At 41.4% G+C, this 121,896-nt stretch overlaps 3 protein-coding genes across 4 annotated transcripts; all 3 read right to left on the bottom strand.

Moving 5' to 3' along the window:
• Window positions 1–9,209: 9,209 nt before the first annotated feature.
• On the bottom strand, window positions 9,210–21,475 carry LOC132712422 (transmembrane protein 254-like). Its single transcript, XM_087871869.1, has 5 exons — window positions 21,215–21,475; window positions 17,567–17,670; window positions 14,239–14,298; window positions 10,041–12,078; window positions 9,210–9,940 (listed from the first exon to the last, which is right to left on the bottom strand). The coding sequence occupies exons 1-4, from the start codon at window positions 21,323–21,325 to the stop codon at window positions 11,961–11,963; spliced, it is 393 nt and encodes a 130-aa protein (XP_087727995.1). The 5' UTR covers window positions 21,326–21,475; the 3' UTR covers window positions 9,210–9,940; window positions 10,041–11,960.
• A 4,727-nt stretch (window positions 21,476–26,202) lies between these two features.
• LOC117657199 (transmembrane protein 254-like) lies at window positions 26,203–36,069 on the bottom strand. 2 transcript variants are annotated; one of them, XM_060693698.2, is made up of 4 exons: window positions 35,777–36,069; window positions 33,787–33,890; window positions 30,747–30,806; window positions 26,203–28,012 (listed from the first exon to the last, which is right to left on the bottom strand). In XM_060693698.2, exons 1-4 carry the CDS (start codon window positions 35,885–35,887, stop codon window positions 27,895–27,897), a joined length of 393 nt encoding a protein of 130 aa, XP_060549681.2. In that variant the 5' UTR covers window positions 35,888–36,069; the 3' UTR covers window positions 26,203–27,894. The 2 variants fall into 2 exon arrangements, with proteins under 2 accessions (XP_060549681.2, XP_060549682.2); XM_060693699.2 differs by lacking the exon at window positions 30,747–30,806 and having other exon boundaries at window positions 35,777–36,039.
• A 3,121-nt stretch (window positions 36,070–39,190) lies between these two features.
• LOC117669196 (transmembrane protein 254) lies at window positions 39,191–53,189 on the bottom strand. The gene is made up of 4 exons (XM_034423446.3): window positions 52,940–53,189; window positions 51,570–51,673; window positions 43,139–43,198; window positions 39,191–39,638 (listed from the first exon to the last, which is right to left on the bottom strand). The coding sequence occupies exons 1-4, from the start codon at window positions 53,048–53,050 to the stop codon at window positions 39,521–39,523; spliced, it is 393 nt and encodes a 130-aa protein (XP_034279337.2). The 5' UTR covers window positions 53,051–53,189; the 3' UTR covers window positions 39,191–39,520.
• Between the last annotated feature and the right edge of the window lie 68,707 nt (window positions 53,190–121,896).

Below are 121,896 nucleotides of genomic sequence, written 5' to 3'. Positions count from 1 at the left end.
GGAATGACCTAGCCCCAGAGATACGCACAAATCCAGACCTCCGGACTTTTAATCGGGCCCTGAAAACACATCTGTTTCATCTAGCCGAGCTGGCTTGATCCCATCCTTGCAGTTTTAATTTGTAATTGGCTTTAACTGTGTTGTTTTAAATTGATGGCCAAAATTATTTAATGTCTTTTAAACTGCTTTTAAATTTTATATGTTGTTTTTTACCGTGGATGTTCACCGCCCTGAGACCTGTTGGAGAAGGGCGGTATACAAATTAAATTAATTAAATAGTAAATAAATAAATAAATAAATAAATAAATAAGGAATTTTTTGGTTCCTGGGCAGCATTTTTCCAGACCGCGGAGTCACGCGTTTTCTTCCCCAGGCACCAAAAAGGCTTGATTTTTAAAAAGTGGAAGCAACATCAATTTTAGACATGGAACTTAATCCCGAAACTCATCCTGGTGTCCATTTTTGCATTTGGTCTCAAGAAAAAAAATTGGCTTTAAAAAACATTTTGGTTCCTGGGCAGCATTTTTCCTGACCGCAGAGTCACCTGTTTTCTTTCCCAGGCCCCAATAAGGCTCGATTTTTAAAAGGTGGAAGCAACACCATTTTTAGACATGGAATTTCATCCTGAAACTCATCCTGGTGTCCGTTTTTGCATTTGGTCTCAAGAAAAAAAATTGGCTTTAAAAAACATTTTTGGTTCCTGGGCAGCATTTTTCCTGACAGCAGAGTCACGCGTTTTCTTTCCCAGGCACCAAAAAGGCTCGATTTTTTAAAAAGTGGAAGCAACACCATTTCTAGACATGGAATTTCATCCCAAAACTCATCCTGGTGTCCGTTTTTGCATTTGGTTTCAAGAAAAAAAATTGGCTTTAAAATCATTTTTGGTTCCTGGGCAGCATTTTTCCTGACCATGGAGTCACGCGTTTTCTTCCCAAGGCACCAACAAGGCTTGATTTTTAAAAAGTGGAAGCAACACCATTTTTAGACATGGAATTTCATCCTGAAACTCATCCTGGTGTCCGTTTTGCATTTGGTTTGAAGAAAAAAAATTGGCTTTAAAAAACATTTTTGGTTCCTGGGCAGCATTTTTCCTGACCGCAGAGTCACGCGTTTTCTTTCCACGGCACCAAAAAGGCTCGATTTTTAAAAAGTGGAAGCAACACCATTTTTAAAATGGAATTCCACCCCTAATCTCATCCTGGTGTCCATTTTTGCATTTTGTTTAAAAAAAAAATTGGTTTAAAAAAACCTTTTGGTTCCTGGGCAGCATTTTCCTGACCGTGGAGTCATGCGTTTTCTTCCCCAGGCACCAAAACGGCTCGATTTTTAAAAAGTGTTAGCAACACCATTTTTAAACGAGTTCACTCACACAGAGAGGGCCTCCTTAGGGTGCCGTCGGCCAGACAATGTCGGCCGGCGACCCCTTGGGGAGAGTCTTCTCTGTGGCTGCACCTGACCTCTGGAATGACCTAGCCCCAGAGGTACGCACAAATCCAGACCTCCGGACTTTTAATCGGGCCCTGAAAACACATCTATTTCATCTAGCCGAGCTGGCTTGATCCCATCCTTGCAGTTTTAATTTGTAATTGGCTTTAACTGTGTTGTTTTAAATTGATGGCCAAAATTATTTAATGTCTTTTAAACTGCTTTTAAATTTTATATGTTGTTTTTTACTGTGGATGTTCACCGCCCTGAGACCTGTTGGAGAAGGGCGGTATACAAATTAAATTAATTAATTAAATAAATAAATAAATAAATAAATAAATAAATAAATAAATAAATAAATAAATAAATAAATAAATAAATAAATAAATAAATATGGAATTTCACCCCGAAACTCATCCTGGTGTCCGTTTTTGCATTTGGTTTCCAAAAAAAATTTGGCTTCAAAAAACATTTTGGTTCCTGGGCAGCATTTTCCTGACCGCGGAGTCAGGAAAAGGTTCAATTTTTAAAAAGTGGAAGCAACTCTCCCCTATGTCCCTTTTTGGAATCCAAATTGTACCAAATCTGTTTTATAACTAGATTTTATTTGCAAATATGGGCACCAATCAATGTCTGTACTCATTTCTTTCAGTTGTTGTCTTTATCTTAATTCCCCTTGGTTGTTTAACAGATCTTTATAGGTTTTCATTTTATCGATATCCATAGCATTGGGGTAAATCTGTGCCTCCATAGTGTATAGCCATTCTGGGATTTTATCTTAGTGTGTTTTTTTTATCTCCCACCAAGTTTGAAACGGTGCTTCTCTAATAATACGTTGTTGGAAATATCCATGTTGTTTATCTTTTCCCTCCCACAGAAATGCATGCCATCCTCTTTGTAACTCAAAACCTTCTAAAGTTAGTATTCTTTTATTTTTCAAGAGACATTTTATTCTCCACTTAGATGCATATTTCCGGCCTATTCCCTCACGGGAGTATGAAAATGTGGATCAACGCTCCTCTTTCATGCTATCCTTTACCACAATCCTATTGACTGCTAGGGACGTCTCATTCACACACAAGTCTCAGATTCTTGCAGTCCTACCCAACTCCAACCGCGAGATGAATTCTTATTTCACCATAATTACTCATCTAGGTTCATGCACGGTTGCCCTCTCTGTTTCTGGCAATTCCTTCCTATCCCCTTCTCCTTCTGTTCTCACCAACATCTATTCTAATTCATGGGCCTGGGCCCTGCTCTGCACTCCCGAACCACAGACATGATTGTGGACTGTTGAAATAATGGGGCATGCCATTGTCAACCAACTCAGCTGTCTGGGGGCCACGAAACAGAGGCATCTAATGCCACGTTGGGTGCAAATTTGTTGAAAATGATCCCGCAGACACACACACAAAATTTGGATTGGTAAGAAGAGAATTTTATTATCAAAAAATAAATAAAATAAAATAGGCAGTTTGCAATGTGCGGTGGGTTTCGGTGGGAAGTTCTAACCACACCCCTGTATTCAAAAGCAAGATATTTTATACACCCTAACGCGACGTTCCATTCCTTCCCCTTTGGTCCTATTGGCTAGGTCCTCTGGGGCTACAACTAATCCAAGGCACCTATTAAGAATACATTAACCCCCTTCCCGCCCTTGTTTGCTTTATGTGCCATTATCAGCCAAATTTCCTAGCCACATGCTGTTTTAGCATGACTAATTCCTAACTGTTGACAATACAAAGAATTTTATTTTTGTTTTGTTTTGTTTATTTTAAAAACAAAACTTTATTAAACATATAAAAAGTAAAATACTATATCATGTATATACAAGATATATATATATTAATACAGACGACAATACATAAAAAGAAAAAGTGACTTTGGTCACACGTCCATTATCTTATTAATGGTGCATATTTGTTAATTATTATTATGATACAGAATTTTATATTTACTCTCATTTCTACGAGTTATCCAATCAAACCACCTATTCCATGCTATATAACAGTTTGAGTCTACCTTATCCTTCATTTCAAATGTTAGTTTGTCCATTTCCATGCAGTTATAGATTTTTTTGGATTATCAATTGATCTGTTGGCAGTTGATCAGTTTTCCAATATTGGGCGAGCGCGCCAATCTGGCTGCAGTGACTATGTGTAATATTAAATACTTTATTTCTTTCTTTATTTCTTTTAATCATCCCTAGTAGAAAAATCTCTGGTTTGAGTTCTATTTTTTTCCAATGTTATTTCTATTAGCCAAATTCTTATTTTTTCCCAATATTTCCTAAATTTTGGGCAAAGCCACCAGACGTGGAAGAAAGTACCCTGTGCCTGCTTGCACTTCCAACAGATTGGATTTAAATTTGAATACATTTTTGCTAATCTTGAAGGGGCAGGATTTTATTTTATTTTTGAATTTCATTGTTTCTTACATTTATGTCTTAGTGAATGACAATAATTTTTTTTTGTGGACAAAAAACCCCAGCTTTTTTCTTTAATTATATTTTAATCCGATTCCTGTTCTTCACAAACATCAAATACAGTGACTCAATCCAAACAGCTCTGCAGGACTGGGATGGTGAGTCCAACTACCAAGAAGCCATTTTGAGAAGCGAAGGAAGCCCCTTCTTGGTTCTTCCCAAAAGGTTGGAGTATTTGGAGGCATCCATGAAGACAGTGACCTTACCCTGGTAGGCTCGGATCATCCAAAACAGGCTGTTCCAGATGGTGCAGAAAGTTCACAATCCCTATTCCCTGATTTACCTCAAGAACTCAGCCTGAGTCCTCTCTTGACTGACCCTTCCCCACAGATAGCAGATTTAGGCTTTCTCGCTCTTCTGCTCTCATAACAGAGTTAAGCCTTAGCAGAAAAATAAGTCCACCATCATTCCACTGGGGGAAAAAAACACTTTTCATGTAAAATAAGATGTCAATCTCGTAGAAATAAGATTTGCAAGTACAGGTTGCAATCGACAGCAGAGATCAAAAGGAAGTCAAATGAAGTTTGGAGAGAAAAATTGTATAATTTTAGTGTTGTGGATTTCTTTTTTGTATGAAAAGAACACAACATTAAGAGGGGGGGGGAATACTTCAAGTGTCAAGTTTCCAAAGGATGCTTTGCTTGCTTTTGAGTTGCCATCGAGCTTTATTCAAGATTAATAGGGGCTTGCTTTCTGTGAAAGAGGAAACTCACATAACAGAGTATCATAATTTTTTATTTGGAGATTGAGAGGCAGGAAATCAGAGGGAACTGATTCCTGGGCAAACTTTTCTTTTTCTTTTTTTAAATATTTTTATTAAACAGTTTTTTAAAAAAACAAAAAGAAATATTAACACTTTCTTCTTTTCAACAGTTTCGCGTTGGTAATCCATATTTATACATTTTCTCTTTCTTATCCTAGTATATCTTTTATACATATATTTCTAATATATCATATATATACCATTATAATGTATTATATTATTCTAATTGTTTTATTTACATTAGACATAAAAGTGTACCCAATTTCCTTTCCACAATTTTTGTTTCTTCCCATTTGTTCTTATATTTCTACTCCTAATTCAACCGTTATTTAATCTTTCCTTGTCCTTTTTTCCCTTTTCCTCCAACCATTTATACCATCTCTCCCAGACTAGGCAGTATTCTGTTTCGTCTTTTTCTTGTATCTCTTTCATAAGCTCATCCATTTCTGCACACTCCATGATTTTTCTAATCACATTGTCTTCTGATGGTATATTGTTATTTTTCCAGTTCTGAGCATAAACTATTCGTGCTGCTGTAATTATATGAATGATTAAATACTGTATTTCTTTTTCATATGATCCTGAAATTATTCCTAGTAAAAAAGTTTCTGGCCCTCATTTCTATGTGTTGATTTATAATTTCTTCTATTTGTGTTTTAATTTTTTGCCAGTATTGTTTCACTTTATGACAGGACCACTACATGTGATAATATGTTCCCTTTTGGTGTTTACATTTCTAACATAGTGGTGAAGTATTAAGAAACATCTTTGCCAATCTAGCTGGTGGCAGGTGCCACCTATAAAACATTTTATACATGTTTTATTTATAGGGTACAGACATTGTTAATTTATAATTTGTATTCCATAATTTCTCCCAGTTATCTAATTCAATATTATATCCAAAAAATTTGCCCAAATTATCATGTTTTCTTTGACTACCTCTTCTTCCAATTTGTATCTTAATAAATAATTGTAATTTTTTTTATCAATTTGTCTTCTGTGCCTTGGAGAATTTTGTCCAATTTGTATGCTTCCTTTTGGAATCCAAATTGTATCAAATCTGTCTTGTATCTGGATTTTATTTGCATATAAGGCCTCCAATCAATGTCTGTACCCTGTTCTTTTAATTCCTGTCTTGTTCTTAGTTCCCCTTGATTATTTAACAAATCTTTGTATCTTTTCATTTTACCAATATCTAAAGTGTTTGGGTAAATTTGTGCCTCCATTGTGGATAAACCATTCCGGAATTTTATCATAGTGATTCTTTTTTATCCTTTGTCATGTCTGAAGCAGTGCTTCCCTAATTAAATGTCTTTGAAAATATCCATGCTGTCTACTTTTTCCTTCCCACAGAAAAGCATGCCACCCTCTTTGTAGATCGTACCCCTCTAATGCTAAAATTCTTTTATTTTTTAATTCCATCCAATCCTTAATCCATATCAATTATGTTGCTTTATAATAGGTTTCCCAATCTGGGAGTGCGAATCCTCCTTTTTCCCTGCTATCTTGTAAAAATTTTATTTTAATCCTTGCTTTCTTCTCCTGCCAAATATAATTCGCTATAAATTTATTGAAATCTTTAAAGAAATTTTTCCCTAATTTTATAGGTATTACTTGGAATAAAAATAATATTCTTGGTAACACATCCATTTTAATTGAAGCTATTTTCCCTAGAAAAGATAATTGTAATTTGCTCCAGATTTCTAAGTCTTTCTTTATCTGTTGTGTTAATTTATTATAATTGTCTTCTCTGATTGATGAACCTTTATTTGTTAGCCACATTCCTAGATATTTTTTTTTTTGTCATTTGTATACCCATTCTGACTTTTAATTCCTTCTGTTGTTTTGTAAGATTTTTCATTAGTGCCTTTGTTTTTAGCCTGTTGACTTTGAGTCCTGCTACCTTCCCATATTCTTCTATTTGTCATAGTAATTTGGGTCCTGTGGATATTGGTTGCTCTAGGATGAAGACCAGATCGTCAGCAAAAGCTTGAAGTTTGTATTCCTCTTTTTTTACTTTCAGTCCTTTTATTTCATTATCGCTTCTAATTTTGTTTAACAATATCTCTAGTGATATTGAACAATAAAGGGGATAAAGGATATCCCTGTCTCACTCCTTTTGTTATTGTAAATTGTTCAGTCATATCTCCATTTTTTGCTATCTTTGCTATTTGGGTTGAGTATATTTTCTTTATCATATTTACAAATTTATCGCCAAATTTCATATTTTCTAATTGTAGAGTAAGGAATTTCCAATTTAAATTATCGAAGACCTTTTGTGCATCCAAGAATATTAATGCCATTTGTTTGTCTGGGTTTGCTTCGTAATATTCTAATACATCAATTATTATTCTCATGTTATTTTTTATTTGCCTTTTGGGTGGGAAGCTGTTCTGGTCAGGGTGAATATATTCATTTATTACTTTTTAAAATCTTTCTGCAATTATCAGTGTAAATAATTTATAATCTATGTTTAATAACGATATTGATCTATAATTTTTGATTTGTAATTGGTCTGTCTCTTCTCTTGGGATAAGCGTGATAATAGCTTCAGTTCATGAATTGGGTATTTTGGCCTTCAAAAGTGCTTCGTTAAAAGTTTCTAATAAAATTTCGTCTAATGGTTGACATATCTTATAAAATTCTGCCGGGATTCCATCTGAACCTGGAGTTTTGTTGTTTTTCTGTTTTTTCTTGCCTCTATTAATTCAGTCAAACTAATTGGCCCATTTAGTATTTCCCTCTGCGTCTCTTCTAATACCATTAAATCTGATTTGTTTAGATGTCATTTAATATCTTCTTCGAGTATATTCTCTTGTGCATATAGCTTTTGAAAGAAATTTTTTGCTATATTTTTTTATCTTCGTTTCTATCGCGTGTCTCTCTTTTCTTGTCTTGTAATTGATATATCATTCTTTTCTCTTTTTCTTTTTTTAGTTTGTATGCCAGCCATTGTCCCATTTTGTTTGCGTGTTCAAAGTGGTTTTGCTTTGCTGACTTAATTTTCCATGCTATCTCTATTTGTGTGGTCAAATTAATTTTGGGTTTTATCAAATCTATTTTTCTTTTGATCTTTTTATTTTGAGGTTCCTTCTGTAGGTCAGATTTTCTACTTGCTGTGCCCATTTTTATGACTGACAAAATTATCTCTTCAAATCTTGTTTTATATGTGTGTGTGTGTGTGTGTGTGTGTGTGTGTGTGTGTGTGTGTGTGTATATATATATATATATATATATATATATATATATATATATATATATATATATATATATATATATATATATATATATATATATATATATATATATATATATTTCTTACTCTAAAACACAAATAGAAATAAAGAGAAGGAATGGGGATATAATGCTTTTTACCATGGAGTAGTTCTGGAAATTTAAGATTGCTCGTTCTTTTGTTCACACATGCACGCTATCCACGGTGCACCATGGGGGGCGACCTAGCTTTACACCAAATTTGCAGAATTTGGAGGATGTCCACTCAGAACAAGGTTAACGTCCCACGGGAGTGGTACCTATTTATCTACTTACATTTTTACATGCTTTTGAACTGCTAGGCGGGCAGGAGCAGGAGCAAGGATGGGAGCTCACTCCATCAGGCAGTCCTTGAACTGCTGGGATGCCCACGATATCTGGATGACAGATACAGTGTCTTTAAGCTGCTGTGCCACCAAACCCACTAAAGTGAAACTGTTGATATGTACTGAAAAAAATTCAGGTAAAATATCGCCCTGGCAGATCAAGTGTTTGTAGGAAGCTGTTTCTTAGTGCAAACTGGAGCATAATTTCTGCTTAGACCTTTCAGTGAGATATGCAAATCTTAAATTTTAGCACCAAGAAGCTGCCACCACCAAGGATTTGTTTTTCCTTGGATTTGAAGCGGTTTTAGAGGGAAATGCAAGCAATCTGTCTTACAAATTCAGTTGTAGGTGCCTGGAGCTTATTTGGTCTTTGGGCCGAGTGTCAGCTTTCCAAAATCTGTAGAAACATAAGCATCCATTTTATTGCTCATAATAATCCATTAGTTTCTGCCATATGATGATTTCCAGTTAGACTGCATATAACTACTACACATATATGCAGCATTTTATGAGCTGACATTATATGTCGAGTGATTTGCTCTGTTGCTTCTTCACTCTCAGTTTGACAACTCCGTCTGCAGATCGTGAGACCCTGCTGCCACCCCCCAAGTCATGCCGCACAGGTGGTTGAATAATCCGGGCCATTCTCATAACAAAAGATGAGGATGTAATTGGACAATGCATTAAACTGAGGGGGATGGCCAAAGACAAAAAGCAAGTTTAACTGTGTGAGCTTGTGCGTGAGTAAACCAGAGCTGGTTTTGCTTCTTCTGTGCCAATAGTGTATTCAATAAAGTTTTACTTTCGGGAAGCACAATGTCCAGGAGTTCTCTTTTTGGATTCTCTAACTGGACAACTGACATTATAATTTAATGACCCAGCTAATAGCAACAGGAAATAGTTCTCCCACTTCCCTTTGTAACAAAGTCATCACAGGTTTTATTTCTTAGATGCATTGTGATTTTTATTGATACTAGAAGGCATCCAAAATACAGAAGTGAACTGACATTTTTATCATATGCTCTCTAGATATCCAAAACTCAAAAATCTAGGCCCTTTTGGGAAATAGGAACTCCAGCCAACCAATAACTGAAAGATGAATGTGAAAAACTCAAGATCACTGTAACATTTCTGGAATGACAAAACAATGCAAGTAAAACATGAAGAAGTAGCATTCTTTAGCATGGCTTGACAATAAACCCAAATGTATTCCTAGATTAAACATGCACACAACATACAAGAAATATTGCTATTGTTTTAACAAAATTTAAAAAGAATTAATAGTTCTGCAGAAATGAACGTTCTTCAGTAGGCCTGTGTGAGACGACATTTTTTTTTTTTTAATTTGATTTATATGCCGCCCTTCTCCGGAGACTCAGGGCGGCTAACAATGTGCTCAGCAATCAGTCTTTAACACTTTGCATTGGGGAAACTCTTGGGTCACATCAAGAGGTGACAGAAAGAAGCTTCAATGGAACACAAGCGTTTTGATCGCTACAAAGTAATGACACAAGCAGTGATCTTCACAACCCCCTCTAGCAGAGAAACTGAATCGAAGATGTCCTTTTGTGTATCAAAATTGTTGGGCAAGCATTTTCCCATTTGGTGTTGCTGGAGCAGCAAGGATGAGGAGGGCTGTGAGGAACGACCGAGCAAAGTGACTTCAACCTTCAAAAGTATGAAGGCTATTGCTTAACGCATTGTAAGCCGCCCTGAATCTCCGGAGAAGGGCGGCATATAAATCAAATTAAAAAAAAAAAAAAAAAACCTTACAAGCAACGAGGACACATGGCTTAGCAAACCTCCTGTGCTAAAACTTCTGCTGAAGCAGAACATCCTTTCTAAAGTTTACAACATCTACTATGATACTACATTTCAACTGCAAATGTTTGTGCTTCCTTTAATCAATAGCCCTGAGATCTGGATTTGCTCAGAGCAGTAGAAATCCAGAGCCTAAACCGTTTGAAGAAGAGAAGATACTCTGAATTAATTGAACTTCACACCACGTGTTCTGACCCAGGTCACCTAGGCAGGGGCAGGCTTTGACAAAGCCCTTTGTTGCTCTGTTAAATTATACCACAAGTTGGTAAGCAGTGGTGGGTTGCTACTGGTTCACCTGGTTTGGTCGAACCGATAGCGGCGGCGGCAGGAGGCTCTGCCCATCCACCCAGATGTCATCAAAAATGCTCTGTGCATGCGCAGAACCTTCTGTGCATGCGCAGAACCTTCTGTGCATGCGCAGAAGCACCGCAGGCTCGCAAAGCAAGTGTGCGCACCCGCATGCTGCGGATAGCGAACTGGTAGCGCCGGGATCTGAAACCCACTATTGCTGCATCCCAAACTTCGCTGCAGGTAGCCACCCACAGTCCCACGAACAAAAGCAAGTAAGCAACAAAACCAATTTATAAAAGCAGAGAGGAAGTCCAAAGACAAGGTGCAAGCTCACAGGGTAAGGCCCAGAGTTAAGGTCCACAGGACAAGGCAAGTCCACAAGGCAAAGGCACAGGCAGAAACACCAGTCAAGGCTGAGTTTTTCCAAAGCCCGGGGAGCGCAAACCAAAACAATTGTTCCTGAGAAAGACAAATTCCCCCAGCTTCTGGCTTAAGTCAACCCACACGTGTTATGTCAGGTTTTTGCAGCAAAGCTGACATTCTGAAGGGGAGGGGGCATGCTTCTTGGGGCCGATTGCTTTGAATGCTTTCGCTTTTGCTGTAACCGCATGGGAATTAGAGAAGGGAACTGGGCCATCAGGATGGATTCCCTCCCAGCCGATTCCAGCCCGTTACCCAAGGCTGCGACACCCCGAGGATGACTTGTTATCACCATCCTGCCTCAGAGTTCTCAGAACACCTTTGCAGGATCGTATTGGCCACTGGTAGACATGGGGCCCCGGGTGAGAGTTGAACAAGGGAAATTAGCTTAACGCTTTGCATGGGAATCTGCAGACTCTGCCTGACTTATTTCTCTGCAACCGCTTCTCTCAGTAAAAGTACCATTTGAGAGTCATGCTTTCCTGAGAAGATAGCTGAGGCAGGTCCTTATGAGGAGGGGCGGGGTGTCTCCTAAGCAGCCTCGCAGACCTCCTTTGGGCTTGCCTCCGCTCTACTCTTCGTGCCCTTGGATCAAATGGGGGAGGCAGCTGTTCCTTATCAAAGGGGATCTGCTGCCTATCAGCCCCACTGCCTGTCTCTAAGGGCAGGCAGCTCCCCGTCTGGTTAACAACCTCCCCCAATGCCTCAGGGGCCTGGGACAGCATCGTCCTCAGCCCCCTGGCCTCTCCAAACATTCCCAGGGAGACGTGCCATCCCTGTCGGACGGTCCTGGTTCAAACTCCTCCTCCTCCTCCTCTGACCAGGATCCGCTGGGGCCATGGCACCACATTTGTGGTTGTAAGTCGACGACTACCTGTAGTTAGAGCATTTATGTTGCTTTCTTCCGCTTATGCCCTTGAAAATAAAACCTGCCCCATCCAACCCAATGCCCCAAAGTTTTTCTGCCTTTTAGACCACCAAATTCAGACAGTGGCCCAATTTAAAATGTGATTTCTGCTTTATCAACTTACAAGTTTATCACCAGGGTGCCCCAAAACCAAAGGGTGGCTTTTTTCAGTCAAATGCCAAAATACGGAGAGATCCGTGTTAAGGGCAATATCATCCCGTTTCTGTTTCCTTTTCCAGTTCCAATTCTTCATTGGGTTTTCTTGGGTGGCTTGTAAACCAGCAGAAAATAAAATGAAGAGATGCCACACACCAACGTTTGAATGAACCACCGAAGCTGCGTATTGCTGTCCGTGATGCCTTTCTTACTGTGAGGAAAAAAGAGGGAAATTCCACAATATTTATTTAGTTGGGAAAATGGTTCAAGCTTAACTAAAGTTGCGTGATCTTCGGCGCTTATTCTGCAATCAAAAAAACAAGCTGCTAACATCCTTCTCGAGTATTCACAGCGTGGACCGCAATTCCCAGTTACAAAACCTATTTTGGATCTGAATATAAACCTGGATGAAGGTTATTTTACTTATTCTTCTTATTCTGCACTGATAATTGCACTGCTGATGTTACCTACCGTATTTTTCAGACTATAGGACGCATCTAAATTTAGAAGAGGAAAACAACAAAAAAAAAAACTTTCTTGGCCTCTGTGAGTCCCATTTTTGGGCCTTTTTTTGGGCCTTTTTTTTGTCCTTTTCAAGCCTTTCTTCGGCCCATTTTCAAGGCTTTTTGGGGGGGCATTTTTGAGCCTTTTCTTGGCCCATATTTTAATCCTTTTTGGCCGGTTTTTTTCAAAAAAATGGGCCGATAAAAGCCTCAAAAATGTGCTGAAAAAAGCCTCAAAAATGGGCTGAAAAAAGCCCTGAAAACAGACTGAAAAAGGCCTGAAAAAGGCAGAAAAAAGGCCGGAAAACGGGGTGTGCAGAGGCCAAAAAACGGCCAGCGGATGGGCAAAGCTTAGGCAATATTTGGTCTATACGATGCACAGACATTTTCACCCTCTTTTGGGAGACAAAAAAGTACATCTTATAGTCCAAAAAATACGGTAGTTTGGCAATGAAACATCTGCCAGAAAACCACCAAGAACCCAAGTCTTCTTCTTCTGCTGCTCCTTCTTGTATAACCCAACTTCTCACCCTGCTTATGTTTTCAGATCAATTCCTTAGAGGGGGACTGCATTAATTATTGGTTAGCAACCCACAAAGAATCAAGATCAGCTACCTGTTCTTTCCTATCTGGACCATCTCCATGTAACACTGACCAATTTTAGACTTGATGTCACCATATTTTGTTTACACCTCCAAGCTTGCAATGAAAGTACAGGTCAACTTACAACAGTTCGTTGAGTGACCATTTGACACTGAAATAAAAAGTGATTTAGGCCCATTTGTCACACTTACGACCATTGCTGCATCCCCAGGGATTAAAATTCAGATTCCTGGCAACTGACTCACATTTATGATGGTTTGTAGTGTCCCAGGATCACGTGATCCCCTTTTGCGACATTCTGACAAGCCAAGCCAATAGGGAAGCCAGGTTCACGTAACAATGGTGTTACTAACTTAACCATTGCAGTGATTCACTTAACAACTGTGGCAAGAAAGGTTGTAAAAGGGGGCAAAGGTCACTTAACAACTGCCTCACTTAGCAACGAAAATTTTGAGCTCAATTGTGGTCATAATACGAGGACTTATCTGTATTGGAAACGAAAATCATATTATTTCTGAATATTTTCCATCCATCTATGCCATTATTAACGTGGGAGTCCTTACTGCAAACTTTTAGTTATGGGAGGCAGTGTCCCTCACTCAGACACCAAAGAAGACAGACCCAGACTGCAACGGATACTTAGGACTGCAGGAAAAACAACTGCAACCAGTCTGCCTTCCATTGAGGACCTCTGTACTGCATGAGCCAGAAAGAGGTTGTGAAAATATTTACAGACCCCTCGCATGCTGGACATAAACTGTTTCAACTCCTACCCTCAAGACAACGCTATAGGGCACTGCACATCAAAACAACCAAACACAAGGAAAGTTTTTCCACCCCATGCCATCCCTCTGCTAAACAACTAATTCCCACAAACACTGTCTTATGCCCTGGGATGTCAAATCATCTAATAAAGCTGTATTAACCATTATTCTCCTTATCTTTTCATCTTTCCTATTATCTACTTCCTTAGCTTCTTATGACTATAACTTTGTTGTGTGTATCTTATGATTTATGTTGATTGCTTTTACTTAGTATGTGATTATGATTTCTGCCGATTGCTTATTTAGTATCCTATGACTATCACTTTGTACTCCCAATTTGTACTTCTTCTTTTTTCTATTCTGCATCCTATTCTGTTCTGCTCTATTCTATTCCGTTTTATATTCTGTTCACAAAGAGTATTTCTAGGTGTAGAAAACCACCGTGCCAACCCAACTCAAAGTGTGCCACCTTCAACTCCTGAAGAAGTTAGGAGAACTTACTTGCATAACCAGATACTCAAAAACGCTTCACCGATATGAAGTAACCAAGCCACCGCATATCTGTAATTAAGAAAAACAGCACCAGAGTGTCAGAGAATTCATGACTGGCCGAGACATGGTAACAAGGTCAACCAATGAATAGGCATAGCAATTCGATCAGCCAATGGGGACTGCTTGGAAACTGAAACTAGTCTGCTGAATTGAAACTGAAACTCATTTCTGCTGTTCTCTACTCCCTGCCTGTGTTTTTTGCCTATAACTCTCTATCACGTTGGAAGAATCTGCTTTTGGTATTATTATTTTTTTTGCAAAAACTTTATTTTTTAAAACAAATATATAAAAAACAAATAAAAAACCATCTTCAATGTAAATACAAACAGTGTGTCGGTTGGTTACAAGTCTTTTGTGCATCTTCACTCTATTCATATATATCCATATATTATTATCCTCATTAATGTTTAACTATGGCTGTCTCTTCCCTCATTTCATACAGAATAGTCTAAGATTTTTCAGAGTATAAGATACTCTGGACTATAAGACGTACCTACCTTATTTGGTGAGGAAAACAAGAAAAAGAAATCTGCCTCTGCCTCATCAATTTTGCTTCGTTGCAGCAAACAGCAAACAGCCTGCTTTATTTTCATTTTTGTTTTCAGTATAGCTTGATTAGCACAAGAAAAAAAATCTGCTCCCAGCAATTTTCCTCCTTGCAGCAAGCAGCAGAGGCCCGCACATCAATAGGCAATCGCAATCCTGCAGCCTGAAACAGCTGAGCGTCAGGAGGCCAATCCAATGGACAATCAACTTGTGCTAATTAGGCTGTGCTGAAGCTGAAATGGGCTGTTTCTTCTTGCTACTTGTTGCAAGGAGGTAAATTGCTGGGAGGCAGAGGCCAAAGGGTGGGGGCCAGTGGGTGGGTGGAGCTACATTCAGTGTATAAGACACACCCAAATTTTCACCCCCTTTTAGGGGGGGGGAAATGTGCATTTTATAGCCCAAAAAATACAGTATATAAAGAGAAGTTAATGAATCCTGGTGAATCAGTTACCTGTGTGTGCTTTCTGGATTTGATTTTTGCAACAAACCCTGACACAGAGTTGTCAAGAATAAATTAGATGTCAGTTCTAATGTGTTGTGAGATATGTCTGTGAGAACATCCCAGCTGCTCTGGATTCAATATTTGTTTGAAAGAAAACCAATTCTTAAAGCCAAATATACCGGGAGTCACCCACTATTGGGTGATGGGTTACCTAGAACAAGGCACACAGATTGAATATCTACACTCACTTGGCAAGTATTTTTTTTGCTATCTTCCCCAGAAGTCTTCTACAGAAGCATTCTTAAGGCTGAAGCATTCCTAAATTTGATTCCTCAGCTTTGAATTTCTCTTAACTCCTGCGATGACCAGAATTTGGTCTTTTTTCTCTAAGAGGTTGAATGAGTCAGAGTTGGTGCAGGTTCTAGATTCCTTCTGGTCAATTTTGCCTTTGGAATTTGCCTTGTTATTTGGGCTCAGGTCATTGAAAAAGTTTAGTCAACCGGGGGGATCAGTTAAGAAAAGGAAGGGAAGGGCTCAGAAGGAAGAAGGCGTGAAGGGGAATAGGTGGAAAAAGAGAAGGGGAACTGTGTGTCCCAGATTGTCCTGCAAAACCTCTCTGGGATCCGTCCACATTTGATGGAACTCAGAAAACCATTTTGAGTTTTGTTTCTGATGACTTCCAAAACACCATGTTTGGTCATAGAAACATATTTCTATGTTCTGTGTTGGGATGGCTTGACCTCAAAACATCATTTTGGGCAGGGATGAAATTCAAAAATTTTTCCTACCGGTTCTGTGGGTGTGGCTTCGTGGGCTTGGCAGGGGAAGGATACTGCAAAATCTCCATTCCCACCCCACTCCAGAGGAATGATATTGCAAAATCTCCATTCCCACCCCACTCTGGGGCCAGCCAGAGGTGGTATTTGCTGGTTCTCCGAACTACTCAAAATTTCCGCTACCAGTTCTCCAGAACCTGTTAGAACCTGCTGGATTTCACCCCTGATTCTGGGTAAAAACATCTTTGATTTCCATTATTCCCTATAACCCTAGAGTTTCCAAAACTGGGTTTCAAAACCCAGAAGTCAAGACACTGCTAAGAATTCTGAGAGTCGCAAATAAACACCTCTGGATGTTGGGAAACACTACCCCAAACTGATGAGAGCCCAGCTTTCTCTTGGCAAAGGTAACCAGCTTTCTCATTTCTCTTCTTGCAACAGGACAGCAGGGCCGGATTTAGATGAAAAGAGGCCCTAGGCTATTCCACTTATGAGGCCCTTTCACCTATAGTGAAAGTGTAATTTTAATTTTGCTAACAATTTGAATGTAGGCCTCTCTTGATCTTGAGGCCCCCTCTTGATCTTGAGGCCCTAGGCTGAAGCCTAGTTAGCCTATAGGAAAATCCGGCCCTTCAGGACAGTACATTGCATTGCTATCTGTCAAGCATGTGCTCAATTCCAGTTAAGCTGGTTTATTGTTCATGCCTATAGACAGGCATCTGGTCATCTAAGGTCAGCACTAAATTGGTATTCGATAAGATTTAACAGAATTCAAGAGGATGGGACATCGACCATTATTTGTGGAAATGTAATGACTCCAGGCTGATAGCTCTTGACTCTGCCTTAGCGCTCTGTCTGTCCTTCTCCTATACCGTCCTAAAAACGTTGTCTTCTGCAGCAAGACAAGCTGTCTAAAGATGCACATTACTTGGGTAATGCCTGCCTGTTTCCTGACCATCTGGAAACCAAGTTTCCTGCATGTCCATATAAACATCTGGCTTATTATGAGCCGTGGTGACGCAGTTATTAGAATGCAGTATTGCAGTCAAACTTTGCCCACAGTTCGATGAACTATGAAGTTCGATACTGACCAGCTTGAGGTTGACTCAGCTTTCCATCCTTCTGAGGTCAGTAAAATGAGGACCCAGATTGTTTGGGGGGCAAAAGGATGACTCTATAAACCACTTAGAGAGGGCTGCAAAGCACAGTGAAGCGGTATATAAGTCTAAGGGTTTTGGCTATTCAGCGGTGAAAAGAACTTACCTTCTTTATCGGTTCGAGAATGTGAGCATGGGCGCCTCTTCTGTGCATGCGCAGAGCCTTCTGCAAATGTGCAGAGGGTCAAAAATGGGATGTAATGATGTCCTGGCAGGTAGGTGGAGCCTCCCACCGCCGGTGCTACCGGTTCGCGCGAGATGGATAGATCCGGTCAGATTTCACCGCTGTGGCTATTGCTATTGGCCAAATAGCCCCTACAAGGAACGTGTGTCCCCAAATGTTGAAGTCAACTTACCCTACATTGAAAAGAGTTTTGTGGTTCTCCTGCAGATATCGTGTCAATCTTCCTAATGGACCCAGACTATCATAGGGGATTCTTGAAGGTGCCAAGACAGCACACTGAAGAGGGGAAAAGGGAAGGCCCATTTTATTAGCACCACTCAAGCTTCTCCCCAGATTGTTCCAACTTGCACACCGGTTCCTTTTTCAATCCCCTTGTCATCTTCACAACCAAATTTACAGGGTAGTAAGAAAAGAGGTTCTGCTGTTATACTTTCCATAACCTGTACACAATTGTACAAACCAACAACACTTTTTTTTAAAAAAAGGACATGGTTTATAAAATGTGCATCTTTCTAGAATGGGGGATTCAGCAAACCAAGATAATCCATCGATAGAAGATGACAATAATTATTTCCCTGAAAATAAGACCCTGTCTTATATTTTTTTGAACCCTGAAATAAGCGCTTAGCCTTATTGCCATGCGGTCAAAAGCCCGATTGGGCTTATTATTAGGGGATGTCTTATTTTGGGGAAAACAGGGTAGTGCTCTCATGATCAGAGACCCAAACTGCCAGATTCCTGGGAATTAATATTTTCAGGGAATTATTTCCAGGGAAATATTTTTTAAAAACCTTGAGATTGTCTCCTCTGGTAGGAGGAGACTAAAAAGCCTGGAGACTAAAACACACGAAGAACAGTTGCAGGATTTGGGCTTGGCTATAGTCTAAAGAAAAGAAGAATAAGGGGTGACATAATAGCAGTCTCTCAATATTTGAGGGGCTGCCACAAAGAAGAGGGGGTCAAATTATTCTCCAAAGCATCAGAAGGCAGGACAAAAAACAATGGTTGGAAACTAATCAAAGAGAGAAGCAACCTGGAATTAAGGAGAAACTTCCTGACAGTGAGGACAATTAACCAGTGGAACAACTTGCCTTCAGAAATCACGGATGCTCCATCACTGGAGGCTTTTAAGAAGAGACTGGACAGTCACTTGTCTGAGATGGTATAGGTTCTCCTGCTTGAGCAGAGGGCTGGACTAGAAGACCTCCAAGGTCCCTTCCAGCTGTGTTCTACTCTATTGTCTGTGACTCTTTGGGTCACAGAGAAATAAACACACATTATTTTATTATTTAGCGTATGGCAAATACATGGACTTGGCAAAAACATTCGAACATGGTTTAAATGTTAACATCCAGTCCACCCAGCCATTCAAAGACAAACACACAAAGGCAGATAAACTAAATTTCCTAATGTCATTTACTTCCGGGCTATCTAAGCAGTTCTGCTACCCTATGGCATCATTTCCATAAAAGAGAAAATAGAGGGAGTCCTTGACTTACGGCCACAAGTGGACCCCAAATTTATGCTGCTAAGCAAGCCAAAAAAAAAAAAAAAACCCAAGCAAAACTTGAGACAGTCTCCTCCTTTCCCTGTAATCCCCCCCTTCCCGGTTGCACACGATGGGGTTTGGTTCTGGGGAGGAAACCCATCTATCCCCTTCCCCCCCCCTCCGCTCCTGGCAAATAGCACGTGGGGACAAGAGGGCTCAGGGCTCAGTGTGCCCTTCTCCAAAGAATGCTGCACTTCACCCACCCACCTCTGTGCTGGCCACCCCAGCTCCCTCCCCACCCCCCCACCCCTGCCTCTCAATCTATCTATTCTCTATATATCCATCTATCTCTATCTCTATCTCTCTATCTCAGCTCTGTCAGCTCTCTACCTCTGCCTCTATCTCTCTATATTTACATCTATCTACATACCTCTACTTTTACCTCTACCCCCATCTCTGTGTGTATCTCTCTCTATCTCAGCTCTATCAGTTCTCTCTCTGTCTGTCTCTGTCTCTCTACCTCTATCTCTTCCCTCTCTCTCTCCCTCCCTCCCTCCATCTATCTATCATTTTCTCTCTCTCTCTCTCACTATCTATCTCAGCTCTATCAGTTCTCTCTCTCTGTCTGTCTCTGTCTCTATCTCTCTACCTCTGTTAGGTTCAGTTTGTAGCTTACTCCTAACTTGTTGGTCAGGCAATATATCTGTTTCTTTAAGAAACAACTGAGCCACGTAATCAGGGTTTGCTGAACCCTGTAATTAGGCTACAGTGCATAAATAAGCAGCGCAGAGAAGCGTTCGTTCTTCCTGATTTTCCTGTTGCTTCCTGCGTCTTTCTGCTAATTGGTGTTATACTGAATTGTTATGGTACTGTATACCAAGAGTTACTAAAGTCTGTTTGCTTTGGTAATGGAAGATACTTACTGGACTGATATTACTGTTTATGACCTTGGACTGTTTTACCTACACCGAGACTGCTTATTATTATTATTATTATTATTATTATTATTATTATTATTATTATTATTATTATTATTATTTATTAGATTTCTATACCGCCCTACTCCCGAAGGACTCAGGGCAGTGCACAGCCAAACAATAAAAACACATACAATACAAAATTTAAAAAATAGAATAAAATCAAATTAAATAATTTTGGCCCCGACAAATTTAAAACCCCAAACTTTTAAAACCAATTTAAAATTGAATATATAAATACTAAAAGATATTTAAAATTTTAAAAATCTTTTATAAAAGAGGGGGAAAATTAGGCCAGGCCGGCCTGGTGAAATAGTAAGGTCTTTAAGGCGCGGCGGAAGGTGCGCAGATCCGGGATCCTCCGTATCTCTGGGGGGAGCTCGTTCCAGATAGTAGGTGCCCCCACAGAGAAGGCTCTCCCCCTGGGGGCCGCCAGTCGGCATTGTTTGGCTGACGGCACCCGGAGGTGCCCCTCTCTATGGGAGCGTACCGGCCGGTGGGAGGCTATTGGTGGTAGTAGGCGGTCCCGCAAGTACCCGGGTCCTAAGCCATGGAGCGCTTTAAAGGTGGTAACCAAAACCTTGAAGTGCACCCGGAGGACCACCGGGAGCCAGTGCAGTTCACACAGGAGAGGTGTTACATGGGAACGCCATGTCGCTCCCATTACCACCCGCGCGGCTGCACTCTGCGCCAGTTGGAGCCTCCGGGTGCTCCTCAAGGGGAGCCCCATGTAGAGAGCGTTGCAATAGTCCAGGCGGGAGGTGACAAGGGCATGAGTGACCGTGCGTAAAGAGTCCCGATCCAGAAAGGGACGCAACTGGCGAATCAGGCGAACCTGATGAAAAATCCTCCCGGTCACGGCCGTCAAGTGCTCTTCTAAAGACAGCCGTGAATCCAGGAGGACGCCCAAGTTGCGCGCCCTCTCCGTGGGGGCCAATGATTCGCCCCCAATAGTCAGTGATGGGGATTTATCTTGTATATAAAGTATTTTTCTCACACGAGCTGCACGTTTATCTCCTTCCCTGTGTGTTTCTGCTCTGCTCGTTGCACAAGCAACAAATACTTTTTACACACACCCTAACAACCTCTATTTCCTCTCTCTCTCCCTCCCTCCTCCATTTATCTATCATTCTCTCTATCTATCTCACTATCTATCTATCTCAGCTCTATCAGTTCTCTCTCTCTCTGTCTCTGCCTCTATCTCTCTACTTCTACCTGTACACACACTCTCTCTCTCTTTCTCTCTCTCTCTCCCTCCCTCCCTCTATCTATCTCAGCTCTTCCAGCTCTCTCTCTGTGTCTGTCTCTGCCTGTCTCTCTCTCCTTCCCTCTCATCTCTGTCTCCCCTCCTTACGCCGTAGTACAGCATCCAGCCCACGATCAGCAACACTACAAACGGTCTGGTCCTTCGGAAGTAGGTGGCCGGGTCGTGGGAACGAGCGGCGGACGCTGACCGGGACGCCATTCTCCTCCGGGTTGGCTCTGCCCACGGCTGCCCGAGCCACGGAAGAAGAAGAGCCTTTGCCAGGCCGGCCCCGAGGAGGAGCCGCTCCGCCTTTGCCTCCGCGGAATGGCAGAGCCGGGTCAGGCGAGGATGGGGGGAGGGCGCACGTGGGAATACCTCCCTCTGGACCCGCCAGGTGGGCGGGTGGGCGGCGGTCACTGTTTGGGGATGATTCCAGCTTCGTTTGAAGCAGTCCGGAGGACGCTAAGCACTGCACGGATTGCTCCGCCTTTTCTCTCCGGAGAGAGCTTTAGTTGGGGGTGGGCTTTTTTAGGGGGGGGCGGCGAGAGGGGCGTCCCTCTTTCTATTTTTCTATGAAATTAAAAAAGAAAAAGAATCACTCGTGTGCTTAAGGTAACCCACCTGGCGAGGCAACCAACTTCTCAAGGATCCTGCGTCGGGATTAAATGGATTTTTGGGGAGGGGGCTTTAAATCTGTGTGTCTGTCTGTCTATGTATCCATGTATCCATCTGTCAGAAATGGTGTAGGGTTTCCTGCTTCAGCGGGGGGGGGGGGGGGGCTGGACTAGATGACCTACAAGGTGCCTTCCAACTCTGTTAATCCACCCACCATCTATCTAGCCATCCATCAACTTATTTGCTTATTTATTTACTTATTTATTTGCTTATTTTATTTAAAAACAATTATTTATGTGTTTGTTTGTTTGACCAGCTTTAGTTCTCCCACTTCCCTTTGTAACAAAGTCATCACAGGTTTTATTTTGGAGATGCATTGTGATTTTTATGGATACTAGAAGGCATCCAAAATACAGAAGTGAACTGACATTTTTATCATATGCTCTCTAGATATTTAACGCTCAAAAATCTAGACCCTTATGGGAAATAGCAACTCCAGACAACCCAATAATTGAAAGATGAAGGTGAGAAACGCAAGATCACTATCGCCCATCTTCTCCCGCTTATGACTGCCTGACTGTAACTTTGTTCCTTGTACCCTTACGATTTATATTGCTTCCTAGTATGATTTGATTGCTTATTTGTACCCTATGACTATCATTAAATGTTGTACCTTATGATTCTTGACAAATGTATCTTGTCTTCTTATATACACTGAGAGCATATGCACCAAAGACAAATTCCTTGTATGTACAATCACACTTGGCCAATAAAGAATTCTATTCTATTCTATTCTATTCTATTCTATTCTATTCTATTCTATTCTATTCTATTCTATTCCATTCCATTCCATTCCATTCCATTCCATTCCATTCCATTCTACTCCTCCACTCCACTCCACTCCACTCCACATTCTATTCCTTATTGTCATGAGTGTTTCCAGGATTGCTGTGGCTACCTGCCTACTCACAAACAGTATGGTTTCAATCAAGCCATCTCCTGTTTGTAATTACCTGCAAGCCTTCCCCGCCCTAGTTAATTGCAGGTTAACTCCCCATATAAGCAAGGACCTTTTGCTTGCTACTTGGGCCTAGACTCCTCGTTTAGGCCTAAATGCACAGCTCCTGCAGGAAGCTTAGTGCAATGCCGCAGATGGGAGAAGAATGCAGATAAGGACTCCAGACGCCGTTACAGAGAAACTCCCACGGATGCTTGCCTTTTGCTGTTTTGTAGCACGCAAGCTATCATCGGGACTGCTGTTGCTGGACCTTTTTCCTCCCACAAGCTTCAAGCAATGTTTGCTGTTTGAACTGTTTTTACTTCAGGTGACTTTTAGCTGTGAAGCTTGTGCTGCCCCCATTATGATTGCCTTGATGATGTATCGACGCCGAAGCTGCTTACCTTCATGCTAGCTTTATTCTTTTGTGAACTGTTTCGGTATTGTGGAGAGGGATCTAGGGAGATAGCCTTGCTTCACATACCCAGATAAGACTTTGTTTTTAATGTGTTTTCTTAAAGACATAGTGCTTTTTAAACGTTTTAAAGTAAATTATATTTTTACACGAGACGCCTCTGTCAGAATCATTTCAGTCTCAGTGTGTTTACTCATGAGCTGGTTCACGGTCTGGGGTACCCCTCAACACCATTTCATAACACTTATTCTGTCCTGTCCTGTCCTGTCCTGTCCTGTCCTGTCCTATCCTATCCTATCCTATCCTATCCTATCCCCGTAACATTTCTGGAGTGACAAAACAATGCAAGTAAAACATGAAGAAGTAGCATTCTTTAGCATGGCTAAAGAAACCCAAATGTATTCCTCGATTAAATATTCACACAACATACAAGAACTATTGCTATTTCAACAAAATTTAAAAAGAATTAATAGTTCCGCAGAAATGAACGTTCTTTAGTAGGTCTGTGTGAGATGACGTTGAAGTGTCTTTAACACTTTGCATTGGGGAAACTCTTGTGTCACATCAAGAGGCGACAGAAAGAAGCTTCAATGGAACACAAGAGTTTTGATCGCAGCAAAGCAATGACACAAGCAGTGATCTTCACAACCCCGTCTAGCAGAGGGACTGAATCGAGGATGTCCTTTTGTGTATCAAAATTGTTGGGCAAGCATTTTCCCATTTGGTGTTGCTGGAGCAGCAAGGATGAGGAGCGCTGTGAGGAACGACCGAGCAAAGTGACTTCAACCTTACAAGCAACGAGGACACATGGCTTAGCAAACCTCCTTTGCTAAAACTTCTGCTGAAGCAGAACATCCTTTCTAAAGTTTACAACATCTACTATGATACTACATTTCAACTGCAAATGTTTGTGCTTCCTTTAATCAATAGTCCTGAGATCTGGATTTGCTCAGAGCAGTAGAAATCCAGAGCCTAAACCGTTTGAAGAAGAGAAGATATTCTGAATTAATTGAACTTCACACCACGTGTTCTGACCCAGGTCACCTAGGCAGGGGCAGGCTTCGACAAAGCCCTTTGTTGCTCTGTTAAATTATACCACAAGTTGGTAAGCAGTGGTGGGTTGCTACTGGTTCGCCTGGTTTGGTCGAACCGATAGCGGCGGCGGCAGGAGGCTCTGCCCATCCACCCAGATGTCATCAAAAATGCTCTGTGCATGCGCAGAACCTTCTGTGCATGCGCAGAAGCACCGCAGGCTCGCAAAGCAAGTGTGCGCACCCGCATGCTGCGGATAGCGAACTGGTAGCGCCGGGATCTGAAACCCACTATTGCTGCATCCCAAACTTCGCTGCAGGTAGCCACCCACAGTCCCACGAACAAAAGCAAGTAAGCAACAAAACCAATTTATAAAAGCAGAGAGGAAGTCCAAAGACAAGGTGCAAGCTCACAGGGTAAGGCCCAGAGTTAAGGTCCACAGGACAAGGCAAGTCCACAAGGCAAAGGCACAGGCAGAAACACCAGTCAAGGCTGAGTTTTTCCAAAGCCCGGGGAGCGCAAACCAAAACAATTGTTCCTGAGAAAGACAAATTCCCCCAGCTTCTGGCTTAAGTCAACCCACACGTGTTATGTCAGGTTTTTGCAGCAAAGCTGACATCCTGAAGGGGAGGGGGGATGCTTCTTGGGGCCAATTGCTTTGAATGCTTTCGCTTTTGCTGTAACCGCATGGGAATTAGAGAAGGGAACTGGGCCATCAGGATGGATTCCCTCCCAGCCGATTCCAGCCCGTTACCCAAGGCTGCGACACCCCGAGGATGACTTGTTATCACCATCCTGCCTCAGAGTTCTCAGAACACCTTTGCAGGATCTGGTAGACATGGGGCCCCGGGTGAGAGTTGAACAAGGGAAATTAGCTTAACGCTTTGCATGGGAATCTGCAGACTCTGCCTGACTTATTTCTCTGCAACCGCTTCTCTCAGTAAAAGTACCATTTGAGAGTCATGCTTTCCTGAGAAGATAGCTGAGGCAGGTCCTTATGAGGAGGGGCGGGGTGACCTTCTCCTAAGCAGTCTCGCAGACCTCCTTTGGGCTTGCCTCTGCTCTACTCTTCGTGCCCTGGATCAAATGGGGGAGGCAGCTGTTCCTTATCAAAGGGGATCTGCTGCCTATCAGCACCACTGCCTGTCTCTAAGGACAGGCAGCTCCCCGTCTGGTTAACAACCTCCCCCAATGCCTCAGGGGCCTGGGACAGCATCGTCCTCAGCCCCCTGGCCTCTCCAAACATTCCCAGGGAGACGTGCCATCCCTGTCGGACGGTCCTGGTTCAAACTCCTCCTCCTCCTCCTCTGACCAGGATCCGCTGGGGCCATGACACTACATTTGTGGTTGTAAGTTGAGTTAGAGCATTTATGTTGCTTTTTTCCTCTTATGCCCTTGAAAATAAAACCTGCCCCATCCAACCCAATGCCCAAAGATTTTCTGCCTTTTAGACCGCCAAATTCAGACTGGCCCAATTTAAAGATTGCTTTGTCATAATATTTGAAAAGCACAATTCTGCTTCAAAGTCTCAAAGGGCTGCAGATTGTTAACAATGCAACACTTCTGCCCTATCTAATTTTCTTAGGAGCCACCGCTTCGAACTCTGCAGAACTTTGGTGAGTCAACACAAAAAGGACAAGACAAGAGACAGGTTATACTCTCAAGCAAGGTCAAGCAAAGGCAAACTACACTATTTGCAAGTTGCTGGGTACCCAACAGGACTCTTGAACATGGAACCTACTCCTGGCCCAAAGAAAACCATGATTAAACCCAAGAAGAAGCCGATATACCGAGCGGGAAAATTGGGTCAAAGTAAAAAGGCAAGGCTGCCAGGATAAGGCTGATTTTTTTGGGTCTCCCAGGCGACCCCCAGCTTTTTGGGTACCCGGGACCGGTTCCATGGAGAGAGATTTTTCTGTGGACTGGAGGGGCTGCTGAACCTTTTATCTACAAGGAATAGAATTTTAGGAATAGAAAAAATAGCTGAATAGTTTAAACTGATTAACCAGATTATAAACAAGTTAGTAGAGAAAAATGTGGTTTTACATTGCAAGCGACTTTATTAGCGCCATGATAAAAACAAAAAGAGCATTTCATTAGAATTGTGAGAAATGTTGCTTAACGGGGTTAACTCATTTCTGAGTTTTTAAAAATATCCTGCTGGGACCAGCCAGATAAAATAATCTGGCTGTGTTTTTCTCCAACCAAGTATAAATTTCAGTACCACGGATGGGGCTTCCCTTTTTTTTTTGCTTGGCCCGGTGGCTAGCATGCCGCAGCCTGGGGCCAGTCCATGGGCTGGGAGTTGGAGACCCCTGTTCTAGAGAACAGTTTCATCTATTTATTGCTCTCTGTCCTCTGTTGGCCTCTACATGCAAATATAAAGTCCCATTGACCTACTGCAGTTAATAAGGTAGCAAGTGAAGGAAATACTAACAGAGCAGCATAAGGCACCTATTGTAGGCTGAATCTGTTGTCCGATCTGACAACAATATTATTGTCCTGATCCATACAGGTAGTCCTCTACTTACAACCAAAATTGAATCAAAATTCATGTTGCTCAGGGAGTAATTTGTTGAGGAAGTTTTGCCCCATTTTATGACTTTTCTTGCCATGTTTGTTAACTGAATCACTGCAGTTCTTAATAGCAATAGCAATAGCACTTAAGACTTCTATACCGCTTTACCATGCTTTACAGCCCACTCTAAGTGGTGTTAGAGAGTCAGCATCTTGCCCCCTAATTAATTAAATTAGTAACAGGGTTGTTACGCGAATCTGGTTTTCCCTGTTGACTTCGCTTGTCAGAAGGTTGCAAAAAAAGGTTATTACATGACCTGCGATTATTGTAAATGTGAGTCCAAATGTAAATCACGTGACCACAGTGCTGCAATGGTCGTAAGTGTGAAAAATTGTCGTAAGTCGCTTATTTCAGTGCCGAGGTAAGTGGACAGCTGTAAGTCGAGGACTACATCTATTGAAAACAGGATTATTTCCCAAAATTAACACTGTAACAGCTCTTACCCTAACCCCGAGGTCTCTTTTTATCATTAAATACAGAATAGAAAATGTAAGATACCGTATTTTTTTGGAATATAAGACACACTTTTTTGTCTCCCAAAAGGGGGTGTCTGTGCGTCTTATAGACCGAATACTGCCAAAACCCTACCCACCCACTGGCTGTTCTTTGGCCTCCGTACGGCCCGTTTTTGAGCCTTTTTTCGGCCCATTTTCAAAGCTATCAAAGATCCAGTGTCAGCTGACAGATTTTCAGCCAAAAAAAGCAGAGAAAATGGGCTGAAAAAAGGCTCAAACACGAGCCAAAAAAAAGGCTCAAAAAAGCCCTCAAAAATGGGCCAAAAAAAAGCCTAAAAAACAGGCTGAAAAAAGCCCCCAAAACAGAACGGAAAAAGGCCGGAAAAAAGGGCCGAAAATGGGGTTCACGGAAGCCAAAAACTTTTTGTTGTTTTTCTCTTCTAAATTTAGATGTGACTTATAGTCTGAAAAATACGGTACTACTATCTTTGAACAGCAGGTCTTCTGTAAGAAGGTGAGAATTTTCTATTCCCTTTTTAAAATGTGATTTCTGCTTTATCAACTTACAAGTTTATCACCAGGGTGCCCCAATACCAAAGGGTGGCTTTTTTCAGTCAAATGCCAAAATACGGAGAGATCCTTCGGTGTTAAGGGCAATATCATCCCGTTTCTGTTTCCTTTTCCAGTTCCAATTCTTCATTGGGTTTTCTTGGGTGGCTTGTAAACCAGCAGAAAATAAAGTGAAAAGATGCCACACACCAACGTTTGAATGAACCACCGAAGCTGCGTCTTGCTGTCCGTGATGCCTTTCTTACTGTGAGGAAAAAAGAGGGAAATTCCACAATATTTATTTAGTTGGGAAAATGGTTCAAGCTTAACTAAAGTTGCGTGATCTTCGGCGCTTATTCTGCAATCAAAAAAACAAGCTGCTAACATCCTTCTCGAGTATTCACAGCGTGGACCGCAATTCCCAGTTACAAAACCTATTTTGGATCTGAATATAAACCTGGATGAAGGTTATTTTACTTATTCTTCTTATTCTGCACTGATATTTGCACTGCTGATGTTACCTACCATATTTTCAGACTATAGGACGCATCTAAATTTAGAAGAGGAAAACAACAAAAAAAAACATTTTTGGCCTCTGTGAGTCCCATTTTTGGACCTTTTTTTGGGCCTTTTTTTTTTGTCCTTTTCAAGCCTTTCTTCGGCCCATTTTCAAGGCTTTTTGGGGGGGGGATTTTTGAGCCTTTTCTTGGCCCATATTTTAGTCCTTTTTGGCCGGTTTTTTTCAAAAAAATGGGCTGATAAAAGCCTCAAAAATGTGCTGAAAAAAGCCTCAAAAATGGGCTGAAAAAAGCCCTGAAAACAGACTGAAAAGGGCCTGAAAAAGGCCGAAAAAAGGCCCGAAAAGAGGCCGAAAAATGGCCAGCGGATGGGCAGAGCTTAGGCAATATTTGGTCTATACGATGCACAGACATTTTCACCCTCTTTTGGGAGACAAAAAAGTACATCTTATAGTCCAAAAAATACGGTAGTTTGGCAATGAAACGTCTGCCAGAAAACCACCAAGAACCCAAGTCTTCTTCTGCTGCTGCTCCTTCTTGTATAACCCAACTTCTCACCCTGCTTATGTTTTCAGATCAATTCCTTAGAGGGGGACTGCATTAATTATTGGTTAGCAACCCACAGAGAATCAACCGAGTTGTGAATATGTTTTCGTGCAACGAGAACACACTGGGTTGGGTGAGTAATTGCTTCTATTTATGATGGTTGTAGTGTCCCAGGGCTACCTGATCCTCTTTTGATGACTGTCTGACAAGCCAAGCCAATGGGGGACCCAGGTTCACGTAAGAACCCTGTTACTAACTTAACCTTTGCAGTGATTCACTTAACAACTGTGGCATGAAAGCTCGTAAAAGGGGGCAAAGGTCATTTAACAACTGCCTCACTTAGCAACAGAAATTTTGGGCTCAATTGTGTTCATAAGTCAAGGACTTATCTATATTGGAATGGAAAATCATATTATTTCTGAATATTTTCCATCCATCTATGCCATGATTAACGTGGGAGTCCTTTCTGCAAGCTTTTAGTTATGGGAGGCAATGTCCCTCACTCAGATACCAAATAAGACAGACCCAGATTGCAACATATATTTAGGACTGCAGGAAAAACAGCTGCAACCAGACTGCCTTCGATTGAGGACCTCTATACTGCATGAGCCAGAAAGAGGGCTGTGAAAATATTTACAGACCCCTCACATCCTGGACATAAACTGTTTCAACTCCTACCCTCAAGACAACGCTATAGGGCACTGCACATCAAAACAACCAAACACAAGGAAAGTTTTTCCACCCCATGCCATCCCTCTGCTAAACAACAAATTCCCACAACACGGTCTTATGCCCTGGGATGTCAAACCACCTAATAAGGCTGTATTAACCATTAGTCTCCTTATCTTTTCATCTTTCCTATTATCTACTTCCTTAGCTTCTTATGACTATAACTTTGTTGTGTGTATCTTATGATTTATGTTGATTGCTTTTAGAGTATCCGATTAAGATTTCTTGTGCCCTTTGATGTTAAATCATCTAATAAGAGCACCCAGAAACTACAGACGGTCCAGAATGCGGCCGCGCAGATAGTGACAGTAGCTGCATGGCGCTCCCACATAACACCTCTCCTGCGTGAGCTGCACTGGCTCCCAGTGGTCTTCCGGGTGCGCTTCAAGGTGTTGGTTATCACGTTTAAAGCGCTCCATGGCATAGGACCTGGATACCTTCGAGACCGTCTGCTGCCACCAACGACCTCCCACCGACCGGTGCGCTCCCACAGAGAGGGCCTCCTCAGGGTGCCATCGGCCAAGCAATGTAGACTGGTGGCCCCCAGGGGGAGGGCCTTCTCTGTGGGGGCACCTGCTCTCTGGAATCAACTGCCCCCAGAGATACGAAGAATTCAAGACCTCGGTGCCTTCCGCCGTGCCCTGAAGACCTTCCTTTTTCAGCAAGGCGGGCTGGCTTAATGCTTTTTAAATGTTTTTAATATGTTTTGTTATTGTTTTTTTAACTTTGGGGCCAAATTTATATATATCTTTTTAAATTGTTTTTAATGTTTGTATCTATGTTTTTTACTTTGGCTGTACACCGCCCTGAGTCCTTCGGGAGAAGGGCGGTCTATAAATTTGATAATAAATAAATAAATAAAATAAGGCTGTATCGCCTATTATCCTTCTCATCTTTCCTATTATCTACTTCCTTAGCTTTTTATGACTATAACTTTGTTGTTTCTATCTTATGATTTATGTTGATTGCTTTTACTTAGTATCCGATTATGATTTTTGCCGATTGCTTATTTAGTATCCTATGACTATCACTTTGTACTCCCAATTTGTACTTCTTTTTTCTATTCTGTATCCTATTCTGTTCTGCTCTATTCTATTCCGTTTTATATTCTGTTCACAAAGATTATTTCTAGATGTAGTAAACTACCGTGCCAACCCAACTCAAAGTGTGCCACCTTCAACTCCTGAAGAAGTTAGGAGAACTTACTTGCATAACCAGATACTCAAACACGCTTCACCGATATGAAGTAACCAAGTCACCGCATATCTGTAATTAAGAAAAACGGCACCAGAGTGTCAGAGAATTCATGACTGGCAGAGACATGGTAACAAGGTCAGCCAATGAATAGGCATAGCAATTCGATCAGCCAATGGGGACTGCTTGGAAACTGAAACTAGTCTGCTGAATTGAAACTGAAATTCATTTCTGCTGTTCTCTCATCTGCCTGTGCTTTTTGCCTGTAACTATCACGTTGGAAGAATCTGCTTTTGGTATTGTATGTGTTATTATGTACCATATTTTTCAGAGTATAAGACGCTCCGGACTATAAGACACACCTACCTTTTTCGGTGAGGAAAACAAGAAAAAGAAATCTGCCTCTGCCTCATCAATTTTGCCTCGTTACAGCAAACAGCAAACAGCCTGCTTTATTTTCATTTTTGTTTTCAGTATAGCTTGATTAGCACAAGAAAAAAAATCTTCTCCCAGCAATTTTCCTCCTTGCAGCAAGCAGCAGAGGCCCGCACATCAATAGGCAATGGCAATCCCTGCAGCCTGAAACAGCTGACCGTCGGGAGGCCAATCCAATGGACAATCAACTTGTGCTAATTAGGCTGTGCTGAAGCTGAAATGGGCTGTTTCTTCTTGCTGCTTGTTGCAAGGAGGTAAATTGCTGGGAGGCAGAGGCCAAAGGGTGGGAGCCAGTGGGTGGGTCTGGCTACATTCAGTAAATAAGACACACCCAAATTTTTACCCCCTTTTAGGGGGGGGAAATGTGCATTTTATACCCCGAAAAATACAGTATATAAAGAGAAGTTAATGAATCCTGCTGAATCAGTTACCTGTGTGTGCTTTCTGGATTTGATTTTTGCAACAAACTCTGACAAAGAGTTGTCAAGAATAAATTAGATGTCAGTTCAGAAAAGGGAAAGGGTGAAACTCTCCCTCGGGTCTCAATAATTCATAAGGTTATAAAGTGATTCAAATTCAAAAACAAAACAAAAAAGGGTTACAGAGGCAACACCTTAAAAAACAAGTCACAACTTTTCTTGGACTTGTCCAGCATATGAAGCTTGGGTGTGTTTATTCCTCTTAATCTTTCTTTTCCAAATTCAGATTATTGCCATGCTAATTGATATAGTTGTGTTGTGAGATATGTCTGTGAGAACATCCCAGCTGCTCTGGATTCAACATTTATTTGAAAGAAAACCAATTCTTAAAGCCAAAATATACCGGGAGTCACCCACTATTGGGTGATGGGTTACACAGACTGAATATCTACACTCACTTGGCAAGTCTTTTTTTTTTGCTATCTTCCCCAGAAGTCTTCTACAGAAGCATTCTTAAGGCTGAAGCATTCCTAAATTTGATTCCTCAACTTTGAATTTCTCTAACTCCTGCCATGACCAGAATTTGGTCTTGCTTCTCTAGGAGGTTGAATGAGTCAGCATTGGCGCAGGTTCTAGATTTCTTCTGTCTTCTGGTCAATTGTGACCATGGAATTTGCCTTGTTATTTGGCCTCAAGTGATTGGAAAAGTTTAGTGAACTGGAGGCATCAGTTAAGAAAAGGAAGGGAAGGGCTAAGAAGGAAAAAGGCCTGAAGGGGAGTAGGTGGAAAAAGGAAGAGAAGGGGAAGTGTGTGTCCCAGATTGTCCTGCAAAACTCCTCTGGGATCTGTCCATATTTGATGGAACTCAGAAAACCATTTTGAGTTTTGTTTCTGATGACTTCCAAAACACCATGTTTGATCATAGAAACATATTTCTATGTTCTGTGTTGGGATGGCTTGACCTCAAAACATCATTCTGGGTAAAAAAAAATCTTTGATTTCCATTATTCTCCATAATCCTAGACTTTCCAAAACTCGGTTTCAAAATCCAGAAGACAAGACACTGCTAAGAATTCTGAATGTCGCAATAAACACCTCTGGAAGTTGGGAAATACTGCCCCAAACTGATCAGAGCCCAGCTTTCTCTTGGCAAAGGTAACCAGCTTTCTCTTCTTGCAACAGGACAGTTCGTTGAATTGCTATCCGTCAAGCATGTGTTAAAATTCCAGTTAAGCTGGTTATTGTTCATGCCTATAGACAAAAATCTGGTCACCTAAGGTCAGCACTAAATTGGTATTCGATAAGATTTAACAGAATTCAAGAGGATGGGACATCGACCATTATTTGTGGAAATGTAATGACTCCAGGCTGATAGCTCTCTTGACTCTGCCTTAGCGCTCTGTCTGTCCTTCTCCTATACCGTCCTAAAAACGTTGTCTTCTGCAGCAAGACAAGCTGTCTAAAGATGCACATTACTTGGGTAATGCCTGCCTGTTTCCTGACCATCTGGAAACCAAGTTTCCTGCATGTCCATATAAACATCTGGCTTATTATGAGCCGTGGTGACGCAGTTATTAGAATGCAGTATTGCAGTCAAACTTTTCCCACAGTTCGATGAACTATGAAGTTCGATACTGACCAGCTTGAGGTTGACTCAGCTTTCCATCCTTCTGAGATCAGTAAAATGATGACCAAGATTGTTGGGGGCAATAGGCTGACTCTGTAAATGGCTTAGAGAGAGCTGTAATACACTGTAAAGCGGTATATAAGTCTAAGTGCTATTGTTATTGATTCAACCTTCCATCCTTCCGAGTTCGGTAAAATGAGGACCCAGATTGTTTGGGGGCAAAATGCTGACTCTATAAACCACTTAGAGAGGGCTGCAAAGCACGGTGAAGCGGTATATAAGTCTAAGGGCTTTGGCTATTCAGCGGTGAAAGGAACTTACCTTCGTTACTGGTTCGAGAATGTGAGCATGGGCGCCTCTTCTGCGCATGCGCAGAGCCTTCTGCAAATGTGCAGAGGGTCAAAAATGGGATGTAATGATGTCCTGGCAGGTAGGTGGAGCCTCCCACCGCCGGCGCTACCAGTTCGCGCGAAATGGATAGATCCGGTCAGATTTCACCGCTGTGGCTATTGCTATTGGCCAAATAGCCTCTACAAGGAACGTGTGTCCCCAAATGTTGAAGTCAACTTACCCTACATGGAAAACAGGTTTGTGGTTCTCCTGCAGATATTGTGTGAATTTTCCTAACGGACCCAGACCATCATAGGGGATTCTTGAAGGTGCCAAGACAGCACACTGAAGAGGGAAAAGGGAAGGTTGGTTTTATTAGCACTACTCAAGCTTCTCCCCAGATTGTTCCAATTTGCACACCGGTTCCTTTTTCATTCCCCTTGTCATCTTCACAACCAAATTTAAAGGGGAGTAAGAAAAGAGGTTCTGCTGTTATACTTTACATAACCTGTACACAATTGTACAAACCAACAACACTTTTTTTTTTTTAAAAAAAGGACATGGTTTATATAATGTGCACTTTTCTAGAATGGGGGAATTCAGCAAACCAAGATAATCCATCGATAGAAGATGACAATAATACTGTGTTTCCCTGAAAATAAGACCCTGTCTTGGCTATAGTCTAAAGAAAAGAAGAATAAGGGGTGACATGATAGCAGTCACTCAATATTTGAGGGGCTGCCACAAAGAAGAGGGGGTCAAATTATTCTCCAAAGCATCAGAAGGCAGGACAAAAAACAATGGTTGGAAACTAATCAAAGAGAGAAGCAACCTGGAATTAAGGAGAAACTTCCTGACAGTGAGGACAATTAACCAGTGGAACAACTTGCCTTCAGAAATCACGGATGCTCCATCACTGGACGCTTTTAAGAAGAGACTGGACAGTCACTTATCTGAGATGGTATAGGTTCTCCTGCTTGAGCAGAGGGCTGGACTAGAAGACCTCCAAGGTCCCTTCCAGCTCTGTTCTACTCTATTGTCTGTGACTCGGGTCACAGAGAAACAAACACACATTATTTTATTATTTAGCGTATGGCAAATACGTGGATTGGCAAAAACATTCGAACATGGTTTAAATGTTAACATCCAGTCCACCCAGCCATTCAAAGACAAACACACAAAGGCAGATAAACTAAATTTCCTAATGTCATTTATTTCCGGGCTATCTAAGCAGTTCTGCTACCCTATGGCATCATTTCCATAAAAGAGAAAATAGAGGGAGTCCTTGACTTACGGCCACAAGTGGACCCCAAATTTATGCTGCTAAGCAAGCCAAAAAAAAAAAAAAAAACCCAAGCAAAACTTGAGACAGTCTCCTCCTTTCCCTGTAATCCCCCCCTCCCCGGTTGCACACGATGGGGTTTGGTTCTGGGGAGGAAACCCCTCTGTCCCCGTCCTCCCTGCTCCTGGCAAATAGCACGTGGGGACAGGAGGGCTCAGGGCTCAGTGTGCCCTTCTCCAAAGAATGCTGCACTTCTCCCACCCACTTCTGTGCTGGCCACCCCAGCTCCCTCCCCAGCCCCCCAGCCCTGCCTCTCTATCTATCTATTCTCTATATATCCATCTATCTCTCTCTCTTTATCTCAGCTCTGTCAGCTCTCTACCTCTGCCTCTATCTCTCTATATTTACATCTATCTACATACCTCTACTTTTACCTCTACCCCCCCACCTCTGTGTGTATCTCTCTCTATCTCAGCTCTATCAGTTCTCTCTCTGTCTGTCTCTGTCTCTGTCTCTGTCTCTCTACCTCTATCTCTTCCCTCTCTCCCTCCCTCCCTCCATCTATCTATCATTTTCTCTCTCTCTCTCTCTCACTATCTATCTCAGCTCTATCAGTTCTCTCTCTCTGTCTGTCTCTGTCTCTGTCTCTATCTCTATCTCTATCTCTCTACCTCTATCTCCTCTCTCTCTCTCTCTCTCTCCCTCCCTCCATCTATCATTCTCTCTATCTATCTCACTATCTATCTCAGCTCTATCAGTTCTCTCTGTCTGTCTCTGCCTCTATCTCTCTACTTCTATCTCTACACACACACTCTCTCTCTTTCTCTCCCTCCCTCCCTCTATCTATCTATCATTCTCTCTCTCTATCTATCTCAGCTCTTCCAGCTCTCTCTCTGTGTCTGTCTCTGCCTGTCTCTCTCTCCCTCCCTCTCGTCTCTCCCCTCCTTACGCCGTAGTATAGCATACTGGCCACGATCAGCAACACTACAAACGGTCTGGTCCTTCGGAAGTAGGTGGCCGGGTCGTGGGAACGAGCGGCGGACGCTGACCGGGACGCCATTCTCCTCCGGGTTGGCTCTGCCCACGGCTGCCCGAGCCACGGAAGAAGAAGAGCCTTTGCCAGGCCGGCCCCGAGGAGGAGCCGCTCCGCCTTTGCCTCCGCGGAATGGCAGAGCCGGGTCAGGCGAGGATGGGGGGAGGGCGCACGTGGGAATGCCTCCCTCTGGACCCGCCAGGTGGGCGGGTGGGCGGCGTTCACTGTTTGGGGATGATTCCAGCTTCTTTTGCAGCAGTCCGGAGGACGCTAAGCACTGCACGGATTGCTCCGCCTTTTCTCTCCGGAGAGAGCTTTAGTTGGGGGTGGGCTTTTTTAGGGGGGGGGGCGGCGAGAGGGGCGTCCCTCTTTCTATTTTTCTATGAAATTAAAAAAGAAAAAGAATCACTCGTGTGCTTAAGGTAACCCACCTGGCGAGGCAACCAACTTCTCAAGGAACCTGCGTCGGGATTAAATGGATTTTTGGGGAGGGGGCTTTAAATCTGTGTGTCTGTCTGTCTATGTATCCATGTATCCATCTGTCAGAAATGGTGTAGGGTTTCCTGCTTCAGCGGGGGGCTGGACTAGATGACCTACAAGGTGCCTTCCAACTCTGTTAATCCACCCACCATCTATCTAGCCATCCATCAACTTATTTGCTTATTTATTTACTTATTTATTTGCTTATTTTATTTAAAAAGAATTATTTATGTGTTTGTTTGTTTGTTTGACCAGCTTTAGTTCTCCCACTTCCCTTTGTAACAAAGTCATCACAGGTTTTATTTTGGAGATGCATTGCGATTTTTATGGATACTAGAAGGCATCCAAAATACAGACGTGAACTGACATTTTTATCATATGCTCTCTAGATATTCAACGCTCAAAAATCTAGACCCTTATGGGAAATAGCAACCCCAGACAACCCAATAATTGAAAGATGAAGGTGAGAAACGCAAGATCACTATCGCCCATCTTCTCCCACTTATGACTACCTGACTGTAACTTTGTTCCTTGTACCCTTACGATTTATATTGATTGCTTCCTAGTATGGTTTGATTGCTTATTTGTACCCTATGACTATCATTAAGTGTTCTACCTTATGATTCTTGACAAATGTATCTTTTCTTTTTATATACACTGAGAGCATATGCACCAAAGACAAATTCCTTGTGTGTCCAATCACACTTGGCCAATAAAGAATTCTATTCTATTCTATTCTATTCTATTCTATTCTATTCTATTCTATTCTATTCTATTCTATTCTATTCTATTCTATTCTATTCTATTCTATTCCATTCCATTCCATTCCATTCGTCCAGTCCAGTCCAGTCCAGTCCAGTCCAGTCCAGTCCAGTCCACTCCACTCCACTCCACTCCACTCCACTCCACTCCTTATTCTATTCCTTATTCTGTCCTGTCCTGTCCTGTCCTATCCTATCACCGTAACATTTCTGGAGTGACATAACAATACAAGTAAAACATGAAGAAGTAGCATTCTTTAGCATGGCTTGACAATAAACCCAAATGTATTCCTAGATTAAACAGGCACACAACATACAAGAAATATTGCTATTGTTTCAACAAAATTTAAAAAGAATTAATAGTTCCGCAGAAATGAATGTTCTTTAGTAGGTCTGTGTGAGATGACATTGAAGTGTCTTTAACACTTTGCATTGGGGAAACTCTTGGGTCACATCAAGAGGTGAAAGAAAGAAGCTTCAATGGAACACAAGAGTTTTGATCTCAGTAAAGCAATGACACAAGCAGTGATCTTCACAACCCCCTCTAGCAGAGGGACTGAATCGAGGATGTCCTTTTGTGTATCAAAATTGTTGGGCAAGCATTTTCCCATTTGGTGTTGCTGGAGCAGCAAGGATGAGGAGGGCTGTGAGGAATGACCGAGCAAAGTGACTTCAACCTTACAAGCAAGGAAGACATATGGCTTAGCAAACCTCCTTTGCTAAAACTTCTGTTGAAGCAGAACATCTTTTCTAAAGTTTACAACATCTCCTATGATACTACACTTCAATTGCAAATGTTTGTGCTTTCTTTAACCGATAGCCCTGAGATCTGGATTTGCTCAGAGCGATAGAAATCCAGAGCCTAAATGATTTGAAGAAGGGAAGATACTCTGAATTAATTGAACTTTATGCCACATGTTCTGACCCAGGTCCTCTAGGCAGAAGCAGGCTTCGAAAGAGTCCTATGTTGCTCTGTTAAATTACACCGCAAATGGCCTTACAATGGTTGGAAAGGCTGCACCAGGGGTGAAATCTATTTACCTTCCCTACCGGTTCGGAAGTGCGCACGCATGCGCCATCTTCATGTCCGATTTTGGACCCTCTGTGCATGTGCAAAGCCTTCTGTGCATGTGCAGAGGATCAAAAACAGGATTAAAACCAGGAAGTAATGACGTCCGGGCTGCTGCTGCTACTGGTTTACCCGAATCGGAGCGAACCGGTAGCATTTCACCCCTGGGCTGCACCCCAAACTTCCCTGCAGATAGCCGCCCACAGTCCCACAAACATAAACAAATAAGCAACAAAACCAATTTGCAAAAGCAAAGAGGAAGTCCACAGAGAAGGTGCAAGCTCACAGGATAAAGTCCAGAGTTAAGGTCCACAAGACAAGGCAAGTCCACAAGGCAAAGGCACAGGCAGAAACACCAGTCAAGGCTGCGTTTTGCCTCGGAGTTCTCGTAACACCTTTGCGACATCATATTGGCCACTGGACATGGGGCACTGGGTGGGATTTGAACAGGGGAAATTAGCTTAATGCTTTGTGCGGGAATCTCCAGACTCTGCCTGACTTACTTCTCTGCAACTGCTTCTCTCAGTAAAAGTACCATGTGAGACAGTGGTGAAATCCAAATTTTTTTACTACTGGTTCTGTGGGCGTGGCTTGGTGGGCGTGGTGTGGCTTGGTGGGCGTGGCAGGGGAAGGATACTGCAAAATCTCCATTCTCACCCCACTCCTGGGGGAAGGATATTGCAAAATCTCCATTTCCACCCTACTCTGGGGCCAGCCACAGGTGGTATTTCCTGGTTCTCCGAACTACTCAAAATTTCCGCTACCGGTTCTCCAGAACCTGTTAGAACCTGCTGGATTTCACCCCTGATTTGAGAGTCATACTTTCCTGAGAAGATAGCGGAGACCGAATGTAAATCACATGACCACAGTGCTGCAACGGTCGTCAGCATGACAAATGGTCGAAAGTTGTTTTTTCAGTGCCCTTGTAACTGCGAAGGGTCACTAAGCAAACTGTTGTAAGTCAAGGATTACCTGTATTGTAAACAGGATTATTGCTCCAAATGAACAGTGTAGCAGCTCTTACCCTAATACCAAGGTCTCTTTTTATTACTAAACACAGAATTAAAAAATTCAAGATACTTTCTATCTTTGAACAGCAGATCATCTGTAAGAAGGTGAGAACTTTTGATTCCCTATTTAAAATGTGATTTCCGCTTTATCAACTCATAAATTTATCACCAGGGTGCCTCAACACCAAGTTGTGGGGTTTTTTTTGTTTTTTTGTTTTGGTCTTTCCAGGTAACAGTGAAAGGTGTTTTCAGTCAAATGCCAAAATACGGAGAGATCCTTCGGTGTTAAGGGCAATATCATCCCATTTTTGTTTCTGATTCCTTTTCCAGTTCCAATTCTTCATTGGGTTTTCTTGGGTGGCTTGTAAACCAGCAGAAAATAAAGCGAAAAGAGGCCGCACAGCAATGTTTGAACGAACCACCAAAGCTGCGTCTTGCTCTCCGTGATGCCTTTCTTACTGCGAGGAAAAGAGAGGGAAATTCCACGTTATTTATTTAATTGGGGAAATGGTTCAAGCTTAAATAAAGTTGCATGATCTTCGGCACTTATTCTGCGATCAGAAAAACAAGCTGCTAACATCCTTTTCGAGTATTCACAGTGTGGACCACAATTCCCAGTTACAAAACCTATTTTGGATCTGAATATAAACCTGGAAGAAGGTTCTCTTACTTATTCTTATTCTGCACAGAAAATTGCACTGCTGATGTGGTAATGAAACGTCTGCAAGAAAACCACCAAGCTCAGAGAGCACCAAGGGCCAATGTCAACTTGCAAAGCTTTCAAGTTGCCATACGCAGCAGGGAGGGAGAACAGATGGAGCTGATTGATTTCCCTAACTGAAATTGCATTCCACAGATGCTTTTCTACTGCAATCAGTAGGAGAGTTTTGGGTTTCACAGCTAGCCAATATAGTTAATTGGAGAATGTGATTTATGACATGGCCAGGGAGGAGGGGAGAGATAGGATCACAGGGGAACGTAAATCTACGTAGGATTAGTTCTAACTGCATCCGAATAATGCTGAAATGGTGCTCCTAATAAATGACTTATTTCTTTTGAAGTTTAGCTCATGGCTCATCAATTAATTAGGGCATCTTTCAGAAACTTCACAGCCTGATGATGTTATGTAGCTTGGTAATGAAACGTCTGACCTAAACGACCAAGGACTCCACAGTCTTCTTCTGCTGCTCCTTCTTGTATAACCCAACTTCTCATCCTGCTTATGTTTTCAGATCAATTCCTTGGAGTGGGACTGCATTAATTATTGGTTAGCAACCCGCAGAGAATCAACCAAGCTGTGAATGTGTTCTCATGCAACGAGAACACACTGGGTTGGGCGAGTAATTGCTTCTATTGGCTCAGATAATGTTGTGGCCCACCGGCAGCCAGTGGAGCTGGCAGCAGACAGTGAGGAGGTTGGGGAGCAACATGGGCCAGTCCTGAGGTCTGGGGAAAGCTCGGAGGAGGACTCTGTGTCAGAGACAGAGATGGGGCTAGGCAGCAGTGAAGCAGAGGAACAGCTGGAGCCTGTTCTCAGTGTGTGCATGTGCAGAGCTGCCAGAAGACAAGAACCACTAAGAAAGCAGGGTCGACTTGGGAGTAAAGCCACACCTTGGAGGTGATTGGCCCCTCCAATAGGAAACAAAAGAGGAGCGAACTTGGAACAGGCTTTTGCAGGAAAAAAATTGGACGGTTAAAGAGTGGAAAGTTCTGTTTATGACTCTAAGAGACTCTGTGCCAAGTATTGCCTTGCCCTGCATTTGGAAACTAGTTATCTGCCAGCTTTCCAAGCGAGATAAGGTTTGTGTTGATAAATATTCCTCTGAAAGACTGTTTGCCAAGCCATGCTGACTGTGAATGAAAGGAATTCACAGTCGTGTAAATAAAAGGGGTTTTGCCGGGACCAAGACTCTGCCTTATGCTTTTTAAGGAAGATTAGGTCAGAACAGAGAAAGGATGGGATGGAAATGAACTGCAAGATGAATATAATGTGGCAAAGCGGGTTGTGAAACCACACAAAGGTGCATTTTGCATACTCCACCCTCTATTGAGTAAGATATCTCCTCCAGAGGAACTTGTTCGGCAGGTCAACTCTGGCTCTCCTCAACCGAGATCAGCTACCTGTTCTTTCCTATCTGGACCATCTCCATGTAACACTGGCCAATTTTAGATTTGATGTCACCACATTTTGTTTACACCTCCAAGCTTGCAATGAAAGTACAGGTCGTTCTCGACTTACAACAGTTCGTTGAGTGACCATTTGACACTGAAATAAAAAGTGATTTAGGCCCATTTGTCACACTTACAACCATTGCTGCATCCCCAGGGATTAAAATTCAGATTCCTGGCAACTGACTCACATTTATGACGGTCGCAGTGTCCCAGGATCACGTGATCCCCTTTTGCGACATTCTGACAAGCCAAGCCAATAGGGAAGCCAGGTTCACGTAACAATGGTGTTACTAACTTAAGTGATTCACTTAACAACTGTGGCAAGAAAGGTTGTAAAAGGGGGCAAAGGTCACTTAACAACTGCCTCACTTAGCAACGAAAATTTTGAGCTCAATTGTGGTCATAAGACAAGGACTTATCTGTATTGGAATGGAAAATCATATTATTTCTGAATATTTTCCATCCATCTATGCCATTATTAACGTGGGAGTCCTTACTGCAAACTTTTAGTTATGGGAGGCAGTGTCCCTCACTCAGACACCAAACAAGACAGACCCAGACTGCAACAGGTAGTTAGGACTGCAGGAAAAACAACTGCAACCAGCCTGCCTTCCATTGAGGCATGAGCCAGAAAGAGGGCTGTGAAAACATCTACAGAAACATCTCACATCCTGGACATAAACTGTTTCAACTTCTTCCCTCAAGACAACACTGTAGGGCATTGCACGCCAAAACAACCAGACACAGGGACAGTTTTTTCCCCAATGCCATCCCTCTGCTAAACAATTAATTCCCACAACACAGTCTTATGCCCTGGGATGTCAAATCATCTAATAAGAGCACCCGGAGACTACAGCTGGTCCAGAATGCAGCCGTGTGGATAGTGACGGTAGCTGCATGGCGCTCCCACATAACACCTCTCCTGCGTGAGCTGCACTGGCTCCCAGTGGTCTTCCGGGTGCGCTTCAAGGTGTTGGTTATCACGTTTAAAGCGCTCCATGGCATAGGACCTGGATACCTTTGAGACCATCTGCTGCCACCAACAACCTCCCACCGACCGGTGCGCTCCCACAGAGAGGGCCTCCTCAGGGTGCCATCGGCCAAGCAATGTAGACTGGTGGCCCCCAGGGGGAGGGCCTTCTCTATGGGGGCACCTGCTCTCTGGAATCAACTGCCCCCCTGAGATACGAAGAATTCAAGACCTCGGTGCCTTCCACCGTGCCCTGAACACCTTCCTTTTTCAGCAAGCCGGGCAGGTTTAATGCTTTTTAAATGTTTTTAATATGTTTTGTTATTGTTTTTTTAACTTTGGGGCCAAATTTATATATATATATATATCTTTTTAAATTGTTTTTAATGTTTGTATCTATGTTTTTTACTTTGGCTGTACATCGCCCTGAGTCCTTCGGGAGAAGGGCGGTCTATAAATTTGATAATAAATAAATAAATAAAATAAGGCTGTATCGCCTATTATCCTTCTCATCTTTCCTATTATCTACTTCCTTAGCTTCTTATGACTATAACTTTGTTGTTTCTATCTTATGATTTATGTTGATTGCTTTTACTTAGTATCCGATTATGATTTTTGCCGATTGCTTATTTAGTATCCTATGACTATCACTTTGTACTCCCACTTTGTACTTCTTTTTTCTATTCTGCATCCTATTCTGTTCTGCTCTATTCTATTCCATTTTATATTCTGTTCACAAAGATTATTTCTAGATGTAGTAAACTACCAACACAAAGTGTGCCACCTTCAACTCCTGAAGAAGTTAGGAGAACTTACTTGCATAACCAGATACTCAAACACGCTTCACCGATATGAAGTAACCAAATCACCGCATATCTGTAATTAAGAAAAACAGCACCAGTTGTCAAGAATAAATTAGACGTCAGTTCAGAAAAGGGAAAGGGTGAAATTCTCCCTCGTGTTTCATTATTACAGATTGAATATCTACAGTCACTTGGCAAGTATTTTTCCGCTATTTTCCTCAGAAATCTTCTACAGAAGCATTCTTAAGGATGAAGCATTCCTAAGTTTGATTCCTCAACTTTGAATTTCTCTAACTCCTGCAATGACCAGAATTTGGTCTTGCTTCTGTAGGAGGTTGAATGAGTCAGCATTGGCGCAGATTCTAGATTTCTTCTGTCTTCTGGTCAATTGTGACTTTGGAATTTGCCTTGTTATTTGGCGTCAAGTGATTGAAAAAGTTTAGTCAACTTGAAGACTTCCGGTTTCCCTGTCTTCGGCGACGGCGGCGCCTTTTGAAGCTCCGCCAGCCCCGCCGCCCGTAGAGCCGCTTCGAGACGAAGAAGCGGCTCGAAAACTTCAAAATCCATAGGATTGAGGAAGTAGAGATCGCAGGGCACAGGTCGAGCCCCTGTAACCCCCCAGGGAAGTTTCTGGGGAGAGAACAGGCGTGGCTCCCTCCCAACCTGCTGAAACTCCGGACGACGTGGGACGATTCTGCTTTTGCAGAACAAGCCGGCTGCAGGAAACTCAAAGCGAAAAGAACCAGCTTTAATAAACAGCGAAATTACCTGAATCCTGAAACTTGGAAACGCAAGTATTAGCGCTTTGTTGACTTTTTAAACTGAGAAAAATGCGAATGAGTGAAAGTGCTTTGAAAAAACATGGCGCTCAGCCTTAGAGTTAACGAGCCAGCGAGTGTGGATTGGTGAAGTTATCTTGCTTTGTTACAAAGTTTCCAAGTTGCTACAAAGTTGCCTTGTTTGTAATAAGAGAAACAAGTGGAAAATTTCTCCCTTTTCAATACTTGACTTTGCTTTACTTCAACCTTTATTTGATCAAATCTGGGGGACTTTTTTAGAAGTCTTTGTGCAGGAGGGAAAGGAAAAGGAACTTCCCTCTTTAGAAAAACTAGATCACGTGGCAGGATGGCTTCAAAGAAGCAGGAAGGGAAGGCAACAGTGGGGGGATCCCCCCCACACAAACATGAAACGCAGCTTCCCCCTGCTCAACAGCTACAGACTCAGAAAAAAGAATTTGATGTGGGAGATTTAAAAGAATTTATTTCTAAAACTTTGGATGATAAATTTCAAAAATCTCAACAGGAGATAGATGATAAACTTCAAAAATCACATCAGGAATTTATGCAGGAAATTAATGAAGTTAAAGATATGGTGAAACAGAACCAAAACAAGGTGACCAAAAAAATATCAGAAGTGGCATCTGGCCTGGCAGAATTTATTGGGAAAGTTGATTTTAAAGTTGAAGAACTTAAATCAGAAGTTAATGTTAAGATGAAAGACAATGATTATAAAATTGCTGATGTTGACAATAAAATGCAAAGAGTTGAAAACGAGATTGTCATGATACAATTCAGGGCAATGGAGTTTGCTATACGGCTTCGAGGAATTCGAGAGGAGGAAAGACAGGATTTGAGACAAGTTTGTTCTGAGGCCCTGGCCAAGATTTTACAAGTTAATCCTGATGTGGTTTTTCACAAAATAGACAAAATTTACAGAGTGAACTCCTGGGTGGCCAGACAAAGACAATTACCTAGAGATGTGGTCATATATTTTACAGATAGAGAAATAAGAAACGATATCCTGCAAAAATCCTTTTACACTTCTGTACAAGTGGGGGGCTCACGAATTGGAATTTATAAAGAATTGCCTCCTAAAATGCTGAAAGCTAGAAAAGAATTTGGCTTTCTTGTTAAGGAATTGCAAAATTTACAGATACCTTTCCGGTGGGACGCACCAGTTGGCATAATTTTCAGATACAAGGGAGAAAGATACCGTTTGAATACCGTGGAGAAGGCACAGCACTTCTATACTACTATTTTTAAGGAAAGAACACCATCTCCACGTACATCTACAGTTTTGGAGATTAAAGAGAGTGAAGAGAAGCAACCTCAACGAGAACTGCAAGAACAGTCTAAGCAGGAATTAGAGGAAGTGCAAGGTGCAGAAGGAGGTTTTCTGGATGAGCCCTTGCTGGAATCTTCTCCAATCTTGGACCCGGTTCAGATGATTGAAGTTAAGGATCAACGTATAACTCGAGCTCAATCTAAGTTACTTAAACAAAAGCAACAACAACAACAGGAAAGACAAGACAAGGAGGCAGTTAAGAGTACTGCACAAGAGACTGGAGCCATGGGGGGAGCGAGATCGAAGCTTTCGGATGACCTTCAATTATTTTGCTCTTTGCTCCAGAAAGAGGGTGATGATGTTTAAGTGTTTATCTTGGAATGTTAATGGGTTGAATTCAGCACAGAAAAGGAAGAAATTATTTACATATTTGAAACAATTTAATGATATAATTTGTTTACAAGAAACGCATATCACAACTCAAGATCAAAAATATTTGATAAACTCCAAACTAGGAACACATTTTATATCTTCAACTTCGCAAAAAAAGAATGGTGTGGTTATTTATGTAAATAAAAAGTTAACAGCTAAAGTTATAGAAACAGATGAAGATGGTAGGTTTGTAGCAATTGAATTGCCTACAGCAAATGGCCAAATTCTTCTGATTGGAATTTATGCTCCCAATCAACAACAGGACTATTTCTATAAGATGTTACATACTAAAATATTGCAATGGGATTACAGATCTATTTTAATTATGGGAGACTGGAATGGAGTAATCGACTCTAAATTAGATAAAAAGAGTTTGGCAAAGTCTAGGATCAGATTACCACAGACCTTTTTTGACATGAAAGAAGATATGGAACTAAAAGATGTTTGGAGAATACATAATCCAAAAGAATTGGACTATACTTTTTTTTCTGACAGACACAGATCCTTGGATTGACTTTATTTTGTTGACAGATGATTTACTTGTTAAGACAAAAAGAACAAAGATTTTTCCAAGAACTTTGACTGACCATAGCCCAGTATGGATAGAAATTGAGATGGACAAGGTTGAGAGACGTTCTTGGAGATTAAATGAGAATTTGTTTAGATATGAAAAAAATACAACAGAACTTAAAAAGCATTTGAAAGAATTTTTTGAAATAAATTTGAATAAAGGTACCCCAATTGAAATTGTGTGGGATGCAAGTAAAGCTTATATGAGAGGGGTACTTATCTACATGAACTCTAAACATAGACTGTTCCGACAAAAGAAAAGATCTGAACTGGAAATAGAAATAAAGAATAAAGAACAGTTACTTATTAAAAATCCAACAGATGAAAGAATACGTAGTGTTATAAAACTTTTGAAAGACCAATTTCAAATGCTTATGGTGGAACAAGTTGCAACAAACTTACAATATGCGAAGCATAACACATTTTGTAACGCTAATAAACCGGGCAGATGGTTGGCTTACACATTGAGGAAAAAACAAAGTATACGGACTATTGATAGTATTGATATTGGAGGGAAAGAAATCTTTCAACAAAAATTAATTAAAGAAGCTTTTGTGGACTATTATACTAAATTATATGCTAAAGAGGAGGTGCAGAATGGACTTATAGAAAAATATTTAAACGATAAAAGAGTTACAAAAATTACTGATCAACAAAAGGAAAGAATGAATTATCCTATAACAGAGGAGGAGATAATAGTAGCAATTAAACAGTTAAAAACAGCCAAAGCTCCTGGCACGGATGGCTTGACCGCAGTGTATTACAAAACTTTGCAAGCTGAAATGGTGGAACAACTTAGAGATTTATTTTGCAATATTCAGCAAGGGGGTAAAATACCCCCATCATGGACAACAGCTTACATATCTTTGATACCAAAAGAACAAATCGGTCCTAAAAAACCAGAGAACTATAGACCAATATCTCTTTTGAATACAGATTATAAAATCTTTGCGAAAGTACTAGCCAACAGGTTGATGCCAGTAATTCAAAAGGTGATTCATGATGATCAAGCGGGATTTATCGAGGGCAGATATATGAAGGACAATGTAAGGCAAGTAATAGATTTATTGGAATATCTTGAGAAGAATAAACAGATTCCTGCAGTGCTGGTCTTTTTGGACGCAGAGAAGGCCTTTGATAGAGTGGATTGGAATTTTCTACTAAAGACTTTAAAAAAGATGGACTTTGGGGATCAATTTATACAGGCGATTTCGGCAATTTATCAAGAGCAAAAGGCACAGATCATTATTAATGGAAGTCTGACAACAGAGTTTAAAATTGAAAAAGGAACAAGACAGGGATGTCCGTTGTCCCCACTTTTATTTATTTTAACACTAGAAGTCTTGCTAAATACAATACGGGACTCTAATATCTTGAAAGGTATAAAGATTAGGCAAGAGGATTACAGAATAAAGGCATTTGCAGATGATCTGGTTGTTACCCTATCACAACCAATGGAATCAATAATCTTGATGAAGGACATTATACAAGACTATGGTAAAGTTTCAGGTTTTAGATTGAATCCAAAAAAGACTAAAATGATAGCTAAAAACATGACACAAGATCGTAAACATGAGCTTGAAAGGAGGGCAGGTTTTGAGACTGTACCTAAGGTAAAATATCTAGGAGTTCAGGTTGCAGAATCAAACATGAAATTGTTTCAAAATAACTATGAGGTGTTGTGGCGAGAGGTGCAGAAAGATATGGAGACTTGGAAAAAACTGCAGCTGTCTCTACTTGGAAGAATAGCAGCAGTTAAGATGAATATTTTGCCAAGATTTCTTTTTTTGTTTCAAATGATTCCGGTGCTTAAAAGTGATAAACAATTGAAAGTTTGGCAATCTGGAGTGAATAAGTTCGTCTGGAACGAGAAGAAGCCGAGAGTGAAAATGAAAATTATGCAAGATGTTCCAGAAAGAGGAGGTCTTAAACTTCCAAACCTACAGCTATATTATGATGCAGCAGCTTTAACTTTAACAAGTGATTGGTTTGGAAGTAAAAAGGCTGGAATATTGAATGCAGAAAGTTTTGATCTTGAATTTGGATGGCATGCTTACTTATTTTATGATGACAAAGTTGATAAAGTATTTAAAAGTCATATACTTAGGGACTCTTTGATGAGAGTTTGGAAGAAGCATCGACTCAAATGGGATTATAAAATACCGTTATGGCTGGATCTTGGTCATACTTTGTGGAATACAAATATAATGTCACTCTGGGGGTTTTTATACAAAGAGGTTCTTTTTACAGATGCGGGCAGATGGCAGCTGAAGACATTGCAGACACTGTTGGACGAAGGGATTAATTTAACTTGGTTACAATATAATCAATTACAATTGAGATGGAAAGAGGACCAAAAAACTGGTATTATGTTGCACGAGGAAGAATTGGTTAGACATATAAGAGAGAAAGGTCCAATGCATATCAAAAGGCTTTATAATGTTTTGCTAGAAAGGGACTCAGAAACCGAATTAGTTAAAGACTGTATGATTAAGTGGGCACAAAATTTTGAAGAACCAGTGATGTTGGAAACATGGGAAAAAATTTGGGTTCAGAATGTTAAATTTACACAGCCGCAGAACCTGAGGGAAAATTTCTATAAAATGTTTTATAGATGGCATTTAGATCCCAAAAAGTTGTCATGTATGTACCCTAATGTTCAGCCAAAATGTTGGAGATGTGAATGTTTGGATGCTACGTATTATCATGTTTGGTGGACCTGTAGGAAAGTTAAGGCTTTTTGGATAAAAATTTGGTGGGTCATGCAGAATGTTTTAAAGAAAAAAATTCAATTTTCTCCACAACTGTTTTTATTGGGTATAGTTAAGGGTTTTACATTGGGTGAAACAAAATTGATATTGTATATGATAACAGCAGCAAGATTGTTGATAGGTAAATACTGGAAGAATGAAGCTTTGCCCACTATCGAGGAATGGACTTTGAAGATGGCCAGTTTTGCAGAGATGGCGAAGATTTCAGCATATTTAAAAGATTGTTCACAAGAGACTTATGAATGGGAATGGAAAAGGTGGATAGAATATGTTCAGAACAAACATCAAACTAGAAAGTATCAAATAGCTTTTATTTGAAAATAATGTATTGGAAATATTTTAATGTAAGGAGGTAAAGAGAAAAATTATACAGGGGAGGGAGGGGTTCAAGTTTATATATAAGTGTTATATTAAGGGTTTTTTATGAGTATGAGTATATTATAGGGAAGTCTGGGGGGGAGGGGAGGGTTAGGGAGGTTGGGAAGTCTTGGGGGGAGGGGGGGAAAAAGGGGTGAAAATGTAATTGTAAAACTTTTGCAATAAAAAAAAAGAAAAAAAAGAAAAAGTTTAGTCAACTGGGGGCATCAGTTAAGAAAAGGAAGGGAAGGGCTGAGAAGGAAGAAGGCCTGAAGGGGAGTAGGTGGAAAAAGGAAGAGAAGGGGAAGTGTGTGTCCCAGATTGTCCTGCAAAACTCCTCTGGGATCTGTCCATATTTGATGGAACTCAGAAAACCATTTTGAGTTTTGTTTCTGATGACTTCCAAAACACCATGTTTGGTCATAGAAACATATTTCTATGTTCTGTGTTGGGATGGCTTGACCTCAAAACATCATTCTGGGTAAAAAAAAATCTTTGATTTCCATTATTCTCCATAATCCTAGACTTTTCAAAACTCGGTTTCAAAATCCAGAAGACAAGACACTGCTAAGAATTCTGAGCATCGCAATAAACACCTCTGGAAGTTGGGAAATACTGCCCCAAACTGATCAGAGCCCAGCTTTCTCTTGGCAAAGGTAACCAGCTTTCTCTTCTTGCAACAGGACAGTTCATTGCATTGCTATCTGTCAAGCATGTGTTAAAATTCCAGTTAAGCTGGTTTATTGTTCATGCCTATAGACATGAATCTGGTCACCTAAGGTCAGCACTAAATTGGTATTTGATAAGATTTAACAGAATTCAAGAGGACGGGACATCGAGCATAGTTATGAGCTGTGGTGGCGCAGTGGTTAGAATGCAGTATTGCAGGCAAACTTTGTCCACAGCCTGAAGTTCGATCCTGACTGGCTTGAGATTGACTCAGTTTACCATCCTTCTGAGGTCAGTAAAATGAGGATCCAGATTGTTGGGGGCAATAGGCTGACTCTATAAACCACTTAGAGAGATCTGTAAGACAATGTTGAGCAGTATATAAGTCTAATGTCAACTTGCAAAGCTTTCAAGTTGCCATGAGCAGGAGGGAGGGAGAACTGATGGAGCTGATTGATTACCCTAACTAAAATTACATTCCACAGATGCTTTTCTACTGCAATCAGTAGGAGAGTTTTGGGTTTCACAACCAGCCAAAGTGGTTAATTGGAGAATGTGATTTATGACATGGCCAGGGAGGAGGGGAGAGATAGGATCACAGGGGAACGTAAATCTACGTAGGATTAGTTCTAACTGCATCCGAATAATGCTGAAATGGTGCTCCTAATAAATGACTTATTTCTTTTGAAGTTTAGCTCATGGCTCATCAATTAATTAGGGCATCTTTCAGAAACTTCACAGCCTGATGATGTTATGTAGCTTGGTAATGAAACGTCTGACCTAAACGAGGAGGGGAGAGACAAAGTCATAGGGGAACGTAAATATATGTAGGATTAGTTCTAACTGCATCCGAATATTGCTGAAATGGTGCTCCTAATAATTTTTTTTTATTTGATTTATATGTCGCCCTTCTCCGGAGACTCAGGGTGGCTTACAATGTGCTAAGCAATAGCCTTCATCCTTTTGTATATTTATACAAAGTCAGCTTATTGCCCCCCCAACTGGGTCCTCAATTTACCTACCTTAGAAAGGATGGAAGGCTGAGTCAACCTTGAACCTGGCGAGATTCGAACCTGCAGTAATTGCAGGCAGCTGGTCTTAATAACAGACTGCTTTAGACCACTGTACTACCAAGGCTCTGTAGTACAAATGACTGTATTTCTTTTGAAGTTTGGCTCGTAGCTCATGAATTATTTAGGGCATCTTTTGGAAACTTCACATCTAAGTGCTATTGCTATTGCTATTCAGTCTTCCATCCTTCCGAAGTCAGTAAAATGAGGGTCCAGATTGTTGGGGGCAACAGGCTGACTCAGTAAATGGTTTAGAGAGAACTGTAATACACTGTAAAGTGGTACATAAGTGCTATTGTTATTGCTACTGACTCTGTCTTCCATCCTTCCAAGTTCGGTAAAATGAGGAGGATCCAGATTGTTTGGGGGCAAAAGGCTAACTCTATAAACTATCTAGAGAGGGCTACAAAGCACTGTGAAGCGGTATATAAGTCTAAGGGCTATGGATATTGGTATTAGCCAAATAGCCCCTACAAGGAACGTGTGTCCCCAAATGTTGAAGTCAACTTACCCTACATGGAAAACAGGTTTGTGGTTCTCCTGCAGATATCGTGTGAATCTTCCTAATGGACCCAGACCATCATAGGGGATCCTTGAAGGTGCCAAGATAGCACACTGAAGAGGGAAAAGGGAAGGTTGGTTTTATTAGCACTACTCAAGCTTCTCCCCAGATTGTTCCAATTTGCACACCGGTTCCTTTTTCATTCCCCTTGTCATCTTCACAACCAAATTTAAAGGGGAGTAAGAAAAGAGGTTCTGCTGTTATACTTTACATAACCTGTACACAATTGTACAAACCAGCAAAACTTGTTTTTAAGAAAGGACATGGTTTATAAAATGTGCACAGGGGCTCCTCTCTCTCTCTCTCTCTCTCTCTCTCTCTCTCTCTCTCTCTCTCTCTCTCTCTCTCTCTCTGTGTGTGTGTGTGTGTGTGTGTGTATGTATATATGTATATAGATATATATATATATAGATATGTGTGTGTGTGTGTGTGTGATATATACTTGTGAATGAGATTTCACAGAACTAGGTCTGTAGAACATCTTCGCTTACGTAGGTAAAACCTGGCTAGAAAGAATATGCACATAAAAGCCTACGAAAAAGAAAAAGAAACATTGTACCTTTACAGGGAGGATACTTGAGAAGAGGGTGTGGCTCACTGATGACGCCTTACAAGGCAGAAATAGCTATTTGAGTCTCCCAAATTGCAGCACAGAGTTGCTGCTTGTCAGCAAATACAAAAAGCCCAGAAACTTGTGAATGAGATTTCACAGAACTAGGGCTGTAGAACATCTTAGCTTACTAGGTAAAACCTGGCTAGAAAGAATATGTATGTATGTATGTATGTATGTATGTATGTGTGTGTGTGTGTGTGTACATATATATATACACAGTTCTCTACCTGTGCCTCTATCTCTACATCTATATCTACATACCTCTCTCTCTCTCTAAGCTCTATCAGCTCTCTAACTGTGCCTCTATCTCTCTACATCTACTTCTATCTACATACCTCTCTCTCCCTCTCCCTCTCCCTCTCCCTCTCTCTGTATCTATCTATATAAGCTCTATCAGCTCTCTACCTGTGTCTCTATCTCTCTACATCTATATCTATCTACATACCTCTCTCTCCCTCTCCCTCTCTCTGTATCTATCTATATAAGCTCTATCAGCTCTCTACCTGTGTCTCTATCTCTCTACATCTATATCTATCTACATACCTCTCTCTCCCTCTCCCTCTCCCTCTCTCTGTATCTATCTATATAAGCTCTATCAGCTCTCTACCTGTGTCTCTATCTCTCTACATCTACATCTCTCTACATACCATTCTCTCTCTCTCTCTCTCTCTCTTTCTTTCTCTCTCTCTCTCTCCCCCCTCCTTACGCCATAGTACAGCATGCCGCCCACGATCACCATCGCTAAAAACGGTCTGGTCCTTCGGAAGTAGGTGGCTGGGTCGTGGGAACGAGAGGCGGACGCAGACCGGGACGCCATTCTCCTCCGGGTTGGCTCTGCCCACGGCTGCCCGAGCTACTGAAGAAGAAGAAGAGCCTTTGCCAGGCCGGCCCTGAGGAGGAGCCGCTCCTCCTCCGCCCTGCTCCGGGATGCGCAGCTCCGCCTTTGCCTCCGCGGAATGGCAGAGCCGGGGAGGGCTCACGTGGGAATGCCTCCCTCTCGACTCGCCAGGTGGGCGGGTGGGAGTGGTTGGGGGTGATTCCGGCTTCTTTTGCAGCAGTCCGGAGGATGCTAAGCACTACACGGATTGCTCCACCTTTTCTCTCCGGAGAGGCTTTAGTTGGGGGTGGAGGTTTTTTTTTTGGGGGGGGGGGCGTCCCTATGCGTTGCGGTTGGGCAGAGACAGTAAGTGACTGGTTCAAATCCCCCCAGTTGGCTTTCATGACTAAGGTGGGACTTGAACTCGGGGCCTCCTTAACCACATGGCTAAATGAACATACTTTTCTGTCTGGGGTGAGGAATCATAGTGATTTTAGCATCGCGTGGCAACGCTGATCCTTTTCCGTGTGTGTCAAAATGCTGCGTTATTTTCAAACCGAGCAATAAAAAGACAAATTTAAAAAAAAAAAAAAAAAAGGAGAACGAAAGGCCAGAAAAAGAAAATGTGGAAAGTTTAAAAAAAAAAAAAAAAAGGAAAGGAAAGGAAAGGAAAAGGAAAAAAGAACTATGAAAACAAAAGTCAGGAAAATTATTTATTTATTTATTATTTATTATTTAAATTTGTATACTGCCCTTCTCCCCAAGGACTCAGGGCGGTGAACAGCCAAAATTAAAATACATACAATATAAAATTTAAAAAGAATTTAAAAACAGAATTAAATCGAATTGGCTTCCCAAAAGTTAAAACCCATTACCCTTAAAATAACCCATTAAAATAACCCATTAAAAATAAGTGACTTGTGAACTTTTTTTGCAACAGAAACGAACAACTTCCTTCATGTTACACAAATTGCTCCAGTCCTTGTCTGGCTTTTCAATCCCCCAACTCGTCAATCATCACTTTACTTTTCTCTGTTTTCGGCCAAAAGCCGTCAGAGTTTTCCATTCTTTTAAAAAGCCACATATTGTTTTTATCTCTGACTGAAACAGTTCGGTTTTGCCATTTCTGACATTTTTGAAATCAACAGCAGCAATTCCTCCATGGTGAGAATTTAGTCTTGGTGTCGTTTCCATGAAAATTTGCTCTTTTTTTCCTGGACAAATTAGAGTGAATTTTGAAAGAAACTGATAGGAATTTTGAATCCCTATCCATCCAACTGTTGGATGGATAGGGATTCCTGCTATGACGTGGCATTTTACATTCACTTCTTATTTTGGAGGTTGCAATCTTGCAAATTTGGAGCTAAAAAGTTTTTTTTTTCTTGGCCATGAGGTATGTTTTTAATGCATTAAATCTGCAGTTTCAGAACATTTTGAATTTCTCCTGATTGAAAGCAGCAAGGGCCAGTTTTAAAAAAGGAGCACCAGGGGGCAGTGTTTCCATAAAAAAAACATTTTGAGTCCAGATAGATCTTTAAAAGTGTGAACATGAATACTTCTATTCTATTTGGAATAAACAAAAAAAAAAGTGTTTTTCCTATTGCATTTCCTTTTTAACCTGGGAGAGATGAAATGTAGAAAAATGAAAGAAAAAAAAATTGAAGTAGGGTTTTCAACAGTGAAAAGGAATAAGATACGGGGATTCTCAAGCTATTTTGATTAAACTTCTCTATTTATCTCCCACCAGTATTATTTTTATAAACAACGAAGTGGTGAACATATCTAATACATCTTCTTCCTCCTATTTTCCACACAACAACCCAACTCTGTGAGGTGAGTTGGGCTGAGAGAGAGAATGACTGGCCCAAAGTTACCCAACTGACTTTTCAAACCTAAGGTGGGACTCGAACTCAGAGTCCCCTGGTTTCCAGCCTCAACCATTAGGCCATAATTGCCTCTCCTTGTTGGAGGCCTTTGGTTCATGAGATAAATGTCCAGATTTCAACACTCCTCCCCCCCTTCCTTCTTGTCTGGATGATGTAACATCACATTCACATCTTTGATTTGATTATAACTGTCCACAGAATATATTATTAATGCTGGTCAGGATATAAACCCCCATCTTGGTCAACGCCTTTTGGGATGACATCCTAGGCTAGAAAAACACGTCATTCAAAAGGTATCTATCAGGTTTCAGGTGGAGCACCTGGCTTGTGGTAGGCAGGGTAAATAGTGAGAAAAGTAAAGGGCCTACATTTAGGCCAAAAAAAAAAAAAACCTCAGATCCATAAATATAAAATAGATGGTACCTGGCTCAACAGTAGTAACTGTGAGATGGATCTTGGGAGTCCTAGTGGACAATCAATTACCGTACTTTTCGGAGTATAAGACACACTTTCGCCCCCTCCCAAAAGAGGGTGGAAATGTTGGTGCGTCTAATACACCAAATACAGCCATTTTTGACCTTCCAAAGCCCCGCACCGCGCATCCCGTTTTTCGCAAAAACGTGGCACACAGAGTAGTTGTGGGTTCCTCCCGGTTCGGCCCAGTTCGGCCGAGCCGGTAGCAGTGACAATATGACGTCAAAATAAATGGGTAGACCAGTGCCTCCAAAAACAAATGAGTAGACCGGTGCCTGCAAAAATAAATGAGTAAACTGGTACAGCTCTGCAAGCAGTTAAAAGCCTGGTAGACCAGTACCTCTGCTAAATCCTAAAGAATTGTCACATGACCATCAAGCCACGCCAACAAAATAAGCCACACCCACAGAACCGGTAGTAAAAAAATTTAGAACCCACCCCTGATGCAGAGGCTTTGTGTGGCCTACAGAGTGCTCCTGTGGGCTGGGGAGGGCAAAAACAGGGTGCACAAAGGGTTTGGGAGGCCTGCAGAGCAGGAGTGAAATGCTTCCGGTTCAAACCAGTTCGCCAGAATCGGTAGCGATGGCAGTGTGAGGCTCCAGCCATCCACCCAGTCTCCGCATGGTTTAACCAGGAAGTAACCTGTTTTTTATTTATTTATTTATTATTTATTTTATTATATTTCTATACCGCCCTTCTCCTGCGGGACTCAGGGCGGTGTACAGCCAGGATAAAACATAGCATACAAAATTTAAAAACATTTTAAACAACAATTAAATAATTTTGGCCCGAATTTAAAACAACCCAATTAAAACCGAATTTCGATTAAAAAACTGAGAGGATGGGATCAAGCCCAGAATGGTTTGCGCATGTGCAGAGGGTCCGCAGGGCGTGCACTTCTGAACCGGTAAGTAGATTTCACCCCTACTGCAGAGTTCTCCAGGGGGCCAGGGAGGGCAAAAACTTTTTTTTCCTTGCTTACCTCTTTGAAATCTTGGTGCGTCTTATACACCGGTACATCTTATAGTCTGAAAAATACGGTAAATATGAGCCAGCAGCGTGCTGCAGCCACCAAAAAAGCCAATGCAATCCTGGGCTGCATCAACAGAGGGATAGCATGCCCTTGTCACCTCCCGCCTGGACTATTGCAACGCTCTCTACATGGGGCTCCCCTTGAGGAGCACCCGGAGGCTCCAACTGGCGCAGAGTGCGGCCGCGCGGGTGGTAATGGGAGCGACATGGCGTTCCCATGTAACACCTCTCCTGCGCGAGCTGCACTGGCTCCCGGTGGTCTTCCGGGTGCGCTTCAAGGTTTTGGTTACCACCTTTAAAGCGCTCCATGGCTTAGGACCCGGGTACTTGCGGGACCGCCTACTACCACCAATAGCCTCCCACCGGCCGGTACGCTCCCATAGAGAGGGGCTCCTCCGGGTGCCGTCAGCCAAACAATGCCGACTGGCGGCCCCCAGGGGGAGAGCCTTCTCTGTGGGGGCACCTACTATCTGGAACGAGCTCCCCCCAGAGATACGGAGGATCCCGGATCTGCGCACCTTCCGCCGCGCCTTAAAGACCTTACTATTTCACCAGGCCGGCCTGGCCTAATTTTCCCCCTCTTTTATAAAAGATTTTTAAAATTTTAAATATTTTTTAGTATTTATATATTCAATTTTAAATTGGTTTTAAAAGTTTGGGGTTTTAAATTTGTCGGGGCCAAAATTATTTAATTTGATTTTATTCTATTTTTTAAATTTTGTATTGTATGTGTTTTTATTGTTTGGCTGTGCACCGCCCTGAGTCCTTCGGGAGTAGGGCGGTATAGAAATCTAATAAATAAATAAATAAATAAATAAATAAATAAATAGCATCAAGATCATGTGAAGTGTTAGTACTGCTTTATATGGCACTATTTTGGCCACATTTTATACAGGTAATCCTCGACTTACAACAGCTCACGAAGGGGAAGAGGCAGGGGTGAAATCCAGCAGGTTCTGACAGGTTCTGGAGAACCAGTAGCGGAAATTTTGAGCAATTCGAAGAACCAGCAAATATCACCTCTGGCTGGCCCCAGAGTGGGGTGGGAATGGAGATTTTGCAATATCCTTCCCCTGCCACTCTCACCAAGCCACACCATGCCCACCAAGCCACGCCCACAGGACCGATAGTAAAAAAATTTCGATTTCACCACTGGGAAGAGGGGAACCAATTTGTCAGCTCCTGGTCCATCAGGCTAAAAAGGGGCATGTAGAAGTCATTGAGGTTGAAGACTAGAAGACCTCTCAAGGTCCCTGGATTCTGATTTATTTTTTTTTTAAGACTGGCTAAGTTCTTGCCCATCTCCATTTTCAATTGGGGTCTTCCATGAATAGATCCCTAGCAGTTTAACAAGGTAAGTCATGATTTCCATCGTGTGAATAAAGGCGAATCTTTTGTAGAACATCTTGAAGTCTCAAGATTGAGCTCTTGGAAAGAGAGTTGCATTTTCAAATTAGGCAGCTGTTCTTCTCCAGGTTTAAGCTGAACTCCTGGTGAAAATTTTCCATAATCTTGGTCAGAAATAAACAAGGATACAATGAATAGCTCTTTATGGAGGGTTGCCCAGAAACGAACCAGAATCCTGAAAGTTTAAGATTAAACCTTCACTTATTATAAAGCCATCAATAACTGAGGGTTTTTTGTTTTTTTGCCTTTTGGTACTGTCCATGGGGTTTGCCAACAAAAGTGCATATAGTCAAGGCTATGGTTTTCCCAGTTGCAATGTATGCTCTGAAAATTGGACCATAAGGAAGGCTGAGCGCCACCTTTGAACGATGGTGCTGGAGAAGACTCCTGCAAGTCTCTTGGACCGCAAGGCAATCAAACCGGTCAGCCCTAGAGGAGATCAACCCTGATTGCTCTTTAGAAGGCCAGATCCTGAAGATGAAACTCAAATACTTTGGCCACCTAATGAGAAGGAAGGACTCACTGGAGAAGAGCCTAATTCTGGGAACGATTGAGGGCAAAAGAAGAAGGGGACAACAGAGAATATCCAGAGGTGGCTGGATATAGTCACTGAAGCAGTCGGCATGACCTTAAGTGGACTTCAGAGGATGGTAGAGGACAGGAAGGCCTGGAGGAACATTGTCCATGGGGTCACAATGGGTCAGACACGACTTTGTGACTAACAACAACAACTGAGTTTTAAATTGGAAGCCTTGTATTGTGTCCTCAAGTCCCCCGAAGTGCATCACCCCAACTCACAATCTCAGAACGCACACAAACGCATCGAGAAATGACTCCCAAAGACATCTGAGAGTCTAAGACTGAGAATAACTTTAGCTCTCTTTACTAACGTTGTTTGTGTCGACTCTTTTTCCCCATGGTTTTGTCACTCACCCCCTGAATTCCACCTCGGGATATTTTGCCTTAAGTAGTGTCAATGATTACTAAAATCAAGCTGGTGTCGTGGCTAAAAGCACTGGAAGACTACGAATTTTAGTCCTGCTGGCTTCTATAACAAAACCAGTTGTGTGACCTTGGATGAGTCATTCTATTTCAGTCCTGGCAAGAAGAAATCAGATTCACAAATCTGGTCAAAAAAAACAGCAGGGATTTGTCCAGACAATCGCCAGAAATCAAAAACTGTCTCAAAGGTACTTGTGCATGTTCACACACACAAACTGGAAGAGGGAAGCCCCAATTATGCATAATAATAGAATTGGAAAGGACTTGGAGGTCTTCTAGTCCAACCCCCTGCTCAGGCAGGAAACCTTGTGCCAATTCAGACAAATGGCTGTCCAGTCTCTTCTTAAAAATCTCCAGTGTTGGAACATTCACAACTTCTGAAAGCAAGCCATTCCACTGATTTAATTGTTCTGTCAGGAAATTTCTCCTTAGTTTTTTTTTTTAAAAAAGTTTTTTTCCCCTCATAAATGTATCTTAAATGTACAGTTTCTTATATATATTTACTTTTAAATTTCATACTAATACAATCTTCATCCTAAACAATTTAAGTATATTTCGGGTTGCTCTTCTACCATGTCATCTCTCTTGTTTTACAACAATCCTTCTTCTCCCTCTCCTCTCTTTCCTTCCCCTCCCTTCTTCCATCTACTCTTCTATTTTCTTCTTTCTTCCTCTCCTTCTCCTTCTCTCCTTCCCTTTCCTTTCCCCCACACCTCCCTTCTTCCTCCCTTCTAACCTTCTCTCCTACTCTTGCTTCCCCTCTTTCTTTCTCTCCTTTTCTCTTTCTTCTTTCCCTCTCTCTCCTTTCTCTCTTCTCTCCTCTATCCCTCTCCATTCTCTCTCTATTGTTGTATTCATTTTCAATTTATTATTTTCCAAAGTGGTATTTGAGCAATCCTGATTTTTACTTTCTTTTCAATTACTTTTTCATTTTACTAAATTCACACATATCATCATAAAAGTACATTTATATAATAACATTTTTTCTCGCCCCCCCCACTTTCCCCTTTTCCATTTACAGAAGTGTCATCTGAGTTTCTATTTCTTTTTTGTCTTCTCTCTCATTTACATATACCTTATCTAATTTATTTCTCTATAATCTTTTATGGGAAATTTCTCCTAGTTCTAGGTTGCTTCTCTCCTTGATTAGTTTCCATCCCTTGCTTCTTGTTGTGCCTTCAGGTGCTTTGGAAAATAGATTGACCCCCTCTTCTTTGTGGCAGCCCCTCAAATATTGGAAGACTGCTCTTTTCATAGACTGCTCATCCCTAATCCTTCTCTTCTCTTCTCTTCTCTTCTTTTCTCTTCTCTTCTCTTCTCTTCTCTTCTCTTCTCTTCTCTTCTCTCTCTCTCTCTCTCCCTCCCCCCCCCTCTCTCTCTATATATATATATATGCACACACTATATTTTAGAATTTTAGAAAATTATATTATATTATTATCTAAAATAATTCTATATTTTATTCTGTATGTTAATAGAAAGAGCAACATATTCAAAATCCATATAAACAGTATGTTGTCTGGTTACAATTCTTTTGAGTAATACTCATCATAGTAATAATAATAATATTCTCTAGTAGTAATCTCGTGATGACAGTGCTTTTCCCTCATAATATTAATACATGTTAATTATTAATACTAATCAACATTAATAAGTTACAATAATCAACCCTAATAGTAAAATTAATATTTTTCTCGTCATTTTAGAAGTTCTAACTTCTGTTTCTCTTATTTAACCATCGATAGAACAGATCCCCTATCTCAAAATATTCAGTGTCTTCCTTTTCTTTAATTTCAAGCATTAGCTTATTCATTTCTGCACATTATAAGATTTGTGTTATTATCTTTTCTTCTGTAGGGATCTCCTCACCCTTCCAATGTTGTGCAAACCCAATTCAGGCCGCTGTTAACACATGTACTATTAAATATGCATTCCTTTTACTGTATTTTTCTGGTATAGAAATAGAACAGAAATATTTCCAGTTTTAAATCTATATGTTCCTTTATCGTTTTTTTTTTCTATCCAGGTGTGTATTTTAATCCAATATTCTTTTGTTTTCGGGCATGTCCACCACATGTGGTAGTAAGTGCCTGGGGTTTGATTGCACTTCCAACACTTGGCAGACATATTCTTAAACATTCTTCTTCTTAAGGGCTGAAGTGTCTTCCAAAATCAAACGAAGACCCCCTCCTTAGCCAACAAACCACATCAAGTTTGCAGGCAGTCGATTGCTCCATCAGAAGCCAGATTAATGTTTCATCTGCCTTAAAGACAATGGGGTTCAAAAGGGCTTTATGTTTTATTTCAGGCCCTGGGAAAGTGCTAAACAGGAATAATTCAGCAAACAAAGATAATCAGGCGATAGAAGATGACAATAATAGCACTCATGATCAACAGAGCCAAACTGCCAGATCCCTCTCGTTTGGGGAGGGAAATAATTAAATAAAAACCTTGAGACTGTCTCCTCTGTGACTCCACGGATCACCTGATATGAAGCAAACACACAAAGGCAGATAAATTAAATTTCCTAATGCCATTTCCTTCCCGGATATCTATTCCCAGTTATGCTCCTCTAGAGAGCATCGTTTTCATAAAATATAAAAGAGAGGGAGTCCTTGACTTACGACCACAACCGGACCCCCCCCCAAATTGATGCCACTAAGCAAGACATTTGTTAAGTGAGCTTTGCCCCGTTTTGCAACCTTTCTTGTTAAAGTGCGTCACCACAGCGGTTCAGATAGTAACACGGTCGTTAAACGAATCTGGCTTCCGCATTGGTTTTGGTTGTTGGGAAGGTTGCAAAAGGGGATCACGTGACACCCCCTCCCCGAGACACTGTGACCATCATAAATGTGAATCAGCTGCCAAGCATCTCAGCTTTCGTTATGTGATCATGGGGATGCTGCCACGGTCGTAAGTGTGAAAAACAGCCGTAAGTCACTGTTTTTCTGTGGCGTTGTAAGCTTGAACGGTCACTAAACAAACTGTTGCAGTTTCCATGTTGTCTTTAGGCATGTTGCTTTTCCAACCAGCCAAACACACACGCAAATAAATTAACCCTACTAAAGGGGCCAAGTTCCCATTGTGATCCTGATCAGTTAATATGTAAACTGAAATGCATTGTTGACCCTGCTCTCTGGATCACTGCCAAAGCTGAGTGAGGAGAGTTAAGCAATTAGTAGCATTGTAGGCTAACACTTCTAAAAATCTCTTTCTTCTTCTTCTTCTTCTTCTTCTTCTTCTTCTTCTTCTTCTTCTTCTTCTTCTTCTTCTTCTTCTTCTTCTTCTTTTTCCTTCTCCTCCTCCTCTTCCTCCTCCTCCTCCTCCTCCTTCTACTACTACTACTACTGCTACTCTTCTTCTTCTTCTTCCTTCTCCTCTTCTTCCTCCTCCTCCTCTTCTTCTTCCTTCTCCCCTTCCTCCTCCTCCTTCTTCCTTCTCTTCTTCTTCTACTTCTTCTTCCTTCTCCTCCTCCTCCTCCTCTTCTTCCTTCTCCCCCTCCTCCTCTTTCTTCTTGCTTCTATTCTTCTTCTTCTTCTTCTTCCTTCTCCTCCTCTTCTTCTTCCTTCTCCCCTCCCCCTCCTCCCAGCTTCCTCCTTGACTTTGCTTGCCAGAAGGTCACAAAAGGTGATCACATGATCCCAGGATACTGCAACCAGTGGTGGGTTTCAATTTTTTTTACTACTGGTTCTGTGGGCATAGCTTGGTGGGCATGGCTTGGCTTGGTGGGTGTGGCTTGGTGGGTGTGGCAGGGGAAGGATACTGTAAAATCTCCATTCCCACATCACTCCAGGGGAAGGATATTGTAAAATCTCCATTCCCTCCCCACTCCAGGGGAAAGTTATTGCAAAATCCCCATTTCCTCCCAATCAGCTGGGACTTGGGAGGCATAGAATAGATGGGGGCGGGGACAGTCAGAATTTTTACTACCGGTTCTCTGAACTACTCAAAATTTCCACTACCGGTTCTCCAGAATTGGTCAGAACCTGCTGAAACCCACCTCTGAATGTAACTATTGTAAATATTAGTCAATTGCCAATTTTCATCATGTAACCATGGGATACTGCAACAGTCATAAGTGTGAAACACAATCATAAATCACTATTTTCAGTGTTGTTGTAACTTCAAATGGTCACTAAATGAACTGTTGTAAGTCAAGTCAATACAATACCTGTATTTCTTCATTCTACTGGTTGCACCCTTTCAGTATTATCATCATCATCATCGTTGTCATCATCATCTCTTTTATTCATTAAAAATGAAAGTTTGTCAACTGAACATTTAAAAATGTATCACAAATAACATTGATTGGCACTGACGGTTGATATGGGTTGCTGCCAGCATCCTAGGTATCAACCAAGTATCTTCTTAAAATTTACAATGGACCTGGGACGATGGGATAGGCAAATCTGGATGTTTGACGGTGTTATAAATATCATTGCAGAATGGAAACTGTTCCCAATAAAGCTGCCTTTTTGCAATTGACTGATGGCGAATTTGTCAATGCCAATGATGTTCAAGTGGCACTCCAGTTGCACCCAAGGCACCTGTGATTATTGGTACTACCCTTGCTTGCCTTTGCCATAGTCATTCTATCTCTATTTGTAGATCTTTGTATTTTGATATCTTCTCCAGTTCTTTCTCTTCTATTCTGCTGTCTCCAGACACTGCCACATCCACTATCCAGAATTGTGTCTTTCTTATCGACAATCGTTAAGTCTGGGGTGTTATTATATCATCATCATCATCATGATGGTTGTTTATTATATCATCATCATCATCATCATCATCATCATCATCATCATCATCATCTCTGTTGTTTTGCAAAGTCAGTGAGCACTTCTGTACCGGAGATAAATTCCTTGTGTGTCTAAACCCACTTGCCCAAAAAAGTATTGAGGGACATACAATAATACTGATGAATGATTTGAGATACATCAGGAGAAAATATTGGGGGGAATTAGGGGGCAATTAGGAGAGTTACAGATGGGAAGCAACATTGTCTTGACTGATCTTTAAGACAACACAAATGTCACACTTGCTCTGGAAATATCTTGGACCGCCTTCCAGATTATCTGAAGAGTCCAACGTGCACATTTTGTCAGAGCCACCAGAAAAGATGGCTCACTGAAGTAGAATAGGACCGAGCCATGTTCAACTTCTCCAGTTTTTGTGTAAAGCATCCTGGCTTGAGGGGAGGGGTGTCTTTGAAAAAAAAAGGTGTCAAAAGTACACTTCAAGTCACTCAAAAGCCTCAAGAGGCATCTAAGAGCAGTTAACAGTCAGAAGAGACTCCTGAGTGACACAAAATCCTTGATTAGACCAAAAATTAGACCATATTACCACCTCTTACAATAGTAGGCAACACAGTATCAACAGTAGAGACCTTCAAGTTTCTAGGTTCTATCATATCTGAAGATCTAAAATGGACACCTAACATCAAAAACATCATCAAAAAAGAATGTTCTTTCTGCGCCAACTCAGAAAGCTCAAACTGCCCAAGGAGCTGTTGATACAGTTCTACAGAGGAATTATTGAGTCTGTCATCTGCACCTCCATAACTGTCTGGTTTGCCTCTGCAACCCAACAAGACAGACACAGGCTTCATCGGATAATTAGAACTACAGAAAAAACAATTGCTACCAACCTGCCTTCCACTATATACTGCATCAATCAAAAAGAGGGCTGTAAAAATATCTACAGACCCCTCGCATCCTGGACATAAACTGTTTCAACTCCTACCCTCAAAATGACGCTATAGAGCACTGCACACCAGAACAACTAGACACAAGAACAGTTTTTTCCGGAATGCCATCGCTCTGCTAAACAAATAATTCCCTCAATACTGTTAAACTAGTTACTAAGTCTGCACTACTATTAATCTTCTCATCGTTCCTATCACCCATCTCCTCCCACTTATGATTGCATGACTGTAGCCTTATTGCTGGTATCCTTACGATTTATATTGACTGTTTCCTAATGTTTTGATTGCTTATTTATTCCCTATGACTATTATTAAGTGTTGTACCTTATGATTCTTGATGAATATATCTTTTCTTGTATGCACATTGAGAGCGTATGCACCAAGACAAATTCCTTCTGTGTCCAATCACACTTGGCCGATAAAGAATTCTATAATATAATTCCATAACGGAAGCACATATTTATCCAAATACAATAGATACAAATAAATTAAAAACATATCAGGACATCTTAAATGAAGAAGGAAAACTAAAAACAAGAGAAGAATTGAGAATGCAAAATGTGGAAATAGAGTGGTAGTCATATTTTCAATTAAAATACAGATATAAATCTGATATGGAAAAAACTGGAATTCAAATGGAACCAAATCAGTTGGATAAAATTTTATTAGGCCCCAATGAGAAATTAATAACCAAAATTTATAATTTTCTATTGGAATATAAACTAGCAGAGGAAGTAGTTAAAGAGAATATGATCACATGGGCGACGAATTTTGGGTATGCAATAGAATTAAATAAGTGGGAAAAATTGTGGAAAAGTATTAATAAATTAATATTATCTGTACCATACAAAGAAAATGCTTATAAATTATTTTATAGGTGGCATCTACCATCGGCACGAATTTCTAAAATGTTTCCAAGTACATCTCCACTATGTTGGAAATGTAAAGCACATAAAGGGACATACTATCATATATGGTGGTCATGTCCCAAAGCTAAAAAATTCTGGAACAATATAAAAATGCAACTGGAACAAATAATAACTCAAAAGGTACCATTAAAACCAGAAACTTACTTATTAAGAATACCTACAAGCAAATATGAAAAAGAAATAATATATTTAATAACACACATTTTGACTGCAGCAAGAATCATATACGCACAAAATTGGAAACAAGAAGAGGTCCCGACTCAAGAGAAATTAATATCCAAAATTATGGAATGCGCTGAGATGGATAAACTCACCAAGGAGATCCAAGGAAAGGAAGAATCTGAATATTATCTGGTCTGGCAAAAGTGGTATAAATGGTTAGAGGGAAGTGAAAAAAAAGAGAAGAAGAAAGAAAGAAAAATTAAATAAAAGAAAAGATATCAATAGAGTAAAATAAATTTTTACATCAAATGAAATTTAAGAAAGAGACACCAGATATCAATAAAATAATATCATTATATAAGGTGAAAGAAATAATGTATACTGAAGAATATAGGATATTGATATTGTAACAATTCAGATATTATAGGTAGATGTCATTAAGATGATGCTTGTTGTAAATTGTTTTACTTGCATTTATAAATGTATTATGCGGTTTCTTAAATTAATAAAAGTTTAAAAATTTAAAAAATATATATATCTAGATCCTAGTCTTTGCCAAGAAAAAAAAAAGAATTCTATTCTATAAACAGTCAGAAGAGACTCCTGAATGCCACAAAATCCTTGATTAAACCAAAAAAAATGTATCTCATGCATCCTTAAGAGATAACAAGAGGCCAAGGTCTATGTAGATGGAAAATTTTAGGAGTTGCTAATGCAGGAGAAGCCCACGTCGGGGAAAAGATGGCACAAATAAAGCCAATCTTGTACCTTGCTTACCTATCTTCTACCTTTGTCAGATAGCTATGATCTGCAGAGAAGGCCCCCAGTGGAGAGTGGTGCCCATACCTCAAACTTTGAAAATACATTAATGATTAACAGTGCGGTTTTATATGGGCGCCCTCGGCAGATAAATGTGTGAGGCACACTGAAAGCATTCCGGGTAGTTCAAAAATAGCCAGAAATTGGTAATTAACCCTTTTCCTCTCTGCTCTTTCTCCTCCTAACCTAAATGCTGCTTTTTTCATTCAAAAGAAGGTGATGGATGGAGTTAAATACCTGGGCAAGCACCTCAGCATATGAACCAGGGGTGGGCTTCAAAAATTTTAGCAAGCGGTTTTCTGCCTGGTTGCTGGGTGGGCGTGACCATGATGGGCGGGGCCTACTTGGCCTCCTGCACCACAGTGTGGGGGGGCATTTTTGCCTTGCCTGGGCTCTGGAAGCTTTCTTTGAGGCTCCGGGAGGGTGAAAATGGCCTCCCCAGACTCTGGAGGCCCTCTAGAGGCCGGAAATGGGCCTGTTTCTGGCCTTCCTGAACTTCCGGTAGGCCCATTTTTTGCCCTCCCCGAGTCTCTGCCCATGCCCTGCACTTATCTGCATCCAAAACTGGCTACATAGGGACTTCTGGGAGGGCAGGGTGGGGTGGGCGGGGCCAGCCAGGAGTGGGACTTGGGGGTTCTCTGAACTGCACAGATTTTTAGCTAGAGGTTCTCCCAAACCCCTGTGAACCCCAGCAGTCCACCCCTGATATGAACGCCATCTATTTAAATAGGAAGTCAGTTTTGTGGACAGATTAAAAACCCTGGATTAGAAATCAGGAAACGGAGTTAGTTCTGCTTTAGATTGAAAATCTAAATTAGATATCCAGGCCAGTGGGTTTTTTTTTTTCCCTTTCTTTCTTTGTTCCAAGTCATTTCTAAAAAATTGCTGCAACAACCTGCAAGGATTTGTATCTACAGTCTCAGGGCATAGGCTGTTGCAACGACACAATTAAACTATAAATATATAATTATAATGTAAATATAATTATAAATTACGATGTAGGTAAATGCATACAATTGGTTGTATGCCAAGACAACTAGACATAGGGCAGGTTTTCCCTCATATCATTACTCTGCTGAACACCTAATTCTCTCAGTTGACAAACCACAGTGACTATTAATTTCTGCCTAATGAATAAATCGGGATGCGGTAGCTCAGTGGCTAAGACGCTGAGCTTGTTGATCAAAAGGTCGGCAGTTCAGTGGTTCGAATCCACCCATAACGGGGTGAACTCCCATAGTGTTCCGTGTGCCTTTGGCATTTAGTCATGCTGGCCACATGACCATGGAGATGTCTCCGGACAGCACTGGCACTGCAGCTTTGAAATGGAGATGAGCACCGCCCCCTAGAGTCAGGAACAACTAGCACATATTTGTGAGGGGAACCTTTACCTAATGGATAAATAACCCATAGAGTGTGGCTGTAGTATTATTTATCCTTTTATTACCTCTTCAGGTAGTACTTGACTTACAACCACAACAGAGCCCAAAATTTCTGTTGCTAAGTGAAACATTGGTTGAGTGATTTTTTAAATAACCTTTCTTGCCATGGTTGTTAAGTGAATCACTGCAGCTGTGAAGTTAGGGACAAGGTTGTTAAGCAAATCTGGCTTCCCCACTGCTTGTCAGAAGGTTGCAAGAGGGGATCATATGTCCCCCGGACACCACAACCGTCATAAATATGAGTCAGTTGCCAAGCATCTCAATTTTGGTTCATGGAGATGCTACAATGGTCATAAGTGTGAAAAACGGTCATAAGCTTTGTAATCAGTTTGTGCTATTTTGCTGCATCCACATATTAAATATGAAACAGTTTTGACTTTGTTTGTTGCAAAGTCGGCAGTTTGGATAGTCAGTGCATTTTTGTATCTTTGCTTTCATGGCATTAGTTTGTAATGCTTGTTCCTGAGCAGCAAGTATTAAACCTTCCGTTTCTTTCTTGATGGTTCCCATCTTAAGCCATGCCCATGTAAAGTTGTCATCACATTTTCCTTCAATGTTTTTCAAGTGTTCTCCATGCAAAGCTTTGATTTTCCATCTATTTAATCTATCATCCAACTGTTTTTCCTTATATTCTGCCTTTGTTTCTGTTGTTTTTATAATGCTCTCCATTTTCATAGCCTGCAGCAAATTTTCTGTACCTTGGTTCAAATAATCATTTAAATTTCATTTTTCTTCGTCTTCAGTTTGATGGATTTGCAATAGCCCTCTGCTCCCTATTCTTCTTGGCAGGTACAACCTGTCATGGATGTAAAGCGAGGTACATATTCAAAAGTTTGCATGTTTTCCAGTCCAAGTTTTCCAGTTCAGCCAAAGTCCAATTGATGATTCCAGCTGAGTAGCGTATCACAGGAACTGCCCATGTATTAATGGCTTTAATTATGTTTCCAGCATTCAGTTTTGATTTTAATATTTTGCAGACCCTCCTGATGTATTCCTTTTGTGTTCTTTGACTTTTCCATTCAAGATGTTATCTGCTTCCAATATGCCTAGGTATTTGTAACCATCATCCTTTGCTAATGCTTTCACGATGCTTCCATTTCCCAGTTCTATTCCTTCTATTTTTTTCCATTTTTCCTTGCTGCACAGATAGTATAGCACATTTTTCAAGTCCAAAGTTAATTCAGCAGCAATTCTGATGTTGCTGCTGAACAGGTGAACTGTGTTGAGTATTGAGTCAAGTTCAGTGGGGCTTTTTGCATACAGTTTTGAATCATCCATGTATAGTAGATGGTTTATCTTACCATGTTGGCTTGAGATTTGGTAGCCCAGTTTTGTGTTTCATAGGATTATTGTCAGTGGAATTAGTGCAATGTTGAACAGTAGTGGTGAAAGTGAGTCCCCTTGGAAGATTCCTATCTGATGTTGACTTTGCCAATGTTCTCCCCATTTGCTGTTAGAACTGTTTTCCATTTTTACAAATTTGCTTTCAAAAATTTACAAATATTTTTGCTGATTGCACAGTTTTCCAGACAGGTGTTAATCCAGCTGTGGGGTAATGAGTCAAATACCTTCTTGTAATCAATCCGCGCCATATTTAAATGTGTTTTTCTTCATTTTGCATTTTTTAGTACCATTTTGTCAATGAGCAGCTGATCTTTTGTTCCTCTTGATTTTTTTATAATTTCCTTTCTGTTCTACTGGATACAAACTGTTTTCCATCAGATGATTGAATACTGAATTTGCCAGTATTCTTGTAAAAAGTTCGAATGTTGTTGGCTGACAAGTAATTGGGCAAGAGTTGGCTGAAGAAGTTTCTTGGGTGAGAAGCAAAACAAGCTGAAGAAGCTCTCAGGATGAGAAGCAAAACGTCTTCACAGAAAAACCAGAAAATCTAGTTGCCTCTTGAAAAAAGCATCTTTGGGACCACCATGACCTGGAGGACTGAGAATCTCCAGAGACACTCCCAGAGGAATTCCTTCTTCTTTTAGTCCTATCTCTGAGGATAAAGAGAGCTGGAATTTTGGAAGGGCAAAATGCAAAAAATAGCATTTGGGAAAGAAATGATATGAACTGAACAGAAGTAGAGACCCTGTGTGGCTTATTTCCACTTTGGATATGGTGTAGAATCTCCTGCAGAAGTATCAGAAGTATATTTCATTGCTGTGTGGTCAAATCCTTCCTTCCTTCCTTCCTTCCTTCCTTCCTTCCTTCCTTCCTTCCTTCCTTCCTTCCTTCCTTCCTTCCTAGAACACAGTATTTGCTCCTAAGAACACAGTGCTTTTATTAATCTGAAACTTCCTTCCTTCCTTCCTCTGTCTCTCCTTCCCTCCCTCCCTCCCTCCCTCCCTCCCTTCCTTCCTTCCTAGAACACAATATTTGCTCCTAAGAACACAGTGCTTTTATTAATCTGAAACTTCCTTCCTTCCTTCCTCCCTCCTCCCTCTCTCTCTTCCTTTTTTAAGTTTTTAAGAGGCAAATGTATACTCTAAAATTGCAGAGTATAAAATTACTAAATCTTAGGGACCGCACAATTCTAATTTACAGAATAACAGTGAGGAGTAATCATGCAATCTGAGCCCTGTTCTTAAAGCCTTTGTTTTTTAAAAAAGAAAGAAATCAAGTCAAGAAATGCTGATGATAGAAACCTAATAATCTGCAAAATTTTAAGCACAAGTATTCCTGTCTAAACGAGTATTTACTCCTATGCCACATAGCTCCCACTTTATTATGTGTAAATATCAGAGGGGTCTATAAAATACCCAACTCGTCTTTTATTAGCAGATTCGGTCGTAATGAGGTCGTACATTTTTATATACATATATAAATTTATATGTGTGTGTGTGTGTGTGTGTCGTAAGAGTAAATACTCATTTAGACAGGAATACCTGTGCCCCTCTGATATTTACACATAATAAAGTGGGAGCTATGTGGCATAGGAGTAAATACTTGTTTAGACAGGAATACTTGTGTTTAAAATTTTGCAGATTATTAGGTTCCTATCATCAGCATTTCTTGATTTGATTTCTTTCTCTTTTTTTTAAACAAAGGTCTTAAAAACAGGGTTCTGATTGCATGATTACTGCTCACTGTTATTCTGTAAGTTAGAATTGTGCAGTCACTGAGATTCAGTAATTTTATACTCTGCAATTTTAGAGTATACATTTGCCTCTTAAAAACTTCACAAGAAGGAAGGAAGAGAGAGAGGGAGGGAGGGAGGGAGGGAGGAAGTTTTAGATTAATAAAAGCACTGTGTTCTTAGGAGCAAATACCTGTGCTTAAAAGTTTGCAGATTATTGGGTTCCTATCATCAACATTTCTTGGCTTGTTTTTTTTTTTAAAAAAAACAAAGGACTTAAAACAGTATGTATGTATGTATATCTTTAACAAAGGCAAAACATATGTTTGCAGATGCAGACCTGGTGAAAAGCAATTAAGCACTCAAGTCATGGATTTATGTTGATGGCGAGATGAAAACAATGTTCAACCATCTTGTCTCTGGGAGAACTTCATGGAGTCCATGATTCAGCTTGACTTAGAAGAAACTTTTTAAGGGAATGGGGGCCCTGAATCATGCTGTGCTTGATCCCATTCTGCTTCTATGAATTCTCTCTTTTTTTTTTTAAGAATGAATAAACTCTAGAATCATATCCCTGCCAAAGTGAACCAACGCAATACTACCCATTGAGTTAAAGTTAGACCACTAAAAGTTTGATGGAAACAAATTTGGGAACAGGAAATGTGAGCCCGTGTTGTTCTAAAATACAATCAGAATCATAGAAACCTAAGGCTGGAAGGGACCTTGGAGGTCTTCTAGTCCAACCCCCTGAAAGAAGATAGTCAGAAGTGTATGTCCTTTGAAAAGCTCTCCTCACTTTCAGGACTCTCTGCTTTTAATTCATAGCTTGGTTCCCTTCTCAGGCAAAATATAATACAGGTAGTTCTCAACTTACAACCGTTCATTTAGTGACCATTCAAAGTTACAATGGCAGTAGAAAAAAGTGACTTATGACCATTTTTCACACTTACGACCATCCCCCGTGGTCACATGATCAAAATTCAGACTTTTAGCAACCAACTCACATTTATGACGGTTGCAGTGTCCCCCAGGGGTCACGCAAACTCCTTTTCTGACCTTCTGGCAAGCAAAGTCAACAGGGGGGGAGGCCGATTCACTTAACAACCGTGTGACTAGCTTAACCACTAGCTGAACAGCTGCAGCGATTCACTTACCAACCATGTCGAGAAAGATCGTAAGATGGGGCAAAAACTCACTTTAATCCCCTTCTCACTTAGCAACATCAATTTTTGGCTTCGTTGCGGTCATAAGTCAAGGACTACCTGTAGTCTTCTCAAGGGTGTATGCGTTTCTAAATGAAAAGGGGAGTGGGGTGTGTGGTTTTTTTTCCAATGAACAGCTTTTAACAGTGAAGGATGGGGAGAATTAGTTGGAGTTGGAGATCTTGACCATCCCTGCTATTAAAGTGTTGCAAAACGCTTTCCAACTAAACCAAAAAAAAAAAAAAAAGTGATTTCTTTCCAAGGAAAAAGTCCCCCACCCCACCCCGCCCCTCTTCTTCCTTCAGAACTGCTGGGGGGGGGCTTTGAAAAACTGATAACAAGGCAGCTGACTACTGAGGTCTGGCAGACACGCAGAACAATCAAATTAAAAGGTGTGAAAACTCCTTCATTCTCTACACCCTTAAAAGCTAATTCAGTTTGGGCGGAGAAAAAACAGAAAAACTATTGTCTCCGTTGATCCCTTGTACAAACCCTTATCAGTGAGGCTAAGTAATCTGTGGTGTTTAATCTGGTAGGTTTGTGTGCTTATGTGTCTGTCTCCCTCTGTACACTCCTGTGTGTGTGTGTGTGTGTGTGTGTGTGTGTGTGTGTGTGTGTGTCTAAGACCGATGGAAACTTATAATTCATGTCCTAACCTTGGACCTAGGAATGATTAAGGTAGCGCCTAAGAATGCAACTTGGATTAAAGAGGTGAATAAGAGTTCAAAAACGAAGAAGCTCGAAACAAGAGAGAACTTCTAATAAGAGCAGAAAGGGTGGACAGCAGAGCAAAGAAGGTCTAGAATTGGTCAACACCAGGTCAATTGCATGGATTTTTGATTGAAACGTCTATCATCTGGCCTCTCAATTCCTTGCAAATAGATTGGGAAGAAATTGAGGTAGCGACAGATTTTATTTTCCTGGGCTCCAAGATCACCGCAGATGGGGACTGAAGCCAAGAAATTAAAAGATACTTACTCCTGGGGAGGAAAGTTATGGCAAGTCTAGATAGCTTACTAAAAAGCAGAGACATCACCCTGCCAACAAAAGTGTGTATAGTCAAGGCTATGATTTTCCCAGTTGCAATGTATGGCTGTGAAAGTTGGACCATAAGAAAGGCTGAGCGTCAAAGAATTGAGGCTTCTGAACTATGGTACTGGAGAAGACTCCTGCAAGTCCCTTGGACTGCAAGGCGATCAAACCAGTCAGTCCTAGAGGAGATCAACTCTGACTGCTCTTTAGAAGGCCAGATCCTGAAGAGGAAACTCAAATACTTTGGCCACCTAATGAGAAGGAAGGACTCACTGGAGAAGAGCCTAATGCTGGGAACGATTGAGGGCAAAAGAAGAAGGGGACGACAGAGAATGAGGTGGCTGGATGGAGTCACTGAAGCAGTAGGCATGAGTTTAAATAGACTCCAGAGGATGGTAAAGGACAGGAAGGCCTGGAGGAATGTTGTCCATAGGGTCACGATGGGTCAGACACGACTTCGCAACTAACAACAACACCAAAAATTGGTCTAAATATGCATTCATTGCCAAGCAATTTAATTTTGCAAGGGGGAGAAATTGAAAATTGATTAATACATAGCATGGATCCAGCAAAAAGGACACCACAAGCAACTACAAGCCAATTACCTGCTTACCAACAACTTTAAGGAAAAAAATATTATAGGTTTATTGTAATATAAAATATGAATAGAAACAAAGAGAATAAAAGCATTTCTAAAAAAAAACCTTTCAGATTATAATTTAATATGGATTTCAATCCCTTGTTCCACGATTATATTGTAACCAATTTCTTTGGCCCATTGAATCCTACGGTCATTAAGATATTCATTTTCCAGGTTCATATTAAAATATATAAAACTAGCAATACAAGGTAGTCCTCGACTTATGACCACAATTGAGCCCAACATTTCTACTGCTAAGCGAAATGTTTGTTCAGTGAATTCTACCCCATTTTATGACCTTTCTTGCCACCACTGTTAATCACTGCCGTTATTAAATGAGTAAACTGCTTGTTAAGTGAAATTGGCTTCCCGTTGACTTTTGCTTGTCACAAAAAAGGGATCACAGGACCCCGGAACCCTACGACTGCCATAAATAGGAGTCAGTTTGCCAAGCGTCCGAATTTTGATCACATGACCATGGGGATGCAGCAAACTAAGTGTGAAAAACAGTCACAAGTCACTTTTTTCAATGCCATTGTAATGGTCACTAAACAAACTGTTGTAAGTCAAGGACTGCCTGTAACCTGTTCGCTGTTAGCACACAAGGTAACTTCAAATTCACTTTTTTGCAGATTCAAAACTGTGTAGCTTTTCTTATCCAAGTTAAAGCTTTCTTTTAGTTGTAAATGTGTGCGAGGCGCATCTATCTGACTCCAGTTTGCCTTTCATCTTGAGATTAGGTTCACCTTGAAAAACAAGATAAAGTTTCACACACACCCCCAGGTCCACCGATTTGACCTCACTGTCACATTTTTTTTTCTGAAAAAATTTTCCTGTTGTTTTAGAAATCTTTATTGTTTATTGGCCAAGTGTGATTGGACACACAAGGAATTTGTCTTTGGTGTATCTGTTCTCAGTGTACATAAAAGAAAAAAATACATTCATCAAGAATCATAAGATACAACATTTAGTGATAGTCATAGGTTACTAATAAACAATCAAATCATACTAGGAAATAAAACAATATAAATTGTAAAGATACAAGCAACATGGTTATAATAATAAGTGGGAAGAGATAGCAACATGGTTATAGTCATAAGTGGGAACAGATAGGTACTAGGAAGGATGAGAAAAATAATAGTAATAGAGTCTTAGTAAATAATTTGACAGTGTTGTGAGAATTAGTTGTTTAGCAGAGTGATGGCATTTGGGAAAAACTGTTCTTGTGTCTAGTTGTCTTGGTGTGCAGTGCTCTATAGTGTCGTTTTGATGGTAGAAGTTGAAACAATTGATGTCCAGGATGCAAGGGGTCTGTAGATGTTTTCACAGCCCTCTTTTTGACTCGTGCAGTACACAGGTCCTCAATGGAAGGTAGGTTGGTGGCAATTGTTTTTTCTGCAGTTCTAATTATCCTCTAAAATCTGTGTCTTTCTTTTTTTTATATTAGACCTCCTAAGTGAGGCATTTTAGGAGAAAACCCTATTAACAAACAACTTTCAAATTCTAAATGATATGGTAGCTGATGCAGTCCAACGGCACCGGGTTGAAATAATTTCAATAATTTGCCACTCATTTCGTATCCGACAACTCTGGGTGGCTTACATCATAAAAACATTGCAAGCATTAAAATTGTCCATCGTAAAAAAAAGACAGCAGATTAAAAAAACACACACATACACACACAGCAGAGAGACGTATGTACCATGTTTCCCTGTCCTTCTTTCTTTCAAAGATCAAAAGATAGAAACTTCTGTGAGCAGAAAGCTTGCATGGATAGTCTCCCTGGCACTTTGGAGTTTCCTCTGTGGCTCAAAAGACTAGAAAATGTTACACGATTCGTAGTAACTTGCATTCACCCCAGAGAGTTGCTGATATGCTAGCTTAATTCACACAACAAACTGAACCCCAAATCCGGATTCAAAAATGCAATTGCTGTCTTCGTAGAACATGCCATGTTGGTAGAAATAATCTACAGCAGTGGTCACCAACTGGTGGTCCGTGGACCACTGGTGGTCCGCGAGAAAATTTTGGTGGTCCACAGAAAAATATTTGCATTTTTTTATATTGCACTAAATCAGGCATCCTCAAACTACGGCCCCAGGGCCAGATACCAGCCCGCCAAAGCAATTAATCCCACTCACTGACAGGATGGGGTCCTTCAGCTTGGCCACCTGTTTAGTAGCTCCAGCCCTTCCCTCCCTCCCTGGGAGTCCAGGCGCTTCAGTGAGCGGTGTACAAAACTTTGCCCAGGCTCCTTGAGAGATGGAGTTTTCAGGGGGCTGATCTAGCACCTAGGCTCGCCACAAGAAACATTAATTCTTGGCCATATTTGAGATTCTTAGCTGCAATGGACAGCAAAGCTAGGATTGACCCCGGGCACTTCTCTTCACTAACAAGTAGTCAAGCTAAGTGCCTGAAGGACCCCATCCCATCACTAATTCATATTAGTGGTCCGTAGGATTTAAAATTATGAATTTAGTGGTCCCTGAGGTCCTAAAGGATGTACAGCATGGCTTCAGCGATGGCTGGTGGATTGGTAAAGAAAGTCAAGATAACTTTTGATGTTCTCTGTTCATAACTGAAAAGTAACTACCTGGAAACCACAACAAAAGCTAGGTTTGGGTTCTCTAACGGTAAAAGGTAAGGATTCCCCTCACACATATGTGCCTGACTCTACTAAATAATAATCTTATTTATGTAGATGCCTGTGGAAATTCTCCATCATCCAGGTCATGGTTGTCTCAAAAGTGCTTTTCCCCCCATGTTTTGTTTTATTTATATAACATTCAATTTTCATCAAACAGTGCATGGTCTGGGTACAGTTATGTTTAAACAGTCATAATACACATCTTTGTTATTCATCACCATAATATTGATAATATAATAACAATGTAATAACAATAATTCTTAACATCATCTTCTTTAACAACACTCCACTTTAACATTTCCTCTTTTTATATCTCCTCCTTTCTAACTTCTGTTTCTGTTACCTAGCTATTAATAAAATGTGTCCCATACAAAAAAATATTCAGTTTGTTCTTAATCCTTAATAGTAAGCGTTAGTCTATCCATTTCTGCTCATTCTAATATGTTCTTAATTACATTACCCCCGGATGGAGCCTCATCATTTTTTCATTGTTGTGAAAATACAGTTCTAGTTGCAGTTAATATATGCAAGGTCAGATATGTAGTATTTTTATCATGTTTTTCTGGTAGAATGCCCAACAAAAATATCTCTGTATGTTGCTTTGTCATTTTTTTCCAGCCACATATATATTTTCATCCAGTATTTTTTGCTTTTGGGCATGTCCACCACATATGGTAATATAAACCCAAATGCTTTTTCAAAAGGCAGCTGGACTGTTTTGAGGAGGAAGAAGAAAACATTTCGCTTCTCATCCCAGAAGCTTCGTCAGTTGTGAGTGGATAGTGGGGGCAATGGAAGGAAAGTCAGAATAGAGCTGGAAGGAACCTTGGAGGGTTGCAGGGGTCTACAACCTTAAACACTCAAAGAGCCATTTGGACCCGTTTCCCACAGAAAAGAAAACATCGGGAGCCACAAAACCCTTCCCGTGCCTGACTATTTCTTGAGCGGCCACAAAATTAGCATAGGTAATTGAATTAAACATTCTGTTTTCTTCTGAAACTTTTCTTTTCTTGGATTTATCAATGGTTGGCCTACCGGGGGTTGAAAAGCTCAATAAATCCAAAAATAAATAAAGGAGAAGCAATACATAGAAAAATATGCTAAAAAGTTTTTTATTTGTTAAAACTAACCTAAAATGTAAAACTATAGAGGCCCCGATAAATCTGAGGAAGGTATAGTTCAGTAGCTAATGCCTTTTGAATGTTTTAGAGTTTTTTTTAGTTTCTGGTTGATTTTTACTTTATATTCAGCTGTATGTTTTAAGATGATATCTTGTTCCTTTGCAAAATGACCCTGAAAAATAATGTTCAATGGAGTTTTATACCGAGGTTGCATTGAGGTTCTGTTATTCTATCTGCCCTTGGTTTATTATGGGATTGAGTTAAGTACAGATTTATTTGGAAGAAAGGTAGCGACAAAGTATTGTGGCAACGGTGCTAGAGAAGACTCCTGTGAGTCCCTTGGACTGCAAGGCGATCAAACCGGTCAGTCCTAGAGGAGATCAACCTTGACTGCTCTTTAGAAGGCCAGATCCTGAAGACAAAACTCAAATACTTAATGAGAAGGAAGGACTCACTGGAGAAGAGCCTAATGCTGGGAACCATTGAGGGCAAAAGAAGAAGGGGACGGCAGAGAACGAGGTGGCTGGATGGAGTCACTGAAGCAGTCGCATAAACTTAAATGGACTCCGGGGGATGGTAGAGGACAGGAAGGCCTGGAGGAATGTTGTCCATGGGGTCGCGATTGGTTGGACACAACTAACAACAACAAAAAGGTCAGGTTTACTTCTGAGTAGACACGCAAAGGATTGCATGGAAAAGAAAGTGTTGACTTCCAGCTTGTTGCAGAAACTCTAAATGGGATTGAGATTATGGAGAAATTTTAATTAATCACCTTTGCTCTTTCCAAATATCCCCCCCCCTTTTTTTCTTGTAAAAGAAAAGTACTTTTTGTCATTCAAAAAAACAAAATATAAGGAATATAAATTGTTACTCTGTCCTTCATCACCATCCTGGGGTGGTATACAAAAAAATAGAATAAAATAACCGCACAAGAAAAACTCTAAAATGCAGCATTCTAAAACATGAAAAAGATTAAAAAAAAAATAGATATTTACATCTTCTTTCCAACATCTTTGCATCAGTAATCCATATTTATACATTTTCTTTCTCTCTTATCTTAATAGATCTTTTATATCTTTTATACATATATTTCTAGTATATCACATATATACCGTTATTCTATTATTCTAATTATTTTATTTACATTTGACATAAACATGTACCTTATTTCCTTTCCACAATTTTTATACCTTCCCATTTATTTCTATATTTCTCCACCTACTTTAACCATTATTTAGTCTTTCTTTGTCCCCCTTCCCCCCTCCTTTCCTCCAACCATTTATACCATTTCTTTCAGACTAAGTAATATTCTGTTTCATAATTTTACTAATCACATTGTCTTCTGATGGTATATCATTGTTTTTCCAGTTTTGGGCAAAAACTATTCGTGCTGCTGTAATTATGTGAATGATTAGGTATCTTATTTCTTTTTCATATGACCCAGTAATTATTCCCAGTAGGAAAGTTGAAAAATGCTATTAAAGCCACTTTCAAAGTACTTTCAAGCCACAGACACCTAAATCCAATTTTCAGTGGAACCGAAATAGATCCACTTTTTCCCTCAGACCATGAGTTATGAAGCAGGATTAAAGAAGTGATTTTCTTGGCTCTTTTCAATAATTTTTTTTTTTAAAAAAACCAAACTTCTCAGTTTTGCACACCAAAACTGGATGGTTATCCACTCACTGGAGGATATTTTAAGAAGGCAATACCTCCAAACAGTTTAATTTGCTATTTTCTGACAAAATACTTCCTTAACAAATGAATTTCCAAAATTTTGGAAATCTTTTTTCCAGAAAAAAAGAGACTTTTTATTTATTTATTTATTTATTTTACTTATTAATTTAATTTGTATACCGCCCTTCTCCCAGAGGGGACTCAGGGCGGTGAACAGCCAAAATTAAAAAAACATACAAATACAAAAGTTAAGATAATTAAAAAAGAATTAAATCATTAGCTTCCCAATTTAAAACCCCAATTTAGACTGGAGGGTAAAACATACGATGAACTGTTACAGGAACTGGGCATGACTAAGTCTAGTGAAGAGAAGGACCAGGGGAGACATGATAGCAGTTTCCCAATATTTAAGGGGCTGCCACAGAGAGGAGTGGGGTCAAGCTATTTTCCAAAGCACCCGAAGGCCAGACAAGGATGGAAACTGAACAAGGAGAGATTCAATCTAGAAATAAGGAAATATTTCCTGACAGTGAGAGCAATCAACGAATGGAATAGAAGTTGCCTTTGGAAGCTATGGGAGCTTCATCACTGGAGGCTTTCAACAAGAGACTGGACAGCCATCTGTCAGAAATGGTGTAGGGTCTCCTGCTTGGACAGGGGGGTGGGGGTTGGACTAGATGACCTTCATGGTCCCTTCCAACTCTGTTAATATGTTAATCTGAAACAATAGGCAAGAAAACAGGTTAGCTTGCTCACTGGCCTTGAGAAATTCAACATTGAGAGATTATGAGATTTCCCCCCTCCGCCCCCCGCCAGGAGCTGGGTCTTCTGGGAGCTGCTGATATCATTCTTTTCCAGTCATTGCAGGAAGATTAAGGACTTCTTTGAGAACAGCTGGTTGAGACATCCTTCCACACAAAACTGCTCGATTTATTTTTAAAAACATTTCTTTACCATCCACCACTACAGTTCCTGAATAGTGGGGCCAATCTGTCAAAAAGATGCCGTAATACCATGTAAATACATTCGGCCATCGTTTTTTAAGCTGCCTCTGTGTGGGTTTGGCGGCTGTATAAATTCGTTTTTTTTTTTTAATTTGATTTATATGCCGCCCTTCTCCGAAGACTCAGGGCGGCTTACAATGTGCTCAGCAATAATCGAATTAATAAATTAATCATAAATTAATTTAATCGAATTAATAAATTAATCATCACCATCACTGAGAGAAAATCTTGGAGCGGACTCATGTTTGTCTATGGGGATTAAAAAAAAAGTCAGGAGTCTGGAAGCATTTTTTTCTGACATATTAAATTAGACCAGACAATTTTAATACTTCCTTACCTCCTTGCTTAACCAAAAAGGAAGACTTTTAATATGGGGCTCTTTGAGAATAAAACTAGGTAAAATCAGCAACAAAACAACTTCCAGACTTTTTAAGAGATTTCCAAAAATGCTGAGGGAAGAAAAACAGGATATTGATGATGGAAAATCCTTAATTCAGCCGCTGAATTAAGGATTATGTGGAGCACATAAAGATTTTATATTTCAAAAGTTTAAAAAAAATCATTTTTCTTCTTATCGCTATTTACCTGGAGGGCTCCAGCTTGCAAAAGACTAAACTAAACTTAAAAACTTCTAATTCTGTGGGAGGGTGTTAGATGATTAAAAAGATATATATATATATATAAAAATAAACTGAAATAAAAAGTCTTCAAGATCTGTCGTATCTCCATAAAATAAAAAGAACATTAGATTCTCTCATCTATAAAAGAAGGGTGAATGTTATCAGGATAGTGAATTTTATCACTTCCTCCTTTTTTTACATTTTTGATACCAGCTGTCTTGCCTGAGAGTAGATAAGATTAATTCTATATTATTTACACTGAAAACAATATGAAATGAAGATCAGTGGAATTCTGGGCTAATAGAATAAAATTCCTTATTGGCCAAGTGTGATTGGACATACAAGGAATTTGTCTTTGGTGCATATGCTCTCAGTGTACATAAAAAGACAAGATACATTCAACACGAATCATAAGGTACAACACTTAATGATAGTCTAAAAATTAGAAATACTTGCCAATCCTTGCCAAAGGTGCCAGAGATTCTGTTTTATTTTCTGCCAGTCCTACTATAATGATAACGTAATCATTAAATATTTGTCAGGACTTATAAAATATTTCTCATATTGGAAATGCAGACATATAACAGCTTTAAAAATGTTCCTTTTATTTAGAAACCCCAAGACTTCACACTTGAAAGTTGACCTTGGAAATATCTCCAAGCTCTTCCTTCTAACTTTAAAATAACAAGTTCCCAAAAGTACTTTACAACTAAATGACCTACAATGAAATCCTAAAGTGCCCTTTAAGTTGTTTAGAAAAGATAAAAAGATGCTTTAAATTGCTGCTATTTAGTTCTCTAAAACCAATCATTCTGGGACTTTTCAGCAACTCACAAGTTATGCTACTTGCCATCAGGATATTGTTATTTAAAATCAAGGTTCTTATCTTGCAGATGTTAAGGAAGGTTAGCTTAATATTGAACCCACAGAAGATATAAAGATATTAATGCAATATTTTTCTGAAATAACTTTGCTTGAGGTTTGGAATCAATTATTTATTAAATGTATTTGCCACCCATTTCATAGCGAAAGGATTCTGGATGGCTTACAGCATTAAAACATTAAAATCCTAATAGATAAATATTTCCAAAACAGTAAAATGTGGCCAGCTAGAGCTACGTATGGCCAACTAGAAGTTTTAAATGCTGGTTTTTATTTTTAAAAACACCACTCTTCAGAAATGGAATCTTAGTTGTTTTTCCTTTCTCATAAAAATTTTCTTTGCTATTTTTCCTTGATAGACAAGAATAATTAGAGACTATAATTGGTTAGTTCTCCACGCAGATTGTTAGCTAGAGAATGTCAATATTATTGTGGTTCATTGTCAGTTCTGATTTATGGTGACTGCAAGACAAATCCTTGCGGTTTTATTGGCAAGATTTTTCAGAAGTGGTTTGCCATTGCCTCCTTCCTAAGGCTGAGAAAGAGTGAAAGAAAGAGGTCACCCTGTTAGCTTTGAGTTTAAGATGGGACTAGAACTCACAGTCACCTAGTTTCTACCCTGATGCCTTAAGCACTTACAATAAATCAGCAATTGTAGACACAGAATAAATCCATTAAATTCCATGGCATTTATTTTCTGACATATGTGTGAAATGGTATAAGGTTTCCCGCCTGAGTTGGACTAGAAGTTGGACTAGAAGACCTCCAAGGTCCCTTCCAACTCTATTGTTCTGATCTACTATATTCTACTGTCTATTCTATTCTCTATTCTACTCTACACTCTACACTCTACCCTATTCCATATTCTATTCTATTCTATTCTATTCTATTCTATTCTATTCTATTCTATTCTATTCTATTCTATTCTATTCTATTCTATTCTATTCTCTAGTCTACTCTATCCTTTGTTCTACTCTATTCTCTAGTCTACACTCTACTCTACTCTACTCTACTCTACTCTACTCTACTCTACTTTACCTGGAAATATTGAATTCTTTTTTCAGCATCCAGGTAATTCACCTTACCTATCAGCCAAGCAATATTCAATGGTCCTAGACATAATTCATGGAATGTTTCTTGTAGTTTTTAAGTCCACACCTTCTCAAACTGAGAACGAACAAGGGACCCTATGAAAACAATCCCTATTTCACCTAAATTACTAAAGAGGGAATGCCCTAGGGCTCATTTCCATTCATTCAGGAAACAAAACCATGGAACCTCAATTTAGAGGTGATGGCCATGATGGCCACCAGATTTCATGAATTGATGTGCAGAGAAGAGCAGCAAAGATGATAAAGGCTAAAGGCTGAAGGAGCTAGGTATGTCTAGATTATTAAAGAGAAGGACTAAAGGAGACATGAAAACTGTCTTTGTGTACTTGAGAGGCTGTCACAGAGAAGACTTCTTTCTCCAAACCATCAGAAGATAGGACAAGAAGTAATGGGTAGAAGTCCATGACTAAATGTCTATGGAGAGTTTCAATCATCCAGATCATGATTGTCCCAAAGGTGCTTTTCCAAAAAGCAACTGGACTTCCTTGGGGTTTTTTTTTAAATGTTTTGCTTCTCATCCAAGAAGCTTCTTCAGTTCTAATGGGTGGAAGCTTGTTAAAGGAGAAATTTTCAGACAGTGAGAGCAATTAATCAGCGGAATAGTTTGCCTCTTTGAGTTGTGGGAGCTCCATCCCTGGTGGTTTTCAAAAATAGATTGGACAACTATTTGTCTGGGATACCAAGGCTTCTGCCTTGAGCAGGGGTATCCAACCTTGACATCTTCATGACTTGTGAACTTCAACTCCCAGAATTCTCAGCCAGCCTGGACTAGAAGACATCCAAGGTCCCTTCCAGCCTTAGGATTCTCTGTTTGATATTCTAATTCACATGCAGACATTACAGAGACCAGTTTGGTCTATTAGTGGTTAGGACACCAAGTTAGAAATAAGGAGACGGTGAGTTCAGATTCTGACTTAGACATGAAAGCCAGCTGGGTGACTTTGGGCCAGTTCCTCTCTCAACCCAAGAAGTCAAGCAAGTCTCCTGTTGTTGATCTCTACTACCTGGTATGAGAAAATAAAAGGGTTACAAACTGCTTAGGACCCAGGAGGATGACTGTAAGGCTAAGAATCTTAGCTTCAATAGGATACTATTGCCTGCCTATGAAAGGTAGGAAACTGGGGTTTGCTTGGATTCAGCAGAATTTGTCTACACTTTTAGGAGTTTTGACACCATATTGACAACTGACACATCATTATGCATAAAATGAGTATTTTGAGAGGTCCTGGGTTCTCTCTGAACTTGGTTGTTTTCTTGCAGACATTTTATGATCCAGACTACTGGTAGGCAACATTCATTAGTGCTTTCATCATATAGTGAGTATTTTGTATGGTTGTATAGGACATCAATTCCAGATTCCTTATGATTACAGGAAGGGAGGGAGGGAGGAAATGGAAAGAATGGAAGCAAGGATGGAAGGATGGAAGGAAGGGACAGTGAGAGGGAGGGAGGAAGGAAGGAGGGAAGGAGAGAGAGAAAGGGAGAAAGAGGGAGAGAAAGAAAGAGAAAGGAAGGAAGGAAAGAAAGAAAGAAAGAGAAGGAAGGAAGCAGGAAGACAGGGAGGAAGGAAATAGGCAGAAAAGAAATGGAAAGGATGGAAGCAAGGGTGGATGGATGGATGGATGGATGGAAGGGGAAGAAGGAGGAAGAAAGGAAGGAAATGGAAGGGAGGGAGGGAGGGAAGGAGAGAAAAAGAAAAGAAAAAAGAAAAGAAAAGAAAAGAAAAGAAAAGAAAAGGTCTATGGATGTTCTCAATCATCCAGATCACAGTTGTCCCAAAAGTGCTTTCCCAAAAGGCAACTGAACTTTCTTGGTTGCTGTTGTTAGTTTTATTGTCAAAACTGAAGAAGCTTCTTAGACGAGAAGCAATATGTTTTCATGGAAAAACACAGCAAGGAAGTCCAGTTCCCTTTTGAAAAAGGCAGCTTTGGGGCTCACCTTGATGTGTTAAGACATATTTCCCTCCTCTTCCCTCTGTATAGGGAATTAAGCAATATGCTCTAAGCCCCTTATCTTTTCTTGCCAATGCCTCCCTTCCCTTCCTTGCAAATGAAGGGGTGAAAGGATTGCTCAGTTATATATGCAAAGGGGGATCTTATTTAATGGAAATTATCATTACAAAAAAGAGAGAAGCAAGCAAATAACACCAGGCCACCAATTGTCTCCAATATTCTGGCAGTTTCTAGTTACCTGCAATTCCGATACATGCTACAAGACACATTCTTATTTCTACACTTGGAAAAAGCAAGATTTTTTTTTAAAGTCCTTGCTCTTTTTGATTTTATATGCCTCTCTGTTTCTAGAGGACACACTTCTGTTTCAATTAGGAATTCAGATAGATTGCAGTTTGAATTCAATAATTCAGAGTTAAAAGTTAGCTTAAACCATCTGTGATATTAGCTGAGGTTGGGGGAAAAAATAAGCTATAATAGTCTCGTAGTTGAAGTTGTTTATATATGCTGAGATGAATTTGCAGAGTAATTGCTTAACGCATTGTAAGCCGCCCTGAGTCTCTGGAGAAGGGCGGCATATAAAAATAAATAAAAATAAAAATAAAAAATAAAAATAAAAATAAATTATCACCAAGCATAAAAATATGCTTAATTATGACTTCTTTTTTGGTGCACAATCCAAGTGCAATTGAGGCCAAAACAATAGATTTCAATTGCTGTTATTTTGCAGCAATGATAATCAGGAAAAACCAGTTGCAAAACTAAAAATCCATATTTTTAATCAATATTTTACTTAATTGTTTTCTAATAAATGGTAGAGGGCACGATGGATTTTAATCTAGTTTTATATTAGTTTTATTAATATTAGATAAATTATTATTATTATTTATTGAATTTGTATACCGCCCTACTCCCAAAGGACTCAGGGCGGTGAACAGTCAAATAAAACACATATAATACAAATGTTAAAAAGCATTAAAATACAATTAAATAATTTGGCCCGAAAAATGAAATTTAAAACAGCCCAAATTCTTAAGACAAATTTAAAATTTAAAATTTTTTAAAAGTTTAAAAAGTTTAAAAGAGAGGTTAGGCCAGGCCGGCCTGCTGAAAAAGAAATGTTTTGATGCCATAAACATGGCATTATTGTAACAAGGTATTCAAAGTATACCGTATTTGATTTATCTTACAGTTGCCAATAATATAACTCCTCCCATTTGTTAATCCTGGTTGTATTTTTTTTTTAAAAAAATTATTAAACAAACATTACATCATTAATCAATCAGTGTGTCATCTGGGTACAAATTTTTTATCATATTTAACACTTACCACCATTTTCTTTATATATATATATATATATAATCTTTGCTTTTACATTTCAGTTTAATATATCTTCTATTAAAACATTTTCTTTCCAAAATTTTTAATTTTATACTGCTTTTTGTCTATATTCATTTTCTATCCAATGATAAAATTGCCCCCATATCTTATAATACTCCGATTCTTCCTTCCCTTTAATTTCCAATGTTAATCTCTTCATTTCTGCACATTCTAATATTTTCTCAATTACCTCTTCCTCTGTAGGGATTTTTTCCGCTTTCCAGTTTTGTGCAAATACAATTCTCGCTGCAGTTATTACACGAATAATCAAGTATATATTTTCTTTGCTGAATTTCTCAGATAAAATACCCAACAAAAAACAACTGGTTGTATTTCTTGGGGTTTTTTTTTTCCTTCTCTTTTTATTGCTTTCTTTGCTGGTCATTGACCAAATCAATCAATTTCAAATGTTCAACAAACTTCCATTTTTATTTTTTATTTTTGGTTACTCTGCAAAGCAACAATTGTTCCAATTACTTTCTAATGAATTTCTGCGTAATCCCTTCTAGGTTCTGTTTTAATTCAGGAGCTAAAGTCTATCCAATTCAAGCTGGATCTCTTCTCTGGATTTCTTGAAAACTACGGAGTTGATTTTTTCTCTCTCTCTGTGCTTCAAACCGGCACTGATCCTGATTTCTCAGCACCTGGTATTTTCAAGCACAGATTTTATTGCCATAAATTGGTTGAGAGGTAGCTGAGAGACACTTCCAGGTAAGTTTGACAAAATTCCAGCTGCATCTAAAAACTGAAGCACATGCTCTAAATTGCAAGGATGCCCTGGGTTCAAATTGCTAACTTTGCATCCAAGCTGCAGAGTTGAGAGTAAAGGCAGGATCACTCCCTTCTTGGTAAAGCTCATACTGTGGCTTTTAAGAGTTAAGGAGACGGCTTCTGATCTTCTATCCCCTGAGGCAAAATCGCCAGCTGGTGGTTTTGTCATCTTCCTTGCAGATAAGGAGACTGCAAACACTTCTGATTGATTGATAGATATATCCAGGCACAGGTTTGGAAAAGCATTAGAAAGAAGAGAATTGGAGTACTCTCTCTCCTTTTCCAATTCCCAAGGAAAATTGTCCCCAAATTGCTGCCTTTCGTATCTTGAAATGGTGTCTCTGTAGCTAACCTGCTGGGGATTGATGCAAAATTAGGATACTGTGTGGGTTAAGCATCCATTCAAAATCATATCACCCAAAAGCACAGAATAAACTTGAAAGGTAACAATGTTGAGGTGATAATGTATTACTTCAATAACATTTTTCCCTGGAGTTGGGAGAAGATCTAGGAATAGAATAACTGAGTTGGAAGGGACCTTGGAGGTCTTCTAGTCCAACCCTGTTTAGGCAGGAAACCCTACATCATCTCAAACAAATGGTTATCCAATCTCTTCTTAAAAACTTCCAGTGTTGGAACATTCACAACTTCTGGAGGCAAGTTATTCCACTGATTAATTATTCTAATTGTCAGGAAATTTCTCCTTAGTTCTAAGTTGCTTCTCTCCTTGATGAATTTTCATCCATTGCTTCTTGTCCTGCCCTCAGGTGCTTTGGAGAATAGCTTGACTCCCTCTTCTTTGTGGCAGCCCCTGGGATATTGGAAGACTGCTATCATGTCTCCCCTAGTCCTTCTTTTCATAAGACTAGACATATCCAGTTCCAGCCACTGTTCTTTATATGTTTTAGCCTCCAGTCCCCTAATCATCTTTGTGGCTCTTCTCTGCACTCTTTCTAGTCTCCACATCATTTTTACACCATGACAACCAAAACTGGATGCAGTATTCCAAGTGTGGCCTTACCAAGGCCTTATAAAGTGGTATTAACACTTCACGTGATCTTGATTCTATCCCCCTGTTTCTGTCTGACGACTTTTTGAAGCATGTTGACAATCTTTTCATTGCAGAAAGAATCCAGCAATAAGAACCCCTGCCAGCTTGTTAACCCATCGGTGTAGAGTTCTTACTCTGCAAACAGAATCTTCTTCAAAAGATTTTATTTCGTGCACACCTGCTGGATATAGAATAACAAGCCCGAGAAGGCCAGATTTGATGTCACCTGATTTGACTGAGTGGGGACTCTCAAATTTTGCCCCAACAGCATCCATACAAGAAAAGAGTTAGAAGAGACTTAGAGGTCTTCTAGTCCAACCCCTTGGTCAAACAGGAGAGCCTACATCATTCTAGACAAATGGCTCTCCAGTCTCTTTTTAAAAGCCCTCCCATGATGTAGCATATACAACTTCTGAAGGCAAGTTGTTCTACTGATTAATGGTTCTCACTATCAGGAAATTTCTCCTTAATTCCAGGTTGTTTCTCTCCTTCGTTAGTTTCCATCCGTTGTTTCTTGTCCTGCCTTCTGGTGCATTGGAAAATTGGTTGACCCCCTCTTCTTTGGGGTAGCACCTTAAATACTGGAAAACTGTTATCATATCCTCCCTGGTCCTTCTTTTCTCTAGACTGGCCAAACCCAAATCCTGCAACCATTCTTTAGATGTTTTAGTCCCCTAATCACCTTAGCTATGTCTTCTCTTCACTTTTTCCAAAGTCTCAACATCTTTCTTTCTTTCTTTCTTTCTTTCTTTCTTTCTTTCTTTCTTTCTTTCTTTCTTTCTTTCTCTTTCTTTCTCTTTCTTTCTTTCTCTTTCTTTCTTTCTTTCTTTCTTCTTTCTTTCTTTCTTTTTTTGAAACCAAACCTGGATGCAGGATTCCAGGTGTGGCCTTACTAAGGCTTTATATAACGGTACTAATGCGTTACGTGATTCAAGAGAAATTTTCACCTCAGCTGAAAAGTCAGGGTGATGGCAACACAAGACTTATTATTCCATTATGGGTTTTTAAAATTATTATTATTTCAGGAAACCAGATTGCGTTGCTGAGGTGAAAAAGCAGTCAGTCCATGAAAGGGCACAACAAATAAAATCATATAATGATGAGAACAATATTCTGAGGGATTCAGAAATGTTTTCCAGGCATCAACTGAGGAAGGATGCTCAGGGCTTCAGCATTTGAATCAGTTTAAATCTTCCTGGCTTCAGAATTTAAATCAGTTTTACATTCATGTTTCTCCAGGAAATGGACCTGATAAACAAATATTACAGCGGCGAGGTCAGCTCATTCTTAGGATGTGAGATAGCTGGGCATGAGACACGAGATAGTCAAAAGAGAGCGTGGAAGAGAGAGATTGGTGACTCCTGTGTTTATCAAGTTCAATAAATGAGGAGGTGGAAGGATGATTCAATATTTTACCCCTTTGGAATGCCTCAAATATCTATTAGTCTGATTTTTTTAAAAAAAAATGATTACAGCTATCCTCGACATATGAACACAATTGAGCCCCATATTTATGTTGCTAAGTGAGACATCTTAAGTGAATTCCCCCCCCTCCTTTTAGGACTTTTCTTACCACAGTTGTTAAGTGAACTACTGCAGTTGTTCAGTTAGTAGCATGGTTGTTAAGGGAATCTGGCTTCCCCATTGACTTTGCTTGTCAGAAGGTCGCAAAAGGGGATTACACGACCCCAGGACATAGCCACCGTCATAAATATGAGTCAATTGCATCTGAATTTTTATCAGATGAGCATCAGGATGCTGCAATGGTAGTAAGAGTGAAAAATGGTCATTAGTCACTTTATCCAATGCTGTTGTAACTTCGGTCACTAAATGAATTGTCGTAAGTTAAGGACTACCTGTATTTCCACCTAGAATGGCTCTGGCCCATCCAATGAGCTTTGTAACATTTTTCATGTGTGTGTTTGCATGTGTGCATGTAATAATTTACACATTTATTGTTCCGAAGATTTTTTGGGCCTCCAAATACAGAATGGGAGCTGGGATTTCCTGCACCTTCTTATCTCCTAATCTGTAAATAGAGACTCTGGAAGGAATAATTTTCCCTTTTTATTTTTCTAACATTTTGCAAGCATCAGCCTTTAGCCCGGAAAATAAAGCCTCATTGGAAAAATATGACATTGAAGTCCACAGATTAAACAATTTTGTCGTCCTAATGGGGTTTCTTATGTTCTGGTTTTATGGCTGAATGCCTCCTAAGTTGCGCTTAACAGAAATTTAGGATTCCCTGATTTTGGTTCAACTATTCTGCTAAAACTTAATGTTGGGCACTTTTCCTTTAAGGGCATGAGAAAATTGGAACTGTTAAAGGAAACCATACTTTGTTTAAACCTGGTTAATCTGCCTGTTGTTGATAACATCCATATTGTTAATCTGTGTACTGTTGTGTTTGAGCCAAATCTTTTACAGCCTGTGAAACCCAAGCTTTGTGTCCCATTAGAAAAGCACAATCAAGGGGCAAGCTTTTCCGTGAATGCAGAGTAGCCAATTAAAGGTTTGAACTGCCCTCTTTTCAATTTATTTGCAAAAGCCAAGTCGAGTTTTAGCAAGCGAAGCTTCCTCTGAAAAGGCAAGGCCGTGCTTAGATAAGCTAAAAAAGAGAAGAAGTTGCCAGGAAGGAGTTACGGAGTATTAGTCATGTTTACTCACAAACAAATGCCCATTTATTTCAGGTTGATTGCAATCCAGGCAATCTGCCTACTTAAGAGTTTACCAATTTCAAGGCCCCAGCATCCGAGCTGTAATATATGAGCAGCTGTCTGGCACGCGTCCGATTTATTTGTTGAGATCTATCAAGCTAGTCCTTTCCTTTTAGTACAGAGCAAAAATAAATACAAATAAAAATAGTCCGATTTATTTGTTGAGATCTATCAAGCTAGTCCTTTCCTTTTAGTACAGAGCAAAAATAAATACAAATAAAAATTCTGAATCAGGAATGAATAAAGTAGAAAACTACGTGAGTTTTTCTTTTTTCTTTTGTTTTTTAATGGGGTGTCATAAAATCAGGCTTAAGGCAGGGAGAATTGGGGGTCAGCAATCCCCACTTGCTGAGATAACTGAATAACAGAGTGGGAAGGGACCCTGGAGGTCTTCTAGACCAACCCCCTTACTCAAGCAGGAGACTCTATATACCATTTCAGACAAGTGGCTCCTGTTGAAAACCTCCAGTGATGGAGCACCCACAACTTCTGAAGGCAAGCCAGGCTCAAACCATTCAGGAACCACTAACCTAAATCAAGAGGCACTGCTCTTCAAATAGAAATGTGTTGAACAAAACTTGAAATTTCTTATCCACCACTTAGCTATTTTCTCCCAGCAATATTGGACCTTCAAGAAACTTTAGAAAACTTTTCTCTTTAAGTGAGAAGTAGTGGCCAAAATTGTCAAAACCTTTTGGGAAAAGTGTATTTTCTAAAACTAGCTAATAATACCATATTTTTTTGGAGTAATATCATAAAATTATATATCAAGGGAAAGATAATTTAATCAAGAATGTAATGCTATCACTTTCATGAAGGATTTGCTATTAGAAGAGCAGTTACTGTATAAAGAAGAAAAGTGAAATACGTAGAAAAAATGATACACACAAAAACTATCACCATGTCAATTAATACTTAGTTGGGTAACCTTTAGCATGAATTACGGCCTTACAATGTCTTCCCATGGAGTGAACCAAGTCTTTCAGTTCTGCAGCTGTTATCATGTGAAACCAAGATTGAATGATGGCTTCTATTAACTGGGTTTTATTGCTGAGTCGCTTCAGATTAACAAGTTTCTTTAGTCGGCTCCCTAGATTTTCAATTGGGTGAAGGTCTGGGCTATTCCCAGGCCATTCCAGCAATGGAATATGATTATCTTGAAACTAAAAAAAAAAAAAAAAAAGTGGTGTTATTAGCCATCAAATCTCAAAAATACACTTTCCCCCAAAGGTTTCCACAATTTTGGCCACTACTGTAGAATAACAAAGTTGGAAGGGGCCTTGTAGATCATCTAGTCCAACCCCATACTATTTCTGACAGGTGGATGTCAAGCCTCTTCCTGAAAGCCTCCAGTGATGAAGCACCCACAACCTCTTAAGGCAAGTCGTTCTCTTGGATGATTTCACATTTCTAGGTTGAATTAGATATTTGACTAAGCCTAACCTTGGTCTTCAGGAACATTTTCAAGACTTGGGTGTTTCTAAGCCCATCATGGGAGGTAGGCTATATGGGGTGGGTGGAGTGGGACATTTTTGGGCCTTATTTCGTTGTCCTAATCTGGTTTTTTTATGTTCTGATTTTATGGCTGAATGCCTCCTGAGTTGCGCTTAACAGAAATTTAGCATTTCCTGATTTGGTTCAACCATTCTGCTAAAACTTAATATTGGGCACTTTTCCTTTAACAGTGTGAGAAAATTGGGACTGTTAAAGGAAACCATATTTCGATTAAACATGGTTTAGCAAGCTACCTAACCCCAGGGAGTATATTCAAGCAATTTAAGGCACCGGTTTATCTATTTTCTGGAGCGGATGATTGTTGTTGTTAGTTGCAAAGTCATGTTCGACCCATTGCAACCCTATGGACAACGTTCCTCCAGGCCTTCCTGTCCTCTACCATCCCCAGGAGACCATTTAAGCTCACCCCTACTGCTTTATGACTCCATCCAACCACCTCGTTCTCTGCTGTCCCCTTCTTCTTTGGGCCTCAATCATTCCCAGCATTACGCTCTTCTCCAGTGAGTCCTTCCTTCTCATTAGGTGGCCAAAGTATTTGAGTTTCATCTTCAGGATCTGGCCTTCTAAAGAGCAGTCACAGTTGATCTCTAGGACCGACTGGTTTGATGGCCTTGCAGTCCAAGGGACTCGCAGGAGTCTTCTTCAGCACCAGAGTTCAAAGGCCTCAATTCTTTGGCGCTCAACCTTTCTTATGGTCCAACTTTGATAGCCATACATTGCAGCTGGGAAAACCATAGCCTTGATTATACACACTTTTGTTGGCAGGGTGATGATGGAGTGGATGATAGGGCAGTGCTAATTGCAGAACCCATTTTCCCCAGCCAGCATGGCCATTACAGTTAAGGAACCAAAGGGACCTTCAATAAAAAGCTTTGAATCTTCAACATCTAGCGTCCCATGAAGAGACTCATAATCCAGAAGCCTAAATGGGGAGACTTTGGGTTCTTAAAATTACTGAACTCAGAATTTTAGTGCCTTCTTTGGTTGCCCTAACCATGTTCTGGGTTTATGACTAGATGCCTCCTGAGTTGCGCTTAACAGAAATTTAGGATTCCCTGATTTGGTTGAACCAAATTCTGCTAAAACTTAAGGTTGGTCAGTTTTCCTTTGAGGATATGAGAAAATGGAAGGTTGGTAAATGAAACCATGGTTAAGAGAGACTTCATTTAGTGAGCTATCTAACCCCCGGGAGTATATTCAAAGAATGTACCGCAATTCAAGGCACCGCCTTATCTATTTTATGGAGCAGATGATAGGGCAGTGCTAACTGCAGAACCCATCTTCCCCAGCCACTATGGCCATTACAGTTAAGGGACCTTCAATAAATGTCTTTCAATCTTCAACAACTAACCTCCCATGAAGACAAACTCATAATCCAGAAGCCTAAATGGGGGGACTTTGGATTCTTAAAATTGCTGAACTCAGAATTCCACCTCTGAAGGCTTCAGACCTCAACTTCTCCAACCCACCAGAGACCAGATGAAATGGACTTTTGCAACCAAATTAAGAGCAGAGACCATGGAAGGTCCATTGGATGTTCTGAAGAAGGTCCCAAACCCCATCTTGGGGTCCGATCCTGCTTCCTTACTCTTCTTTCCCTTCTTCTACTTCTTCCTCTTTTTCCCTTGTGTAAATAAGTACAGGGGCCAACAGCAAGGGTCATTTTAAAAGGCAAGTATCCTGACCTGCCCCCACCTCTGATTGGCCAATGAAGAAACCCAGCGGCGGGGAGGGTCAGAGATTGAACCCAGGGCCAACGAGTATAAAACCCAGGGCCATCCTAAAAATATTACCAGACGTATCTGAGCTCTTGGGGATCCAATCCAGTGGCGATTCTCCTGCAAAGAGATTTTACTTCGCGATCAAAAATGAACCCCAGCAATTCAGGTAAGAAATTGGTGGGGAGGGGGGCTATTTCTCCTCGGTTTTTTTCCCTCTCCCTTTACGGGGCAAAGCAGAAGGAGGATGTCGGCTAGCCGAGACAAAAAGCGTTTTCTATCCCGCTTTGAGCGGCTTCGAGATATTCGGGTCGACGGAAAGAAAAAAAGCATCGAATTCGTTCCAAACCCGGTTTTACAGGGGACAAAACCTGAGGAAGGGGGATATCTCCGGGTTTGGGGCGACTCGCTTCGCCTGGGCCACGAGAAGGCTGCGATCCGTGCTCGCACAACCCAAACGCGACCGCCGACGCCAACAAAACTGAGCGGTATCCTGAACTTAATCCTGGGTCGTTTGTGGAGGCGACACCAAAGAGAGGCTTCCGTGCGTCTTGGAAACTCGAAAAGCGGCTTCGTGTGAACTGGAGCTCACGCCTGCTTGCCCGCAACCAATAAGTTAATACTAGCCCGGCTAAGGAGCTCGGTTAAAACCTCCAAGTGGCCTAGATCGGGACGCGTGTCTGTCTGTCTGTCTTTTTTTTTTTTTTTTTTTTTTTTTTTGCAGGTTCTGAGAAGTAAACCCCACGGGGCTTTAGAAAACGGGGCTGATTCCAAAACCGAGCGTCTTGACCGCGTTCACACAAGCCCCATGTTAGACGGCGCGGATCCTCTCCAAATTGCGCTTCGCGTTACTCACTTGTTCTTTTTTTTTTTTTTTAATTGTTTTCTTTTTTTTTTCCTCCTCTTCCCTTCAGGCAAATGGGCCAAAATGGGAACTTCCAGAGGGGAAAGAAGGAAAAGGACGATTTATACGAAGGAGCAAGTGGCCCGCCTCACCGAAGCTTTCGAGGCGCACCCGTATCCCGGCTACGAGGCCCGCGAGCGCTTGGCGCGCGAGATTGGCATCCCGGAGGCTCGAATCCATGTAAGGCGGGATGGTTTACCTCCTCTCCCCGCCCTCCCCGCCCCCGGCCGCGCGTCCCACCGACCCGGGGCAAAAAGGGGTGAATGGAAGACCACGAACTATTGAAATGAAATGAGCTTGGCCTTCTGCTAGGAAGGGATCACAAGGGACTTCTCCCTTGGATGTGATAGCCTGGGTGTGATATTTCCGTTCTGAAATAAAAAAAAAATGTGTGTGCGTGTGTCTCTCTCACACTCACTCACCCTCTCGCACGCTCTCACATTCTCACTCTCAAACTCACTCACACTCTCTTTCTCACTCACACACACTTATTCTCTCACAAACTCTCTCTCTCACACACATTCTCACACTCACTCTCTCACACTTTCTCTCACACTCTCAATCCTTGCTTGGTGTTTTTCAGGTCTGGTTCCAGAACAGAAGAGCCAGGCAACCCAGACCATTGAACTCGGGAGAAAGCGGAGAAAGCAGCCGGCAGGAGGACCCTTCGGAGTCCAGACTAGCACCTGGCACTCTGGACTATTCATCCCTCGCAGCTGGACCTGTTTGGGGTGACTCAAGACCACAGGGGAGAAATTGGACCTTCCTAGGACACCCCCAAACCTTTGAACCGCTGGAAGGGAGTCAGGAAGCGGCTCCTTCCACGTTGCATGTCCCTGCGTCTGTTGGGTCCCCTCTCCCAGTCATGCAGAGCTCCTGGGACGCCGGTGTCCCATCTGGATCGGGACTGGTTTCCACCATTCCCCAACCTACCCAACAGCACCATCTCCTGCAACCTCCCGTAGAGACCTATTCCTACCACCCCTACCACCCTCAGGAGACTCCGCAGCTGGGGGACCCTTTCTATTCCACCCAGCCCTGTTCCGCTCCCGATCCAGCCTTGAGTCTCCACGGAGCCTCGGATCTGGAAGGATCTTTGGGCTTGGGCTTGACGCAGGGGTCGGCTACCCATGGAGAGATGCCCCAGCCTGGCTTTTATGGGAATGAAGCGGTAAACTGGGAAAACTGGAGGTAACTGGTCTGTTTTAGGGGATCGGTCTCTGGATTTCTCAGTTTGCACTTTCTAACGCCCATCAAAGCGCCGTTTAATTTATTCATCGAAGCACTTCATTTGAAGGGGGATGCATCTCTTAAGAGAACTTCAAAAGAAAGTGCGTCTGAAAAATGCTTCTCGGGAGGGACGATTTGCTATAAACTTTGTTCTCAAATTCCGATGATGCGAGTTTTCTTATTCCTATAACGAGGCCGACTGGTATCACTTTTTTTTATTATTATTAAAGGAACTTGTCAGGGAGAGGTGGATTATAGGTGTTCAGTCACGATTACTCACAAATTGCCTTGTATTTTGGGTTGAATAAGAGGGAGAGGTTGTCCTGGGTTTCCAGACCTCTTTCCAAGCCACAGCATCCAAGGTGGAAAGGAACAAATATCTGGAACATAGGAGAAAAACTGCCATGTGTCTATTTTCCTTCCCTTTGCTTTTTGCAAAGTGAATTTTCTCTTGTATCCTTAGGATTTATATTGATGTTGTTTCCCGATTGCTTATTTGTACCCTATGACTATTATTAAATGATGTACCTTATGATTCTTGATGAACGTATCTTTTCTTTTGCGTACACTGAGAGCATATGCACCAAGACAAATTCCGTGTGTGTCCAACCACGCTTGACCAATACAAAATTCTATTTTATTCTATTCTATGGCCGGATGTCTCCTGAGTTGGGCTTAACAGCGGTTTAGGATTCCCTGATTTGGTTAAACCAAATTCTGCTAAAACTTAATATTGGGCACTTTTCCTTTAACAGTGTGAGAAAATTGGGACTGTTAAAGGAAACCATATTTCGATTAAACATGGTTTAGCAAGCTACCTAACCCCAGGGAGTATATTCAAGGAATGTACTGCAATTTAAGGCACCGGTTTTCCTATTTTCTGGAGCGAACTGTTCTTGTTAGTTGCAAAGTCGTGTTCGACCCATTGCAACCCCATGGACAACGTTCCTCCAGGCTTTCCTGTCCTCTACCATCCCCAGAGACCATTTAAGCCATTTAAGATCACCCCTACTGCTTTATGACTCCATCCAGCCACCTCGTTCTCTGCCGTCCCCTTCTTCTTTCGCCCTGAGTTTCTCCTGAGTTGTGCTTAACAGAAATTTAGGATTCCCTGATTTGGTTGAACCAAATTCTGCTAAAACTTAAGGTTGGGCAGTTTTCCTTTGAGGATATGAGAAAATGGAGGGTTGGTAAATGAAACCATGGTTAAGAGAGACCTCGTTTAGTGAGCTATCTAACCCCCGGGAATATATTCAAAGAATGTACCGCAATTCAAGGCACCGCCTTATCTGTTTCATGGAGCGGATGATAGGGCGTTGCTAACTGCAGAACCCATCTTCCCCAGCCACCATGGCCATTACAGTTAGGGGACCATCAATAAATGTCTTTGGATCTTCAACAACTAACTAACCTCCCATGAAGACAAACTCATAATCCAGAAGCCTAAATGGGGGGACTTTGGGTTCTTAAAATTGCTGAACTCAGAATTCCACCTCTGAAGGCTTCAGACCTCAACTTCTCCAACCCACCAGAGACCAGATGAAATGGACTTTTGTAATCAAATTAAGAGCAGAGACCATGGAAGGTCCATTGGATGTTCTGAAGAAGATCCCAAACCCCATCTTGGGGTCCGATCCTGCTTCCTTACTCTTCTTTCCCTTCTTCTACTTCTTCCTCTTTTTCCCTTGTGTAAATAAGTACAGGGGCCAACAGCAAGGGTCATTTTAAAAGGCAAGTATCCTGACCTGCCCCCACCTCTGATTGGCCAATGAAGAAACCCAGCGGCGGGGAGGGTCAGAGATTGAACCCAGGGCCAAAGAGTATAAAAGCTCCATCCTAAATATATTACCAGCCGCATCTGACCTCTTGGGGATCCAATCCCGTGACGGTTCTCCTGCAAAGAGATTTTACTTCGAGATACAAAATGAACCCCAGCAATTCAGGTAAGACATCACTTTTGGGGGCGCCCCATTTCTCCCCGTATTGTCTTTTCCCCCCGCTCCCTTTATGGGACAAAGCAGAAGGAGGATTGTCGGCTAACCGAGACAAAAAAACGTTTTCTAGCCCGCTTGTGGCCGGGAATCTCGCTCCTTTGAGCGGTTTCGAGACAGCCAGACTCGGGCGGATGGAGAAAAGCATCGAATTCGTTCCAAACCCGGTTTTACATGGGAGAAAACCTGAGGAGGGGGATTTTTCCGGATTTTTTCCGGACTCGTTTCGCCTGGGCCGCGAGAAGGCTGCTCGCAGCCCATTCAGAAGCGACCTCCGATCCCTGCGAATTGCAATTGCGCGGTATCCTAGGCTTAATCGAGGTTACTTCGTGCGTTCTGGAAGCTCGAAAATCGCGCGGGATGCGTTGCTCCAAAGATTAAGACATGTTTGCCCACAATGAAGTCGATACAACCTGGCTAACCAGCTCGGTTGGTAGGTGTCTGCCTTGGCATCGCATCCTAGGTTTTAAACCAAGGCTAAACTTGGTTCTGGCTAATGTTAATACAACCTGGCTAAACCAGCTCGGTTAAAACCTCCCACCGGCATGGATTGGGAAGCGTGTTTGGTTGGTGGTGGGGCCCTTTTCGTTCCAGATTAAAAGAATTCAACCCTTCGAGGGTTCAGCCTGACTGCAAAACCGAAGAAATGTTGTGTGAAGGCTGTCTAGATGCGCGAATCCTGCCCAAATTGGGCTTCACTGTGCGCTCGTTTTTTTTTTCTCTCTCCCCTCAGGAAAATGGGCCAAAGTCGGAGCTGCCACAGGCCAGGAAGCAGAAGAAGTGGACGATTTACACCAAGGGATTTACACTGAGGCTCAACAGCAATGGCCATTTTAAATGGTATTCTTAAAATATAAATATATATATTCCTAAAGGGCTGATTCCAGAAAGGAGCAGATGGTGCCCTGTAAACATGGCCTAGAGGCGTAAATCCTGCCTGTCTTCTTCCAGAGCCAAATTGTGCTTCATGTTGTCCTTCACGTTTCTTTCTCCCTTCAGGAAAATGGGCCAAAGTAGGAGCTGAGTGAGGCGAGCGGAAGAAGCGGACGATTTATACTAAGGGAACATGTGGCCACGAGGCCCACAAGTGGTAGACCTGAATCCATGTAAGGATAGATTGTGCCACCAAAGGGGTGGCGGAAGATGAGAAGGAGCGGAGGGCTCAGAGAACCATAAATACATGGTGGAGCATTTGATAATGCCTTTGGGGGGGATTGTGCGCTTCAAGTTGGGCTCCTCCCTTCTTCCTCCCTTCAGGAAAATGGGCCAAAGTCGGAGCTGCCAGAGGGGAGCGTGGAAGAAGCGGACGATTTATACCAAGGAACCTGTGGCCTGACTCAGGGCAGCTCAACAGCAATGGCCATTTTAAATGGTATTCTTAAAATATAAATATATAAACTTAAGATTCAATGGCTTGGTTCGCCCATCCTGGTAACCCTTAATGTTGGGCAGTTTTCCTTTGGTGCTGTGAGAAAATTGGGGTGGGTAAAAGAAGCCATGGTTAAAAGAAACATGGTTTTAGAAAGCTACCTAAACCCCAGTCAGCATGTTCATGGGGAGATGCTCCAATTCAAGGCCCAGGCTTACAACATAGTTTCTGGAGCTCATGGTAGGACTACAGCTCCCATCTTCCCCAGTCAGCACAGCCGTTACAGTTAAGGAAAGAAAGAAAGACACCTTCAGTAAATAACTTGAGGTCTCTCTTTAAATCATAAACTTCTGCCTCTCATTAAGAGAGACTCAAACCCCAGAAACCTGAAGGAGAACATTTTCAGTTCTTAAGATTGTTGAACTCTCTGAAGCTTTCAGGCCCCAACTTCTCCCATCCATGAGAGGTCAATAGAGTGGACCTTTCCAACCAAATAATTCAGAGTAGAGAGAACTGAAGGTCTGTTGGATGTTCTGAAGATGCCAACCCACTTTGGAAAAAGAGGAGGAAGAAGCAGCTTAAGGAAACGGGATTGGACCCCCAGCGTGGAAGGCTCAACAGCAATGGCCATTTTAAAGAGTATTCTTAAAATATAAATAAATATTCCTAATGGGCTGATTCCAAAAATGAGCAGATGGTGCTCTGTGAACACGGTCTAGAGGGATGAATCCTGTATGTCTCCTTCCAGAGCCAAATTGTGCTTCATCATGTCCTTCACGTTTCTTTCTCCCTTCAGGAAAATGGACCAAAGTCGGAGCTGCAAGAAGCGAGCAAGCCGAAGAAGCAGCAGCAGCAGCAGCGGACGATTTATACAAAGGAGCTTGTGGAGTGATTCACTGAGAAGCGCCCCTACCCCAGCTACGATGCCCACAAGTGCCTGCAATCCTGGAGGCCCAAATCCAGGTAGGACAGATTGTTCCACCATTCGGGGCAAAGGGGTGGCAGAGGATGAGAAGGAGTGGAGGACTTAGAGAACCATAAATACATGTTAGAGCATCTGATTATGCCTTTGGGAGATTGTTTGCCTCACTATGAAGCTCTTGTTTCTTTTTCCCTTCAGGAAAATGGCCCGAAGTCAGAGATTCAAGAGGCAAGAGGAAGAAATGGACAATTTATATCAAGGAATATGTGGCCCGACTCACCGAGGCTCAACAGCAATGGCCATTTTAAATGGTATTCTTAAAATATAAATATATATTCCTAAAGGGCTGATTCCAAAAAGGAGCATATGATGCCCTGTAAACATGGCCTAGAGGCGTAAATCCTGCCCGTCTTCTTCCAGAGCCAAATTGTGCTTCATGTTGTCCTTCACATTTCTTTCTCCCTTCAAGAAAATGGGCCAAAGTTGGAGCTGAGTGAAGTGAGTCGAAGAAGCAGACGATTTATACCAAGGGAACATGTGGCCAGATTACCTGAGGCTTTTGAGGGGCGCCCCTACCCTGGCTCCGAGGCCCATGAGCGGTAGACCTGAATCCATGTAAGGACAGATTGTCCCACCAACCAGGGCAAAGGGGTGGCAGAGGACAAGAAGGAGCGGAAGGCTCAAGGAATCATGAATACATGGTGGAGCATCTGCTTATGCCTTTGGGGGGATTGTGCACTTCATGTTGAGCTCTTGTTTCTTCCTTGCTTCAGGAAAATGGCCCAAAGTCAGAGCTGCAAGAAGTGAGCAGAAGAAGAAGCAGATGATTTATACAAAGGAGCTTGTGGACGGATTCACTGATGGGCGCCCCTACCCCGGCTACAAAGCCCACAAGTGCCTGCAATCCTGGAGGCCCAAATCCAGGTAAGGACAGATTGTCCCACCATTCGGGGCAAAGGTGTGGTGGGGGACGAGAAGGAGTGGAGGATTCAGAGAACCAGGAATACATGGTGGAGCATGGGAGCCTCAGGGAATCCAGTCTCCTTCCAGAGCCGAATTGCACTTTCACGTTCTCGTTTCTTTCTCTGTTCAGGAAAATAGGTCAAAGTCGGAGCTGCCAGAGGCAAGAGGAAGAAGCAGACGATTTATACCAAGGAACCGGTGGCCTGACTCTGGGAAGCTCAACAGCAATGGCCATTTTAAATGGTATTCTTAAAATATAAATATATATTCCTAACGGGCTGATTCCAAAAACGAGCAAATGATGCCAGGTGAACTAGAGGCGTGAAGCCTGCTCATCTCCTTCCAGAGCCAAATTGTGCTTCATGTTGTCCTTTACGTTTCTTTCTCCCTTCAGAAAAATGGGCCAAAGTCGGACCTGAGAGAGTTGAGCAGAGGAAGGGGACGATTTATACCAAGAGAGAGTGTGTGGCCTGACTCACCGAGAGACCCGAATCCATGTAAGGACAGATTGTTCCACCAACCGGAGCAAAGGGGTGGTGGGGAACGAGAAGGAGCTGAGGGCTCAGAGAACCATGAATACATGGTGGAGCATTTACTTATGCCTTTGGTGGGATTGTGCACTTCACGTTGAGCTCTTGTTTCTTCCTCGCTTCAGGAAAATGGCCCAAAGTCAGAGCTTCAAGAAGCTAGCGGAAGAAGCAGAAGATTTATACAAAGGAGCTTGTGGATGGATTCGCTGAGGGGCGCCCCCCCCGCTACGAAGCCCACCCATGAGTGCCTGCAATCTTGGAGGCCCAAATCCAGGTAAGGACTCACCCCTTGTTTTTATGCTGTAACATTCTGGGTTTATGGCTGGATGCCCCCTGAGTTTGGATCAACACAGACTTAGGATTCACTGGCTTGGTTCACCCATCCTGCTAACCCTTAATGTTGGGTAGTTTTCCTTTGGTGCCCTGTGAAAATTTGGATTCTTAAAAAAAACCATGGTTAAAAGAAACATGGTTTAGCAAGCTACCGGACCCCAAGTCAGCATATTCATGGGGAGGTGCTGCAATTCAAGGCCTTGGCTTACAGCATAGTTTCTGGAGCTCAGGAAAGGGCAGTGCTCACTAAAGATCCCATCTTCCCAGCCAGCACAGCCATTACAGTTAAGGAAAGAAAGAAAGACATCTTCAGTAAATAACTTGAGGTCCGCCTTAAATCATAAACTACTTCTTCCCATTAAGAGAGACTCAAACCCCAGAAACCTAAAGGAGAACATTTTCAGTTCTTAAGATTGTTGAACTCTTCAGGCTTCTCCCACCCAAGAGAGGTCAATAGAGTGGACCTTTCCAACCAAATTAAGAGGATAGAGAACTGAAGGTCCAGTGGATGTTCTGAAGGTGACAAACTGCTTTGGGGTCCAATCCCATTTCCTCTTCCTCCTCTTTTTCCATTGTGGGATGGCTCAACACCAATGGCCATTTTAAACACTATTCTTAATATATAGATATATATTTATAATGGGCTGATTCCCAAAATGAGCAGTTGGTGCCATGTGAACATGACCAAAGCAGGTGTCAGCAATCTGCGGCTCTGGAGCCACATGTGGCTCTTTCACCCCCCCTGCTACAGCTCCATGTCACTCAAAATATGCGTCCCAACTGCCGATGTGTGACACCCACCAGCACACAATTTATTGAGCTTTTCAACTCCCAGTAGGCCAACCATGGATAAATCCAAGAAAAGAAAAGTTTCAGAAAAAAAACCCCAATGTTTAATTCAACTACATATGCTAGTTTTATGACAGCTCATGAAATAGTCAGGCACGGGAAGGGTTTTGTGGCTCCTGGGGTTTTCTTTTCTGTAGGAAATGGGTCCAAATGGCTCTTTGAGTGTTTAAGGTTGCAGACCCATGGCCTAGAGGGCTTAATCCTGCCAGTCTTCTTCCAGAGCCAAATTACACTTTCACATTGTTCTCATTTCTTTTTCCCTTCAGGAAAATGACCAAAGTCGGAGTTGTGAAAGGCAAGGGGAAAAAACGGACCATTTAAACCAAGGAGAGTATTCACTTCACCGAGGCCTTCAAGGTGCACCTATACCCTATGAGGCCCCCGCAAGCCCTTGGCATGCTAGATCAGCATCCTAGGGGCCCAAATACATGTAAGAAGAGATTACATGTACTGCGCATCCCACCAACAGGGCAACTGGTTATCTGGGGACAAGAAGACGAGGAGGGCAGAGACAACCAAGACAAATAACAGGGCTGATTTTTCTCCCAATCCTTTTTCAGGTCTCATACCAAAACAGAAGGTCCACAACCTGGAAACAATTTAGCCTCTGGGAAAGATGCTGGGCAGAGGTCCAGAGGTCCTTGGGACCTCTGTCTGACAACTGACAGTGTGGACTTCTCCACTCTCGCAAGCAGGACCTCTTTGCGGTGACTCAAGTCACCAAGGAGAAATTAGAAGCTCCTTAGAGAGCCCCAAACATTTGAGAGGGAGCCAAGAAACAGATCTTCCCACATCACAAAACAGTATTTTGGATGGATCCACCGGTTCAGTCTTGCAGAAGTGAATGGGCAGCTGAACCTGCTTCTCAGTAGGGATGGATTTGCAATAAATCTTGTTCTCAAACTGTGGTTTCCCATCTTTTTGTGGGGTTTGTTTCTGGTTTTATAGCTGGTAGTGTCCTGAGCTTGGTTCCACAGAGGTTTAAGGATTCATTGGCTTGATTCACCCATCCTGCTAACCCTTAATGTTGGGCAGTTTTCCTTTGGTGCTGTGAGAAAATTGGGGTTGGTAAAAGAAGCCATAGTTAAAAGAAACATGGTTTAGCAAGCTACCTAACCCCAGGGAGTATATTCAAGGAATGTACTGCAATTCAAGGCAACAGTTTACAGTGGGATCTTCTTTCTGGAGCTGATGGTAGGAGGATGCTAACTGCAAATCCTATTTCCCCCAGCCAGCCTGTCTAATTACAGTTAAGGACCGAAAGAGTCCTTCAATAAATATCTGAGACCAGAATCTGAATCTTCAACTTCTGTTCAAGAGATGCCCCCCTCCCCCATCAAGAAAGACTCGAACACAGAGGCTTGGTTTAGGACTTTTCGCCTCCTACTGTTGGCCGTGCCTGCTTGTCCGCCAGGCTTCCGCCTCTAGCTTTTGGATTCTCCTCTAGCTTTTCTCTTCGGCTGACATGCCCCTGTTCATTCACCACAGCCAATTGGCCACGGCCCCTCCGTCCCACATGTTTTGGCACGGCCCTTTCGATGCCACACTTTTTGCCTCCTGGGACAGTTAACCACCAATCAATTGGCTAGTTGCCATTGCTGGCAGCCAGAAACCAGCTTCATCCAAAGGAGTTTTTGTTTCGGGTGGGTATCCTAGTCTTAGAAAGAGAGGGAAGGGAATGGGGAGAGAGGTGGGGAGGGAGGGAGGGAGAGAGAGGGGGGAGGGAGAGAGAGAGAAAGAAAGAAGAGAGCAAGAAGAAAAGAAAGAAAGAAAGAGTGGGAAGAGAGAGAGAGAAAAAGGAGAGGAAGGAAGGACCACAAACCCTGGCACTAAACACACAGCTTCAGTGGATGCTTTGAAACAGGACAGCAATCCTAGGCTAGAGGGAACTTCAGAGGTCATCCAATCCAACCCCCTGCTCTAGCAGGAGACCTTATATCATCTTGATATAATTAGATGTGCCTCTAACATGGAGAAATTCCCAGAAAAGGGAAGGAGTTTACGAGGCAAGGCTGCCATGCAGAGGAAGGCAGAGATAGTCTTCGACTTACAACAACAATTAAGCCCAACATTTTGGTTGTCAAGCAAGAGCATTGTTAAAGGGAGAAAAAAGGTTTAGATGGACATGGTTGACAAAGTAGAAGAGTTCTACAGACAGAATTTTGGCAGTGAGGTTGAGTTGGAGGAAAGAGAAATAAGGGAAGAAGGAGAACTAAGAGGGCAGTCACCAGATAAGAGGGAATCTCAAATTAAAGAGAAAGGAAATGGGAAAGGAGAGTTTGGACAATGGGAAAGAATGATGACGGATGCAAAGAATACAAAGAAGTCAGACAAACGAGGGCAACAAGACCTATTATTATTATTATTATTATTATTATTATTATTATTATTATTATTATTATTATTATTATTATTATTATTATTATTTATTAGATTTCTATACCGCCCTACTCCCAAAGGACTCAGGGCGGTGCACAGCCAAACAATAAAAACACATACAATACAAAATTTAAAAAATAGAATAAAATCAAATTAAATAATTTTGGCCCCGACAAATTTAAAACCCCAAACTTTTAAAACCAATTTAAAATTGAATATATAAATACTAAAAAATATTTAAAATTTTAAAAATCTTTTATAAAAGAGGGGGAAAATTAGGCCAGGCCGGCCTGGTGAAATAGTAAGGTCTTTAAGGCGCGGCGGAAGGTGCGCAGATCCGGGATCCTCCATATCTCTGGGGGGAGCTCGTTCCAGATAGTAGGTGCCCCCACAGAGAAGGCTCTCCCCCTGGGGGCCGCCAGTCGGCATTGTTTGGCTGACGGCACCCGGAGGAGCCCCTCTCTATGGGAGCGTACCGGCCGGTGGGAGGCTATTGGTGGTAGTAGGCGGTCCCGCAAGTACCCGGGTCCTAAGCCATGGAGCGCTTTAAAGGTGGTAACCAAAACCTTGAAGCGCACCCGGAAGACCACCGGGAGCCAGTGCAGCTCGCGCAGGAGAGGTGTTACATGGGAACGCCATGTCGCTCCCATTACCACCCGCGCGGCCGCACTCTGCGCCAGTTGGAGCCTCCGGGTGCTCCTCAAGGGGAGCCCCATGTAGAGAGCGTTGCAATAGTCCAGGCGGGAGGTGACAAGGGCATGAGTGACCGTGCGTAAAGAGTCCCGATCCAGAAAGGGACGCAACTGGCGAATCAGGCGAACCTGATGAAAAATCCTCCCGGTCACGGCCGTCAAGTGCTCTTCTAAAGACAGCCGTGAGTCCAGGAGGACGCCCAAGTTGCGAGCCCTCTCCGTGGGGGCCAATGATTCGCCCCCAATAGTCAGTGATGGCGTCAACTGACTATATCGGGACGTCGGAAACCACAGCCACTCAGTCTTGGATGGGTTGAGCCTGAGCCTGTTCCTCCCCATCCAGATCCGTACGGCCTCCAGGCACCGGGACATCACTTCAAGGGCATCGTTGGGGTGATCCGGGGTGGAGATGTACAGCTGGGTGTCGTCAGCGTACTGATGGTACTCCACCCCGAAATCACGGATGATCTCGCCCAGCAGCTTCATATAAATGTTGAACAGGAGAGGCGAGAGGACCGACCCTTGCGGCACCCCACATATGAGGGGCCTCGGGGTCGACCTCTGTCCCCCTGTCAACACAGACTGCGACCGGTCAGAGAGAAAGGAGGAGAACCACCGCAACACAGTGCCTCCCACCCCCAACTCTTCCAACCGGTGCAGCATGATACCATGGTCGATGGTATCAAAAGCCGCTGAGAGATCTAACAGGACCAGGACAGAGGAGCACCCCCTGTCCCGAGCCCTCCAGAGATCATCAACCAACGCGACCAATGCCGTTTCCGTGCTGTACCCGGGCCTGAAGCCCGACTGGAACGGATCCAGATACGTCGTTTCATCCAGGTGCTGGGGGAGCTGTTGCGCGACCACACTCTCAACAACCTTCGCAACAAAGCGAAGATTGGAGACCGGACGATAATTTACCAACATTGCCGGGTCCAGGGAAGGCTTCTTGAGGAGAGGCCTCACCACCGCCTCTTTCAAGGCGGCGGGAAAGTCACCCTCACTCAGCGAAGCGTTTATAATCCCCTGGAGCCAGCCTCGTGTCACTTCCCGGGAAGCCAGTACTAACCAGGAAGGACACGGGTCCAATAAACAAGTGGTCGCGTTCAGTCTACCCAGAATCCTGTCCACGTCCTCAGGGGTCACAGGATCAAGCTCCTCCCAGATAACATTCTCAAGACCTGCCCCTGTCTCTCCCCCTGAGACTACCCAGTCGGAGTCCAAATCTTCCCGAATCTGAGTGATTTTGTCATACAGATACTGAACAAAATCCTCGGCTCTACCCTCCAAGGGGTCCTCCCGCGCTTCCTGGTGGAGCAGGGAGCGGGTCACCCTAAAGAGGGCGGCCGGGCGATTATCTGATGACGCAATAAGAGCAGCAAAATAACTACATTTCGCTGCTTTTATCGCCACTAAGTAATTCCTAATGTGGGATCTTACTAGTGTCCGGTCAGATTCAAGAAGACTGGCCCTCCAACTACTCTCTAGGCGTCTTTTCCGGCGCTTCAACTCCCTCAGCTCCTCGGTAAACCAAGGAGCCAATTGAGATCGGCGCCGGGTCAGAGGCCGCAAAGGCACGACCCGATCCAGAGCACCAGCAGCCGCCCTATCCCAGGCGGCCACCAGGTCTCCAGTCGAGGCGTGTGCCAGAACCTCAGGAAATGGCCCAAGCTCCGTCTGGAATCTGTCAGGTTCCATCAGGCGCCTGGGGCGGAACCATCTGACCGGCTCCGCCTCCCTGCGGCGGGGTGCAGCGGTTCGAAAGTCGAGACGGAGGAGAGAGTGATCTGACCATGACAAGGGTTCAGTAACTATATCCCCTATATCAAGATCCCTCAACCACTGTCCAGAGACAAAAACCAGATCCAGCGTGTTTCCCCCTGTGTGGGTAGGGCCATGAATTAACTGGGTCAGGTCCATAGCTGTCATGGAAGCCATGAACTCCCGAGCCATCTCTGACGTCTCACCCACGGACGGCAGGTTGAAATCCCCCATAACCATAAGCTTAGGGGTATCAACCGCCACCGCGGCGATGACGTTGAGTAGCTCGGGCAGGGCTGTTGCCACGTGGCAGGGAGCCAGGTACGTGATCAGCAAACCCATCTGAACCCCATGACCCCATTTCACAAAAAGGGATTCACAGCCGGCCGTCTGAGGAACAGTGGCCTCCCTCGGTCTCAGACCTTCTTTAATGATAACCGCTACCCCCCCGCCCCTCCCCTGTGACCTCGTATAGTAGAGGTCTAAGTATAAGTAGAGGCCTAAGTATAAGTAGAGGCTTACAAGATGAAATAACAATCTTATCTTTAAATGTGAATGATTTAAATGCTCCAGGAAAAAGGAAAAAAAAATTCAATAAATTGTACAAGATGATTTTGGATATAATAGTTTTGCAAGAGACACATATAAAAAAACAACATCAACATCTATTAAAATGTAACAAGTTAGGGAATATGTTTAAATCTTCATCATTGCAAAAGAAAGGGGGAATTCTGATGTATGTAAAGGATGAAATTCAAATGTGTAAAGATGAGGAGGGTAGTAGATAGTACCCTTAATAGTAGAGATAATGTTGAAGGAAAAAAAAAACGATCTTGGTTGGAATATATGAGGGTCAAAAATTATTTTACAAGAAATTACATAACATGATTGGAGATTTAGAATATGATAACATGTATAATTGGTATTTTAATGCGATTGTAGATAGAGAACTACATTACAGAAATGATAGATTAACAAAAGGTGTCAGAAGGATATTACCTAATACATTTTTTAAAATGGTGGAAGAATTGAGTATAAAGGATAGTTGGAGGGGAAAGAAATGGGAACAAGAAACAATATACATATTATTCTGGCAGATATCAACCGTGGTCTTGAATTCCTATGGCTTGGGCATCAACAGAGTTAAATTTAGAAATTGAGGAAATTAATATTGACATAAACTCGTGGGCAGATCACAATCCTATTAAAATTGTGGAAAGGGCAAAAAAAGATAAGGAGGTGGACTCTTAAAAAAAGCAATTTTGAACCAAAATGGGTTTAAATTAAAGATGGATAACCAAATGAGCCTGTTTTTTCAAAGTAATAAAAAAGAGGATACGAATAATAAAAATTTGTGGGATACAGCAAAAGCTTTTATGAAAGGAATGGCAATAAGATATATGGCTAAAGATAATAAACAAAAAAGGCAATGGCAGAAAAATTTGGAGGAAGAACTCAGTAAAATGGAGAAAGAATTGCAGAAAGAACCCCCCCCCCAAAAAAGAGTTGAAACAACAAATAGATACAATTAAACATAAACTGAATATTATTGAAAAGCAAAGTATGGCGTAACAAATAAAAAGTATTAAACAAAAAATTTTTGAAAAGAAAATTTTAAAGTACAGGCATTTGTGGACGATCTTGTCTTTATTATCGAAGGGCTGGAACAATCCGGTGTTAGGCTGATGGAAGTACTGTAGGAATATGGGGAAGTAGCGGGCCTAAAAACAAATAAGGAGAAAATGAAAATGATAATCAAAAATATGACTGAAGAACAACAAAAAAAAAAAGTGGAGGGAAAGATAAATATTCAGACTACGAATTTAGGAATTCAATTGACTGCAAGATGCATCACACTCAAAGAAGATAATTATGATAAATCAATGGCACAAATTAGGTCTGATTTGGAAAAATGGGGGAAATTACAGCTATCTTTAATGGGCAGGATAGCCACCATTAAGATGAATGTCCTACCGAAAATGTTGTTTCTATTCCAGTACATACCAATTCGGCTCAATAAAGATTTTTTTTACTAATTTGGATAGACATATTTCAAAATTCATCTGGCAAGGGAAAAAACCGAGAATTAGATTAAAGTTATTACAAGATGCTAGAGAAAGAGAGGGATTCGGTTTGCCAGATTGAGGAAAATATTATCAGGCAGCAGCTTTGGTACGGATAAGTGAGTGGATGCATCTCAAAAATACAAGACTATTGGCGTTAGAAGGCCATGATTTACAGACAGGATGGCATGCTATTTTATGGGAGGAAAAGCATAAAGTCCATCAGTACTTCTGGAGGCATTATATCAGGAGGGCTATATTAGATATCTGGATTAAGACAAGAAGAAGTAATTATATGGAAATTCCCAACTGAGTGTCAACTTTGGAAATGTATACTCATCCAAATTTTACTAAATTAGGGGGGTGGGTGGGTTGTCACCTATAAAGATATTCTGAATGAGAGAGGAGAATTGAAAGCGAGAAACATTTTAAAGGAAGAAGGAATTGAATTGGAATGGTGGGCATATCTCCAAATACAATCTAAATTTAGCAAAGACAAAAAGGAATGGGGTATAAAGCAAGAATTATCACAATTAGATAAGATTTTATTAAGCAGGGAGGGCAAGACCATAAGTAAATTATATTGCTATTTATTGGAACAAGACATGATTGAGGAACAAGTCAAAGAAACAATGATAATTTGGAGTAAACATTTTGGGCATAGTATTGATTTGGACAATTGGCAGACACTCTGGGGAAAAAATTTAAAAATTACATTAGCAACTTCATATAAGGAAAAATTATATAAGATGTTTTATAGGTGGCACTTCCCCCCCCCCCCAAGATTAGCACGAATCATTACGGGAAGTTCTTTGGCATGTTGGAAGTGCGAGGTAGCTCCAGGGAACTACTGTCATATGTAGTGGGAATGCCCAAAGGCAAAGAAATATTAGAATATTAGAATTTCTTCCAAAATTTGGAAGAAATTTTGTTAATAAATATAGAAATCAAACTGGAATTTTTCCTTTTGGGAATGACAGAGGGCAAATACAAGAAAGACATAAATTATCTACTACTGCATATACTTACAGCGGCATGGATAGCCTTTGCGCAGAAGTGGAAAGAGAAAGATACCCCAACTGAAGAGGAAATACTACTAAAAATTTTCAATTGCGCAGAAATGGATAGACTCACCTTGGAACTCAAGGATAAAAGTGAAACATTGTATTATAAAATCTGGGCAAAATTCTATGAATGGTTAGATAAAAGGAGGATAGCCGAGACAAATGTGTAGTGTTAGACTAGAATTATATATGTTATTATAGATAAATATGTATGTGAATTGTATAGATAGGTATATGTAGGCATAGATATGTATAATTGTATAGGAATAAAGTATAAATTACTATTATACTATGTTTAAATAACATATAAAGTGTAAGGAATATATTATTATTATTAGTATATTATGTATTAATTTAAAGTGTTGGAAGATGCTTGGGACCAGTGATGTCATATCTATATCCAATGTTTTTAATTTTGAACTACTAATAAAAAACTTTTTTTAAAAAAAGGTTGGATTTACCCGGGACTACCTACAAAAAAATGTAATAGCGTTCTGCTCTGGTGCCAGTGTTACACTTGAGAGAAAATCTGGAGTGAGCACCAGAATAGCAAAAGAGTTTCCAAACATCATCATATGGCACTGTTTGAACCATCACCTCCAACTTGTTTTAGATGATGCCATAAAGGAAATAAAGCAAGTAAATCATTTTAAAATATTTATTGGTAAAATATGCTCCATTTTTCAGCAATCCAGTAAGAACCGAATTGAACTTGATGAAATATTCGAAGAACTTGACATTAACATCATAAGGATTGGTCAAGTTTTTGGACCAAGATGGGCTGCCTGTAGTTTAAGGGCAACCATAACTGTGTGGCGTGCTTATCCAGTGCTACATCAATATTTTCATGAAATACTCTGGTATGGCTGCCCATATGGAAAAGAAATATTTCTTAAATGATTTGGCATTGATGATCGATATTTTGGAGGAAATCTCACTTCTTTCAACTGCACTGCAGGCACGCAATACGGACATAATAAAGGCTGAAAAACTGATGAAAGATCAATAAAAGCATTTGAACTGCTTACAAAGGGAAAGGGCCCATACGAAAGAAAAGTTGATGGACTAATTACCTCAGAAACCTTCAGAAATATCAACTTCATAGAAAATCATTGATTTGTTGGTCTTCATCGGGAAAGACTTTTAGACAGTATCATTAAAAAATTGCAGAAACAACTGATGGACTGTGAACATTTAAAAACTGGTAGCCAATTGCAAAGACACCACAAATAAACTACAGTTTCTACATTTTTTTGGTGCCAGAGTACTGGGATTTTGAGGAAATAGTTGTTCCATGGACAGCAGCTGAAGAACAACTGTGCACATGTGACATTTTCAATTACAACATTAACATCAACGACTATAGAGATTTTTGTGGAGAATGTGTTAAAAGATTTGAAGAGGTATGCAATTCCTGACAATATTAAAAAAGCAAAAGATATTGTCAGAACAATTGCAGTAAGTTCTACACAAGCGGAAAGGGGTTTTTCGAAAATGAACTTCATATGTTCGGAGAGCAGAAGTCGTCTAACCATTTCCAATTTAACCAACCTCATGACCATCAGCGTTACTGGCCTACCTCTTCCAAAATGGGACCCTATTCATGCAGTGAAAAAGTGATTCAGAAATCACCATCGCTCAGCCAATGATCCGCGCATGAAGTTCAAGAAAAGTGGAAGTGAGGAGAGTGCCACTGAAATAGCTATATGGAAACATCTTATAGCTAAGACGACTAACAGTTTTATGTAAATATTTGTGTACCTCTTTTTTTTATTATTATTTTGTGTATTTCTTTTATTCTTGTTTAAGTATTAAATGGTTAGATTTGTATATCATGGTATATCTTCTTTTTGTAGGTCATTATCATTGGTGCAAGAAGTGACATCGAAGACAACACTTTTTTTGCACTTATGTAAGTATTTGTGTACCTCTTATTGTTTTGTGTACTTGTCAGCTCCGGGGTGCCCAACGGCCCAGAGCTGCCATTCGGGGGAAAACGGCCATCGCTACAGCCATGGAGGAGAGGGCCCCTGCACGCTACCTTGCCAGCTGCTGAGGACTTGGGATGGAGGGCAAGGAGTCATTCCATCATCCGGGACAGTCGCTGCGTTGCTGGGGAGCTGGGCGACCGCCAAACAACTGTGAGGTGGCTGCACATTGATGACATCAGGAAGGGAGCGACAACACTTCATCAAGACTCCCCCTGCCATTCTCCTCCGATCTCAGAGATGGCTGTTAGGCTCAGAGCCAAGATTGAGCAGCATGTTCCAAGGAAACTTACAGAAACACTTCTCCCTTAAGATACTGGCTTTAATCATTGCAGTTACTAGAGTAGAACTTCCCCCTTAAGGGACTGACTTTAATAATTACAGTTGGAGTGAAACACATTAACCATACTTCTGGGTCACATGGGCAGGGTAGGCATTGGAAATTGGATAATGAGGGCTGGGTTCATTGGTGTATTGTATAAAAGGTGATGGGAAGTCTGGGCAGTTAGCTCTAACAATAATTTCATTTAAGTGGTCAATGAGTGCCAGGAATAAAAAGCAACAGCATCAAACCAGGTTTGTTTTGTTTCCTGTATTATCGTTCTGGAACCTGACAGTACTTTGTTTATTCTTATTTAAGTATTAATTGCATGAAATAATTGGTATATTTTCTTATTTGTAGGTCAAGAAAGGGCAAACAAGTGACGTTGACTTGGCCATGCCTACCCGGTCACCTGACCACCAAGCCACGCCCATCTGGCCACATGACCACCAAACATGCCCATCTGGTCACCTGACCACCAAGCCATGCCCAAGTCACCTGACCACCAAGCCACACCCACCAAATAACCCACGCTCACAGAACCAGTAGGGAAAATTTTTAGATTTCACTCCTGTGTGGAAAGTGTTTGGCAAAGACCCAAAGTAGGCCTTAGACCTTCAGAGTTACACTTGATTCGAGTGGAAAAAGCCTTAGAAATAGAAGCGAGGAAAAAATCACCTGAGAAACCACTGACTCAATCAGATAAATTTGATGTTGTCTTACAACTGTTAGACCCCCTGCAATTTGCATACTGAGCAAATAGATCAACAGATGATGTTGTTAATATGGCTCGGCACTACATCCTACAACATCTTGAATCTCCAAAGACCTATGCAAGGGTCCTCTTTGTAGATTTTAGTTCAGCATTCAACACCATCATTCCAGACATTCTTCTAACTAAGCTAAACCAACTAGCGGTATCTGAACACACTTGTAAATGGATCATAAACTTCCTAACAGACAGGGAGCAGCAGGTGAATCACATCAGATACTTGTACAATTAGCACAAGGCCCCCCCAAGGCTGTGTGCTCTCTCCACTTCTCTTCTCTCTATATACCAATGACTGCATCTCAAACGATCCATCTGGAAATGAACACACTCAAAACCATAGAAATGGTGGTGGATTTAGGAGAAACCCTCCCATACTATCACTTCTTACAATACTAAAAAACACAATATCAATAGTAGAGACCTTCAAATTTCTAGGTTCTACCATATCTCATGACCTAAAATGGACACCCAACATCAAAAACATCATCAAAAAAGCACAACAAAGAATGTTCTTTCTGCACCAACTCAGAAAGCTCAAACTGCCCAAGGAGCTGCTGATACAGTTCCACAGAGGAATGACTGAGTCTGTCATCTGCACCTCTATAACTGTCTGGTTTGGTTCTGCCACCCAAGAAGACAGACACAGACTTCAGAGGATAATTAGAATTGCAGAAAAAAACAATTGCTACCAATCTGCCTTCCATTGAGGACCTGTATACTGCACGAGTCAAAAAGAGGGCTGTGAAAATATTTACAAACCCCTCGCATCCTGGACATAAACTGTTTCAACTCCTACCCTCAAAATGACGCTATAGAACACTGCACACCAGAATTATTAGACACATGAACAGTTTTTTCCTGGACGCCATCACTCTGCTAAACAAATAATTCTCTCAACACTGTGAAACTAGTTACTAAGTCTGCACTACTATTAATCTTCTCATTGTTCCTATCACCCATTTCCTCCCGCTTATGACTGTATGACACTAACCTTGTTGCTGGTATCCTTAAGATTTATATTGACTGTTTCCCTATGACTATCATTAAGTACTGTACCTTATGATTCTTGATGAATGTATCTTTTCTTTTATGTACTCTGAGAGCGTATGCACCAAGACAAATTCCTTGTGTGTCTAATCACACTTGGCCAATAAAGAATTCTATTCTATTCAACATATTCAACCAACCTTGATTTTACCAATTTGTAAAGTCTTTCAGGCTAAATTTGTTCCGATTATGCTCTACGGTGCCGAAATCTGGGGTCTTACAGAGGCCCCCATATTGGAGAGAACTCAAAATAATTTGTTAAGGAGGATGCTGGGGGTAAACAATTCCACTTTGGCAGCAGCCGTCAGAGCTGAATTGGGACATTTTTCACTGCACACCTACACAATTACTAGGGCGGTAGCCTACTGGCTAAAAATGGCTCAGATGGAAGCCAGCAGACTTCCCAAAATCTGCCTAGAGGAACAGCAGATTTCAAAAGGTATTCCTGGCTAACTCGGCTGTCAGTAATATTGAATCGATATGGCATAGGGTTCCCATTGTGTGATACACTGAAGCAAGTTAAACAACGGATTAAAGATATACGTGGGCAAATGGACATGAGAACTCTTTCAACTAATCACTCCCTTAAGCTTCTGACAGCAGTTAAAACAATTTTTACCCTGGAAAAATATTTACATCTAGAAATGCCATCAGTGGAGAGAGAAGTATTGGTCAAGTTTAGATTTGAACTTTTAGATACCAACGTCAAATTCGGTCATTACCGGAAAATTCCGTATGATGAAAGAACATGTATATGTAGGGCAAACGTCATGGAGGATACGGCACATATAATATTTGAATGTAGGTTGTATGAGGAAGTAAGAAAACAATATCTGTCCCCAATTATAAATAAATTTCCCCACTGGAATGTAAGGCATAAATTATCATTTCTATTGAAGGCAGACTCTCCTCCCCTGGTAAGGGCTATCACTCGCTACCTTAAAAGGATGACAGCAATACAAGCCAGTTATATCGAAAAGAATTTCATTGATTGTAAAAAAGATGAGCTGAGTTAGAGAGGAGCTATCTTATTTGGGTTATCTAGTTTTGGAAATCTAGTTATTGAACTTTGATATTGTTAAATTTTAAATGTCATATATATTTTTAGACTGTTATTTTTGTAACTGTTTTATCTTCTTCTTTTTTTTGTCTCTTTGGAAAGGCCTTAGGGCTATTCAATAAAAGAACATACATATTCTATTCTATTCTATTCTATTCTATTCTATTCTATTCTATTCTATTCTATTCCATTCCATTCCATTCCATTCCATTCCATTCCATTCCATTCCATTCCATTCCATTCGAGTTAAGAGAAATGAAGAAAAATATAAAGGAGGATTTGAAGCAAATAAATGATAAAATAGATAGTATGGATGTAAGAATAACAGATTTCCTCCTGCTTTCCCAGGAGGAAATTGCAGAAAAACATAAGGCAACAAAGCAGATATACTTCGAACATGCCAACAAACCAAGGAGATGGCTGGCCTATAAATTAAAAAAGGATAAGGAGAAAAGGCTAATAACACAACTAACAAGACAAAGAAGAGAATATTCAACATTGGTTAAAAGAAAAAAAAGAATAGCCCAAAATTATTTTGGAACACTCTATAGCCAGGAGAAGGTGGAGGAGGAAGATATAAAGAAAAATTTAAAGAGGAAATGAAAGAAATGTTAAACAGCAGGATTACTATGGCGGAAATGAAGGTGGCTATTCAAAAACAAAAAAATAATAAAACACCAGGACCTGATAGCATCCCCTCTGAGTTTTATAAAAAGATACAGGGACCTCTGGAAGTGTCACATATAAATGTCATACCTGCTCAATATACTCCCCCTAGCCTGGCACCTCAAGGGTTAACTCAAGCACCTCTGGCCCACTCCCCTTCCTCTGGGCACTCCTTACCTGAAGCTCTGCTCCTAGAGTACTTAAGGTCACCCCAAGTTGCTCCTGCAGAAGTTGTTGCTGATACCTGTAAAGAGAAAAATCTGTAAATAAAGGATGATCTGATTCAATTCAGAATAGTGTCTTTGTATGTTATTGGGTCCTTCCTCGATCCTTTCACAACAAGATGGTAGCAGAGGATGGTTTAATGGACCAATAACAAGAAGACATGCCCAAGAAACAAATACCTGGTGAAGAAAAGAAGAAACCACACATTAGGTCAGATACGAAAAGGATGGAGGAACTACATCCCCAGGATGGAGATTCCCTGGCGGGGACACCTGAGAGGCTCGAGGGCAAGGCAGACCCCAAGATTTCCACTTCCGAGGATTAAGACGGGGTCGAGAGTCTAAGCGACGAGGAAGCTGATCACCCAGACCGCAATAAGCTCAGGCGCGAGATACTGAGCCTATTGGGATCGACTGCAGCCAACGAAGACCTCATAAGCAAGATCCGGAAACTATTCCAGGACTGCGAGGCAACCAAAGACGACGGCAAAAGCTCGAAGAAGCCAAGTGACACCCACCCGGTAAGCAAACCTGCCCAAATCGAATCCCACGGCGAAACTGAGGGAATTGATACCGCGCCAAATTTTGAACAGCGGCCATCTTTGACCACATGGTCCGCCAAGATGGCCGACCACCAGCCAATCAAACTTAAAGATTCAAAATAACCGGCGCGAAAAACCTGCAGCCCCCAAAGCAGCGAAGAAGGGGGTAGCTCAGGGATGAAGATACCAGGTTGGACACCGTGACACCCCCAAACGACCGGCAGATAGAAGAAGCCATAAAGACTTTCACTGCCGCATTTGGGCCGCAACTGGAGGTGCAGAGAAAATTGAGCAAGACAGTAAAGGGCGCAAGGAGCAGAGAAAGGAGACCTCCGGTCACCCGATCGAGGGACGAGGACACTGCCGACAGCCCAGCGACGCCACCGCGCACCCCGAGGACCCAACCACGCACACGATCCAGACCGAGCGCACCGTAGCGTGAAGAATGGAGCCAGCACTCACTGCCACCACGAGCACGTCCAGGGAACCCGGACTCCATCACAGAGAGAGAGCGACTCTTCGGACATCTCCGGACCGCCACTGGACCCTCGGAGACAGAGCGGAGGCCAGCACAACCAGGAGAGGCCTTTCCACTGGAGTGGCCACAGCAAGATCCTTCGCTGATGACTCCATGACCAGAATGGACTTTGCGCATGCGCAGAGCAGCCTATGGAGAGAAGAAAAAAAACGCATAGAGGGACTTTTAAATTGCCTACAAGCATCCCCTTGCCATACTGTGGATATCCACACATTCAACATCAGGGACAGACACCTGCTGTAAGTAACATGAACTTTAACGCAGGGAATTTAGCTAAAGACTTTCCAAAGCTAAAAATGAATGGATCTAATCTGCTGGAGTGGTACCAGCAACTCCAGGTAGTGTTCTTAAAGGAAAATCTATTGTTATTCATAACTAACCCCCCAGAGAAGCCCTGGACTCTCGAGCAGGATTATATGCATCACAGGGCATTCTACCTACTAATTTCCAGCATTTCACCACCCATGTACCCCAGTATTGAGCATTATCTAACTGTATCTGAGTTGACACAAAAGATGTTTAGGCTTTTCTACAGCGAAAGCGTAGCTACCACAACTAGGATCTCCAAGGATTTCTATTCAGCCAGAATAAGGCCTGGGGTCCCCATGGGAGAACACCTTTTAGAACTAAATGCTATCAGGGCAGAGCTGCACCTAAGGGGGGAGGTTGTATCAGAACAAACCATGAAGAGCGTGATAATCAACTCCCTAGATTCCACCTGGGACACATTCATTGCACACCTAGACACTCACAGCCTAGGCCAGCTATCCATAGAAAGACTATCTAACAAATTAATAGCAGAAGACAACCTGAGAAAAAGCCGCCAGCCAACATGTAGGGAACCCAGACACACAAAAAGAGTAGCATTTCAAGACGGGCCACAGGATCCAACAGAGTGCTACAGTTGTGGATCCAGAGACCATTAAAAGCGGGATTGCCCCAGAAACTTTAGAGAGAGAGATAGGCGTGAGCACAGGAACAGATACCAAGATAGGTGCCCGCCAGACCACAGGCATAGGTGCAGGGACTCCCCAACCCCAAGGGACAGAAGGGGGAATAGGGACAGCTCCAGGGACAGCAGAACTGGTTCCATGTATGGGATAGAGGGACATTCACAAACCCCCAAGTTAGACCAAGGTGGCATCATGTGGCTCATTGACTCCGGGGCCACCAATCACACCATCTACAAGAGGCTACTCTCCTCATTCACAGAGGAGAACTTTCTAATCAAAGTAGCCAACCAGAGTGAAGTGCAGGTGACAGGAAAAGGGAACATGACTCTTCCAGGGATAGGGAAGATAGAGGGGGTGCTGCTAGTCCCAGAGATACCCCACAACATCCAGCAGCGCTGAAGCTTAGCAAGGAGTCAGGAATAGAAATATTATTCAAAGGTGTACATATTATTCATGTACAAATATAACGAGAACATAGGGAAAGTCATAGTCAGAAAGGGGTTACCTTACCTACATGTAGAAGGCACTGACACCCCCAGCGTTAACACCAGTGTATAAGCAGAAACAGACAAAACCACTTGCACACACAACGTAGGGAAGATCACCACAAGGAAGCCCATTCATGATAATTGTGCTCACCTACTGCACCGCAGGCTAGAACATGCCAGCTTCCCAGTCATACAAAAGATGACTGATTGTACCGAAGGCATCAAAATAAAAAACTGCAAAACTTACCTCGATTGCTCAGTGTGTAAGTGTTAAAAACTCAAGGTCGCACCCAAACCCAAGAGAGCTACACGCACCACTGACCGCGCATTCGATTTAGTACACATGGACCTAGTAGGGCCCCTAAGGCCATCTGTAAAATACTGCAAAAGATTTTTCCTCACCATAGTAGACGACTACAGTCGCTACGGCTTCGTCTATACTTTGAAACACAAGAGTGAAACATATCAGAAGTTCAAAGAGTTCTACAAATGGGTAGAAGTACAAAATAACTCCAGAATAAAACAAATAATGACAGACAGAGGGTCAGAATTCCTGTCCAGGGCCTTCACACACTGGCTGAGGTCAAAGGGCATCCTACACTTTACTTCCTCCCCATTCTCGGCCTTCCAAAATGGGGTCGTAGAACGAAGAAACTCCACACTACAGACCATAGTCAGATGCGCCCTAGAAGATGCCGGGCTTGGCCAACACTTTTGTTCCGAAGCCCTGGTGTACTCCAACTATACCCTCAATAGATTATGGTCCAGCGTGATCAACAAGACACCCTATGAGTTAATGTATGGCAAGAAGCCAAGAATCGCACACCTGCACGTATTCGGAGTCACCGCCGATGTGCACATCCCCAAACAGCTGCGCTGCAAGGGAGACAAGGTGTCCAAAAGGTTAAGATTCATGGGCTATGAGCCAGGGACCAAAGGGTTTAGATTCACAGATACAACCACCGATTCATAATATCCAGGACAGCCACGTTCCATGAGCAGACCAACTGGTCCAAAATACACCTGAACAAAATATATCACAAGCAAGAGACACCTCATGACACACAAAGCCAAGACAACATAAACACACACAATAGCACACTCAAAGACGGAGTCAAACCCAAACGCCAGGAGGTCAAGATCAACGAGTGGAAAGAAGGCCACCCCAAATTGAAGGTAAACTCGCTCACCCAAAAGGAAGCAAGATATCTGCATGATGCCGAGTCCTCCCCCAACAGACCAGTCAGAACTACCAGGAACCAAATGCCCAAGAGACTCAAGGATTACGTGATGCACCTACATCCCAGTCCCATCACACCGAATTCTCATGACGAGGTGATCAAACTCCCCAAAGAAGAAAGGTCCAAATGGGAGGCTGCCATGGAAAAGGAGATGCACAGCCTCAAGGAGCTGAACGTTTTCACATCCGCTAAGGTACCAGAGGGCAAAAACCCCATAGGGACCAGATGGATATTCAAGATCAAAACACTGGAAGGCAGCAAGGCCTTATACAAAGCACGACTGGTAGCCCAGGGGTTCGCCCAAAGGTACCCAGAGGACTACACCGAGACATACTCCCCAACAGTGAGGGCCGAAAGCGTCAAGAGCGCCTTTGCCGTTGCATCCATTTTAGGCCTGGAAGTACATCAATTCGATGTACAAACTGCCTACCTGCACGCCAAGCTGGATAAAGAAATCTACATTAAGGCCCCTCCCAGCAAAGACACTCACAAAGGAGACACGTGGATACTCAACAAAAGCTTATATGGCTTAAAACAATCCAGAAAGCGATGGTACGAGTGCCTGGTTAAGGTACTCGAGTCTTTAGGGTTCAAAGCAACGCCCGCAGACAATTGCTTCTTCACCAGTAAAAGCAACGACTTCCCAGAGTATGTACTTATCTATGTAGATGACATCCTCTACATCGGCAAGCACAAGAGGGATTGCGACATCTTTGCAGACAAACTGGGCGAACAGTTCTCCCTGAAGTCACTAGGGAAAGTAAGTAAATACCTGGGTGTACAGATCAACCAGATGCCCAAGGGATTTCGCCTATCACCAAAGGAGAAAATCACAGAACTGCTCCACAAGTGCAACATGGCCGAAGCCAAACCAAACGACACGCCCATGCAAATAGACTTCTTGAAAAATATGTACAGTGAGGCTCCAGAGTTCAAGGACAATACGCTATACAGGTCCACCATTGGATCCCTCCTGTACAT

Source organism: Pantherophis guttatus, chromosome 6 (assembly GCF_059756535.1).
Source record: "Pantherophis guttatus breed Tessera chromosome 6, ASM5975653v1, whole genome shotgun sequence".
NCBI lineage: Eukaryota > Metazoa > Chordata > Lepidosauria > Squamata > Colubridae > Pantherophis > Pantherophis guttatus.
Note: the sequence above shows the minus strand (reverse complement) of the source record. Positions and strands in the feature narration are given on the sequence as shown.

Coding starts and splice junctions, on each gene's coding strand:
- LOC132712422 (XM_087871869.1), bottom strand. CDS start 21,325: ATGGCGTCCCGGTCAGCGTCCGCCGCTCGTTCCCACGACCCGGCCACC. Junction 14,299..17,566: donor AAAACTCTTTTCAATGTAGG/GTAAGTTGACTT, acceptor TCTTAATTACAG/ATATGCGGTGGCTTGGTTAC. Junction 12,079..14,238: donor TTGAGTATCTGGTTATGCAA/GTAAGTTCTCCT, acceptor TTTTCCTCACAG/TAAGAAAGGCATCACGGACA.
- LOC117657199 (XM_060693698.2), bottom strand. CDS start 35,887: ATGGCGTCCCGGTCAGCGTCCGCCGCTCGTTCCCACGACCCGGCCACC. Junction 33,891..35,776: donor CCAGTATGCTATACTACGGC/GTAAGGAGGGGA, acceptor TTCCCTCTTCAG/TGTGCTGTCTTGGCACCTTC. Junction 28,013..30,746: donor TTGAGTATCTGGTTATGCAA/GTAAGTTCTCCT, acceptor TTTTCCTCACAG/TAAGAAAGGCATCACGGACA.
- LOC117669196 (XM_034423446.3), bottom strand. CDS start 53,050: ATGGCGTCCCGGTCTGCGTCCGCCTCTCGTTCCCACGACCCAGCCACC. Junction 51,674..52,939: donor GCGGCATGCTGTACTATGGC/GTAAGGAGGGGG, acceptor TTCCCTCTTCAG/TGTGCTATCTTGGCACCTTC. Junction 43,199..51,569: donor AAACCTGTTTTCCATGTAGG/GTAAGTTGACTT, acceptor TCTTAATTACAG/ATATGCGGTGATTTGGTTAC.